This window comes from Nomascus leucogenys, chromosome 9, assembly GCF_006542625.1.
Source record: "Nomascus leucogenys isolate Asia chromosome 9, Asia_NLE_v1, whole genome shotgun sequence".
In the NCBI taxonomy this organism is placed as follows: domain Eukaryota; kingdom Metazoa; phylum Chordata; class Mammalia; order Primates; family Hylobatidae; genus Nomascus; species Nomascus leucogenys.
In genome coordinates this window covers 8859932-9004110 of record NC_044389.1, presented here as the reverse complement: position 1 = coordinate 9004110, position 144179 = coordinate 8859932, and the positions used below count along the sequence as shown (strand labels likewise).

Genomic DNA, 144179 nt, shown 5'->3' with positions numbered 1-144179 from the left:
AAAGCGGATTAAAAACAAGTTTCCCCACCTGGTTGCTGGAAGATTGAAGGAAGTACTATCTATAAGCATTGCCTTTGGTATGTAGGTAAAGCTCAGGAATAATTTTTAAAAAATGTAAAGTTGCATGACATATGCATAAACATCTCATCTATTTCATAAATATCCTGTGACAAAGTGAGGGCTTGCAAAATAATGAAAGGAGACAATAGCAGATGGTTTTTCACTGATATGAAAAACCATCACAGAATTATAAGTTGGTCAGAGGAAAGAATGGTGAAGGCTTCAGTAAAGAGTAACCCAAATGTCTGAATAAAATTTGCAAAAACAATTTTCTTCCCAAGGACTGGAAGTGGCATGGACAGTTGGGCAATAAAAGAACAGCAGCAATTTTCTGCTCCATTTCTACAACAACAAAAACACGATGGTGGAAAACAATGCCAAGTGGAAATCTTCCTTCCTTGGGGATAGAAAAACACATCTCTCTTCTTTAAGAACGATAACCACAGATTGCAGCAACAAGATGCTACAGAGAAAAGCTTGGTTGGGTTGAGCCAACCGTATGTGGCAAATGATTAAAAAGATGGTTTCCCTCTGGGAGAGCAGAGGGCCAGTCACCAGGAGGAGCAAGAGGAACAAAGAGCTTTCATTCACATCCGCAATGCTGACGGGACGTGCGTTTTCCTCGGCAAACTGGCAAGCTCCCTGGAAAGGGAAGATTAATACGAGCAGGGAATACGAACTCTCTCCAGCAAACCGTGCCCATTGTCAGCCTGGGGAGAGTGCTGAGGAATGAATGGATGGTCACTGATCCTGGACTAGGAGGACTTGAATGAATTCCTTCCCCTGCTTCCCAACTCCTCCCACCTTGATTTAACTCACACGCAGCAATTCTCATTTATCCAATGTCCCTGGGCAAGAGCTAGTCCATGTGAATTCATTTTACCAAAAACTGAGCTGATCTGTTTGAATTTCAGGTGTACGCTTAATTAAGGCTTCACTTTCTTTGGTAGAAATCTTTTAAAAATTAACGTCAGAGCTCTTTGCCCTCTGGAAGTACAGGGAACTTTTACTGAGACGGCCCAGGAGGGAGCCCCGAGTGCGGAGTGCACACCCGGGTGCTCAGCCGCACCCCGCGCTGTTGCTTTGCTCATTTATTTCTATTTATGAATCAAGGTTGTTAATGTGAACGTCATTAATGTAATGATACCTCTGTAGAGGCAGACAGGGTGGGAGACAAGCCTAAGGAGGGACAGCGGGCTGTGCTTCTCCAGTATTCTCGTCCATGATGTCCAACCCTCCCACCCTGAACCGGGAGGCTGGTATTGGTCATTTCTGGGTCCTCTCGTCCTGCCTACTCCTGCTCATCCAGACTCATGGCTTTCAATGCCATCTATATGTTCATGCCTTCCCTCAACAACAGACTTGTTTACACATCTACCTACTAGGAAGCTCCGTGAGGATGTTGAATCAGTAACTCAAGCGAAACAGCCCCAGACTCAGCCTTGCTCCAATTCCCCAGACCTCTTCCTCCCACTCTGCCGCATCCCAGCAAGGACAACTCCATCCTTCCAGTTGCTCAAGCCCAACAACTTGAAGTCATCCTTGACAGTTTTCTTTCCTCACTCCCTACCTCCAGGCCCTCAGTAAATCCTGTAAGCTCCGCCTGCAAAATACAGTCTACAGAGGCTGACTGCTTCTCACCTCCGCTGCTGCTCCCACTTCCGGCCACACTGCTACTGCTCTTTCCTGGATTACTGCAAAGCTTCCTGCCTGGCCTTTCGGCTTCTGGCCTTGTCTCCCTGCTCTCAACACAAAAATCAGTCATCCTTCTAATCACATCGCTCTGCAAAGTCAAACTCCTGTCAGTGGCCTGCAAGGTCCGAGGGATCTGGGTCCTCATTCCTTCTCTGTCCTCATCTCCTCAGACTCTTCCCCTGAGCTCAATCGGCTTCATTCACCACCCAAGCTCCTTGTTGTTCCCACTCAGGGCCTTTGCACTTGCTACTTCCTCTGCCCACAATACTGTTCACCTGAATATACATGTGACTCCTCCGCCGACTTCAGGTCCTTACTCAAACATCGCTCTCGAGTGAGGCCTTACCTGGCTACTTTATTTAAACATTGACATGGTTTGTCTCTGTCCCCACCCAAATCTCATCTTGAATTCCCACGTGCTGTGGGAAGGACCCGGTGGGATGTAATTGAATCATGGGGGGCAGGTCTTGTGCTGTTCTCGTGATAGTGAATACACCTCATGAGACCTGATGGTTTTATAAGAAGGAGTCACCCTGCACAAGCTCTCTCTTTGCCTGCCACCATCCACATAAGATGCGACTTGCTTCTCCTTGCCTTCCATCATGATTGTGAGGCCTCCCCAGCCATGTGAAACTGTAAGTCTATTAAACCTCTTTCTTTTGTAAATTGCCTAGTCTCCGGTATGTCTTTATCAGCAGCGTGAAAACAGACTAAGACAAACATCCACCCACACCCACCCAATGCCCTCTTTCTCTCCTTATTGTATTTTAACATGTATCACTACCCTACATAAGATATCACATGCATATATATATTTATCATTGTTTGCCTTTGCCAAGGAAAATATAAGCACCATGAGAACAGGGAGTTTTTTTCGTTTTTTCTTTCTTTCTTTTTTTTTTTTTTTTTTTTGAGATGGAGTCTCACTCTATTGCCAGCCTGGAGTGTAGTGGCACTATCTCAGCTCTCTGCAACCTCTGTCTCCTGGGTTCAAGTGATTCTCCTGCCTCAGCCTCCCTAGTAGCTGGAGTTACAGGCATGCACCACCAGCCTGCTAATTTTTATATTTTTAGTAGAGATGGGATTTCACCATGTTGGCCAGGCTGGTCTCAAACTCCTGACCTCAAATAACCCACCTGCCTTGGCCTCCTAAAGTGCTGGAATTATAGGCATAAGCCACCACACCTGGCCAGTTTTTTCTATATTGTTTATCATCAATAAATGTTTGTCAAATGAATAATTTTTTTACTATAGTCATTAAGCCTGCGTCTAGACATACAGGGTAGTGATTATAAACATGGATTTTAAAGTCACACAAATATAGATTCCAAAACCTGCTCTAACCCCATTTTAGCTGTGTGATCTTGGGCAAGGTATTAATACTCTTATCATTGTTAAAATAGGTACAATGATGTACAAAAGAGGAAGCAAAGCACTGAACACAGAACCTGGCAAGCTGTAATCATCTGGCACATCTGAACTGTCTGGGTGGTGTCTCCGCTGCTAACGCCTCAGTGCAGGTTTCCATCATCTGTTGCCTGTTGACCACGAAACTCCCAACTCATCCCTTTCACTCCAGCCTTCCTCAAACCCCAGTGTCTTCCACCCAATAGGACCAGAGTGATCCTCTGAACATCAAACTGATTGATAACAGATCATCCAAATGGACTAATAATTGACCAATTAATAATGGACAATCAAAAAATTCTCTCCTCCAAAAAAAAAAGACAAGAAAACTGGCAAAAATTGTCAAAATCAACTTTTCTAGAACTCTGAAAGTTAACTACCAAAGGCTTGGAATAATCTGGGAAGCTTTTATTTAATTAAAATGGCTGAGTCTTGGTATGAACAGCAAACTTTGTGGTGTTTCAACTTGCCTTATTCCTATCTCCCTATCTCCCACGCAGTGGTTCCCTAGAAAACTAACAATCACAGCAAAAGACAGCAGCCTGGTAGCTATCAGAGAGAAATGGAGTCAGGAGTCCTTTAAAGCCTCATTCCCATGGAATCATCAGTAGCTAGCCTCTCTAGTAGTTCCCTGGAAGACCCCATTTATAAGGTCATCTCTATTAGACCTGACTTAGAGCTCACCTAGTGCAAAAGGCTTTTCTCCAGGGGTGTTTGTAAAAACATAAAAATAAAAAAATTAGAGACTGTTGTTTAACTTTCTGGCTGGGTGCTTTGTGGCTGCCTAAGGCTGTGGATCACAGTTGGGCAGACAATAAGCTGATCAAAAACCGTAAAAGGAAAATCTGGGGAATGAGCTCTCCATGGGGTCTTAGACAAGCTTCACCCACTTTCTGGGCATCCAGAAGGTCATGGGCATGTGTAGGACTCTGCATGTGTCCAGGGCTGTGCACATGCTCAGAAAAGACCTAAGAAGGCCCAAAGAGCCCACTTCTGGCTGATCTTGGGGCTCTGTAAAACCAGAAAGTGAAAGCTAAGGCACAGTTTCAACTGCCTGGCTGAGTGTTGAAGGAATGCCCAACGTGCAACACACAACAGCTTTCCAAGGACTGGGAGATTTACTGGTCACTGGTGTTCAAGGAAACCTGTCCATTCATTAACTGACCACTGAGCTGATTGAGCAGACAGCTGAGTGGCTAAACATGATAAAGAATATAGACTTTACAGAAGATATTTAGAAATATCACCAAGTAAAATAATAACAACAAACAGCAACAACAACAGGCCCAGGGGATGGAGCAGAATCTGACTTCCAGAGAGCCTATCAGGGAACTTCTTGGCCTCTATATTCGTGTAGCCAATTCCCATAATAAATTTTAAAATGCTTTGAGATGAATGAAAATGAAAACGCAACATAGCAACAATGAAGGATGCACTAAAGCAGTGCTTATAGGGAATTTTGTAGCTGTAAACATGTATTTTTAAGAAAAAAAGAAATGTCTCCTATTAATAATCTAGCATTCCATCCTCAGAAATTAGAAAAAGAAAAACAAACTAAACCCAAAAATAAGCATCAGGAAGAAAATAATAAAGATTAGAAAGAAAATAAATAAAATGGAGAATTTTTAAAATAGAGAAAAATCGATAAAACAAAAAGATCACCAAAATCACAAAACATTTAACTAAACTGACCAAGAAAAAAAGAGAGAAGACTCAAATTACTAAAATCAGGTATGGAGAAAGGGCATCATTTGCAAAACTAGAGTTTGAAGGAAATACTACAAGCAGTTATATGCCAACAAATTAGATAACCTAGATGACATGGACACATTTATAGAAACACACAAACTACTGAAACTCAGAAAGAGAAAAATCTGAATATACCTGTAACAAGAAAGATGTTGAATTAGTCATCAAAAAATTTCCCACGAAATAAAAGCCCATGACCAGATGGCTTCACCAATGAATTCTACCAAACATTTAATGAAGAATTAACATCAATCTTTCACAGATTCTTCCAAAAAATAGAAGAGGAGGGAACACTTCCCAGAAGCTGTCTCAGAGGCTGCCTGTCAGAATACTCTATTCTAAGTCTAAATCCTCAACACAGCATTGCCGGTTTTTTATAATCCGGCCCCTGCACCACCTACCCCATCCTCGTGCGTGTGGCACCCTAAACTTCCTCTGTTGTTTCTAAGAGTGCACCATGCTCTCTTCTCACCTCCCGGCCTTCATACCCGCCGTCCCTTCTGCCTGGTAGAGCCTCTCTGCCTCCCCTTCTCTTACTGATTCCCGTCCATCTTTTGAGACAGCCCCTCCGCAGGAAATTTCCCTGCACCCCTCCTGACTGTGTGAGGTGTCTCTCCTGAGGGCACCCACACCACGTGCCTATGCTCCTGCAGCACTTCTGACTCTAGAAAAAAATATGTCCATGCATTTATTTGCCTCTCTTCCCAGTCCTGGAAGACAGGAACGGTGATTCCAATAGCTTGCAGGGTGCTTCTCACTAGCAAGGCACATCAACCTTTGCTGAATAAACGATCTCAGGATAAGGCAAGGCATTCCTAAATTACTGCTGTTTCTGGGACTAATTTTGATAATTTTATCCTAGTCCCAACAAGGACTCTCCCTTTGTAGAGACAGCATTCGCAACAAAATGAATCTTTCTCAAGACTAAAATAAAGAAAAGAGCATTTCCAGGTTCAGACCTGCCCACAGAGTAAAATAGACAAGGCCAGTCCATGCCTGTCTGAGTACACGAGCTGCATTCTCTGTGAGTGCCCTGGTCACCTCTTGGGACACAGCCCACCAGCAGCAGCCTTGCCTGAGGCCACGGTGCTATGTGGGTGCTGGAGATGCCAGGAGGCAAGGCGGGAGGCCTGGGAGGCACTGGCCTGGTTCCTAAGAAGCTCAAGCGTCCGGTGAGGAGAAATAGGCTGGAAAGTAGAAAAAGACAACGTCGTTTCCAGGAAAACTAAAATCAAAGTCAAGGAAGTGAGGCCAGCAGTCACTGCTCTAAGGTGCAGGGGCTGTCCTCAAAGTGGCCAAGGAGCTCCAGGAAGGCAAGACTAGGGAGAGGAGAAACTGGGAAAGGCTTGGAGGTCAGAAAGAACGCAGTGTGTTGGAAGGTAACGAGAAGGGGCAGGGGAGAGACAAAGGAGACACATTTGGGAGGGTTTTAAATACTTTGCTAGTGAGTTTTATTTTTTGTCCTTTTAATTAATTTAAACCTGCTAATGAATTTAACTTTTCATTATGGGGGCCATTAAATATTTTTGGGCCAAAGAGAAAGTGACGTGCATGCCAAGAGGTGTTTGATGAAGACGAAGCAGGCAGGAGTCCATAGGTGGTGGTTAGAGAGTAGAGGCGGGGGGCCCAGCAGTCCAGACTCCAGGCAGCTTGGCCCTAACAAGAAAGGAGCCAGTGGGAGGAATATAAGGCAAGTAACTTGCCCTGGTCCTGCAGCAGCAAGGTGGCAGTGAAGCTGGGACATGAACCCAGGGGTCTGACTCCAGCAACCTCCCCCTTTGCTGCTAGGCACACCTGCATGGCAACCACCTAGCTGTGCCTTTAAAATAGCTGTGAGCAGCTTAAGGCTTCAATAGCTACATAAATGCATTTCTAGCAAGTGACAAGAGTGCTATTAATTATGCTAATGTAAGGGTCATTATGTATTTAAGTGCAACACTAGTCTCTTACAAACACTAAAGGAGTGGAATTGGTCTTCTTCCCTTTCCACATACCCGACAGTTGCTTAAGACAGTCTTCTGCCACACTAGGTACTTCGTAAATGTCCATTGAGTGGAAAAGTCCAGTGGCCAGCGGAAGTCACTAGAGTGAGGCTGAGTCCAGACACTTTCATGTGTCATATCTATAGGTTTCCATTTGGAGGCTGAATGACATTCACGATGCCGTCTGTCCTCTTTCACCGACAGGCTACACAGGTGGTTTCTTCATAGGCCTGTTTCCTGACAGACGTCCATAGGTGGGGCCCAAGTGACCATTAAAAAAAATGGTTCAACTGGGAATTGGCACATTTTTGCTTGTGTCGAGTAACTTTTGAAAAGTTGAATATATTGTCTAAACCTGGCCCTGTAGTCTTGCAGGGCTGAAAGACTCTCAGGGTCCCTGCCTGACAACTAAGAAGGCGTGTAGTGTTAGCATCCTCTGTATTGCATCACTGTAAGGTGGCATTCTGAATAAAGGGACTTAAAACAGTATTTCACAAGAAAAAAACAATTATATCTAAATTTTAAAAACTTTTGTCTTTCTTCCCTTCTTGTAACTAATAGCTTAGTTTGAGCATGAAAATAAACTGGGGGGAAGAATGGCCTCCTTTGTTTGCTAATGTTTTTTCCTTTTGCTCACTATTGTGAAATGCGATTCTTTAATAGATGGTGTTTAATGCTCTGTGTTAACTTCCCTTAAGGCTCTGTTGAGCATGACAAATGTGTGGATCATTACTTCTCAGTCCTCCTTGAGAAGATAAAACAACAATACACTGAAGTTTGTATTTTAACCCAGTTTTTCTGTGTGAGGCCTTTAATTTTTAGTGTTGTTGACAAATAGATGTGTCCCATTTTCCAAGCAGATGCTACCCTTCCCTTTAGGACGTCATCGTGGTTGGCCATAGTCTGGCTCCTCACTGCATTCTCCACGGGCTGTACCCAGCGGAGGTGTTGGTATCAGTGCAGCGCCATTGCACGCTCACTTCTGACTCTGAGGAGGACTATGGAGCAGTTGGGCGTCCTTCACAGTTTAGGAAGCAAGGGTCGCTGCTTTTGAATCAGATCCCTCTCTCTAGAATGAACCTCTTAGAATGTGCCCAGGATTGCAAATTCGCTTCCTGTCTCTGCAACATGTCATGGAAAGTTTTGAGCCGTGAAACAGCCTGTCCTTTTATCTTCAAAGCTTGAAAGCTCTTGGATCTAAGAAGGAAATCATTTATTTGGGTTGAAAAAGACAATTTGGTTTTAGGATGATAAAACACAGAGTTAACAAAAAATGAAAACCAAATGACTTTTAGCCTAATAAGAAACTCACGTTTATAAATCTGCTGCTCTTAACTCATTAATGTCATCCAAAAACCAGGCATCCTACTGTTGGAAACTGCAATATTGAAGTACAAAATGGGTGGGGGAGAGGAAACGAGAATCTGCCAAGCAGAAGAGTCTGTGCTCCAATCGCCTTATTAAGAGCTCCAAGAAAGCAGGCAGAAAAACAGAGTTTGAAATAGAACTACCAACCATGAGACAGTAACAAGAGGGTCCAAAGTTATCCCCCTACACACGTGCACACACACCCCACAAACCTATAAATGTTTGCAAAGGTTACTTGCTTACTAGGCCAACAGGCATTCCACTAGTCACCATGTCACTGAATTGCAGGTTCGTCCAAATCCAATTAAGAAGAGCAAGGTCTGATAGAAAGAAAGTGACTTTTTATTCCAAAGCTAGCTTAGGAGAAGAAGTACACAGGCTTCCTGCCTTATGGGTACCACTTCACTTTTGGAGCAGAAAGTGGGCAATTTTGGCTGGGCGCAGTGGCTCACACCTGTAATCCCAGCACTCTGGGAGGCTGAGGTGGGTGGATCACCTGAGATCAGGAGTTCGAGACCAGCCTGGCCAACATGGGAAAACCCCGCCTCTTCTACAAATACAAAAAATAGCCAAGCATGGTGGCGGGCACCTGTAATCCCAGCTACTCTGGAGGCTGAGGCATGAGAATCACTTGAACCCGGGAGGCGGAAGTTGCAGTGAGCCGAGATCGTGCCGTTGCACTCCAGCCTGGGTGACAGAGTGAAAAAAAAAGAAAGTGGGCAATTTTAAAGTGTGGGGACTACACAGTGGTGGAAGTGAGCCGGTGAGTGGGATGTGGTGGTGTTGGGGGGGGGGCGGTCTGTGTACTCCCTTCAGTGCCTTATCTACTGGCCAGTTAAGTTGGCGTCTTCCTGGGAAAAAATAGGTTGTAAAGGTGGTGAAAAACTCAAGCGTGCATACTTTGGTTGTAAACGGGCTGTTATCTCTTCAGGCAACCTCCTGGTGGGTGAGAGTTCTGCTCTGGAGCTTCTAAGCACATAGTTAGATGAACTTGCCCTGTAGGGAGCGTCTGGTGAAGAGGAGGTAAAAGGCTATGATTACATTTCTAAAGGGCTAAGTAGGAAGTGTGGAAAAGTAGGAAAGAGAAAAAAGAGAGAGGAAAAAAAAAGTATCTCTTAGAAAAATGGGGGTACTAGCCAGCACTGTGGCTCACGCCTGTAATCCCAGCACTTTGGAAGGCCGAGGTGGGCGGATCACCTAAGGTCAGGAGTTTGAGACCAGCCTGACCAACATGGAGAAACCCCGTCTCTACTAAAAAATACAAAATTAGCCGGGTGTGGTGGCGCATGCCTCTAATCCCTGCTACTCAGGAGGCTGAGGCAGGAGAATCACTTGAACCTGGGAGGCGGAGGTTGTGGTGAGCTGAGATTGTGCCATTGCACTCCACTCCAGCCTGGGCAACAAGAGTGAAACTCCATCTCAAAAAAAAAGAAGAAGAAGAAGAAAAGGAGAAGAAGAAAAGGAGAAGGAGAAGGAGAAGGAGAAGAAGAAGGAAAGAAGAAGAAGAAGGAGAAGAAGAAGAAGAAGGAGAAGAAGAAGAAGAAGAAGAAGAAGAAGAAGAAGAAGAAAAATTAGGGTACTAGGTGGTTACAACCACGGCCTCAAAGGACTCTGATAGATTAGGTCTGATAATAGTTATTTAAAACATTATTATTAGGTTATTAAATGACTAACTGTGTGAGCTTAGTCAAGGCATCCAGCCTTTGTGAGCCTCAGTTTATTAATCTATGAAATAAGTTAAATAATTCCTTTTACGGCTGGGCGCGGTGGCTCACGCTTGTCATCCCAGCACTTTGGGAGGCCGAGGCAGGCGGATCACGAGGTCAGGAGATCGAGACCACGGTGAAACCCCGTCTCTACTAAAAAATACAAAAAATTAGCCGGGTGTGGTGGCGGGCGCCTGTAGTCCCAGCTACTCGGAGAGGCTGAGGCAGGAGAATGGCGTGAACCCGGGAGGCAGAGCTTGCAGTGAGCCGAGATTGTGCCACTGCCCTCCAGCCTGGGCGACAGAGCGAGACTCCGTCTCAAAATAATAATAATAATAATAATAATAATTCCTTTTACACAGGGTTGTGGGTGGGAATTAACAATAACATGGGGGAGCATCGGCACAGTACCTGGAGCAGAGCAGACGCCCACTACACAGTGCTGATTGCTGTGACTTTGTTCTTATTTATAATTAAGGTACAAAGATAAGGAATTGAACAAAATGAATTTCAATGGTCTTTTTAAAAGGAATGTCCAAGTGCTAAGGTAGCTTTTTTTAAAAATATTGCTTAGAGTATCCTATCTTTGTAGATTTTTAAGATTGTGGCTGTGTGTGTGTGTGTGTGTGTGTGTGTAATAAAACCTGCATATAGAGCTATTTTTAAATCTTAAATGTGTGGAAATGTCATGTTTAAAGAAAAGGATATCTTTAGATAAGACAGTTTGTAATAGAAACCACTGTGTGAAATTATTTCTAGCGAACTGTTTATATGGTATGCCATCTATATCCTAAAAAGGACACAGGCAAAGAAAATGAAAAGTTTTAAAAAATAAAAATCGATTTTTAAAGTTTTTTTTAAGACCAACTACAAAGCAATAAAAATTGGGAGAGAGTTGTATCTAAAAACCTAAGCCAATATACCTTTTATGACTGAGCACAAAAAATCTAGCTAAGAGCTAAGGCAAAACAAGAAACACACAAGTTGTACAGCTTTCAATATGTAATAAAAGGAAGTTCATCAATTTATAAGGCCTCCATTTTGAAAGGAACCAGTCATATATAGGTCTTTATATAATAGTGATTTTATATGATTGTTTCTTACATGGATCCTCTTTCGAAGTCAAGGGTGTCAAGGATTTGTAGGTCTTTGATGGAATTTCCCTGGGGAACCAATACAGCAGAGCCTGGGTAGGTAGCTTTCTGGTGATCAAGTTGGCATGATGTTAGATGTCCACACACTACACAAAAGGGTGACCCAATGAATGAGGAGAATGTGAGCTGAGCACTAATGCCTTGGTGGTGTCTATTGCATGCAAAGGAAAGCCCAGCTGTGTTCACTGGGTTTCTAGTCACATCTCCCTCTGTGGTGTCTGGCTTTGGCAATTTTCTTGCTGTACCTCCCTCTGAACTTCTGCTACCATCTTCCTTGATGCTCTCCAGTACAGCTTTCTGAATGGTGAGTCACATCAAGCTTTATTCCTTTACTATTTGGTACTAATGTGGCCCAACTAGAAAGAAGTTTCCCCTGTTATTTGCATGTTGCTTGGTCTCCCCATTCCGCAGTAGAGCTTAATTAGGGAGTCTACAGCCATCTCGCACCATCCTTTAAACTTGTGCCCTGTTTCTTGATAAACATAAGAAGCTCAGCCCACTCATGGGGGATGCATAAAGGGTGAGCTTTGCCATTCCATTACTTCTATCTGCCAGAAGAATCCATAGAGCTTCACATTCTGCAGTTTTTATTTTTAAAAATGATAGGTCATTTTTCACTTTGCGAAAATGAAATTATATAAATTTAAGTATTCCTTTTCCAAGCCCACCTCCCCCAGAGCCCAATGTTGGGAAAGGGTATGTCCCCTCATCTCCAAGAGCCACTTAGAGGAAAGGAAGGTTAGCAGGCCCTTTGGCTCTTTACTGAAACTCATCTTCCTCATTGCTGTGTTTATTCATGCAACACAGGAGTTAGAAAAACTATGATAACAACAGGTGACTTGCCTGACAGGCAGGTATTCTGGGTGATTGACTGAAAAGAAGGCCCAAAGCTTTGCTGGCAATGATTGTAGGGAGCAAAATTACAAATTTCTTGTGAAAATTGAAGAGCCAGTTACAGTTTGATATAATTCAATCAATTACTGGATGAAAGATCATCTCATCTCCACCCAGGGTGGATTAGAGGAGAACCTGGATGCAGGGCCAAGACTTTTCTTAGGAAATGATTTCCTGAATATGTCCAAGTGCTGAAGTGCACAGTTGAAACCCCAGGGCTTCCCCTGTAGAGACAAGACAAGGCCTAGGAGAGCTTTAACATGGTTTCTAAAATGTGTGGTTTTGAATGGCCACATCATGTGACCTGCTAAAATGGGCTGGTCATCAAATACACCTTCAGAAACGCTAACTTGCTTAGGGGAATTTAAACAGTCCTCCTGGATGCCGAAGAGAGTTGCCCAAACCAGTAGCATTTAGCAAAATGTATACTGGGTATGAATATTGAGCTGTACTTTCTGATTATAACTGGACAGCAGGTTTTGTCGCCTCCTGAGAAGGTTACTGGCACATGAGAGGAAGATCATGTCATCACAAGTCACTCGGCACTGCAGAACATATGCTCATCTGAAGAGAACATCCATTTTTTTAATGTTATCAAACCAGAAGTTTAGAAGGATAGGATTATAACATCATCTAGTGTTATGCCACTTGGAGTTGAGATGTGCCCTCTCAGGAGCCAGTTTTTACCTTTTTGTGCCTTGAGGTGGTTCTTTTACACATTCTTCAGAGGTGGGTGACACACCCTTACATAGGCCATTCTGGGGAAAGCTTTTACATACAGAATCAAAGAACAGTGATTGATTAATAAGTTTCCAGAGTCTCAATATTGCAAACGTTTTCTTAAATAAATGAAGCTGAGTGTGGCAATAGTGCATTGTAGAATAATTCTACCTTAGAGTACTTGCTTTTCATGTCATACTTAATACCAAGAGGCTCAGGCCTGTGGTTTCTAAAGAAGAGAGCTGGTGTCCGTTGACAAGAGCCTGAATGTTCCCCCAAAAAATCAATGCTGGAGAAACTGCAGATGTGCAAGAGAAGCAGGCACAGATCTGAAGACAGACAAGGAACGGTGAGACAATCCTGGGGGGACTGAAGTTTGTGCTAACCGGCAGGTGAGGGGCAGGTGGGTGGGGCTGTCATCAGCAGAAGGATGGAGTTCAGAATGACACAGGCTCGGTATGTACTGGCCCCAGACGACTCTCCCATCATCATCTCCTGCCTTCTAATCTAGCAACACAAAAATCTGAATCCCAGGATGGCCAAGAGCACTGATTCTGTAGATTTGTTATACCTGCCTGGAACCCTTTGCAGAGGAGGAAGAGGAGAGATTGCTGTGGTTGGTTGGCTCATCGGCCATGGGTTTGGGAGGTGGGGAGTGATGTGACATGCTGTGAATTAACGAGCCTCTACTAGATGCTCCCCCCACACACTATGGTTTGCATAACTTCATGCCTTTGAAAATTCTGTTGTAGCTGACTTGAAGGTTGTTTCACACCCTTCCACTGATTAAATTTCTACTAACACTCCAAGACTCGGCTCCATGATACTCTTTCTCAGAAGCATCTCTTATGCCCTTCCCACCCCCAGCTTCTTGCCAGCAAAGAGAGTGTCTGCCTTTCTCTGTGGCCACAGCTGTGGCTCCAGCACAGATCACATGGCACTGGTAGCACTTGTGTATGGATCCATCTCCCCAGCCTTGAGCTCCTGGGGAACAGGGACCATGTTTTACAACTTCTTTCATCCTCTATGGGATGTGCAATGCCTGGCATGTAGATGCCATTTAATAAATGCTTAATTAATTAAATATCAATGTGTAACTAGCTAATGGATTATAATGGGTAATTAAACACTACAGAGGACCTGTCCAGGACGGTTCTTTGATTCCTGCCTTGAGGGAGGGTAAACTTAGCTTCACTTGGCCTGGCTCATCCTAAAGGCGGGTAGGCCTGACTCGATGGCACGCCTCCCTCCAGAAGACCTGCCTGTTCTTCAGGCCGAGGCTTTCCTCTGAGCATCCTCCAGCTGCCTTCTCTGTGCAGAGCTTGCCTGCCTAGCAATGCTGGTCAATCTCCTCCTGGACCTGAAAGATGGCCTTGTTCCAGCGCACCCCTGGGTCTGTCGCGGGAGGCTTCTGGTTATTTTGCAGGCAAAACCTGGCCTGTTGGACCAGCCAGAGTGAATGAATTTTAGTGCAGCTCTGCACTTTAGGGTTGGGGTGCCATCCAGAGTCACCCCTGGAGTGCAGGATACCCCTTGCCCTCTCACCCCTCACTGCACCCTTCCCCCTGTGCATAGCCCTGTGCTGCCGCGTCTTTGCTCCAGGTGCTTCCTCTACCTGCAATTCTCCATGCCCTCCCCCTGCAGTCCGCTGGTGAACACCCACTCATCTTTGAAAACTCAGCCCAGCATCATCTTTCTGGGGAAGCCTCTTCAGATCCTCCCCCTATTTCCATCCCCCACCGCTCCTACCCAGCAGCAAGCACTGACCCCTCCCTCTTCCAAGCCTTTCTGTCCTAGTCCCCATCACTCCATAATGATCCTAGCTGTAGGACACGGTCTGCTGAGATTCCTGCCGTGAGGCCAGGACAATTAGAGACAAAGAGCCAGGTCCTTCCATCGTCACAAGAAACAGTCCCGGGCCGAAGCCTGAGCCACTAGCCCCAGATGCAGCAGGCAGCACCTGGCACAGCAGTGTTAGGAAGGTGGGCTGTGTGATCCTGCCGAGTGTGGATGATCAAAGGCCAGTGTATGGGCAAGGGTGGGCACACATGTGGGCTGGCAGCCAGAGAGGCCAGGCTCTCCAGGTGATGAGGCCACCGGCTGTGACTTTTGGGCCTGTCTCAGGAATTTATCTGTCCTCAGTGGTGACATGCAGCTTTGAAGCACTTCTTTCTTCCCTCTCCTGCTGGAGAAAAGAAACTAAATAGAAGCACAATAGTATTGCAAAATAAATTAAGGTCTTTCCTGCAAGGAACACAAACATCCTTAGCAGGGTGGAGAGGCCACCTGTGGCTCAGAATGAGAGGCAACAGCTCAACCCTGAGAGACAACGAGCCCCGTGCTGTGGTGACAGGCCAGCTGCAGAAAGACCCACTCAGAAGAGCTCTGGAGTGAAGATTCCCCAGTTGGTTGACAAAGGAGATTGAGAATTTGAGAAAATGCCACCCAGTCTTTGAAGGCATTTCTTCCATTGGTTGTTCTTCAAGAGCCATCTGCTTCAGGAGCTAATATTAACTTTAACTCTTTCAGGGAAGACATCACTCTTCAAAAATTAGACAAAAAAGCGTCCGGAATTCCCTTCACCTCTATTCAACCTGGTTTTGATGTTAGCCTTCGCGTTCAGGCTGGGTGGCCGTAGCATGCTAAGCATGGTGCAACAGCGTATTCCTACAGGGGACAGAGGTGAACTTTTACAAGCTGGCTTACCTCTTAAAGATTAACTTAGCAAAACAGTAAACACCTATTGTGTGTGAGGCCCTGTTCTTAATACTTTATATAGATTAATTCATTACTCTTCCCAGTAGCCTTGTAGGGGAGCTACAATTATGATCTAGATTTTATAGATAAGGACCTCAGAGGCAGAGAAAGGCTCACTAACTTGCCCAGGGTCACACAGCTAGAGACCGGCGAAGCCAGGATTCGAACTGGGCAGCAGCTGGGCTGCAGAGCCCCCTGTTAATCAACGTGCCATCCTGCCCTTTAGCATGAAGGCCATGCACATAGTGAGGTGTGCAGGATGCAAAGGATGGTGGCCTCTGCCAAGGTGGGGTCATGGAAATGCTAAGCGGATTCTTGCAGTGACTATTCATGGGTGAGGATGGATGAGGGGAAGAAATGAAGGGAGGAGGTGCTGGAGCACCCAGTGGGGGTTCAGGTCAAAGAGGCTATTGCCAGGGTGGGCGATGACCAGGAGCAGCCAAGGGCTGGTACAGAAAGGCCCAGGCGAATGTCAAGGCTCAACACTAGAGAGGCCCACTAGACGAATCCCAAAGCTGAGGTGCTGGACAAATGCAGAAGCCAGCGACGTGGATGAGGAAGGAGAGGCAAGCCCCTATGCAGAGAGGTGTGGTGTGGGGTTAATACTGCTGCCTGAGCCCATGGGTTCAGGCTGGTGTGAGGAGGAGGCCTGGGTTAGGGGGGTCACGGACAGCAGAAGTTTGAAGTCTGGGCCCCACAGCAAAGATGCCACCATAGTGGCTGGGCGTGGTGGCTCACGCCTGTAATCCCAGCACTTTGGGAGGCCGAGGCAGGCGGGTCATGAGGTCAGGAGATCGAGACCATCCTGGCTAACATGATGAAGCCCCGTCTCTACTAAAAATTCAAAAAATTATCTGGGCGTGGTGGTGGTGCCAGTAGTCCCAGCTACTCGGGAGGGTGAGGCAGGAGAACTGCTTGAACCCGGGAGGCGGAGGTTGCAGTGAGCTGATATCTCACCACTGCGCTACAGCCTGGGTGACAGAACGAGACTCTGTCTCGAAAAAAAAAACAAAACAGGTGCCACCATAGAAACCTGAACAAGGACGGACGCAGTAGGAGGATGTGGTCAGGAATGTTTGGGCTGGATCTCTGAGTTGTCTGGTCCCGAAGCCCAGGACGCAGCCCTTCTCCCTAAAAGGCCCAGGGGCAAACCTCCCCTCTGAGGCCACAGCTTCATTCGCTCTGGCCTCACCCGCTGGCCCACCTCACTAGGCTCACCAGGCAAACCTGCCACCACATCATGTCCTCTAAATTTTAGGTACAGAGCAAATGCTAAACTAAAAAGCATGAGCACAGAAACCATTAACAACATACTGGTGATCTCATAATGCCACTGCAGAGATTTCCCAAGTAAATAATTTCCTTTCCAACCACCAAGTTATCATCATCATACAAACACAAGAAGTTTCCACTTACTTCCGGCCAGTACCCCTCAGATTTACATTCCCTTTGTGACATGGGACCTCGCTGCATTTCAATGCATTACTTAATCAAATGGTTTGCTGGTTGACCCCAGCGGGTCTTCAAGTTGGGATTATTTATGGATATGGTTTCTTGCATGGGGTCATTGTGGGGCCTAATCTGCATATGTCTCTCAAGAGCTGGGAAGTTATTTGCATTAAGAACTCCAAGGTTTCTTGGGAGGACCTATAAAAGGGACTGCAGAGTAGCTTATGGGCATTTTCTCTACAGTTAGGGCGCAGGTGCCCAAAGGGAGACTCTAGCAAAATAGCAAAGAGAGCATGCTGGGAAAGCAGGCCCCCACCACACCTCAAGAGGGAGCCAGTCCACACTAGCCCTGCTTCCTGGGGCAACTCAGTTGCTACAGACTCCTCACTCCCTGGAGGCCTTTCCTGAAGAGGAGTGTAGACTTGTGAGCCAGACTGCAAAAGCAATTGTCTTCCACTATAGTTAGTTAACAACATTCCTAAAGCACATCCAGGGGCAGGTGGTGTGAGCCAAGACCAGCCACTGTGATCTTTACTCTCAAAAGCTCTTCAGTCCTATGAAGAAGGAAGGACACCAACCAGGACAGCGATTGGTCTTTATGTTACTGTTTGGTATCTTCCTGGTATCTTCCCGTCAGCTTGAGCCCTCCAGCCTTGGGAAATGTCCCTCCTTTGTCTCTAGTAACTTGCTCTGAAGTCTGCTTTATCAGATAAGAATATAGCCATTCCTACCTTTTGTAAAATTAATGTTTGCATGCTATATCTTTTTCTATCCCTTTACCTATGTTGTTGTATTTGAAGTGAGTTTCTTGAAGACTGCATAGGTTGAATCATACTTTTTTAATCCACTCAGTCAATTTCTGTCTTTTAATTGGTGTATTTAGACCATTTATATCTAAGGTAATTGATGTGTTACGGTTTCAACCTGCCATTTTATTGTTTTCTGTTGTTTCTTTTGTTTCTAATTCCTCCATTTCTCTTATCTTCCTATGGGTTACCTGAGTATTTTTTAGGATTTAATCTGATATATAGTCATGTGTCACTTAACATTGGGAATACCTTCTGATAAATGTGACATTAGGCAATTTTGTCATTTTGTGAACATCAAAAGTGTCCTCACATAAATCTAGGTGGCATAGCCTACTACACGCCTAGGCTGTATGGTATAGCCTATCGCTCCCGGGCTACAAACTTATACAGCATGGTGCTGTACTGAATATTGCAGGCAACCGTAACATAATGGTAAGCATTTGTGGATCTAAACATATCAAATATTAAAATGGTATAGTAAAAATATAGCATATAAGATAAAAAAATGGTACACCTGTATCAGGCACTTACCGTGAATGGGGTCTGTAGGACTGAAAGTTGCTGTGGGTGTGAGTGAGTGGTGAGTGAATGTGAAGGCCCAGGACATTACTGTACATTTTTTGTTGTAGTATGGTACAATTTTTATAAACACTAGACACAGACTGCACTAAATTTACTTAAAAATTTTTTCTTCAACAATAAATTAACCTTAGCTTGATATAAACTTTTAAACTTTATCCTTCAATGTTTTTAACTTTTTGACTTTTATAATAACAGCTTAAAACACACACCCATTGTATAACAGTATAAAATATTTTCTCTCTAGAAGATATATAGAATAAGATGTAAATCTTATTCTATAAGATTTTTCTATTTTTACATATATATATATATATAGATAGATAGATATTCTTTTTACTTTTTAAATGACTGGCAGGGCAATAGGTTTGTTCACACCAGCATCACCACAAATACATGACTAATGCGCCACGCTATGATGTTACAGTGGCTACATCATTACTAGGAAATAGAAGATTCCCAGCTCCATTATAATGTTATGGGCCACCATTGTAGATGTGATCCATCACTGACTGAAACATCATTATGTGGTACATGACTTATATTTACAGTGTTTTCAAGTATCTTGTTTTGCACAATTTTCTCAGTGGTTGCTATAGATATTATAAGATAGACACATAGCTTATCACAGTCTACTGGTATTGAAGTTTACCACTTGACTGAAGAATAGAAACCTTACTTCCATTCTTGTCCCTTTACTTTCCCTGCTTTTTAGATATAATTGTCTCAAGTATTTTCTACACCTATACTGAACACCACATTAGATGGTGCTAAAATTTCTGCTTCAACCATCAAATATGATTTAAGGAACTCATGAGAAGTAGGATAGTCTATTTTCTCCTATTTTTACCCACTCTGATATCCTTTCTTCCTTTTTGAAGTTCCAGGCCTTCTTCTGTTGTTATTTCCTTTATGTATAAAACTTCCTTTAGTCATTCTTAAAATATAGGTCTGCTAACAACAAATTCTCTTCGTTTTTGTCTGATAATGTCTTTATTTCCCCTTCATTCTTGAAAGATGTTTTCCCTTGATAGAGAATTTGCAGTTGGCAGCTCTTTTAATACTTAAAAAATGTTGCCCAGTTGCTTCTGGCCAGATGAGAAATCCACTGTCATTTGAACTGGTGCTCCACTACAAGTAATGACTGTTTCTTTCTGGGCACCTTCAAGAGGTTTTTTTTGTCTTTAACTTTTAAAGTTTAATTATGATGTATCTTAGTATGAGTTTCACACCATTTTGGTTTAACCCTTTTGGGTTTCACTCAGTCTCTTAAATCTGTAAATTTATGGCTCAACCCCACAGATACCTTCCCAGCAAAAATAGGGCAGGACATAAACTCACCTTGCCCCCTTACCTCCAAGGGTGTGGGCTCAGTTTCCCCCCTGGGCCCCACTGACACCTAGGAAGAGGAAGAGAAATCAGAATCAGCTAGTCCCACCTCCTACTTCATTCTGCCTCTTTAATACCAGGTGTGAGGCTCTGCTAGCCACTGGACTTCATTCTACATGATCCTAATGGGGAAATAAGAGCACCACCTGCTTCCACAGAGCAGAGGATGGAAGTCTAACTACCCATTCAGCCCACAGACAGCACCTAGCAGGTGCTCCCAGCACCATGTCAGAGACAAGAGATGAGTGATCTGCTTAGCCCTACTGAGTAGGTTAATTCAAGTGCTATTACCCACTCTGGCAGGGCAGGAAGGCTGCGGTACATCAGCTCCCAGTTCAGCCCTGCTGAAATTCCAGGCTAAAGGGTGTATTAGTCCATTTTTCATGCTGCTGATAAAAACATTCCCAAGACTGGGCAATTTACAAGTAAAGTCAAAGGTTTAACGGACTTACAGTTCCACATGGCTGGGGAGGCCTCACGATCATGGTGGAAGGTAAGGAGGAACAAGTCACATCTTATGTGGATGGCAGCAGGCAAAGTGAGAGAGCTTGTGCAGGGAAACTCCCATTTTTTAAACCATCAGATCTCATGAGACTTATTCACTATCATGAGAACAGTACGGGAGAAACTGCCCCCATGATTCAATTATCTCCCACCAGGTCTCTCCCACAACTCATGGGAATTATGGGAATACAATTCAAGATGAGATTTTGGGTGGGGACACAGAGCCAAACCATATCGGGGGGATGTAGTTTTTCCATTGGTATTTAGCTTAAGGGGGACAGATATTGCCGGTTTTCTGCTGTTATGTCACCCATTTCTCAGTGTTTGGGGTATGGGGCACAGGCTTTTCTTGGAGATTTTTGTTGGCAGCTCTGGGTTGAAGCCTTATGTTGGATCCCTGTCTGGAATATACAGGAAGCAATAAAAAAAAACCTGGAGGACCCACCACTGTGTTTCTCCTCCAGTTCTGAGGACCCCGAGAAGTCTGCCATGTTTTTTCTGTCCTTTAGGGTCTTTTTATGCTTTCTTGTTGTGTCATGTCCAGGGTCTTTAGTTGCAAGAGGAAGGAGCTGGGAGGAATAGGGCTACTTCACCTTGCTTGGAATCAAAAGTCTGATTATACTTGGCATGTTTAGGAGAGGTCAGATATGTGCCATCAGACCTGCAGTTCCCTTTGGGGTTACAAGGCAATCACAATGTTTCCTCATAACCAAATGGGGTGGAAAAGTAGCTGAGAGAAGGAGCCAGTCAGTTTGCCAAAAGGTTGCTGTGATATGGAAGAAAAAGTTTTTATTGCTTTAAACATAATGCGTTTCCCACAAATTAAAATTAAGTAATGATCCAGGAACCTTGTATATTGAGCCAGTTTTCAAAACATAAACTACAAACTTTATAGAGCACAGCTCACTTTCCCATGTTGGGTGAATACTTTTGGTTATTATTTCTTACTCACTAGGCTTTCCAAGGTGCTTACAAGAAAAACACCATAAGGACCATAAGTAAGCCAACATTTCTAGATCCTAAGTTCTAACATTTCTCAATGGTGGCTTTTTGAGACACTGTCTTTGAAGGCCCTTATGAAGCGTAACATACACAAGGTGCTATGGTTGCAGCCAAGCATGCTGGAGCAGCATACGTGGTTAATTTAAATGGGATTTTTGGGAAATATAGTGTGAAGGAACCAAATCAGTAAGATGACCATTGAAAGGAAGACTTTGATATGTTTCAAGGAACAGAGACTCTTGTCCCCAATTTCTGACATTTTTTTAACAAGAAGTTTTTAAACATCTGTTTCTGAAGCAGAGCTGGAAATCTCTAAGCAGCCACAGTTCTTTGGTTGTGTCACATGGTAACTATAGGCTGTCTGCACTTTTTTGTTTAATCCTACCAGGAAATCTTTTTCCTTTTAAACTAGTTCAAAGCAGAGGATTTAATGGCCGTTTATATGTAGGGAGAATTTGAGAGGCCACTTTTTCAAATGGTGTCATGAGTCATGGTCAATGATGTGATTCTGCTTCGGCAGGTTATGAATGGGGCTGCTTTATTAACAAGCCAGAGTGAGGGCACCAGAGTCTACGTCAGCCTCTTAGAAAAGGCATCTTTCAGGTACTTCTCTTCTGGGCACGACTTTGAAGCAAGAATAACTGTTCTAGCCCTTTGTTTGATTAAATGGCTTTGGGAACTGTGTTTCCGATCTCTGTGACAGGCTTATATTGCTTCAGTGGCTGTGGATTAGACAAAGGGTGTTGTGTGTGTGTGTGTGAAGGAGTTTGTGTGCAGTAGCAGGGAGGTCAAGGCAAGTTTTTTAAGAAATGAAATATATGAGGTACCATATGTGGGAGCAACCTGAGAATGCCAGGTGTGCCTGCATCAGGATCTAATGTGCAGTTACCATGGAGACCAGAGCTCCCTCCGCGCTGCAGGGCCTCTGTTTCCCCGCCTCTGAGGAGCCTGCTTGTCTAATAGGAACAGGTGCTTTAACACACAAAAGAATTAAGCCTTGAAGGCAAGCCTTTGGCAATTTCCAATTTGTTTTTCCCTGATCCTTCCTAGAGTTTTTTCCTCTGTACTCATAGCTCTTACGTGAACCAATGCCTTGTTGAAATGATAATAGTGACATTTATTAAGATGATACTTTGTGTTATACAAACCATATCTACCCTCTGGAGTCAGTGTTTTATCCACATTTATGAGAAAATCAGCACTTCAAGAAAATGAGATTTCTCCAAAGCCATAAATCTCTATCCCAGTCAAAACCTGAACCCAGACCCATCTGGCTTCAGCCTGTGCACTAACTTCCTGCTAAAGGGTGATGATGGTCTAACGGTCATTAAATCGGGAATATGTCTTTACAAAGGATCACCCAGCTTTCTTTGTCCTATTTTGGCTTTTATAACTAAATTCACACTAAAATCAGAGATGGAAACAGACTAAGAACTGAGAAGCATAAGAAAAAAATAGGATGTGAAGTTCCTGAAGCCTTTAGAATAATAGGTGGTGATTTATTCACCAGACACGCCACACCACGCTGAGGATGAATAGCTAAGATTTACTAAGCATCTGTATGTGTCACTCATTCTTTCAACAAATATGAATTGAGGTCTACTTATGCCAAACATAGTTCTAAGTCCCATGGGTACAGTAGTGAAGAAAACAAAGTAGACAGAAATCTGTGCCCATGAGGACTCCCTGCTCCGAGCCTGTGCAGGCACCATGGCCCTGGGAACTTAGAAAGGGGTAGAATGTGGTCCTTATCCTAGAGAAGTTTTCCATTTATGGTCCAAGACAGACACACAAGTAACCTAACTGTACTGCCCTGTGGCAACTGCTGGACTCAGGGAAAGCATAAAGTGCTGTGAGTGTGGGTTACTGGGTGGGCCCGGGTGTTCCAGGGTTCTTCTCGCTCACCTTTTAGATGATTAGAGCCTTCAAGAGACCTCGAAAGGTCCTACAGGTCCTCTGGGATCCTCCTGATCACTTCTGGGAAGCTGGAATCCATCCAGTGATGCATATGGGAGCTGGCCTTTAGCACATAGTGGCTAATATACTGGGTCTCCCTATCTTATGCATCAGGCAATTAATAAGTGTAGGATTTTACATTTGTTCCTAACTCATTTCATTTTACTCATTTCAGCTCTCTCTTCCATCCTACTGAGTTCTTATCCTAAATGTAAATCTGTACTTCCCAGCTTTGGGTCATCTGGAAGTTTGACATCTTCATCTTCACCTTCAATTAAAACACTTGGAGAACAGGGTCAAATATAATGCTCTATAACATGGAATTAAAGTCTTTTTTCCAGATCAGAATAGGTCCATTAACTAATACCCTTTGATGCTGTCATTAAACCAGTCAAGAACCCACCTATCATCTAAGTTGCATTTCTCTACCTGTCCACAAAGACATCACTAGAGGTGTTACCAACTGCCTTGGCAAAGAGCTTTCTTCTGTCCCCAAACACACACATACTCCTATTTTGGTAAAACGCTGGGAAGATGGAAATTGATTTGAAATCAAAATGTGAAGTGAGACTACCCAACTACCTGGCTCTGGCCATGCCAGCAAACTCAGAATTCTTGTTTACGCTTGGGCTTTATTGCATGGTGCCAAACTGTCAAACACAAATAAAATGTTAGCAGACAACTGTCCCCATTTGTTTTCTTAATTTGTGCGCAGACAGACATGGTATCAGGGCAACACACGGAGTTCGGCATTAGAATTAAATAAAATGTACAGCAAAGTGAATCCAATACATTTTAATGATATGCATTGTCATGGTAGTGCAAATGGAAATTAAATAGGAATAAGACATTCACAAAAATTGAAATAATTTCCCTACACAGACAAAAATCCCTGGGGTAGATTTGAGTAAAAAGAGGTCTGAAAAGAAGGAAAATGGGACATAGGGGAGGGAATCAGGGCCATGTATAAGGTCAGGTTTAGGGGTAACTTCTCCCCTTTTTTAAACCAAGAAATTCCAAGGATTATAGTGTATCTTTGTCCAAGTGTTTCCAATCCCTGGAAGTGGCTGAATTTACAAGCTAGAAATTTGGGTAGGGATCACAGAATCTAAGAATACTTGTTCAATCTAAGAGAAAATAAACTCAAGAATTAGCTCCTGGGAAGCCGATTCTAGTATTATTAAGAAACTAACATGAAAAGTAAGTACCTCCATCTATTAAGGCAAGCAACAAAGCAGGCTTTCCTATGCAAGAGCTCTTTGCCAGGGATGTGGATTCAAATCACCCAGGAAGATCTTCAAAACTTCAGACGCCCCCAAACCTACCAAACCGATCTCAAGGAAAGGGGTTTAAGCGTGTGTGTGTGTGTGTGTGTGTGTATATATATATTTTTTCAGATGGAGTCTCGCTCTGTTGCCCAGGCTGGAGTCCAGTGGCATGATCTCGGCTCACTGCAAGCTCCGCCTCCCGGGTTCACGCCATCCTCCTGCCTCAGCCTCCCGAGTAGCTGGGACTACAGGCGCCCGCCACCATGCCAGGCTAATTTTTTGTATTTTTAGTAGAGATGGGGTTTCACCATGTTAGCCAGGATGGTCTTCATCTCCTGACCTCGTGATCCGCCCGCCTCGGCCTCCCAAAGTGCTGGGATTACAGGCGTGAGCCACTGTGCCCGGCCATTTTTTTGAGACGGAGTTTCACTCTGTTGCCCAGGCTGAAATGCAGTGGCACGATCTTGGCTCCTGGGTTCAAGTGACTCTCCTGCCTCAGCCTCCCGAGTAGCTGGGACTATAGAAGCGTGCCACCATACCCGGCTAATTTTTTGATGTTTTTTTTAGGAGAGACAGGGCTTCACCGTTAGCCAGGATGGTCTCGATCTCCTGACCTTGCGATCTGCCCACTTTGGCGTCCCAAAGTGCTGGGATTAGAGGCGTGAGCCACCGCTCCCGGATAAGCATGTGTATTTTTTAAAGCTCCCCAAGTTATTCTAATAATCCCCCTGGTTGAAAACCATTATGTGTATAGATTTTCTACACAGAGATAGTTAGAAATTGCAGCCTGAGGCTGGGCACGGTGGCTCACGCTTGTAATCCCAGCACTTTGGGAGGCCGAGGCGGGCGGATCACGAGGTCAGGGGATCGAGACCACGGTGAAACCCCGTCTCTACTAAAAATACAAAAAATACAAAAAATTAGCTGGGCGTGGTGGCGGGCGCCTGTAGTCCCAGCTACTCGGAGAGGCTGAGGCAGGAGAATGGCGTGAACCCGGGAGGTGGAGCTTGCAGTGAGCCGAGATTGCGCCACTGCACTCCAGCCTGGGTGACAGAGCGAGACTCCATCTCGGTAAAAAAAAAAAAAAAAAAGAAATTGCAGCCTGAGAGAGAAAAGATTGGGGAAGTCAAAATGACTTATGTATGTAGGATACATAAAATGCTAGAATCTCAAAATGCATAATAAAGTTTAATCAGATCGCTTTCCTAACACCCATCACTTAGGGAAGATGTGAGCAAGTTTTCCTTCCAAAACTGACCACTCAGGTTGTGTTTTATTTCTCTCCCAGAGGGGGTACGATTTCAGGAACAATTGGGCATTTTATTTTCCAATCGGGAAAGTAGCAATTCTTCTCTAACATTTTCCCAAGCTGATGTTATGAAGAAAGTACTGCAGTGAAGTCCTGTTGTGTGGTCTTGGGCCAATCACCTCACTAGGCCTCAGTTCCCCTACTAGAAGAGCCAGAGCAGGCCGGGTGCGGTGGCTCACGCCTGTAATCCCAACACTTTGGGAGGCTGAAGCCAGCACATCAGTAAGGTCAGGAGTTTGAGACCAGCCTGGCCAACACGGTGAAACCCCGCCTCTACTAAAAGTACAAAAATGAGCCAGGTGTGTTGGTGGGTGCCTGTAATTCCAGCTCCTCGAGAGGCTGAGGCAGGAGAATCGCTTGAGCCTGGGAGGCGGAGGTTGTAGTGAGCAGAGATCACGCCATTGCACTCCAGCCTGGGCAACAGAGCCAGACTCTGTCTCAAAAAAAAAAAAAAAAAAAAAAAAGGAAAGGAAAAAAGAAAAGCCAGAGCACTAGATAAGATCTCTAAATGTCCACCCAACCCTAAAGCTTTCTGACTTTCCAATTGAAACTTCCAAATAAGGAAAAATGTAAATGAAAAACAGGAATTCAAACTGAATAGCCCAGTTGACCACAGGGGTGGGCAACTGGCTGGCTGTGAGGTGTATGGGAGCCGGATGCCCCAGAGTAGAGCGTGTTACTGTTCTCAACCACACAGTCTCCCTCCGTGGTAGAGGATGGCACATCTCCACTCACTGCCATGGGAAGCCTTGCAAAAAGAACAACATTTCCTGGTTCTGATGACAGGAAGTTTGGCTGTATGACTTGTTTTGGCCAATGGAACCCAAGCAGAAGTGACAAATGGCCCATTGAAGAGAAGTCTCAGAGCCCCTGAATGTTGCTGAACTCTCCTGCTCTTTTCCCTATGCCACCAGAATAGAGGTTACTGAAGACATCCTGGTTCTCAAAATGAGATGATGTGCAGGGCAAAATCACAGCCACAGCAGAACTGCAGGTGACATATGTATGTGAACAAGAAATACCTTTTTCATTCAAACCACTGGGATCTTGGGGTTATTTGATTAGCTCAGTCTTACTTAGAGGAAGCTGGCTGACTCATCACCCTTCACTGGGCATATGTGATACATACAAAGAATGACAGGGATGGCTTGACCGACACACACCCTTAGAATGAGAGCTCCTGGCAGCAGAAACCTTGCCATTTCAAAAGAACCATGGACACTAATGATACACAACTATCCAAATATGTAGTGCCAGCTGCTTCCCACAGGAATTTGGGGCTGGCATGACACAGTCGTCATGGCCATGCCCCCCATTCACCATATCTCCAATAAGAATTCAATCAGCCAAAGGAGGACTCTGGTCTCACCATCTGGAAAACCCAGGCCACTCCTTAATTGCTGAATCCCTCTAGGTTGCAGACTTTGGTCCTATTCCTGGAGCCAAGTCATGTGACCTTGAATCTCAATTCGGAGAGGTCATCGCCATGGGCCAGATTGTGTTCATATTTCTTGTGGTTGCTGCTCTGAATGAAAACACAGTTATTTAAAAATTTCTCCTAGAACAAATGAACTCTCTAGCTCAGTCTGAGAAACACTGGAGTCAGTGATCTGTAATAGAGGAATCTGAAAGCTTTACCTAATCCGGACATAATTTTCTTCACCACTTCACAGGTGTGTACCATGTCTACCGGCGACACACATCAACCTGATGCAGCAAATTAGGGCAGAAAAAAAAAAAACAGATGAATTTTCCAAGTGAAGTGCCAGGACAATTTAGGTAAGACGAACATGGTTAGAAGGTAAACCTGCCCTTGCTTATCAGTCTTTGTCCAGAGAGCAATGTGCCTGTGACTTTAAGAGAAAAAATCCCAGAGAACTAATTAGATTTACAGTCTGTGAACACAGTCAAAATAAAAAGCTCAAATCTCTTTTTTTCTTACATAGCCTGAGGGCAATAGCCAAAAGAAATTACTATTAAGTGTGAGTAATGCAAAACAGATTGTGCGAATTTCAATCTGAGATGTGTGAATCTAATATACAACTGCAAATTAGGAAGCACCTCTTGAGTTTCAAAATAGGCTCCGTTCACAAGTGGAACAAATTCTACCTCATAGACAACTTCAAGATGGGCTAAGACCAGATGTGGGCCTGGAAAAATGGAGGGAAATGTTGTAGCACTGAAAAGATAGTGACTGGCAGCTGTATCATCATCCACGGCAGGTAAATATTAAAGCACTGAGAGGAATGCTTTTGCCAAGTCAGCATGGCTGCAGGACCTGCTGCGGTGGGGCAGCCACTTTCCCTCTTGAGAAAGCAAGCAAAGCAGTTTTATCAGGGACTCAGTAAACAGAAATCAGCCGGGTGCAGTAGCTCACGCCTGTAACCCCAGCACTTCGGGAGGCCGAGGCATGCAGATCACCCGAGGTAAGGAGTTCGAAACCAGCCTGGCCAATGCGGTGAAACCCCATCTCTACAAAAACACAAAAATTAGCCGGGTGTGATGGCGGGTGCCTGTAATCCTAGCTACTCAGGAGGCTGAGGTGGGAGAATTGCTCAAACCAGGAAGGCAGAGGTTGCAGTGAGCTGAGATCGCACCATTGCACTCCAGCCTGGGCAACAGAGTGAGACTCCATCTCAGAACAAAACAAAACAAAAAACAGAAATCAATATAAGGCTCCTTCAAGCTACAAAATATGAAAGAAAATTTAATTTTGTATGCATCTTGACCATGTCCACAGACTAGACAATGACTTTGCTCCAGATTACTGCTTAGGAGCTGATTTTGAATCCCAGCTCTGTCATCATCATGCAGTGAATTCAGTTTTCCTATCAGTGCTCTTCGAAACTGCTTTGCTTACAGGGTCCTAGTGAAGAAAGGAGATTTTTTTTGTATGCTACGGTTCTCATTTCCCATCGGGGATTTGAGCACCTACAACTTGCAAAACCCTGTGGAGGAGGCAACAATGAGTGCTCCTCGTCCTCACAGAGCTCTCCATCAACAGCTGTCAAAGAAATCATGCTAAGGGGCAAATGCAACTATACAGTAAATCATCCGGAAGGTGGGGACCATCACCCACCCCTGGGTTAACATTCCCTCCTTAGCCACCTGGCAAACACCTCTGCTTGCTTCAGCACGTGGCTGACCTCACCTCCTCCATGAAGCCTTCTTTGTCCTTCTCCTCCAGACCATTTCTCAGGTGCATGCTGTTAAAACCACACACAGTATCCTATGACTGCTTCATGGCTTTCTCTACCAGGACATGAGTTCCTTGAGGACAGGAGTTGTGTCTCAAATTTGATGGCATTCAGTAAGTTGGATTGATATATAGTTGTAAATAATAGGCCTATATAAATATTTGTATAAGATTCAAATTAGAATAGACTAAAATAAGTCCTCATGAGAGTCTCCAGACTCCCTCCCTGTGTAATCTCCCATGGGCTGCACAGAAACTTTCACACGAAAGACCTTGGGAAAGTCCCCGTTATGGAACCTGAGACCCTCGGACATCATGTAATGCTTTTTCTTGTGAAAAGCAAATGAGACCAACAAATCATGACTCTAGTCTGCAATTCTTAAGCAAAGTACACAAAATCTGTGTGATTTTCTCTAGAAGGTATGTTTCATAGCTGCAACAGGAAAGACAATGTGTAATGTTTGTAAATCCCCTATTTGAAGTGCCTCTTTATTGAGAAATTATGCTTTGCTTCTATTGAAAATACAGAGACATTTGATGATTAGTGTGCTAAACGAGGCAAGAGTTCTAATTCAGTGCTACCACCAACTTCCATTTTTTGGTTCGGGTATTAAAATAGGTGAGAACAGAACCTCTTTTCCTCCTTCCTCTCCCACCTTTGCTGGAAAAGGTGCCAAATAGCTCTCACAAGCCCTCAGCAAAATAACCTCCATGCGCGTATGTCTACCACGGCCATTAGGTAAGCCATGCCAATTATGGGGCTCAGAGCCTCCTGGATGATGGATGAACTCCACTTTCGGAAAAAGTCTGAAGGCTGGGTGGGATTGCCTAGATACAGCTCAGACTGTATTTCTCAGGGAATAAAAGAGAAGGGGAATATTTTTGTCCACTACTAGTATCCTAAGACTTCTGTGACATTGCAATAAAAGTATCAGAGTATACAGTCTAGTTCGGGGAAGAGAAGGGCCCCTAATTTTGGCAGACCCCAAAACAGCCATTCACTCTTTGAGACAAAAATGGCTCACTGAAAGTCAGACTGACCTGTTCACAATGACTGGCAAGCTTAGGAGTATTACCATCACTGCATCCACTTTTTTCACAGGGAGTGACAAAGAGCCAGGCTACACACCTGGACCCGCATTACTTGCAGTGGGGGGAAAAAACTCCACAAAAATAAAAAGAGCTAACCTGTGATATGCTGGTAAACTTAACTCTTCCAGGGGGATAGAGGATGGGTAAAGCCCTGATGTGTAGTATTTGCCGATTTCCATGTGTGAATCCTCTCACCGCAGCTACACTTTCAGCTATCAATGGTGGAAAGGCTTGCAACATTCCTTAACATTCCACAATTGGCTTTGGGACAGCCTGGTATGCACCAGCCCTCGCACATCACTGCAGCTAACATTAAGGGTTTGTATGGTGCCGTGATAAGCACTTTAAATTCAGTACCTCATTTAATCTTCCCAACGGTCCTACAAAGGAAGGTCCTGTTATCATCTCCATTTTGAGGTGAGATAACACAGCCACAGAGAGGATAAGTAACTTGCCCAAAGTCCCACAGCTTAGAAGTGGAAGAGCTGAGGCTAGAATTGTTTTCTGACTGCAGACTTGAAGTTCTCACAATACCCAAATACGTCTCATGATCCAAAAGAGGCCTTGTTTTAAATAGCCAATAAGTATCTAGCCAAATAGCAGGAACAGTGCCTTGGCCACAGGAGGCACAGTCCAAATAAGACCAACTATTTGTGGCTTCTGTCAACCTTCTTCACCCACTCACAGCAGAACACATAAGGATTCCTTTCCCTTGAAAACTCAATCCTCTCCTTCCTTGATTCTTCCTTCCAGTCTGACTCTCAAACCTTAACACTTTCCTGTTAGTGACTAAGAGTCTCTGTTCCTCTCTTGGTCCTCCCTTGAACAATTCCAATACCATGTACTATAACTGAAGAGCCCTATTCCTTTTCCAGGAACAAGGAGAGGTCACCAAGCAGCTGTGCTGCCCTAGGGAGCTGGCAGCTATCTAAATGTCCTATACTAGTACAAGAACCACAGTGAGCTGGTCCTTCCCCAGGGGATGTTTTTAACATCAGATGGAGAAACTGTTTTCGACATTGGCACAGGGATCACTGCTGACTTTTTGAAAAGAAGGAATGAACAGTGACATATTCACATCATATCTAGAAGTCAGGAATAATTTTAAGACTGAGGAAAAATGAAAACTCAACAGAAATTAAGCGTATCTTAAATCTTTCAAGAACTATCATGTCTAGACTGATCAAAATCAAGAAAACCACCACTGGGATAGAGTTAGAATCCCCAGGCATTTGAGGGTCAGGGAGGCAGGCAGAGAGAGGGCAGATGCCCAGTGCCTGACCCTGAGAACCTGCTTGGCCAGGTTCAAACGATAAAGAGACTCGCAATGGCCTGTCAGGAATAGCATGGTGAAGGATGAGCCCCCGGGTGGCCAGGAAACCAGGCATGGCCGCTGCTGCTCACCAGGCCACTCATCAAATGCGTCACTGAGTAATACGCACAAAGGAAGCTGGGAGAGGGCCAGGGCTGCAGCCAGTGGCACCCTGCAGTCCAGGAGGAGGTCTGAAATTGCAAGCTGTCCACCATTAACAAGTAATGAAATCAATTTCCTGGGGCAGGTCCAGGAATTTTACAAAATGAAACCAATTAGAAAAATCAGAATGTATCATATATAATAAAGGCAAAGCTATTGTTTCATTAAATTTTTGCTGTATGCAAAGAAACAGGCTCATATACATATCTAGGTTAAATGAAATGCTTACTTCCTCTACAACTTTATTCTTTTTTTAAAAAAGGGATGAGAAAATAATTACTATATGAAAGAAATCCATGTTACATGAAGAAAATTGATGTTGGGAAATGTTTTTCCATTGTTACATGATTTTGTTGCCAAAAACACTGAGCCTCTTTAAGAACTCTAATATGTGCAACTTACAATAATTTTCCTGTTTGTTTTAAAATCTTCCAAATGAAGAGGTGCAGTAGGTTCTGAACATTCAACATAAAATGCAACCTTTAATTAATTTGCAAGAACTGACTGACATCAAGAAAGACGCAAATAGCCAAATAAAAACTTCTGCTTAGTGGCCATGATTTTAAAATGAAGCTCATTACTTCAGATTGCAGCCAATGATCTATTTCTTCCACTTGGATGTACACACCTTTGTGAAGTTACATTTTTAGCTGTAACAGTCATTAAAACTAAGCATTGAAATAAAAATAAAATCATTGTCCCTAAATTGTTATCCTAAGATTTAAAAAAATAATAAAGTATATTTAATGTCATGGCTCTCAATGAAAATATCACTCATATTTTTTGGAAGGATTTTGTAGCAATAAGATTACTTTTCAGTGTCTTCATATTATAGTCTTTCGTATTTCTACATTTTATGGATTTTTATAAATTATATACAAATACTACTATAATTTACAAGTATCCTTAAACTACCAACATAGTAACAGTGTGTAACTCACACACACTTTATTGTTAAGGAAGCCTGAAGAGCGCTGTCCTAGGTGAGAGTCAGAGTGAGTGGTCAACACCATCCTGCCCTATGGGTCAAATGAAATGGGGTCAAGAGGTATGACTGACTCTCACTCAGGCCAAGGGCTTTTGGGAGACAGGAGGGCAGGCACTGATTTGATGTCTACAAATATTGCTTTAAAAAATCTTTATAATTTTATATCTTTTACAAAGTAAATAATTATCATATGAAAAAATACAAAGTAAAAGGTAAAAGTCTCCCTTAATGCAAGAGGTTTTGCATTTTGATTTAAATAAAGACAACTTTCAGTGTTGGTTTTAAAAAGGAATTATCATGAAAGTTTTTCCTAAAATACTAAGAGTTCATCTATGGCACGAACTAATGAAATATGTAAGAAATTAGTTTATATTTTGAAAAGTACACAAAAGATGTTTTTATTGTCTAATAATCCCATACTAAACAACTCAGGGAAAAAGTTTCCATTAAAAATAGGAACTGATTATTTCTTGTGATGAATAAATATGTATTTTACACAATTCCCTAATGAGAACCAAGGAAAATGGTGCCTTTCTTTTAACATGAGTATTTCTGAATGCAGTTTCTAGCTGCCTTGAACAAACTCCCTTCTTTTGTTGCTACGTTTCTGCAAATCTCTTCCAGATCCACTGTAGTTTATGACATTCTATCCAATTAGTTGTCAACATAGTTCCTTTTACCTTCACTGCAATTACCTTACTTTTGCTAAGAAGATTTCATGCAATCAACCTGTTCAATTAAAGCTATACAAAAAGCTATTCTCAAAAACCTACTGCTAGGCAACAGAAACCTGTTGAACTAAATCTCAGGCGAAAAACATTTCTAAATAGAGATGAGAACAATTGTAGTCACTTCAGAATAATTAATACAAAATACAAAATAAATTTTGTTAAAATTTGTAAGGACAGGTAAACACAAAAAAACCTTAAATGAGTATTTTCACATGTATGTATATGTGTGACTGTGTACTGTATACATATTTGGCATACATGGTAGATCCCCAATAACTAGCTGACTTAGTTTAATATGTTTGTTCAGCCCACCTGTCACCTTTGCTATGAATTTGAGAACACAGTATGGAATGTCAGTGTTCTGTGTTTTCAAGAGAGCACAGTTATTGCAAACCCTTTGCAGTTAGTTGCTTTGAAGAGCAACAAATGAGGTGAATTCTTACAGTAAAGGCAGAATAGTTTATTATCCTAAATTCACAACTAGGTTAGATTTTGAAATATGGGCTTTGTATTGTAAACCAAACTAAAACATTTCATCCACATTTATTTATCTTTGGGGAAAAAAGTTTTGATTGGAAAAAGGCTTTCAAGGGCTGACAGAATTCATGAGAAGAGTTCCTCAGGCTTCTTAGAAATCTAATTCTTAAGAAACAACTTTGATGAGTTAAGTGTAAATGAATCAGAAACATATGGATTAAATTTCCCCTTAAACACTTTAAAAAGGATTTAAAAATTAAAGGAAATATGTTTAGTAAAGTATATTTGAGAAATGTTACAAAACATATTTCAAAATGTTTGAAAAATAGCTTGAGGCATTTTACAAACCCCAAATGAAGTTCAATTCATCCACATCTAATTACATAATAATTACTAACACTATAGTTTAGGATTTTTGTTATGGAATACAGTGGTCATACCATGGTTAGTTATTTGTTTAAAAAATTATTTAAGATGTAGTAATTGACAGACGTTTTGAATATTCAGACGAGATTAGGTGCGTTCAGGTGGTGTGGCCATGGTATTTTGAACATTCAGAATTAACTTTGTTCTGGTGCTTCCAAGTTGAACAATGAGCCCCATCCATGACTTGGTGATGCCCCACTGACAACTATACATCCAGCTAAGGACTCTGAAGCTGTCATCCAGTCAGCAGAGGACTGCTGGAGATCCCAGGAATAAAAGTAACTGTTAGAGCTCTATGTCACCTAAGTTGGTGGCCCAAATATGATTCATGGGAATTCTTAGAATGATTAGTTCATTTCATTAAGCGTTGCCCTTAAAAACAATAGGTATATATTTGCAGCCATTAGTCTTAGATTCATTAGTCTCAGATTCATTTGAATCCCAAAAGAGCCCTCTTTTCTTGCCTTATTAACATAAATTCTGAAACAGAACCTATCACAGTAGTCTACCTAAAAATCTGACAAAACAGCATTAAGAGAAAGGGAAGGTTAAAAAGTGATTAATAACCTCAGAAAAATGGGTGAATGCAACATTTTAAAAATTGAGTGCTTTTTGTGTGTTTTTAACATTGTTGAGAGTAAGCTTAGAATATGGCAAAGGAATGGGTTCTGGAACAAAACTGACCTAGGTTCCTATCCTTCTTCACTTCTTAGGAGCCATTCAACTAGAGCAAGTCACTCTATAAGCCTCAGTTTTCTCTTCTGAAGAAAAAGAATAAGAATAAATCTATCTTTTAGGGCTAATGTGTGAATTCAGTAAATAAAAGTATCTAGCACACAGTAAACATTATGTTAGTTCCAATCCTATGATGTCAACTTATCTTACATTTCTTATTTTTAACCATCATCAGCTCGGGTAATTGTATTGGTATCTGCTACAGTCTTAAAGGTCCTTAATAAATGTTTTGCCATCTGACTTGCTTTAAGCCTGGTCTGCAGCATTCTTCAAGATTAGAAACAGATATAAGTTCTGCGTCCAGATGAGAATATGATCTTGAATATAAATTTTTAAATTTTCATGGTTTCAACTCTTCACCTGTAAGATGAGCGGACCAAGTCATTTGCTCTTAATTTCAGCCCTCAATGCTGTAGGTTGCTGGTGAGTCTCTCAAAAGTTACAGGGAAGGTCTTAAGAAAATATTAGAATAGGTAAAACTAGGAAAGAGTTGCCCATCAAGCTTTTCTGATCGTAAAAAGGATAAGTAACCACCGAGCACATGTGCTCTCTCCCCTGATCCCTTTCTGCCCTGTTCCGGGTGTAGCCGGAGCCAGAGGAATGCCCAGGTGAAGCCCCACGTCTGCCTGGCCAGGTGCAGTTGAAGTGGTGACATCCAGCCAGGGAGGGGGAGGAGCACCTGAGTACCAGCCTCCAGCCTTGGGGCGTCAGTTGTTGGAACCCGCCAGGTGAGACTTGAGCCCACCCTGCCTTTCTGCTTATCATTAGAAAGGCAGCAGCTGATGCTGGGAAGGGACGGAGCCAGGCAATGCTTCTATCTTCCCTCACGATTTCTAGTTAAATTCCTGGCATCTCTGGGCAAACACTCCAACACTGTGCCATGCTCTGCCATGGGAGCCAGGTCAGTCATAGGTAGTGCTGGTCATATGCGCTGGAGAAAGGACTGCAGGGAGAGTGGGAGGGCTCTAGCCACAAATGTCTCCTGTCTTTGTCCCACTTAACCTAATTCTTTTTCTTTATACCCCCCAAGAGACTGAAACCTCACTTATGGCCACAGGAAGAAAAATGGCTGGGGCCATGGCATTAAATTGTTGCTAGGTCCCTTCCAGTTATGAATATTACACAACTGCATGGCACCATAATTATGCAAAAATATCTACTTCATACTTGGTCCACCAGGAGCACTTCTGGGATCCAAAGATAGGGCTAAAAAGGCCACGGATAGCCCAGAGAAACGACACAAAGCACTAGAGCCCAAAGAATAGACCTCCCGACCACTCCTCATCCCTAAACTGCAGTACTCATTTACACATGATGCAAACAAGCCTAACTATTTCTCTAGGTTCACTGAAGACTGGAAATACGACACTGGAAGAGGAAGAAAAGCTGGTAAGAGACCAGTGGAAATGTTATAAAAGCAAACATCAAAACTCAAAGACCAGTCAGTGGGAGAGCTTTAAAGAAAAAAAAAAAAAAAAGCCCTGCTACCCCTCCACTAACCGCAGAGTGGCATAAAACAAGGGACTGACTGACCTCATAACAACTCCGAATCCTAAAGAAAAGGGTGAGTTCCAGTTCTTCAGTTTACAAACTCAAGGAACAAATGTGATGCGCTTTAGCAAAGTTTCAAATTGATAAGCATGTGAAAAAATGTTCCACATCATCTGGAAACTGCAATGGAAACAACGAGGTACCGTGACACACCTATCAGTGAACCTAGCGAAACAGCTGTTAGGCTTGTTAGCATCATTATTGCTATTAGAATGGCAAAACCCAAACCACCGACACCACCACATGCTGGTGAAGATGTGGAGCAACAGAAACCTTTATCCACTGCAAGTGGGAATATATAACGGTACAGCCACTTTGGAAGATAGTCTGGTAGTTTCTTATAAAACTATACACACTCGTACCATACGTTCTGGCAATCACATTCGTATTTACTCAAGTTGAAAACTTATGCACTTGCAAAAACCTGCATATGAATGTTTATAGCAGTTTTACTCATAATTGCTAAAACTTGGATGCAAACAAGATGTCCTTGAGTAGGTGAATGGATAAACAAATTGTGGTACATCCAGACAATGGAGTGTTATTCAGTGCTAAAAGGAAACGAGCTATCGTGCTACAGGAAGACATGGAGGAACCTTAAATGCACACTGCTAAGTAAAAGAAGCCTGTCTGAAACAGCTACATACGATTCCAACTATATGACACTCTGGGAAAAGACAAAACTAGAGAGTCACTAAAAGGCTCAGTGGTTGCCAGGAGTTGGGAGGCGAGGGAGAGATGAATAGGTGGAGCACAGGGAATTTTTGAGCAGTGAAACGATTTTGTCTGCTGTTGTAAAGATGGATACATGACATTATGCTTTTGTCAAAACCCATAAAACTGTATAACACAAAGTGAACCCTAATGTCAACTATTGTCAATTATTGAATAATAATAATGCATCAACATCAGTTCATCAATTATAACAAATATACCACACTAATGTAAGATGTTACTAAGAGGAGAAACTGGGGCGGGGGTTGTGAGTAAACGGCAGCTCCAAATTTTTTGCTCAATGTTTCTGTAAACATAAAACTGCTCTAAAAAAATAAAGTCTATTAACTAAAAAAATTGTTTGGAGGAGGTCATAAAGTAAGACTTAGTCATCCAGAAAATGCACCACATGGAACATCTACTTTGCAATGGTGCTACACAAATAAGACAAGTGTATTGATTATGCCAGTTGGAATTAATTGAAAAAACACACATCTTACCTGCATCAACCTTGAAATTATTGGCATAAGCACAGCAAATACAAAATGTCAGGTTTACAATATGTGATTTTATGAGAAAAATCTGGGGAAAGCCATTCCTTACTAGTGAGGGGTTTGTTGCTCCCACTGGTGGCAAGAAGTGCACCCATGACTATAGATCAAAATGAACCACAAAGAAAGCAATGACAACCAACACTCTATAAATTTATTACCAAATATAACCTATGCACAAACACAACTAAGCTAATGAGATTAGCAAAGTAGCAGCACAAAATGTAAGGAAAAACACATTTAATAAATACAACTTGGCAACGTCTTTTTCTTTAAATTAGGTTCAAATACTGGGAGACAAACACTGAAACAAAAGTCTTAACAACGCACTTACAAGCCATCATAACATGCAGTGATCCTGCTGGACACTGTGTCCACTCACAACCATGTTAACTGGGGGCCACTCCCTGCTGCCATACCATCATATGAATATACATTTGTCAGTAAAAATGTGACAAAAATGTGACATTTTTCCAGGTTTGTGTGTTTTCATAAAGTTACTCAGGTTTTTAGAGAATGAACATAGGAACATGTAGGATCCACAATTTTTAATGTCATCACATTAGTTTGTATTTACAAAACTCTAAGAAAATACATGTGTGTTATGTTTGAAACTGCTGCTTTGAATGCAATACATCCAAATAATGAAGCTGACCATAACAAAGAAGGGAAAAGTAATTCAGACATTTCACAGAGGCCTTATTTGGAATATAAATGCTTTGCTAGAGAAAGAAAGATGGAATATTTTAAACAATTTCAAGATTAAAAAGAAAAGTTAATGGGAGGAGGGCAACAGCAGGAGGGAGGGACGTGCTTAAAAGAAACATATCTGCATAGATGATGAACTGAATTTAATTCAATTCATTCCTGCCTAAAACTAAGCCTGGTTAACTGAGGTAGACTCTGGGAATTACACGTGCAAAGAGTCAGGTTTTCCAAAGGGCGATATTTTGTCCTTTCAGATATGGTAAAGTAAAAGTGCGTTTTACAGTTTCGAACAATCAAATGGGAGTCCTTTTATAAGAAGGAAACTTCTCTATACTAATTCCCTATTCTTTTGTGCCAAATTCCCAAATGTACAAAAACCTACACACTGCTGGTAACAAAGCAATATCCAGGTTTTTTTCATTTATTTTCTCAGGAAATGAGAAAGGTAAAATAAATTTTATGACATTACCTAAATATTTTTCCTGTTTTTATTAATAAGTCACTGGGAATTTAGAAATATCATTAAAGCTAAAGAGTTGTCTGGAGCCAAAAAAACCTAATAAAAATTCAAAGATCTATTTGTTAATGAGGTGAATGTTTAAAAATATATCTATTATCCTAAGAATTTGATTATTAAAATACACAATTTCCACATTAAGAAACAAATATTAAAAGCAAACGTCAAAAAAATTAAATAAGTATGAAAAGCCTAATTTAAAAGTATAAATAAGTAAACTTACAATAATTACAACAGAGTTTTTAGCTTTTTCTGTAAAAATAGTTAGTGGAGATGAGAGTAAAACATTTGAGGCTTAAATATTTTTATCCCCCTAACATGTCCCCCAACTATAATTTCTGCTTTTTTCTATTGTGACATATTCTTAGGTTCACACAAATATTATGTGCATCACAAATTAAGTGGTTTCTTAAAAATATACAATCAAAACAGTTAAAGAAAAAAAAGATACAAAAAAGAGAATAGTTAGGATTTTTTCCTCATACAAGTTAAGGTGGCCTTTTCTTGGAAAAGGCCAGCATTCACCCTTAACATTTTATGCCTGTCATACAGAATATACCCTAAAGTGATTTATCATTAATAAGATAAAAGTTATCTTAAGAGTGGGAATCCACTATTAGGCAAAGAAAGACTGAATAACCTAGACAATACTGAAGGAACCGAAGTCCACTCACACAACATGAAATACTTGCCTAGTCCTTCACTTTATCTCAAGTTAGGGTGGGGAGAAAGTGAATCATAGCTACCTCAGCTGGTTACTGTTTTATGATTCTCATCACACATTTAGCAGTGTATATAAAAACTTATTCCTAAGGAAGGAATTCAAATGAACTTAGGCTATCCAAAACCTAGAGTACTAATAATTTCATGTTCAACAGAGTCAGGCTACTCAAAGCAAAGTCAAAGAATGCCAATCATATTGTAAATCTGGGTTGTGCACACACATTTTCCCCTGATGTATGTGTATGACTATCCATAGATTCACCAGGTATTGGTTTGCTTACTTTCTGAGTAATTCGTGCTTTCAGCCTATGTTTTGAGAGTGAAATATGACATCACAAAAACTGTGATCTCAGAAGCTGAAATTAAGCCCCGAGCTATACAGCTAGACCACCACATGTTTTCCCCTTCCAAAATGGCTAGGTATTGTGGGAGGTAGTGGTCAGACCCGAAAGTGTGTAGATAAAGTCTGTGATGCCACTATCTATTGTCTACTTGGATCGCTAGAAGGTTGCAGCTGGTATTTGATATATTTCACTAATATTAATTTCCTTTAAAAAAAGAAATTACGGGGGCAAAAGGTTTATAGTAAACATGTCATGCTTATAATAAACAGGCAGCTTGCGAAATGGTAAAAATTGTTCATTAAAATAGATCCATAATAGTTACACATTATTCAAACAAATGGATATCAGTTCTAATTTCGAAACAGATTAAAAGTGCAAAAAACAGGGGAAAAAAACTTCTATATATTTTTCCAAAGCACAGATTACTATGCCTCTCCATCAGTGATCTAAACTCTTGTTTCAGCAGTAGAAGCCAGGAGCTATACAGAGTCGTTAGAGAAACTGCCAAGTTGGAACTGTACTCTCTAGTCCAGCTTTGTCTTGGTCCACAGAGCTCCCACCCACTGTGTCCTGGACCAACCAATACACGTCTACAGAATGAAGGGACTATCTGATCAGATATCTGCGAAGCGGACTTAGCTTAGTCCTACAGTCATTGTGCTGCAGAACTCAAAATACTCATGTTTTCAGAGGAATTAAAGGAGCCAAATATTTTTCCTTTGATGATGCATCTGCTACCGCAACACAGAATAACAAAGCAAAACAATTCAATCTCATTCTGGGTAAGGCAACACACTGTCTTCTGCAATAAAGTCAGAGTGTGTGTGTGTGTGTGTGTATGTGAGTGTGTGAATGTGTGTGTGATATACATTAAAAGTTAGGGCTGGGCGCTGTGGCTCACGCCTGTAATCCAAGCACTCATTCTGGTAAGGCAACACACTGTTTTCTGCAATAAAGACTGTGTGTATGTGTGTGTGTGTGTGTGTGTGTGTGTGTCTCATGCCTATAAGGCAACACACTGTCTTCTGCAATAAAGACTCTGTATGTGTGTATGTATGTGTGTGTGTCTGTCTCACGCCTGTTATCCTAGCACTCATTCTGGGTAAGGAAACACACTGTCTTCTGAAATAGTGTGTGTGTGTGTGTGTGTGTGTGTGTGTGTGTGTGTGTGTTGTATATTAAAAGTTTGGGCCGGGTGCGGTGGATCACACCTGTAATCCCAGCACTTTGGGAGGCCAATGTGGGCAGATCATCTGAGGTCAGGAGTTGGAGACTAGCCTGGCCAACATGGTGAAGCTCTGTCTCTACTAAAAATACAAAAAAATAAGCTGGGCGTGGCAGCAACTGTAATCACAGCTACTCGGGAGGCCTCTGAGGCAGGAGAATGGCTTGAACCTGGGAGGCAGAGGTTGCAGTGAGCCGAGATCACACCACTGCACTCCAGCCTGGGCAACAGAGCAAGACTCAGTCTCGAAATAAATAAATAAATAAAATAAAATAAAAGTTAAATAGAACACCTGAGGGATATCTTTAAGACCCTTTAAGAGATTTAAGATCTACAAAGCCATCTACCATCCACTGACAGCGCAAAATGAGAAACAAGGGAAATAAAAAGCACACCTGACTCACTTAACATAGTAAAGATAAGCTCCTAGGAAGTTTAAGTTGCCAAATACTGCTTAACTGGTATTAAAAGAATCACAATTACTATGTCATTATCCATGAAGAATTCAGAAAAATAATTAAATGCACACCAAGATAATTAATACAAAACCCAGAAAAGGTCTAACTAATCAACTGTTAGGCTGGTGCAAAAGTAATTGCGGTTTTTGCCATTGAAAGTAATGGAAAAACCACAGTTACTTTTGCACCAACCCATTACAAACAAGTTTTAACAATCACAAGACTAATGTTTTAGTGATGGCTCCTAAAACTTCAGGGAAAAAAAAGTACATTTCTGAATGGCAATAGTTTGCAAAATAATCTTAATGAAACTACTTATTTCTTTAAAAGTTAATAAAAGGAAACTTCTCTCAATTTTTAGGAAGAATTCAATTACAATAAAATCATGATGTCTTATGATCTGGCATCTTATAATCTGTGTCTCAGAAAGAAGGGAAATTTACAGATCAGATGAATACTGGAGTTTAGAGTCAGACTTAAGTTATCTGAAAAGAACATAAGGCATTTACAGTTTTCAGCAGGGAAAAAGAATCAAATCTCTTTTTTTAAAAAAAACCTTCTTAGTATCTTGGCTAAGTGTCCAAAAAGCTGTATTATTTTTAGTTTTAAACCAGTAGGTGCTATTCAAAACTGAGAATTCAGGATGTTATCAAATACAAATTTTTAAAAGCTTGACCATTAAAGCATAAATTGCCTAATAAGACACATGCAATCATAAAAACTAATGCCAGGATCATTTACTTGTGATTGGATATATGCCATTTACTTTTTCTGGCTTCTTTCTAATGTGTAATTCCTGCTGAAGTGAGTGAGCATGTCAGATTTCTATCTTTATCTTACTGTGTGTAAAAGTTCTCAACCTAGACAAGGACGAATTTTAGAATTTTCCAATGAACATCATTCATTATGTACGATGCTGTTTTGTTAAACTAGCTGTTTGGAAAACTATAAAGATTTCATTTGTTTTGTGTTAGCCACAGAGAGTGGACTTGTTTAGAATGCAAAAGTATTTATCTCAAATACTAAAATCAAATTCAACAAAAATCAAACAACGTTGGAGGTGAGAAAAATAATGGCTATATATCTGTTTGAACATGTTGAAAGAAAAGTGAAAACAGGCCAGGCATGGTGGTGCGCACCTGTAATCCCAGCTACTTGGGAGGCTGAGACAGAAGAATTGCTTGAATCTAGGAGGCAGAGGTTGCGGTGAGCCAAGATCAACCACTGCACTACACAGCCTGGGTGACAGAGTGAGACTCCTTCACACACACACACACACACACACACACAAAGAAAAGTGAAAACAAACTTGGAAGTCTAGAATGAAGAATTACATCTAATGCAATAATATTCTTCCCACCTTTCCATATTAAGTGTAAGAAGCACCAGCAAAAAATACTAAAGACAGAGAAATGACCTGGCAAAATGATTCAAATACCACAGGGCGTGAGAATATTCCTCAATAAAGCTCAAGATGTTATTAAGTAGCTAGCAGAAGAAATGGCAGGGGTAGGGGAAGTAAAAATTCTAACCATATGACAGACTCTAACAGTAAGTCATAAATTCTAAAGGTTTAATTAGTAAATTCATTATTTCCTCCAAAATATACTGTCATTCTTCTCTTAACAACAAATAGAGTTTGACACAAATTCAATTTTGATGTTAAAAGTCAGCATATATAGGTAGGTCCCTCATGTTGACAGAGCAAAGAATTGGAAAAAAAAAAAACTGCAAATGAGAAATAGGGGTATTTCTAAGTCTTCTGTAAACAAGTTCCTAAAATAGCACACTGCTCCCTTTCTTCAGCCTCCCTGACAGACTGGTTTGGGTGTGCAATATTAATGCAGGAATACATGGAATACCAGCACAAAGCCGGGGAGGGAGACTAGCAAACTCTCGCCATGAATTATTTCTCAACCACATTTAGTATTCTTCACAGCTTTAGATTTTTTTTCCTTTAAGTGAAAACCACTCCACTGAAAAAAATTCCAAACTTGTTTTTTAAAAATTGCAGGAATTTCTTCATATTTTATAAACAAAAATACCAGAAATTAAAGAGCAGACAGAAATTCAAGCAGATCCAAATTCAACCATCCATTTTTCATACTTCTCCAAGTCTGCAGCAGAGACAGACTTAGCAATTTTCTTTAGGGCCAATTCAAAGTCTCCTTTGGTAACAGGCATCTGAAGTTCCTCTTTAGAAAGTGCACGGATTTCTTCCGGACTTAAGCCATTGATACGCCGTCTCATTGCCATTAAAGAGGCATCCCTAAAAATATACCAAAATCAGTCAACAGTAATTTTTGCACATGTTTTAAACGCTTTCAATTGTAACAGTTATGAAAAAAACAATCAAAAGATTATTTTATATGTTTTTATGAGGCTTCTTAGAATTTTCCACTTAAGAAACATCCTGGGGGTTCAGCAGAAGTTAAAATAGGATGCAAATAACCAAAAACATGAAATGTATAAAGTTAATGAACCCTAAAAGTCTAAGTTAATCTCAAATAGTACTGAATTTTCTTTTCCCCACTTGCTCCTCAAAGACAGCCAAGAAGTTTAGGAAACTGAAGTCAAATTTTGAAATATTGAATTGTACACTTGGAAATGAACATACGGCTAATGTTAAGGTAATTCAAACCACAGACCAGTTTGTCTACAGCCTAAATAGAGGAATAAAGCCACGAATCACTCTCTCTCAAACATGAATATCCACATATAGTGGACATGGAATTCCCTACATGGAGTATTTGCAGGCAACTGATGGCATAAACTCTGGCTTCTCTTGATCCCATGTGCAGCTCTCTTTGACCAACTATAAATAAATATGAAGGTCTGGAAGAAAAGGATAATTCACAATCACAAAAAAGCTATTAGGAAGGCCAAGCCAACAAAAATGTCAAGTTTTTAAATATTTTACTATAGTAGCAGTAGAAACTATTGCAACCTTATTGTATGCCACTAAATTTGGATGCACACGGGAAAAATGCAAGCAGAAAAGGTGAGAAAAACAGATGCTATGGCTTTAAAGAAAGGCTACTAAAGTCAATTTAAGTACAGTTAGAAAAATAAGAAAAAAAATAACTGCAGAGTGACAGAACTGTCAAAAATTATGATGTCGCTAAACTGAAAAAATTTTAAATGTGTATCTTCCCCAGCTTACGCTGATCATTTTTGCTCATTTGCATGTGTTTAAATAATGCCAACAAAAACTAAATAATATTACTTTATGTTGATGCAGAAAGGCGCCAACACAAAGCTACACTAATCTTAGGTTGTCACAGTCATTATTATCAAGTTAGACACAACAATTTCTTTTTTTTATTTTTGAGACAAGAGTCTCGCTCTGTTGCCCAGGCTGGAATGCAACGGCGCGATCTCGGCTCACTGCAAGCTCCGCCTCCCGAGTTCACGCCATTCTCCTGCCTCAGCCTCCCAAGTAGCTGGGACTACAGGTGCCCGCCACCATGCCCGGCTAATTTTTTGTATTTTTAGTACAGGCAGGGTTTCACCGTGTTAGCCAGGATGGTCTTGATCTCCTGACCTCGTGATCCACCCACCTCGGCCTCCCAAAGTGCTGGGATTACAGGCATGAGCCACTGACACAACAATTTCTTAAAAATCCAAAGATCAAAAACATCAGTGACCATTGCTATATAATTTTCATCTCACAATGAAGAATAAAGTTATATGGAAAAAAAAAGGACAAATGGGAAACCATTTCAAAGAAATGGGTAGTTGCTCTCATGTCTAACTACACTGGGCTAACTACATTGACTTTAAGACCAGTCCTCCTGCCAAGTCTGTAACGAATGTCTAAAATCACAGATCATTAAAAAAATACCTGCAAACATTAGTGATGTCAGCACCAGAATAGCCATCAATCTTCTCGGCTATATCTTCCAGTTGAATATCAGGATCTAATTCAACCTCACGAAGGTTGATCTTCAGAAGCTCGGCTCTTCCTTTTGCTGTTACAAGATTTTGGTGGTGGTGTTAGATGTTTTACTTTACAAATAATGTTGCTGAAAATGACATAATAACATTCGGGGGAAAAATGAGGCCAATGCAAAGAAGAGTCAATAACTGTGTGTCCATTAGTATTTTTACCAATTCACTGCATGACTCATGGAATCATTTAAATTCCTATGTGCCTCTGTTGCAGTAACTGAAAATTGAAAAAAAAAAACAAAAAACAAAAACAAAACCCAAAAACCACCTGGGTTTTCTTTATAGACTGTGAAGATACCTACTATGAGAACAAAGAATCTGAGATCCTTCATGAAAAATATGAATATCAGTTTTCAAGCACTGGAAATGCTTCTCAAAAAAAAAAATACTTAGCCTGGTGTTACAAAATTAGACTGCATCAAGTGTAACTCCTATGAATTACTTCGTTCACCTGTTAGTATGACATGGATCTCCAGAACTCTTATCAGTAGTTTAAAGAACATTTCCTGAAAATCAGTAATTGGCACAAAAAGCTCATTAATGTGTTTTTTACTTGGAGAGCTGGCCCACAGACATTTGCTGTTCCAGTATGATTTAAATGTGAATTGAATAAGTTCAAACATACTAGAGAATTTTTAAAATAACCAATCACGCTTGCCATTTCACTAGTGCTTTTAGTGGCAAATCTGCTTAGCACAGCACACTAAGATAACGCATTACTAGTTTATCTGGCACTCTACTATTTCCTGAGATACAAAATGAAATTTAATTTTCTTCTACTTTTATTTTGAAAAATGCCAAATATACAGGAAAAGAAAATCAATGAATACCCATTTACCGTTCACTGAGATTCACCAACTGCTAACATTTTGCCATTATCACTCTAGCTGTCTCCTCATCTCTCCTCCCTCAACTTTTTGAATTGAGCGCTAGCTGTAGGCATCACAACACTTCACTTTAAATTCCCCAGCATGTATCTCCTAAGAAAAAAGGTAGACATAACATTTCTCACCCTTATCAAGAGATTTAATACTGGAATATTAGTGTCCAATACACAATTCAAAGCAAAGTTTCCCCATTTGTCCCAAGCCTTTATAACTTTTACAAACCGTAACACATTGCATTCAGTTACCATGTCTCATTCATCTTCTTTCACCTAAAACAGTTCCCCAGTGTTTACTTTTTGGTTCATTTTGTTTTGTCTTTCATGAAATTGACAATTCTCCCCCAATTGATCTTATACAGCCAAAGCATTCCAATAAAGATCCTCCTAAAAGGTCTATCTGTAGAAACGAATGGGCAGATACCAAAATGTTCACAGAAATGGAAAGAACCAAGAACAGCCAAGATGCTCTGGAAGAGCAACAGCAAAGTGGAAAGAATTGCTCTACCAGATTTTAAGACTTACTACAAAGGTATAGGACTCAAAGCAGTGTGACACTCTTGTAGAAATAGACAGATCAATAGTACAGAACGGGGTGCCCAGCAGCAGACCAAAGCATAATTACAGACACTGAATTTATGACAGAGGTGGTTCAAGCCGTGAGGGGAAGGAGAGTCTTTTCAATTAGTGATGTAAGAACAGCTGACTATCCACAGGGAAAAAAATGAAATCAGGTCCTACATCATACTGTACACAAAAATCAGTGCCAGATATATTACATCTAAATGCAAAGTTGTAAGTATTTTATGAGATAACATAGAAGAATATCTGAGGTCATCCTCAAGGAAGTATTCTCAAGACATATATTCAAAAAATCAACTAGGAAAAGATTGATAAACTGACCACATTAAAATGAGGAACTTCTATTCATCAAAAGATACTGTCATCACAGTGAAAACAGGTTAAGTTACAGAGTTTGAGAAGATTTTGTAACATATATAAGCAACCAAAGACTTGTATCAAGAATATTTAAGGAATTCCTAAAAATCATCAAGAAAAAGTCAGACTACCCAACAGCCAGTGTGCCTGGCTAAGCACAGTGGCCGGACCCTGGTGCTTGCTTGCTCACGCACCCCTCACCGCTCTGTGCCTGGCTTGCCCTTGGCCAGCATGGGTGTGGGGTCAGGGCCAGTAGCTCCAGCTGAGCACAGCCTGCCATGCCAAGTGGGCGGAACGCTGGGCTCAAAAGCAAAACTCCAGCAAAGGCGCCACCAAGGATCCTGCAACACAAGCACTTTGGAAAACACATTGAATTCATCTATTAATACTGCAGCTGTGCAGCACTACCTAGCAATTCACTCCTAGGATGGAATGCTCCATTCTGGCATTCTTACCACTATACATGTATGAAAATGTTCACAGTAGCACTGTTCATAATAGCCTAAAACAAGAAATAATTAAAATGTCCACCAAATAATATGATGGATACATTTTGATATAATCATGTAATAGATGGTATGGGTTAAACCATGTCCCTCAAAATTTTTAGGCAACTCCTAACCCCCGGTACTTCAGAATGTGACTGTATTTAGAGACAGGAGAGGTAATTAAGGTAAAATGAGGTCATATGGGTAGGCTCTAATCCAACATGACTGGTGTCCTTATAAGAAGAAGCGGTTAGGGCACAAACACCCCTAACGGGAAGACCACATGAAGACACCTTGTGGCCTTCCCCTGCTTCGGTCTGCTGCTGGGCACCCCGTTCTGTACTATTGATCTATTTGTCTATTTCCACAAGAGTGTCACACTGCTTTGAGTCCTATACCTTTGTAGTAAGCCTTAAAATCTGATCGAGCAATTCTTTCCACTTTGCTGTTGCTCTTCCAGAGCATCTTGGCTGTTCTTGGTTCTTTCCATTTCTGTGAACATTTTGGTATCTGCCCGTTAGTTTCTACATATAGACCTCTTAGGAGGATCTTTATTGGAATGCTTTGGGTGTACAAGATCAATTGGGGGAGAATTGTCAACTTCATGAAAGACAAAACAAGACAAGGGACAAGATGGCCACCTATAAGCCAAGGAGTGAGGCCCCAGAGTGCAACCACCCTGCCTACACCTTGGTCTTGTACTTCTAGCTTCCAGTACTGTGAGAAAATTAACTTCTGTTGTTTAAGCCACCCAATCTTTGGTATTTGTTATGGCAGCCCTAGCAAACGAATATGACAGAATACCACACAGCAACAAAAATGAATCTGAGGTGGCATCTATATGTGGTAACATGGATGAATCTTAAAATACACTAAGCAAAAGAGGCAAGATAGAAATGAACACAATCAGTGTGATTTAATTTATGTAAAGTTTAAAAGGAGGTAAAACTTTGGGGATACATTGTTAGGTGATAAAATTATACGGAAAAGCAATACATTATCTCCATAAAAGGAAATCACTGTAAGGGAAAGGTGGTGACCCCCAGCAGAGGGCAGGAAGGAACTGTGCTGCGAGGGAGCACGCTGGGAGCTGCTGAGTTCCGGGGAGGCTCCACTTCTCCTGGAGTGGGTAACAGGGCTGTCTGCTTCACCAGCTACTGGATAAACTGAACATTTTTAGGAACTGTTTCTGTATTGAGTTATGTTTCACACACCACAAACACACAGTGAGACCAAGCAGAGCAGTGCCAAAAGCAGCAAGCAGGTGTGATTTGGGATTACCAGAAAACAGAAAGGGCAGGACTGGAAAACCTCTACCTCCACAGTTCCCTAATCCCAGAAGCCCCCAGCCTTGATCCCAGCCAACAGGCTCGCAGGGAGTACACCTGCTCAACATGTAGTTTAGAGCCAAAGAAGTCCTCCAGTCAGGCTGGTGGCAGGAGGGGTAGGGACAGAAAGGGGTGAGGGGAGGAAGCTCCTGTGCCTACCACTACAGAAGGCTGATGTGCGCCTGATGTCCAGGTAAGAACTGATGTTAACATAAGAGCATCGTTACACAATGTTCCACATAGAGCCAGTGAATGCCAATGAACAAATACCCCTTTTCATTCTTATAGGCCCAATATTAGAATACCACTGTATGTGTAAATCAAACATTTCACTGTGCCTGGCCTAAGATCCTTAACACCAAGTTTAATATTCTCCCACTGAAACAAAGTTCCAGACAGCCAACTTAAAATGAACATACATAAACCTGTTCATAAGCGAGGACCTAGTGGTACTGAAGCTTAGCAGAAAGCATATTCTATTTCCCTAGTAACTATGATTGGTGGCAGAGGCGGGGGAGACAAGTAACTTAAAACTGGTTATGTCAGTAATTTTTTAGAATATTCTTAAGATGTACCAGCTCCATAAAACTGAGTTGATGGCCAGGCGCGGTGGCTCACGCCTGTAATCCCAGCACTTTAGGAGGCCGAGACGGGCGGATCACGAGGTCAGGAGATCGAGACCATCCTGGCTAACATGGTGAAACCCCGTCTCTACTAAAAATACAAAAGAAAATTAGCCGGGCGTGGTAGCAGGCGCCTGTAGTCCCAGCTACCTGGGAGGCTGAGGCAGGAGAATCGTGTGAACCCGGGAGGCGAAGCTTGCAGTGAGCCGAGATGGCACCACTGCACTCCAGCCTGGGCGACAGAGCAAGACTCCGTCTCAAAAAAAAAAAAACAAAAAAAAAAAAAACTGAACTGATATCCAATAAACTTGTGAAAAGATTTAACAAGGGATTAATGTGTTGTTAATCGCAGTGTAACAAACTGCCAATCCTGTATCACAAAGTTAATACACATTCTAAATTTAAATAAATGTTAGAAGAATCACACACTCCTTATACAACTCCTCTTGAATACACCAGGCAGTCCAGTGCAGGAGATAACAACTACATTCTGGGCCTGCCTATCTGGGCTCTGGACTCACATGCCTGCTCTCACTTAGCCTCTGGGTCCTCAGTTTCCTAAGTAAAATAAGAACAGAATCTACCTTATAAACCTGTCATGAGGGTTAGGTGAGTTGATGCATGCAAAGCCTGGCCCATGGTAAGTACTCAATAAATGTTCACAGCCCCCACCACCAGTCAATCAACAAATAGGGCTCTGGGGAGACAGAAGTGTCCTTTTCCTGAGGGACATGTGGGAAATCACCAACCCAGATGAAACACCTGGGTACACGAGACAGGCCAGGGCGAGAAGACTGCGTGATGTCCACATGCTCTAACGTGGGCTTTGAAAAATCAGTAAAATTTAAAGAGAGGGGAAGAGAGAACCTGGGAAATGGGAGTACCACAGATAACGACACAGAAGTAGGAAGAAGCATGCGTGCAGCAGAATGGGGGAAAAAGGTAAGTAGAAAAATATAGTAAAATACTGACAGATGCAAACAGACACAGATAGGATACGTAAGATGTGAACTTGCAGTAAAAGGAATATATATACAAAAAAAAAAGGACCTGACCCTGATGTAATAGGAAGTCAGAGTCACTCCGAGTTGAAAGGACTATAATGCCTTGGTGTTTAGGAGGTCAGCCTAAAAGCAAAACAGAACTAAATGAAGGGAGGCTGAGAAAGGAGTACATTGGGCTCACCAGGTAGTTGCTGCCATAATTTAGATGCTTAAAATGAAAAGAGTCTTAAGGTAAGGACATTAGAACTGACTTGTGCCTATTATTTTGCCTTCCATTGACTACAGCAGATTGTATTTACCAAGACAGCAGTTAACAGTTCTTTCTCATCCCACACCCATTTCTACAATGTGACCCTACCACTCCCCAAACCAGAGGCAGTCTAATTCCCCTCCCCTTGAATTGGTGTGGGCCTGAGAATGTCAGAAGTATGAGCAGAAGGGACATTACACAACCTCCAAGGGTAATTCATAAAATTCGATGCCATTTCCACTTGATCCGGTGGAACAATCACATTTGGAGCACTGAGCTACCATCTATGAGATCCAAATATCCCAAGGCCACAGGTAACATGGCCCAGCAGAGATCTAGGCTTGTGAATGAAGACATTCCACAGGATCTCAGGCCCCACAGGATCCCAGCTGTGGAGTCACCCCCAATCACGACCCAAGGCATCATGGAACAGACACAAACCATCTCCACTGTGCGCCATCTGATGTGAGAATAATGATTATTTTGTCTCATTAAATTTTGGAGTGGTTTGTTAAACTGCGAGAGTAAATGATATATTGGCTTTTCTTGCCACCAATTTCTAATTCTTGAATAAATATGGATATTTCTTTATGGAAATTATATAAAGAGGCATTACATCTAATTACATTAGATGGCTTTCTGATTTCATCTATCCTGATTCTTATAATCCTTGCCTTTTTCAAATAAAAATTCTCATTCACAGCTGGTTTTGTTCATAAAATGTCCAACTTTTTAAATTTTAATACATTTTACTTTTATTTCCATTAATTTTACCCTGGATTTCCAAAATCATTCTTTTCAGATCTCTTGTCTTCTTAAATTTTATTTATTGTTCAATCTCTTCCAGGCCTTTTTATCCTACCAGGTGGCTCCAGCCCCAACACCTATCTATTCATTTTCAAGCACCCATGGCTTCGATTCTACTTTTCTCTATGAAAATTCAGTCAAAATGCAACTTCCTCCATGAAGTCTCCCCTAAGTACACCAGTCAGAATTTAGGATTCCTCCCTCTCCATTCCAAAAATACTGTGCATAGCTCTCGGCTCATGCATTCCACTGTTTTACTGCAGTCAGGGTAAGTATATGTCTGGCTTGCAAAGCAGTTCTTTAACAAGGAATGAACATTATTTATATTCCCACAGTTCTTAACAAATGTCTTTCAGATAGCAAAGAGCTAAATGAACACTTGATGAATTAATATAGATAAAAGAAAAAGAGTGGAGTTCTAATTATAATTATTGGTTTGGGAGCCCCTTGAGGAAAAAGCATTTCCCAGGTTTCATGATCATAAGTACACACCTTCAGATCCACAATAAACAAAGAGAAGCACCCCAAAGTAATTAATTGTTACTTTTCATAAAGAAAAACAAGTTTAGAAGGAAGTCTCTTAGCCTTGTTTATTTTCTTCTTCTATAATTCCAAAGGAAACTGAGTTCCTACCTTTATACCAATATAAAGTATGTCTTTCCCCTAATACCTAAGCTTTCCTTAGCAGTTCAGAAACTTGCTGTCATCAACTATTCTCTAATTATGTTTTTCTCCCTTTATTATAGTGAAGAATTAAAGTTCAAAAAACAAAAGTTTGAATAACGTGACTGACATTCAAGCAGCAACAATTTTATTCCCTCTACTGGTATCAATTTTTATTTATAATCACTGTAATATGGTAGTAAAATTAAACATTCAAATATCTTAGATATCATACACATATTTTGTTCAGAAAACAAAACATGGGCTAGGCACAGTGGCTCACGCTTGTAATCCCAACACTTTGGGAGGTGGAAGCAGGTGGATCACTTCAGGTCAGGAGCTGGAGACCAGCCCGGCCAACATGGTGAAACCCCATCTCTACTAAAAATACCAAAGTTAGCCGGGCGTGGTGGCATGTGCCTGTAATCCTGGCTACTTGGGAGGCTGAGGCAGGAGAATTGCTTGAATGCGGGAGGTGGAGATTGCAGTGAGCCGAAATCACGCCACTGCACCCCAACCTGGGCAACACAGCGAGACTCCATCTCAAAAAAACAAACAAAAACATGGATGAAGAGAAAAAGAATGGGAAGAAACTTTTTAAATCACAAATAAGAAAAAAACCACCCGAATTTCAACTTGTGTATGAGACAGGTATTAAGGAGTTAATTCTCAGAGGTGCAATATTCCAGCATGGCTTATAGGTTCTAAATCTAATCGCTTCTGATGTTGCTTTAAATAAGCGTATTATTTTATGAGCTCAATCCGTAAATTAAGTTTTTTTTTTTTTTTTTTTTTTTGGAGATGGAGTCTCGCTCTGTCACCCAGGCTGGAGTGCTGTGGCATGATCTCGGCTGACCGCAACCTCCATCTCCTGGGTTCAAGTGATTCTCCTGCCTCAGCCTCCTGAGTAGCTGGAATTACAGGCACCTGCTACCACGTCTGGCTAACTTTTGTATGTTTAGTAGAGACAGGGTTTCATCATATTGGTCAGGCTGGTCTCAAACTCCTGACCTCAGGTGATCTGCCCACATTGGCCTCCCAGAGTGCTGGGATTACAGGCATGAGCGACAACACCCAGCCAAATAAAGCACTATTTTAAGAAAATGAAAAGTTTTCTTTTTAAGTAACGACATCATTAAATTATTAGAATACAGAGTAACAGCCAGAAAAGATAATATAAGATGGAATCTGTGAGCTAAAAAATCTGTCAAGTAATTATGTTATACAGCCTTGGGGTCTACTCAAAAAGGTGATCAAGGAATATGTTACGAAAATTAAGTTTCAAAATTTGTAGGTGAGGTTTCCACTTCTAGCCATGATGAAATAACTGTTACCAAACTTGCCCTCCTATGGTAAACAACTATAAAATGAGACAGAATATAAAGAAAACTGTTTGCATGTATTAACCAACAGGCGGTAAAGAACTCAATACTGATTTTTCTTAGTTCTGCTAGTAATCTGAATGCCTGCCAGAACACCATTTAAAGGAAAATACATAATCTGTAATCCCTACAATGTAGCACATACAATAAAATTATTGGATATGTGAAGAAGCAGAAAAATATGGCCCACACTGAAGAGAATTAAAAAGTGGCTAACAGAAACAAATGAATCAAATGCTAAAATTAGCTGACAAAAACTATAAAGTGGTAGATTATCCATTTCTGAATAAAAAATTTTACTAAAACTTACAGACTTTACATAACTATTTATTATCCTCAAAGTTTCTGTGTGTCAAGAATTTAAGAGTGGTGTAGTTAGAAAGTTCTAGCTTGGGGTCTGTGATGGTTAATTTTATATGTCAACTTGGCTGGGCAATGGTGCCCAAAGAGTGGATGAAAAATTATTCTGGGACTGGCACAGTGACTCATGTTTGTAATCCCAACACTTTCAGAGGTAGAGGCGGGTAGATCACTTGAGGTCAGCAGTTCAAGACCAGCCTGACCAACATGATGAAATCCTGTCTCTATTAAAAGTACAAAATTAGCCAGGTGCAATGGCACACACGTGCAGTCCCAGCTACTTGGGAGCCTGAGGCAGGAGAATCCCTTGAACCCAGGAGGTGGAGGTTGCAGTGAGGTGAGATTGCGCCATTGCCCTCCAGCCTGGGCAACAAGAGTGAAACTCCACCTCAGAAAGAAAAAAGAAAAAGAAAAATTATTCTGAATGTGTCTGTAAACACATTTTTCGATGAGATTAACATTTAAATTAGTGGCCTTTGAGTAAAGCAGATTGCCCTTCCTAATGTGGGTGGGCCTCATCTAATCAATGGAAGGTCTGAATAAAACACAACACTGAACTCCCACACCAGGAAGAAGAAATTCAGCAAATGGCCTTCAGATTTCAACTGCAACACTGGCTCTCCCTGGGTCTCCAGCCTGATAGCCTTTGGACCTGAACTGCAGTATCAGCTCTTCCTGGCTCTCTAACCTGCCAGCTCAGGGTACAGATTTTGGACTTACCAGCCCCCATAATCGTGTGAGCCACCTGCCTAAAATAAACCTCACTATATATACACATCCTGTTGGTTCTGTTTCTCTGTAGGACCCTGACTAATACAAGGTCTCTCAGGAAGTTGCAGTTAATACATGGACCAGAACTATAGTCATCCAAGGGTAGCTCTCACATTGGCTGGCACAATGGTGCTGATTGCTGGTGGAAAACTTCAATTCCTTCCCATTTGGGCTTCTCCACATGGTTCCAGCCATGACAGGTGGCCTCCTCAAGAGCAAATGATCCCATGTGATCCAAGTGAGGGAGAGTCAGGCAGAAACTATCCTTTTCATGATCTAGCCTCAGAAATCATTTAGCATCACTTCTGCCATATCCTATTCCTTAGAAGAAAATCACTAAGTCTAATCCACATTCAGATGGAGGGGAACTAAGCTCTACTTTTGGAAGGGAAGAATGCCAAAGAATTTTTAAGAGACAAAAATAAGCAAATGAGGAATCCCAGCAAAGTAATAAAAACTATAAAAAGTAACCAAATGGAGGCCAGGTGAGGTGGCTCATGCCTGTAATCCCAGCACTTTGGGAGGCCAAGGCAGGCGGATCATCTGAGGTCAGGACTTCAAGACCAGCCTGACAAACATGGAGAAACCCTGTCTCTACTAAAAATACAAAAAATAGCCAAGCATGGTGGCACATGCCGGTAATCCTAGCTACTTGGGAGGCTGAGGCAGGAGAATTGCTTGAACCCGGGAGGCAGAGGTTGTGGTGAGCCAAGATTGTGCCACTGCACTCCAGCCTGGGCGACAAGAGCAAAACTCCATTTAAAAAAAAAAAAAAAAGTAAACAAATGGAAATGCTAGATTTGGAAAATACAGTATCTAAAATAAAAAATTCACTAGACAGGTTTAAAAGCGGATTAGGGATGACAAAAGCGGGTCAGTAAACATGAAGCTTGATTTAGAAATTATCCAACCTTAAAAATATAAAGAAAAACTTTTGGGAAAAAACATTTAACAGAATTTTAATGACCTGTGAGACAGTATCAAGAAGTCCAACATACATGCAAGACAAAAGGAACACATCATAGTCAACCTGCTGAAACACAAAGATAAATAGAATACCTTAAAAAAAAACCACAGAAGACAACCAATTAAGAAAATGCCAACTTACTTTCTACAGTAGACATATACCACACCACATACCGCAGTCATTTCACATATAGGTATTTATCTAAGACAAAAAGTCTATGTCTACATAGACTTGAACATGAATATTCATAGCAGCTTTATTCACAACAGCCTCAAACTAGAAATAATGCAAATATTCATTGATAAGAGAATGGATAAACAAACTGTGATATGTCCACGTAATGGAACAAACACTACTTACCAATAAAAACAACAAACATGGATGAAATTCAAAATCACCATGCTGAGTGAAAGAATCTAGTCACAAAAGGATACCTACTGTAGGATTCTATTAATATGAACTTCAAAATACTTTATACTGACAAAAATTAGACCAGTGGTTTCCTGAGGGGGAGTTGTAGAGGGAAGAGGGAAGGACGGATTACAAGAGGCACAAGGAATCTTTTGAGGATAAAAGACACGGTTTCCACCTTGATTGTGGTATGGTTTCACGGCTGTTTAACTGTCAAACTCATTAAATTTTAAATGAATAAAATTTATTGTATATAAATTATTTCTCAATAAAGTTGATTTAAAAAAAAGTGGACAGAGGGAGAAAGACACATCACACACAACAGAACAATGATATGAATAGCAGCTGACCTCATATCAAAAAAACAATGGAGGCCAAAAGTGACATCAGCAAGGTAGTAGAATAGGATGCCTCAGACTTCCTATAGAAGCCCCCCATAGAACCGATGACTTAACAATATAGTTCAAAAAGTCTGTAAAAGAACTTCAGCCACCAGTTAGGAATTCACAGCCCCACAGCACAGGCAAGCTCAAAGCCTAGGAAACTGCACTGAAATGAGTAAGAAAAGCCATTTCTTTTCTTTTCTTTCTTTTTTTTTTTGAGATGGAGTTTCACTCTTGTTGCCCAGCTGGAGTGCAGTGGTGCCATCTCGGCTCACTGCAACCTCCGCCTCCCGGGTTCAAGTAATTCTCCTGCCTCAGCCTCCCGAGTAGCTGGGATTATAGGCATGCGCCACCACACCCGGCTAATTTTGTATTTTTAGTAGAGATGGGGTTTCTCCATGTTGGACAGGGTGGTCTCAAACTCCTAACCTCAGGTGATCTGCCTGCCTCAGCCTCCTAAAGTGCTAGGATTACAGGCATAAGCCACCGTGCCTGGCCAAGAAAAGCCATTTCATGTTAACTAAATCAGCTCCTTCCTCAAGCTAGCACAGCTCTATGCAATCAAGAGGAAATGCCTACCTCACAACTTCTCCATCAGGAGAAAAAGAGAAAAGTGGAATATACATCCAGCATTCCAGTTTTTCAGTGGACTGCCCAAGGGGCTGGTTTCTGTCTTGCCACACTTGGAGCAGGCACAAAGAGAGAACTCAGCAAGTTGTTGCAGCGCTAGCAACTTATAATACAGTAGACAAAAGCCAACACAGCTCCATATGATTGGGAGAAAGCAACCAGCTTGTGGCTCCTTACTTGGGAGGGAAAGAGAAGAGTGGAATGTGTGTCTAATGTTTCAGCATTTCAGAGGACTGCCCAAGGGACTGATTTCTATCTCACCTGACTTGAAGGACTGATGGAACTGGGAGACCTTGAAGGCCCAGGGGCCACAAAGAACAAAAGAGAGTTAAGAGATTTGTTGCATGCCAGAAAACCTACAATACCAAAGACAGATAACAGAAGGGGCAAGAGAGACTACAAGCTCCTGAAAAAGAAATCAGAAAACCTCTCTAATAGGGAAATTACATGCACAAGCCCAGAGAGGCAGCAGACCCACAAAAGGTTTGAGAGGTCCTCAGAATCTCCAGCCAGGATGATTGGTGAAGGTCTTCCCCTGTACGAAGTGAGTTCATAAAGGTCGAAAGGGCTGGCTGTTCTTTTAAATGCACAAATCACAACAACAAAAAACAAGGCACATGTTACAGAGAAACGTGGACCAATAAAGGGAAAAAATTAATTTCTAGGAATCAATCCTAAAAAAACAAAGATCTAAGAATTATCTGACAAAGAATTCAATATAATCATCTTAAAGAACCTCAGCACTATACAGGATAACCCAGAAAAACAACTAAATGTAATCAAGAGAACAATGCATGAGCAAAATAAGAATTTAACAGACAGAAACTATATAAAGAACCAAAAAGAAATTATGGAGCTAAAATATACAATAACTGAATCGAAACATTCACTAAAGAGGATCAACAGCAGTCTTGATCAAGCAGAATACTTAGTGAACCCAAAGACAGGTCATTTGAAATAATCAAGTCAGAAACAAAAAAGAAAAAGAATGAAGAAAAGTGAAGAAAGCCTAAGGGACTTAGATACCATAAAATAGATCAATACACATACTATGGAAGCTCCAGAAGGAATTAGAGTAAGAAACAGACAAAGAGCTTATCTGAAGAAACAATAGCCAAAAACTTCCTAAATGCAAAGATATTGCAGGTTTGGTTGCAGACCACCATAATAAACTGAGTCACACAAATTTCTTGGTTTCCCAATGCATAGAAAAGCTGTATTTACACTATACTGTAGTCTATTAAGTGTACAATAACATTACATCTACAAAATGGATATCTTAATGTAAAAATACTTTATTGCTAAAAAAAAAATGCTAACAATCATCTCCGCCTTCAGCAAGTTGTAATATTTTGGCTCATGGATGGTCTTGCCTCAATGTTGATGTATGTTGGTGAATCAGGGTGGTGGCTGCTGAAGGTTGGGGTGGCAGTATCCACTTCTTAAATAAGAAAACAGTGAAGTCTGCTGTATCAGTTGTCTCTTCCTTTCATGAAAGATTTATCTGTAGCATGCAATGCTGTCTGATAGCATTTTACCCATAACAGCACTTATTTTGAAATTGGAGTTGATTCTCTTCAAATCTGCTGCTGTTTTATCAACTAAGTTTATAAAATATTCTAAATTCTTTGTTGTTATTTCAACAATGTTCACAGCATCTTCACAGGAGATTCTACCTCAAGAAATATTTTCTTTGCTCATCTATAAGAAGCAATCCCTTGTCTGCTCAAGTTTTATCATGAGATTGCAGCAATCCAGTCCCATCTACAAGTTCCACTTCTAATGCTAGTTCTCTTGCTTTTCCACTACATCTATGGTGACGTCCTCCACCAAAGTCTTGAACCCCTCAAGGTCATTCATGAGGGTTGGAATTAACTTCTTCCAAACTCCTGTTAAGACTGTTTTGACATCCTCGTGCGAATCAAAAATGTTCTTAATGGCATCTAGAATGATTCTTTTCTAGAAGGTTTACAATTTACTTTGCCCACATTTATCAGACAAATCACCATCTATGGCAACTATAACTTTATGAAATGTATTTCTTAAACATAAGACTTGAAAGTCAAAATGACTCCTTGATCCATGGGCTACAGAATGAATGTTGCATAAGCAGGCATGAAAATAACATGAATTTCCTTGTATATCTCCATCAAAGAGATATACCCCAAGTGCATTGTCAGTAAGCAGTAACATTTCCAAAAGGAATCTTAGCTAGTTCTTCTGGATAACTTGCTGCAGCTTCTGTGTCAGTACTTGCTGCTTTACCTTGAACTTTTATGTTATGGAGATGGCTTCTTTCTTTAAACCTCATGAAACAACCTCTCAGATTCCAATTTTTTTTTTCTTGCAGCTTCCTCACCTCTCTCAACCTTTATAGAATTGGAGAGTTGGGGCTTGCTCTGGATTAGGCTGTGCCTTAAGGAAATGTGGCTGGTTTGATCTTCTATCCAGATCACTCTATCCATATCAGTAATAAGGCTGTTTCACTTTCTTATCATTCGTGTGTTGACTGGAGTAACACTTTTAATTTCCTTCAAGAACTTTTCCTTTTCATTCATAACTTGGCTGTTTGGCATAAGAGGTCTAGCTTTGGCGTATCTCAGCTTTCATGCTTTCCTCACTAAGCTCGTGTCTAGCTTCTGATTTCATAAATGTCTTCCTTTACATGGAAAGGAAGATGTAATTCTTCCTTCACTTGAGTTGCATCTTCCTTTTCACTTGAACACTTAGAGGCCACTGTAGAGTTCTTAACTGACCTAATTCCAGTATTGTTCTGTCTGAGGGTATGGGGAGGCCTCAGGAAAGGAAGAGTCATAAAACACACATTTATCAATTAAGTATGCCATCTTATGTGGGCATAGTTTGTGGTACCCCAAAACAATTACAACACTAACATTAAAGATCACTGATCACTGTAACAGACAAATAACAATGAAAAGTCTGAAATATTGTGAGAATTTCCAAAATGTGACAGAGACACAAAGTGAGCACATGCTGTTGAAAAAATGGCACTCACAGACCTGCTTAATTCACGGTTGCCGCAAACCTTCAATTTGTGAAAAACCCAGTATCTGCAAAGTGCAGTAAAGAGAAGCATAATAAAACAAGGTATGCCTGTATAAGAAAAGAAATGAACAAATTCATGAAGCTTAAAAGGACTCCAAGTAGGATGACCTAAGGAAGACCATAGAGACACATAATCAAATTGTCAAAATTCAAAGACAAAGACAGAATCATGAAAGCAACAAAAGAAAAGTTATTTGTCATCTATAGGGGAGCACTCATAAAATATCAACATATTTCTTAGCAGAAACATTACATGCCAGAAAGGAGTGACATTATATATTCAAAGTAATAAAAGAAAAAGCCTGCCAACCAGGAATACTATTTTGGCAAAACTGCTCTTCAAAAATGATGGTGAAATAAATGAAGGAGACCGTTCTAGATCAACAAAAGCTGAGGGAGTTATCATGAATAGACCTGCCTCACAACAATTGCTGAATGAGTCCTTCAAGTTGAAACAAAAGGATACTAGACTGCAACACAAAAGCAAATGAAATATAAAGTTCTCTAATAAAGGTAAATATAAGATAGGTACAGAATCCTGTAGTACTATAATGGTGGTGGTATATAAATCACTTTTGATTTAGGTACACAATTTAAAAGATAAAAGCACAAACAATAACTATATAAAATTATGCATACTGTAATGGCTAGAGCAACTACTAAAATAAATATAGTCAGGTATAGCTAAAAATCCAATAATGGCATTAAAATTAATAGTAAAAATAGTCAATTAGCCCAAAAGAAATTAGCAAGGGGGGTACAGAGAAACAAACAGTACAAATAGCAAGATGGCAGACTTAAACACAATCATATCACCAATTACATTAAATTTAAATGGACTAAATACACCTATTAAAAAGCAGAGACAGCCAGGTGCAGTGGCTCACGCCTGTAATCCCAGCACTTTGGGAGGCCGAGGCAGGCGGATCACGAGGTCAGGAGATCGAGACCATCCTGGCTAACACGGTGAAACCCCGTTTCTACTACCAAAAATACAAAAAACTAGCCAGGCGTGGTGGCAGGTGCCTGTGGTCCCAGCTACTCAGGAGGCTGAGGCAGGAGAATGGCGTGAACCCGGGAGGTGAAGCTTGCAGTGAGCCCAGATCGCGCCACTGCACTCCAGCCTGGGTGACAGAGTGAGACTCCATCTCAAAAAACAAAACAAAACAAAAACAAAAAAAAAACTGCACTGTAAATATAAAGACAGGGTAGGGTAAAAATTAAAGATAAAAAGCAGATATAGCACACCGACAATAGGAAAAGAAAGACAGTAAGGCTAAATTAATAGCAGTCAAAGCAGATACCAAGTCAAAGTGTATTCTCAGAGATAGAGAGGCATTTCATACTGGTAATAGGACCAATAAGATATAACAATGATAATTTATTTACTTAACAACAGAACATCAAAACACACTCCAAAACATAAAGCAGAAACTGAAAGAACTAAAGGGAGAAATAAACAAGTTCCCAGTCATAGATGAAGATTTCCATAAGCCACTCTCAGTAACTGATAGAAAAACTAGACTAAAAAATCAGCAAGGATCTTATTATTTGAATAATACTATCACACCAACTTCATCTAGCTGACATTTATAGAACGTTGTAACAAGCTCAGAATAAACATTCTACTCAATTGCATCTGGAGCATTCACCAAGATAGACTATATGCTGAATCACAAATCTCAAGAAGTTCAAAAATTGACATCTTACAGAGTATGTTCCTGACTGCAATGAATTAAATTAAAAATCAACAATAAGATATCTAGAACACACCCCAATTATTTGGCTCCCAAACCAATTTAAATGCTAAATAACTCAAGGACCAAATAAAGGCAATTAAAAAAGGAAAATTAGAAAATAGTTCTAACTTAAAGAGTAGAAAAAATATGATACAGCAAAATTTGTGAGATAAAAGCAAAGCAGTACTTAATGAGAAATTTATAGCTTTAAAATGTGCAAATTTAAAAAAGAAAAAAAGCCCAGGTGCAATAGCTCACATCTGTAATCCCAATGCTATTGGGAGGATTGCTTGAGGCCAGGAGTTTGAGACCAGCCTGGGAAACACAGCAAGCCTCTGTCTCTACAAAAAATAAAAATAAAAAAATTAGCCAGGCACAGTGACATGTGTTTGTAGTCCCTACTCAAGAGGCTGAGGTGGGAGGATCTGTTGATCCCAAAAGTTTGAGGCTGCAGTGAGCTACGATCATGCCACTTGCACTCCAGCCTGGGTAACAGAGCAAGACTCTGTCTCTTAAAAAAAAAAAAAAAAAAAGTGGGGAAAGGTGGTTCCTAAAATCAATAACCTTAGTTTCTAACTTCAGAAAGAAAAAATTATACTCAAAGTATAAAGCAAAAAAAAATTTTAAAAGAGAGAAGAAATCACTGAAATAGAAAATAGAAAATTAACAAAGCAAAAATTTGGTTATTTGAAAAGATTAACAATATTGATAAATCTCAACCAAAAATGAGGAACAATAGAGATAAATTACTAATATTAGGAATGAAAAATGAGCCATCACTACAGAGCCTATGGCCAATAAAAGGAAAATAAGGTGTGTAGATTTGTATTATGCCAACTTAAGTGAAGCTGGAATTTCATTTCCCGGAATTCTCTTTATTGCATAGCTCTGTGTTAGTGTGGACCACATGAGTCATGTCTGAGATTTGAAAGGCAAAAATTAATCATCTCAGAAAGCTGGCACATACTGTCACTTATTTCTTAGTTCTCCTTGTTAGTGTGGGCAGCACTTGCACCTTCAGCTCTTTGTAGTTTCTGCCACATTTCTTCCTTCAGCTTTGACTTTTGAGCCAGGTATACATTTAGCTAGCTTCTTCTGTAGGAAAGGTTAGGAGTCTCAGTGGAAAAAAAGAGTTCAACATAGATTCCAATGTATCCTTATGGATCCCACCCCCACAGGTAGAGTTTGTCCTTACTTCTACCACTTCACATTCATCATCTCTTCCTAAGTGCCCTCCTTACTGACTTCAAGTTCCAGAACCAGACATGAACTATATAATCAGCTTCCACAATCTCCCGTAACTATTTAATCAGCTTCCACATTCACATTAGGTCAAATCCAAATAAATTTGACAACTTATAAAAAATAGAAAAATTATTTGAAAGACATATGTTACCAAAGCTTGCTCAAGAAAAAAACAAATAACTTAGATAACCATACGTGTGTGTATTTAAAAAACGATGGAACAGAATAGTATTCAGAAATAGACCCACACATACACAACAAAATAATTTTCAATGAAGGTGCCAAAGTAATTCAATGAAAAAAGAAAACTCCTTTCAGCAAGTGATGCTACAACAACTGTATGTACATATGAAAAAAATGACTCATCTCCACACACACACACACACACAAACACACAAATTCAAGAGGAATCACAGATATAAATACAGTTTCCAAAAGAAAACAGGAGAAAAACTTTGCAGCTTTGGGATAGACAAGATTTCTTAAGACACAAAAAGTACTATTCATTAAAAAAAATTGTCAACAGGAATTCATCAAAATTTAAAATGTCTGCTTATTAAGAGATACCATAAAGAAAATCAAAAGGCAAACTACAAACTAGAAGAAAATATTCACAATGCACAGATCTAATAACATAAAAAGCATTAATAAAGCAACAAATAATCCAATTAAAAACTGGGAAAAAGAAATGACCCTACACAAAAAGTATACCATGACCATAAAAAGCACATAAAAAGGTACTCAATGTAAGTCATCAGAGAAATACCAATTTAAATCATGAGACAGCATTTCATACTTACTAGAATGAATGAAATTAAAATACTGACAACACCACATGTTGGCAAGGATATGGAAGTATTTGAATTCTCATTTATTGATGATGGAATACAAAATGGTACAACCATTCTGAAAAACAGTTTGGGTATTTCCTATAAAAGCTAAACATATGCCTACCCTATGACCCATCTTTTCTTTTCTTATATTATCCAAAAGAATTGAAAACATTCATCCATAAAAAAGATATGCACAAGAAAGTTTACAGCTTTACTCATAATAGCCAAAAAAACTAGGAATAACTTAAAATACCAATCAAAAGGAGAACAAACAAATTGTGGTATAATCATACCAGGAATAAGCTGCTGATACATGTGATCACACGGATGAACCTCAAGTGAAAGTAGCCAGACACAGTGAGTACATGCTGTCACGATTCCATTTATATGAAGTTTAACAAGAGAAAGAACTAATCTATGGTGATAAAAATCACGTACAGTGAATGCCTATTGAAGGATTAGCTGGTAGGGGCACACAGGAACTTTATAGGATGATAGAAATGCCCTACATCTTGATGAGGGTATTGATTAAACAGGAGTACAGATTTGTACTCATCAAATTATATACTTAAGTACATTTCATTCTATGTAAATTTTACCTCAAAATAAAAAGAAAAAACCATTCATGGAAATTTCAGCATTCATTAACAGGATGAAATTACATTTTCCAGGCTGGGCGTGGTGGTTCACACCTGTAATCCCAGCACTTTGTGAGGCTGGGGCGGGAGATCACTTGAGGCCAGGAGTTTGAGACCAGCCTAGACAACATGGCAAAACCCTGTCTGTACTAAAAACATAAAAATTAGCTGGGTGTGGTGGTGCACACCTGTAATCCCAGCTATTCGGAAAGCTAAGGCACAAGAATCACTTGAACTTAGGAGGTGGAGGTTGCAGTGACCTGAGATCATGCCACTGCACTCCAGCCTGGGCAACAGAATAAGACTCTGTCTCAAAAAGTAAATAAATAAATAAATAAATAAATAAGTAAAAATATATATATGTACGTACACACACACACACACACACTCTCTCTCTCTCTCTCTCCAAAACAGCGTATTTTGAAAAAGATCCAAAAAAACTTCAAGTTGAAAAGTGAAAACTTAAAAGTGCTACCATATTTATTAACATGAATATTGTTCTAAATTTAAGAATTTCTCTGAAACGTAAGAAATTTCAATAGAGTACTGTGGCCTGTGTTCGCATCTACTACAAATTAATTTTGCGATGCTATAAACTTCTTTAAGCAGAATGGCAATGGAATAAAGATTTAGATACATGGGAAAGGTAACAGAAAGTTAACAGAAAGCTCAAAACAGAGAAGGCATCATACCTGTTGGGAGAGGTATATATATCCTTTTTTCTAACCTTCTTCGCAAAGCTTCATCAATGTCCCAAGGGAAATTAGTAGCAGCCAATACCATAACCATTTTGGAAGGATCATCATTTTCTAAAGCTCCTCCAACTCCTATACACAGTAAGGGAGGAAAAGATAGTGTTTTTCTTACAACCCTTTATTCTTTCATTCAATTAACATTTCTTTTAGCCAAAGTGGCAGAATCAATGATGAAGACAGTGCAGTCCTGACCTCTGTGTGGTGGCAAAACCAGACTCATTAACAGATAACTACAAAACAAAGAAGTAGAAGAATTCACATAACCTAGTGTGGAATTTTTTTTCTTTCTTTCTTTTTTTTCTTGTGCAACCTAGTGCAGGATTTTAATCCAATAAAAACATCCATTTTTCTATAAGAAAATGAATGCATATTTCCTCCGAAAAGAAAAGGCATGGGAGATTAGGCTCTGTTTTATTCCTCTTATTTCTTTTAAATCATAAAGTTCCGCAAAAATTTTATTTTAGTTTTTAGTCTATTTTCTCAAGAAGTGAAAACAGAGGGTTCACATTTACTTATTCTAGCATGCAATTATAATTTTGAAAGACAGGTTATATTTCCATGATGCTGTCCTTTAAACTTTTAAGTCACTTGTAAAAAATAAATAAGACATTTAAGAATGAACCCAGTAATCACAGATAAAAATAACCAAACCAACTACATGTACATACACAGTGTCTCCTTTTCAGAATTAAAATTTTAGAATAAAAAAATTTCAGGTCACACAACAGAAACTAGAAAATATGTAGTGAAAAATAAAAGATAAAAAAACCCATCAACTTTATTGATAAGACTTTCTAGTCTGGCATAATAAAGTCCTAGTGGACTCAAAGCAACCTAGTTCAATGTAGTATTTTTTAAGAAAACAAGGTCTGGTTCTGTTGTTCAGGCTGGAGTGCCCTGGCATGATCTCGGCTCACTGAAACATATAATATTTTCTTATTATGAAACTCCTACTTCAATCATTATGACAAAGAATCAAGCTGTCCAACTAATAATCAACAATAGTCACAAATATCCCTCAATGAAATTCAGCTGACTAAATTTGTATTCGGTGATTTCCTTTTCCAATTCTAAACACCTAATTTTTTTTCCTATACCCCACCTCAAAAATAAAACTTATTCCTTTCTCTCATACTTTAGCAAAAGTTAAAATGGTAAACTCATTGAGGGAAGGGTCTCATAGTACATTATAAGTATGCAGTAAGTATCCACAGTTGATGAATAACCATGACTGTTCTGAAATAGCACAACTTGGATATTGTTGGTGTTTTGTTGTTGTTGTTGTTGTTATGAGACAGGTTCTTGCTCTGTTGCCCAGGCTGGAGTGCCACGGCACAATTACAGCTCACTGTGGCCTCAAACTCTTGCGCTCAAGCTATCCTCCCACCTCAGCCTCCTGAGTAGCTGGGACTACAGGCACATGCCACCACACCCAGCTACTTTTTAAAGTTTTTGCTATGTTAAAGTCTTGCTATGTTAACCAGGCTGATTTTGAACTCCTGGCCTCAAGTGATCTTCCCACCTCAGCCTCCCAAAGCGCTGGGACTACAGGCGTGAGCCACTAGACTCAGTCCCTCACCCTGGATATTTTTTTAACATATTTTATCTGTTCTAATCTTTTGCTTGAACGGCTTCTTGTCTACCACACAACTAACTACCAGAGTAACTTATCTCTGAACAGCAGCTCTGAACCCATACCCTCTTCCTTCTATGGCTCTTCAGGGTCCTTTTTCTGTCTGGATAACTCCTACCAATGTTTCAAAGTCCAACTCGGCTATCTCTTTCCATGACTCCCCTGGTCTTGGTGGTGCCTCTCCTGTGTTTCCACTGCACCCAGACTTTACTTCTACCCCAGAATGTACCATAATGTATTATACTCATCTGATCAGTTGCCTGCTTCCCATCCAGATCAGTGGTTCTCAAACTTTTTGATCTCAGGACCCTTTCATACTCTTAAAAATTACTGAGGCTGGGTGCTGTGGCTCATGTCTATAATCCTAGCACTTTCAGAGGCTGAGTCCAGAGGATCACCTCAGCTCAAGAGTTCAACTACAGCCTGGCAAACATGGAGAGACCCTGTCTTTACAAAAAATAAAACTTAGCCAGATGTGGTGGCATGTGCCTGTGGTCCCAGCTACTTAGGAGGCTGAGGCAGGAGGATTGCTTGAGCCCAGGAGGTCAAGGCTGCAGTGAGCTGTGTTCACACCACTGTACTCCAGCCTGGGCAACACAGCAAAGCTCTGAACCTTAAAAAAAAAAAAAAAATTATTGAGAACCCCAAAGAGCTTTTTAGTGTGTGGAGTGTATCTATCAATATCTTTAAAACTTAAAATAGATGGTGCATGGGTAGATTGTATGAAAAAAAAGAAAAAACCTAAAATTGAAATTTAAAAATATTAATTAACTTAAAAATAATTCACTTAAAAAAATGATAAATTCATTACATATTTTTATGAAAAGTATGTTTTCCAAAATATTAAAAAAAAAGAAGAGGGGCTTTTTTTTTTTTTAACATTTTTGCAAATCTCTTTAATGTCTATCTAGAGAAAAGCTGGATTCTCATATCTGCTTCTGCTTTCTACCTTTTATGATACCCTACGTCTTACAGCCTCTCAAAAACTCTACTGTACACTTGTGAGAGAATGAGAGTAAAAAAGAAAAGGCACACAATGACTTGATATTCCTATGAAAATAGTTTTGATCTTGCAGATTCTTTAAAGGGTCTCAAGGATCCCTAGGACTCTAGATCCTGCCTCTAGAACCTTTGCTCCAAATAGTAAGCTCCTTGAAAGCCTTTTTCTTTGTAATCTCAGAATCTGAAATGGTGCATGATCTCTAACAAGTACGCAAGAAATGCTTTCTGAGTGCATGAACAAATGAACAAATGGGTGAATGAACAAATAATTAAACTCAGGCTGCCTTCTAATCCATCCATTGACTATGAGTTTACACAAATTATTTAAAAATAAGAGTTTTGAAACAATAATTAAATATCAATTACCATCCATCTGAATGAGCAGTTCAGACTTGACCCTGCGACTTGCCTCATGTTCATCAGAAGTTCCTCTTCGACTGCAGATAGAATCTATCTCATCAATGAAGATCGTGGTAGGGGCATAAAATCTAGCCTTTATGAAAATATTTTAAAGAAATCATTCAATAATCTCATAAAACAATCGGCGTATTTAAAAAAATCTTTTAAAACAGTGGCAAGAGAGCAGAAACTTCTCACTATTTTAATGCCATCATCTGGTTATGGCAAAGGCTAAATCAATCATTCCCATGAGACAAAAGAAATTTCTAAAAATAAAGGTTATATGGCTGGTGAAGCTGGGTGATAGATACATAGGGGTGCATTGTACTATGAACTTTCATGTCTGCAAATTTCCATAATGAAAAAAATTTTCAAAAATAAATCAACCTCAATCCTCAAATATACATTCTTAAGTTACTGCAAATCCCATATGAAAAAGGAATAAACTTTAATGACAGGTCAGGCTCTGATTTTTAAAATATATATTAAAATATTCTTCTGTTCCATCAGCTCCCTAGAGATCTAGAAATACCAGTCAACCCACACATACGACCAAAGTCTCTTCTTCCACCCTCAGTGGACAGGATGCCAAAAGGCCTTGTTTTACCTTAAAGAAAAAGATACACTGAAGATACACCAACTACCCCACAAAACCCATCATCCCATTTCTCGTCAGTGTGTCAAGAACTATTAAAATAGAATTACATTGCCCTTTTCAAAAAAGATTCCAGGTGGACAGAACTGATTCATGGGGGCATCATAGGCTTACACACACTACTCTGAAATCTGAATATATCGTCACTCACCATCTCAAACAACAGACGAACTAACTTCTCAGATTCACCTCTATATTTAGATGTCAGTGTAGAAGAGGAAACGTTGAAGAATGTTGTACCACATTCAGTGGCAACAGCTTTAGCTAGCATAGTTTTACCAGTGCCTGGGGGTCCAACCATCAGTACACCCTGAAATTTCAAAAGACGAATTAAATGATTTATCAGATTAAAAATTTTTTTATAAATTATCATCAGCTATTAATGTACATGAAGATTTTTCTGTCGAAAGATAAACTCAAAATTGTCACAGTAAAATCATGACGCATTTAGCAAGAGTATTATTTTATAGCTAGAAAAAATGAAGAAATTTCACAAAATGTCTCAAGCCAGAGGTAGTCAGAGATAACCTAACAAAAAGCCCAGACAACAAACAAGTTTCTCATATATTTAGATATAATCTCAGTTTCCTGAACCTGGCATATGATATATACATATAATATTGAGCACTGCTTAAAAGCAACTGTTCTGTTACACATAATAAAAAATAAGACATTTTCTATCACATGTAGCAGAATTACACATTCCTTACCCTCTATAAAGGACAGAATCTACCTTCCACAGCGCATTTATAATATACAGCTTTCAGTAAAAAATAAAGACCCATTTATGAGTTAATAAGGTAACAGTAAAAAATCCAGTGGTGATTCAAACATAATCAAATTAGCAAGATTTGTATTTTAATGTGTTAGTTTATATAAAATAGTGATAGTGATGAAAGAGCCAGTAAATACAGAATAAAAACTAAACTTCAGTTACTTCTTAGTTTTGAAAACAACATAAAAGTATTCTATAAAAACAAATCAGTGAAGAATAAAAATTATTCAAGGAATCCAACCTTCTAGTCTTAAAAACTAATGGGTTCTTAAATAATTATTTTCTTCCAGGATTTTTAATAGAGTTTAAATACATAGCTCACACTAAATTTTTTTGCATAATACCTGGTGATTCCTTAAGAGGCATTCTGATCCAATTGCTACGTTGGTTTGACAAGCTTCTGGGGATTTAAGCTTTGAAAACTATGTGTATGTCAAAGTTTCATAAACTCCAAATTCAGAAACTGTCCAAATGCTTTTTTAGCTATAGAATTCTGATACACAGATCAACCAGGAATCACTACAATTTGAAACATTCGTTTTACAAAAATATTTTTTTGCTATGTTAGGGAGCCCTCAACTTTGCATGAGGTTGAGATTTTAAAAACCATGAAAACGACCAATTGATGCTATAGGCATAGCCAGAGCAAAGTTCTTATTTCTCCGATGCCTTTTTCCATGCTCTCTGAGAGGGCCATCCTGCAATGTCATTAATGTGGCCACCTCCCACAGCAGTTAATTTCTAACATTGGCAGCTGTTTATAGCTACTGTACGATATTGAAAAACTTCACCTCCTCACGACATTACTCCTTTATTTCTCTCTTTCCTGTATCTCTTTGTCTACTGGCTCTTTCCCCTCGGTATATAAATATACTTTAATCTGCCACATTACAAAAATCCCTTAAGGAAAGAACAGTCTCTTCAATAAATGTTGCTGGAAAAACTGGATAGCCATATGCAGAAGAATAAAACTAGATGCTGATCTCTTACCATATACAAAAATCAAAATGGATTAAAGACCATATATGAAAATCAAATCAAAATAGGTTAAAAACCTGAAACCATGAAACTACTAGAAGAAAACACTGGGGAAATGCTACAGGACATCAGTCCAGGCAGATTTTTTTGTGTAAGACCTCAAAAGCACAGGCAACCAAAGCAAGAACAGATAAATAAATTATATCAAACTAAAAAGCTTCTGCACAGCAAAGTAAACAACAAAGAGACACCCCCACAATGGGAGAAAATATCTGCAAAATATCCATCTGACAAGGGATTAGAACCAGAACACATAAGCAGCTCAAGCAACTCAATAGCAAAAAGACAAATAATCCAATTTTAAAATGGGCAAAAGGTCAGAACAGACATTTCTCAAAAGAAGACATACAAATGTCCAATAGATATATGAAAAAATGCTCAACAACCCTAATCATTAGAGAAATTCAAGTTAAAACCAAAATGAGATCATCTCACTCCAATTAAAATGGCTTTCATCAAAAAGATAGCTAATAATAGATGATGGTGAGGATATGGAAAAAGGGGAATGCTCCCATACTGTTGGTGGGAGCCACCGTGGAAAACTGTGTGGAGGTTCCTCAAAAAACTAAAAGCAGATCTACCATATGATCCAGCAATTCCACTACTAGGAATATATCCAAAAAAAAAAAAAAAAGGAAATCAATATATCGAAGAGTTATTTGCACTCCTGTGTTTATCACAGCACTATTCACAACAGCCAAAATACAAAATCAACCTAAGTGCCCAACAATGGATGAATGGAAAAAGAAAATGTGGTATATATATAAAATGGAATACTATTCAGCCATAAAAAAAATCGTGTAATTTATAGCCACATGGATGGAGGTGGAGGTCGTTATGTAAAGTGAAATACATCAAGCACAAAAAGACACATATCACATGTTTTCATTCATTGGTGGGAGCTAAAAAAGGATCTCATGAAGGCAGAATAGACTGGTGGTTACCAGAGGCTGGGAAGGGTAGGGGTCAAGGGAGAATTAAGAGAAGCTGATTAATGAGCACAGCTTGATAGATCAGTAGGGTGACCACAGTTTACAATAGTCTATTGTATATTTCAAAATAACTAGAAGAGAATAATTTGAATGTTCTTAGCATGAAGACAAATGTTAAAGATGGTGGATATCCCATTTACACTGATTGGATCTTTACAAATTATGTGAATGTATTAAATTATCACATGAACCCCAAAAGTATGTACATCTATTATGTATCAATTCAAAAACAAAAAATGTTTAAAAAAACAGATAAAATTGAGACAAAAAAAATCCTTCACTTGATTCTACAAATCCTCTAGCTACTATCCATCTCTTCTTCCTCTCACAGCCAACCTTCAATGGTTTATGCTATTTCTTCTTCATAAGCTACAATATGACTTTAGTCTTCACCAATTTACTAAAAATACTTCATTTACTAACCTAATGGTCATTCTTCAATCGTACCTCCTTGACTTCTCTCTGATCTTTGACGCTGCTTCACGGTATTCATTCCCCTCTTCTTGAAACCCTGACACTGCTCTTTTCCAGACACTTCTGCTCTCTGGCTATGTTCACTGCCTCAGATCTCCTCTTTCCTCTGCCCTTTATATTCCCAAAGCAATTCTAAACCTTTCCCTTTACAAAACTCCTGAACAAACTCATCCATACCAGATCATCAACCACCCTTTGTATCTCACGATTTTACGCTCACACTCTATCTGAAGCTCCAGGCCTCTATTTCCAATTAGCTGCTGAGTATTTATTGAAACACATTTTATTTCTATTTAAGCCTGTTCCTTTCTCTATTTCCAATATCAGTTCCCTGTACCCTGTATAATAAAGAATGTAGCTGGCCTTTGTCCCCGATCCCTGGAAAATAGCCTCTAAATCCTTGGAATTACCCTAGCGACAGGATTATTTTTGTTATCACAATAGGCCCTGAAATTTTATGCTAATGAGGTGACTCATAGTGGGCCCCTATATAGTTTATGCCAACAAGACAACTCAGGATGGGGGATGACCATGCCAGGAAAACCAACCATGTGATTAGAGAGCTGGGGCTTTCAGCCATGTGATATCAACTCAACCTTTAGGGAGAGGAAGAGAACAAGAGATTAAGAACCATGGGCAATCATTCAATTGATCAGGTGAGCTTCCCTAATTGGCAATATCCTGCATATTTCTCTTAGTCCATTTGTGTTGCTACAAAGAAATACCTGAGGCTGGGTAATTTTAAAGAAAAAAAAAGGTTTATTTGGCTCACAGTTCTGCAGGCTGTACAGGAAGCATGGTGCCTGCACCCATTCAGCTTCTAGTGATGGCCTCATGCTGCTTCCACTTACAGAGAAAGGTAAAAGGGAGCCAGCAGCATGCAGAACTCACATGGCAAGAACAGAAACAAGAGAGAGGGGAAACAGCCAGTTCTCATGAGAATGAACAGAGTGAGAACTTGCTCATTACCATGAGGTTGGCACCAAGCCATTCATGAGGGATCTGCCCCCATGGCCCAAACTCCTCCCATTAGGCACCACTTCCCAACACTACCACATCAAGAATCAAATTTCAAAATGAGATTTGGTGGGACAAATATCCAAACTATATCCAAATTATAACAGTACTATCACATGTCCATGTGGTGCAATAATCTCCATATTGTCACACATCCACGAGAGTAAAGCATCCTAACTCCATGAAGACAAGGCGAAAGAAGCGTCACCTTCGGCATCCTTCTAGACCTCGCCCTCTAAGTTTCTCCTTTTGGCTGGTTCCGATTTATATCCTTCGGCTATAATAATACTGTCATCGTAAGTACAGCTGCTCCCTGAATGACTTAGGGGTTGGGGCACCAATCCTCCACACAGTCAAAAATCTGCATATAATGTTTGATTCCCAAAAAAAAAACATATCAATGAATAGCCTATTATTGATTTGAAGCCTTGCTGATAACAAAAATTGTAAACACATATTTTGTATATGTATTGTATATGGTATTCTTACAATAAAGCTAGAAAAAAGAAAACATTATTAAGAAAATTATGAGAAAACATATTTATTATTCATTAAATGGAAGTGTATCACCTTAAAGGTCTTCACCTTGGATAGGCTAAGGAGGAGGAGGAAAAGGAGGGGTTGGTCTTGTCTCTGGGGCAGCAGAGGCAGAAGAAAAGCCATGTGTAAGGGGACCCACGATGTTCATGCCTATGCTGTCCTGGGCTCAACTGTAAGGCTTCCCTAAGTTCTGTGAGTCATTCTAGGGAATTATCAAACCTGAGAGGGTAGTGGGAACTCCTGAATTTGTAGCCAGCTGGTCATAAGAGTGACCTGGGGACCCCCAAGTTTGCAGCTAGTGTCTGAAGTGAGGGCAGTCTTGTGGAAAACTGTGCTCTCAACCTGTGAAGTTTGGCCCAACTCTGGGTAGGTGATGTCAGAAGTCATTCAATTCAAGTCTGGAATCTGGGAGTCATACAACTTGTCTCTCTCCCACATCTCTGTAAACAATCAGTCACTGATACCTTCTAAATGTCTCTCAGAAATCCATTCATTTTTCACTAACCAAAAAGCCCATGCCTTTCTGCAGGCATTTGTCCTCATTGTTTGGCTAGATTATTTCAACAACTTCCTGATCAGATTACTTTTTCATATCCATCTATGTCCACCCCCAACCTGTCCTCCATACTGCTACAGAAAAGAGATCTTCCTACACTTGCAAATCACCCTTCTACTAAAAACTCTTCAATGGCTGACATCCTTAGCATGGCATGCAGGGCTCTTTGTGAGAAGTGGGTCACATCAACCATTCCAGCAGTGTCTTTTGTTACTATGTCCCATATAAACACTCTATACTTCCAGCCACACTGAACTACACAAGATTCCTCACATATACTGTGTTCTCTTACGCTTTTCATGTGTTTGTACATGATATCCACTCTGCCTTAGAGCCCTTCTTCATCACATCTGCCTGTTTAACTTCTATTCATCTTTCAAGTCTCAGCTCAGAGTCACCTGCTCTGGGAGGCCATCCCTGGTATTATTCTCCACAGCAGGCTAAGTCCCTCTTCCTCTCTCCTGCCATAGCAGTGTGTTCATTACTCTATCAGACACTAGTCACACTGTCCTCAAAAAATACTGCACTTACCACATGGCCTCCATTAAATACATGCTTAATCACCCAAAGACCATGAGCTTCTTGGGGGCTATTATTCACTCATTTTGGTATCCTCTGCACTTAGCCTATCATGTGACACAAGGTAAACACTCAATAAATATGTATTTACCCAGTGCAAATTTATCCAATGCTTACTAAGTACTAGGCCCTGAGGAAAAAAAGTCGAATCTGTCAGGAATCACACATAAATCCTCAAGAGACTTTTAATCTATTAGAAAATATAGATAAATTATGGTGCAGTCTGAGAAGTGCTAAGATAGGCTGGATGATAAATGGACAGATGAACAGAGTCTCAATGTAAGAGTGATTCAAGTATGTTTATATACTTCAGCACTGAAAATACAGTAGTCTATTTCTTGGGCATCTCCTTATTTCCTAAGTACAATTTTAAATGTTGCCTTTATAAAAATCATATAATCTGATCTTAAAACTTGTAAAGAAGGACCTCAATATTATTCTGTTAGAGAAAAGTTAATCCCAGAGATACATATTTTTGAAAAGGCACTTAATATCTCCGTCTTTTACCTCTCTCACAAGCTTCAGCCCTGTATTTCTAACTTGGTGCATTTCCACACCAATATTATATCAAAATTTAAAACTCAAAAATAATTCCTTATCTCTTTCCCCAGAAGCACCCCCTGCTTCTACTGAACTTTCAACATCAAGAACAATAAACCAGTGCCCTTCTCCCTTCCTCAGCTCCACATTTATGTTATCATCACTATTTTGCCATAGGCAAAACCCAATTATCTTTGCCCCTGCCTTCTTGACTTATATATTACATCCAAAAGGTTACCAACTTCCTTCATTAAATATCACTAGCATCTGTCCTTCCATTCCTAATTCATTATCACCATCCCAATTCAGGCTCTTTGAATTTTAAGCCTAAACTACTGCCAATCACTTCTGAACATGCTCGTTGCCTCCCGTCTTTCTGTGCTCATTGCTACCAGATTGTTTTTCCCAACTCACCGATTTAACTATGCTACCTATCTGCTCAAAGAAGTCTCCCAAACACCTACAGAAAAAGAATCGAACTCCTGGGAAATACAATCTGGCCTCAACCTACCTTCCCATTTGAATCTTCCACTAATTTATTTTTTCAACATTTACATAGTTCTAAGGCCTCATTAACTCATTTTAACCTCACTATACCCTATGAGAAAACCATTACTATTCCCATTTTATAGATAAGGAAACTGAGTCATGGAGAAGTTTCATAACTTGCTCAAGATCACAGAATAAGTGGAAAGGGCTAGAATTCGCATGCACCCAGTCTGGATCCAGGATCTGTGCCCCTTACCAATATTCTATGCTGCCTTCCTTACAAAACTTCAATGCATCTATTTCCCAAACACACTTACACTTTCTCACTATATTCCACCGCTCACGTCATTCATCCCTAAGTTCCTACATTTCCAAAATGTCTCCTCCAACATAGTGAAATCCTCATAATCCTACAAATTGCAGCTTGAATCCCACATCCTCAAGCATAAAGCCTTCTTTAATCATGTCATGTTTGTGCTTTGCTGAGCTTTCCAAGCACATGTGGACTGTAACACCCATTAGGCTCTGCTAGTGCCTAACACTGAAAGCTACATGTAACTGCCCAGCTCTCCATTTAGGATGTCTCACAGCTCAGGGACTACGTCTTGAAAAACGAGGAACCGTAATTACATATAACAGGGCTAAATAAGTGCCTGATGGATAAAGGAATGGTATCACACAATGCAGGAGAAAGTGTGCCACGGAGGGAAATGCACATATAAACATAAGAAGCTGAGACACATTGAATTTTAAATTTTCTAAAGGTCTATTACGGTTGTCACAACCTATTTGGACTTCAATTTTCTAGTCCGTCAAATAGTGGGGATTTAAGATGATCTCAAAGACTCATTCCAGTTCTGAAATTCTGGAATTTACATTTTGAGACCAATTTTATAAGCCTGAAAAATTTCTGAGGTCTCCTTATTTTCATGTATTCTTTAAAATACATTTATCAGGCCTGAAACAGTGGCTCATGCTTGTAATCCCAGCATTTTGGGAGGCCAAGGTGGGAGGTTCACTTGAGGCCAGGAGTTCAAGACCAGCCTGGCCAATATGGCAAAACCCAACCTCTACCAAAAATACAAAAATTAGCTGGGCGTTGTGGCACGCACCTGTAATTGCAGCTACTCAGGAGGCTGAGGCACAAGAATCGCTTGAACCCAGGAGGCGGAGGTTGCAGTGAGCCAAGATCATGCCACTGCACACCAGCCTGGGCAACACAGTGAGACTCAGTCTCAAAAAATAAATAAAATACATTTATTGTCCCATTGTAGTAAATAATCTATTCTCACAAATCCATAAAAAATTCAAACATAACTTTTTAAAAAAGAATAATAGTTCAAGAATTTTATTCTACTGTTGCAGAAAAAAAATATTTGGTCAGGAAAAAGATTCTTTAGAAATATATCTTTAAATTTATTTTTTTAATCCAGTTTGCCAATAAATACTACAAAAGCACAGCAAGGACAGAATAAATTGATAAAGTCAGATATTTTGTAATGACATAAGAAGTGATCTTTTTTTTTTTTTTTTTTTGAGATAGAGTCTCGCTCTGTTGCCAGGCTGGAGTGTAGTCGCGTGATCTTGGCTCACTGCAACCTCCGACTCGCGGGTTCAAGCGATTCTCCTGCCTCAGCCTCCTGAGTAGCTGGGATTACAGGCGTGCACCACCATGCCCAGCTAATTTTTGTATTTTTAGTAGAGATGAGGTTTCACCATGTTGGGCAGGATGGTCTTGATCTTCTGGCCTCGTGATCCACCCTCCTCAGCCTCCCAAAGTGCTGGGATTACAGGTGTGAGCCACGGTACCAGGCCAAGAAGTAGTTTTTTAAAACACAGCTGAAGACCTCTTTCTAGAAAAAACATTTGTTTTCAAGTTAAAACAAAATAATTAACCATCAGTGAGAAATATTCCAACTTTTGAAAAATAACTGTTTGATCACACCTTTCTTCTATAAGACCATGCATTATTTCTGCTTAATCTGCTTAACTTTTTATTTACAGAACCATACATCTAGAAAATTCTTAAAACTAATCTCTAGCTCAGCATCCCTGAGGGAGGTGACCTAAAGACTATATAGTTTCAACAGTCCAAGCCCATCTCTCCTGCTATGCAGATGTAACACATCACAACTACAAATTCAAATCCAGGTGTTTTGGGTGTACATAAACTTCTCCCAACCTTTTCAAAATGGGTTAAATACATCAAAAACTACAGCAATGCTGCCTTTCACTCCAATGCCAAGTAGCATTCTTATACCAAAACCAATTTAATAAATTCTCACCTTCCATGGCCTTCTAATCCCTTTGAAAAAGTCAGGCATCCACATTGGAAGAACAACAGCTTCCCTTAGCAACTTCTTAGCTTCTTCCAGATCTGCTATGTCATCCCTTTGAAAGAACAGCAAAGTTTCATAATGTTTATTCAGGGATCTTTGATTTATGGTCAAAACTAATTCTTTTAATATTTTTTACTTACGAAATTATTCTCATATTAAGAACATTATTCTAATTCTTACTGCATAAAAAGATCAGTGAAAACATTAGTTATTAATGAGGACATGTCATTGAATTAACAACTTTTGTCAGTTATATATCAACTTCAAATTAACATGTAAAATGTCCTTGGTTACTTCAACAGAACTGTCCCGTCAATTCTATACTTTCATATTATAGATGTGGTCATAATCAAATTAATGAATAACAAGAGAAAACTCACACCAAGACAACCTATAACTTGTGTGCTCCTCTACTTTCATTCAATAATTTGAAAGACTCTAACCAATGAATGCTAGGATTCCTGGATACAATGTCTCTTTCAAGGGCTTCCACCAGATCCTTATCATAACCAGCACCATCAAATTTTGGCATTTCACCATCACTTGCACCATCTTGCATATTCTTCCTTCCCTGGGGATAGGTATAAAAAAAAGTACTAGTCAATAATGGATAATTTAGTTAACATCATTACGCTTTGAAAACATTATAATGCCATCACTTTCTAAATAATTTTTATTATTTTAAAGTAATATTTTCTGATTACTCAAATGCCATTCTCCTCTATTTAATTCATCAGAAATACATGAACTGGTCAACTTTATTAAAAACTTCAAATCTACATTCTTGCAGGGACAGTTGCAGGTAAGACTAAACTGATCCTTGCTAAATCCCAAAAGACTGGGAAAGCCTACCTTTGAACTGGTAGATGCAGAGGATTTCCACCACTACTAGAGAACATTTTGAATATTAATGTGGAAGGATCTTTTTAAATAGTATTAAGACCATTAAAGCAATAAGCTTTACCCCAAATTCTTCATTTAATAATATAGTTGTTTTAAAAGAAATTTTATGCTGTGGTTTCTATGGTGTTCTGCCAAGATTTACACAGCTTTGAAGAGCTTTAAATGAAATTCACTTATTTGCCAGAGACAGTCCAACTATGGAAATACTTCAGCAAGCACAGCCAAGTGCCTCCCCAGAGCTTTAGCCCCAGTTACTGCCTAGAGTAAAAACGAAACGAGAAAATGGTCAAAATGAGTCAATCTCCTAAACTTCAACCTGAAAAGAAACAACAGAACAAGACAAACTTCTCCAATCCCACCTCTGAAATAGTCAAAAGGCTCAATCACAAGTGCTGGAGGAAACTAAATGGCTCCCTTGGACAGATGCTCTGGTTCCTTTAAGCCACTAGGTAAGTGACCAAATAGTATTCTGGTGCTTCACCCAAAAAAATAAATTATTTCTGGGCAGTATGGCAGTAGTATTAAATTTATTAGTAAATTTTCAGGAAGATTCCTGCATTCCAGATGACAGGTATCAATACTGACAATATTAAAAGGAGTAAATTTTTGGCACCTGCACAACAAACATAACATCAACAAACTTAAGCTTAGGCTAGAGTCACATTTTATAATACGGATAGGCCAAGGCTACCAAGTTATATTCAAACAAATCACTAGGAACATTCTGTAATCATTTAAAAACTATTCTAGAAAGGTATCAACGAAAGAATACAACAGAAACTGACATATCTAGAGCTTGAGCCTTCATATGGCATTGTAATTTATATTTACCAAGTTAAAATTAAAATTTCATTTTAATATGAATGTCCAAGTGGCTGGAAAGAACTTAATAAACACTACCTCAGGAGAAAGAAAAAGCTGCATGCCTATCTCAAAGTAATAGGAGTATCATAGGATTTTAAAAACAGTAAATATTTGGGCATCTTCTATGTGCAACACATGTTATTGTGCATTAGGTTTTAGAGCAGTGAGTGAAAATACATTATCTGTCCTCATCAAGCATCTAGTCTAGTGGGGGAAACAAGTAATAAGTAAATAAAGCAAAAACACATATAAACTGTGAAGTGCTGTGAAAAAACCTGAGTAGCCAGTATAGATAAAAGGTATTGCGCAGAAGAAAGAGGTTGAAGATATGGGCAGAGGTGAGTTTGGATTTCTTCTGGCTCCTATAGAGGACGGGGTAGAGGAGGAGAATCAAAGAAGTACAAGCCTCTTACTATGCAGAAGAAGTGTGTGTATAGGCCAGTTAAATGACCTGCCTGAGAACCCAAAGTTTCTCAGTGGTACACATGAGACTTGAATACCGATCGAGGACTACAAAAAAGATTCTGGAAACGTTTTCAAATCAAAATGGTGAGGTTATAAAAAACAGACTTAGGAAAACTAAAATTAATTTGGTTTTACCAGGAAATCACTAAAATGGGTGATAGTTATTCTTCATAACAAATACTTAAATTAGAATATAGACATCAAATATAAACAGCTAGATTAAATGCAATACCTAAAGAAAACTATTAAAGGAAATAAAGCTAACCTCTCCCAAGATATTATTAAGTGTACATAAATAATACTAACTGCAATGTCACTGAAATGCTCTTAGAATTCTTTCCTTAGATTTTCATATGAGTTGACTAAGGTAAATATTAGCAAGAATTTGATTTTTAGCATGAAGGTTGATATACTTTTTTTCTCATGAAAGCAAAATATTTTAGCTTTTTACTAATATCAAAATTTCCCATATCAAGAAAGCTTTGTTACTCATCTTTTACTAGTGTTGGATAATCTTCTATTTGAGGAAAGTTAGGCTCAAAGTGACTAACCAAATATTACAGTCAATTAATGATATAGTTTGCCCTAAAATGCAAATGTTTCTTACATTTTACTATACAACCTCTCACACTGGCAGATTAAGTGAAACATGATCAGTTACTAGTTCTGGGTCTTGCATTTTAAGAGAAATACTGATAAATTACACCCGGTGAAGGATAATCAAGATGATAAAGGGTTCAAAACCCATGTCATACGGAGGAAGACCAAGGAAACTGGAGACATTTAAGCTGAAGAAGTAAATTCTAATGGGGCAATACAACCAACAGGCCTACTAGGTATTAAGCCAAAAAAAAAAAAAAGCAAGGGCCAGTAACAAAAGAGATAGATTTCAGATCAGCAAAAGAAAGAATTTTCTAACAATAGATTCTGTCCAACAGATGAATCAACTCATTAGGTAGTAAGCTACCACGCATCAGAAATTACTGGCCAATTAGTAATAAAAATCACTGGGTCATAGTCGCAGGGATGTCTAAGCAGAATTATAGCTGATCTTTTTCCTGTAAAGCCACTGCCTCTCACTTGCCTAATTTATTCATCTGTTGCCTGATTTCAATGGCCCAAAGAAAGTGCAAAATTTCTTGGAAATCTCATTATTTTTCTTTTTCTTTTTTTTTTTATTATACTTTAAGTTCTAGGATACATGTGCAGAACATGCAGGTTTGTTACATAGGTATACACGTGCCATGGTCGTTTGCTGCACCTATCAACCCATCATCTACATTAGGTATTTCTCCTCATATTATCCTTCCCCTAGTCCCCCACTCCACAACAGGCCCCAGTGTGTGATGTTCCCCTCCCTGTGTCCATGTGTTCTCATTGTTCAACTCCCACTTACGAGTGAGAATATGTGGTGTTTGGTTTTCTGTTCCTGTGTTAGTTTGCTGAGAATGACGGTTTCCAGCTTCATCCATGTCCCTACAAAGGACATGAACTCATCCTTTTTTATGGCTGCATAGTATTCCATGGTATATGCGCCACATTTTCTTTATCCAGTCTACCACTGATCCGCATTTGGGTTGGTTCCAAGTCTTTGCTATTGTGAATAGTACTGCAATAAACGTACGTGTGCATGTGTCTTTATAAAATGATTTATAATCCTTTGGGTATATACCCAGTAATGGGATTGCTGGATCAAATGGTATTTCTGGTTCTAGATCCTTGAGGAATTGCCACACTGTCTTCCACAATGGTTGAACTAATTTACACTGCCACAACAGTGTAAAAGCGTTCCTATTTCTCCATATCCTTTCCAGCAAACCCTTCAAAAAATCAATGAATCAAGGAGCTGGTTTTTTGAAAAGATTAGCAAAACAGACCGCTAGCCAGACTAATAAAGAAGAAAAGACAGAAGAATCAAATAGACATAATAAAAAATGACAAAACAGGTATCACCACTGATTCCACAGAAATACAAACTACCATCACAGAATACTACAAACACCTCTACGCAAATAAACTAGAAAATCTAGAAGAAATGGATAAATTCCTGGACACATACACCCTAGCAAGACTAAACCAGGAAGAAGTCGAATCCCTAGAGAGACCAATAACAAGTTCTGAAATTGAGACAGTAATTAATAGCCTGCCAACCAAAAAAAAGCCCAGGACCAGACGGATTCACAGCCAAATTCTACCAGAGGTACAAAGAGGAGCTGGTATAATTCCTTCTGAAACTATTCCAAACAATTAAAAAAAAAAAGGGACTCCTCCCTAGCTCATTTTTATGAGGCCAGCATCTTCCTGATACCAAAACCTGGCAAAGTCACAACAAAAAAAGATAATTTCAGGCCAATATCCCTGATAAACATTAAAGCAAAAATTCTCAATAAAATACTGGCAAACCGAATCCAGCAGCACATCAAAAAACTTATCTACCATAATCAAGTCGGCTTCATCCCTGGGATGCAAGGCTAGTTCAACATACGCAAATCAAAAACGTAATCCATCACATGAACAGTATCAATGACAAAAACCACGTGATGATCTCAATACATGCAGAAAAGGCCTTCGATAAAATTCAACACCCCTTCATGCTAAAAACTCCCAATAAACTAGATATCGACGGAACATATCTCAAAATAATAAGACCTATTCATGACAAACCCACAGCCAATATCACACTGAATGGGCAAAAGCTGGAAGCATTCCCTTTGAATACTGGCACAAGACAAGGATGCCCTCTCTCACCACTCCTATTCAACACAGTATTGGAAGTTCTGGCCAGGGCAATCAGGAAAGAGAAAGAAATAAAGGGGATTCAAATAGGAAGAGAGAAAGTCAGATTGTCTCTGTTTGCAGATGACACGACTGTATATTTAGAAAACCCTATTGTCTCAGCCCAAAATCTCCTTAAGCTGATAAGCAACTTCAGCAAAGTCTCAGGATACAAAAATCAACGTGCAAAAATCACAAGCATTCCTATACAACAATAATAGCCAAATCATGAGTGAACTCCCATTCACAACTGCTACAAAGAGAATAAAATACCTAGGAATACAACTTACAAGGGATGTGTAGGACCTCTTCAAGGAGAACTACAAACCACTGCTCAAGGATATAAGAGAGGACACTAACGGAAAAACATTCCATGCTCATGGATAGAAGAATCAATATCGTGAAAATGGCCATACTGCCCAACGTAATTTACTGATTCAATGCTATCCCCATCAAGATACCATTGACTTTCTTCACAGAATTAGAAAAAAACTACTTTAAATTTCATATGGAACCAAAAACAGCCCATATAGCCAAGACAATCCTAAGCAAAAAGAACAAAGCTGGAGGCATCATGCTACCTGACTTCAAACTATACTACAAAGCTACAGTAACCAAAACAGCATGGTACTGGTACCAAACCAGATATATAGACCAATGGAACAGAACAGAGGCCTCAGAAATAGTGCCACACATCTACAACCATCTGATCTTTGACAAACCTGACAAAAGCAAGCAATGGGGAAAGGATTCCCTATTTAATAAATGGTGTTGGGAAAATCGGCTAGCCATATGCAGAAAACTGAAACTGGACCCCTTCCTTATACCTTATACAAAAATTAACTCAAGATGGATTAAAGACTTAAACATAACACCTAAAACCATAAAAACCCTAGAAGAAAACCTAGGCAATAGCATTCAGGACATAGGCATGGGTAAAGACTTCATGACTAAAACACCAAAGCAATTGCAACAAAAGCCGAAATTGACAAATGGGATCTAATTAAACTAAAGAGCTTCTGCACAGCAAAAGAAACTATCATCAGAGCGAACAGGCAACCTACAGAATGGGAGAAAATTTTTGCAATCTATCCATCTGACAAAGGGCTAATAATATCCACAATCCACAAGGAACTTAAATTTACAAGAAAAAAAAACAAAAAACCCCATCAAAAAGTGGGCAAACGATATGAACAGACACTTCTCAAAAGAAGATATTTATGTGGCCAACAAACATATGAAGAAAGCTCATCATCACTGGTCATTAGAGAAATGCAAATCAAAACCACAATGAGATACCATCTCACACCAATTAGAATGGCAATTATTTCTTTTTTTAAAAAGTGATTTTGTATTCTATTTCATATCTGTGTTAGTCCCCCACTTTCATGTTACAATGATAATTAAAACTCATATACTGCCTACTCAATGTGCCACGTATTGTTCTAAGCACTGGATATATTTAACTTACTAATCCTAAAAGTCCTATGAGGTAGGTACTCTTATTATTTCCATCTCATAGATGAGAAAACCAAGGCACAGAGAGGGTAAGTAAATTGCCCAAGGACACGCAGCAAGATCCTAGGGAATACAGCCCCAGATTCAGTGCTTTCAACCACTTTGTACTCTAGCATACTGCTGCACACCCCTGGGCTACTCTTACCCCAATGTGAGAAACAACAGAGGAAAAGTTAGACAAGGTTTCTAAATTGCATTCCACTCTTAAGACTTTATTTTACAAAGTAAAATAAGTTAATAAATGCAAACAGTGCTTACTAATTTCAGTATCATGCCCTGCATTTGAGTGTTAATACATTTAAATTGAAATTATGAATCCATATCATTCTGCACACCTATCAATATATATGTTCTTTCAACAATATTTGCCAGTACTATGTGACAAGCACTATTCTAAGCACCGGGGATATCGCAGTGAACCAAACAGAAACCCCTGCCCTCATGAAGCATATATTCAAGTTAGGAGGCACAATATATTAATAAGTAAAATATATAGTAAAACAGAGACAGAACAGCAAGCTCAAATCTGTCACAGTCAGCATACACTTCACAAATCTGAGGAACAACACAGAAGCCAACAGAAAGAAATGAGATGAGGGGAGAAAGAAGATGAGGTCAAAGAAGAAATGGATGCCAGACTATGCAGAGCCTTGTAGGCCATTATAAGGACTTGGCATTTAATCTAAGATAAGAAGCCACTGAAAGTTATGAGCAGAAGACACAATCTGACCTATATTTAAGAGGAACTCTCTGGCTGCTCTGATGCCAACAAGCCAGGGACAGTGTGTTCTCTCATGTTTTATTTTACACTTTCTGTAGTATACAGAATGGCTAAAATGAGTGGTAGAGTCTGAGAGAGGATAAGAAAAAACATATACGGCTATTAAGGCCCCACATTTAATCTTACTATATAAGAAATACCAAATACCACATTAAATAAGAGCTCATACACTCCTATTAAAATAGCCTTGAAAGTGGGAAACTTAAGATAGTTCAATAAGGATATACAAATTCTAAAATCAAGAGGCTAAAGCACTCTCACTTGGCAAGGCTGAAATACAGTAAGACTGTTCAGTCTAAGAAAAACGTGTATTAGTCTTCTGAATAAGAGGTTAAAATATTTGAATGCAACTCTTCCTATGACCTAAGACCTCATCCCCGTCAAAGACTAAGCTGACATTTGCACAGGAAAAGAAAATCAACAGTGGGTGAGTAAAAAAACAGAATAGCGCAAATTTCCACAAACGGGTTTAGAATTCTAAATCACAAGTTTGGTCAAATAGTTATTTAGATATAAAAACTACTTTAATCTAGTACAACAAGGTAAAAAAAAAAAAAACAAAAAAAAACCCAGCACTATAAATTAGCTACCACCAGAGACAAAATTTGTGGAGGAACTTAATATTCAAAGGACAGAACAAGATATTTCTTAAAAACAAGGCATGATGATACAAATAGCCAATGAACATACGAAAATGCTTTCCACCTCATAAATTATCAGGTAAATACGCAACACATGGCAAATATCCTGGGAAAATCACAATGAGATATGATTATACCTAAAAAAGACTGACAACATCAAGTGTTGACAAGGATGTGGAGCAACTAAAACTTCCCCCCTGTAGGTAAGAGGGAAAACTTGTATAACCACTTTGGAAACTGGTGTTATTCACTAGTTTAATTTATGCATATCCTATGACCCAGCAGTTCAACTCCTAGGTATATGCTCACTAGAAATGCATGCATATATATGTCAAAGGATAAGCAGAAAACCATCCAAAGCAGCATTACTCACAAGAGTCTCAAGCTAAAAGCAACCCAAATATCCATTAATAAGAAAACAGATTTTAACTGTGATATACTACTATATGACAATGAAAATAAACTACAAATATATATAACAGGAAATAATCTCACAAATACATGTTGGACAAAAAAAGCTGGACACAAAGGAATACTTACTGTACATAAGGTTCCAAAATAGGCATAATTAATTTATGGCATTAGAAATCGTCAGAATAGTGGTTACCTTTGGGAAAGAGGTAAGTGGCAAGGATTGGGAAGGATCATAAATATGGCTTCTGAGGTGCCAAATGTTCGATTTCTTGACCCCAGAGCTGACGGTTACATTGAATTACAAGGCTTACATGCAGTGAGATGCTGAAGCTGTTTCTTACTAGTTTTTGAGAGTCAGCTACTAAATTTTCAGAAATTTTGTGAGCCAGCTGTGAAATGCAGCCATTAATAAATATTAAATTACACAAACTTTGAATAAGTTATATTTTTAAAAAAGGAAATAAATACTCAAAACTCCTAACATCCTAATTATTTTACTATTATCCATTCTCTTGAGGTTCCATAGTTTATTGTATCTCTGTGGTGGAAACACCATACAATGGTAGGCTGCTATCCAAACTCATCTCAACTATGAGTTCAGTGACATGATGTTGAAATCCATCATATAGGTGGTATTTATATCATAGAATTAGCAAATGCTATAAATCAGGGCTTGATTTATTGTTTTCTTGACTGCCTAGACTTAGAAAAGTAATGGGGAAAATGTTAATAATGCAAACTAAACTTAAAAGCATGTCATTTTTGCTGTTGTTACACTGTAAATAGCACAAAAAATCTGATTATTCTTCCAGTATTTGAAAACTGCTCAAGTCATTGATCGATGAGTGAAGCTCTAGCATGTTTTTATTGTTTCACTATCATCTTATTCTTTAATGTGTATACACACATACACTTTTTCATAAAAGTAGTTATTAATATACACCACTGGCTAGATTATCATTATTCATCAAAAAAGTACCCTTATAATTTGTGCACTTTTCTTCAAAAATATTTTTTATGAGGTCACTGTTCATTTGCATAATCAATCAATAGCTCTCAAAAGAATACGTCAATCTACTTCGCAACATCTCTCCATATCAGATACCCCTAGACTTACTCATAAGAAGGAAAGCCTTCTCATGATAAATGGCCATTTGTTATGTATAATTCAACGAAATAAAGTCCTTTAACAACGTTAAAATGAATTCAGAGAATTATTATTTATGGTACTTTAATCTGAATTCTATTTAAAAGCATATATAGCTTTAATCATGAGATAATGGAAGTACTGCTCATTTCACTCAGTTAATTAACCATAAAACTATAATCTTAAAAATTCTTGAGAATCAGTTTTATAAATTAAGGTTATAAAACAAAAACATTTCTTCTACTACCTGATATTTTACTTTTAGATTATCCTTCTTAAATAAAAATTCCTTTCATTACTTCTATGTATATTTCTCTTTGACTCTAAGCTTAAATAGCAAAATAATAATAAATCCGATTTTCCCAGGAGCTATGGTCTAAATGTTTGTATCCTTCCAAAATTCATGTTGGTATCTAAGCCCCAATATGATGTTATTAGGAGATGGGGTTTTTGGAAGGTGGTTAGGTCAATGAGGTTTCTGCCCTCATGAACAGAATTAGTGCCCTAATAAAAGATTCCCAAGGGAGCTTCTTGGCCCCTTCCATCCTGTAAGGACACATAAGAAGGTGCCATCCAGAAGGAACAGACCCTCAGCAGATACCAAATCTGCTAGTGGCTTGATCTTAGACTTCCCAGCCTCCAAAACTGTGACAAATAAATTTCTATTCCTTCTATATTACCCCGTCTAAGCTATTTTGTTATAGTAGGAAGAAGAGACCAGATATAATGAAATAAAACTGAAAAAATAAAGCTTAAAAGTTAATTTATTCAGGCCAGGAGCTACATTTCATTAACGTTTGTATTTCTAGCACCTAGAAGTATTACTGACACAAAATGTGCACTTAATAAAGATGTGTTCAATAAACAGAGTACTAACTAGCCTTATGGATGACCCTGATAAAGCCTCAACAACAGATCACTATGCAAAGTGATTGTTACTTACTGAAAAACAGCATTTTAAGCTTGGACCTAACCTGAAGCCTGTCAGTAATTTTAAAAAAGAAAAAGAAAAAAGACAATCATTCTCAGAAAATAAACTGGTACTCTTATAAGAAGATAGTAAACATTTTCAAATAAGAGGCTGTATAGCATGATTAAAAAACTCAGGTATTACAATTAGACAAGGTTCGAATCCTAGTTCACCATCTATTTGCAGTTAAGACTTCAATGTCTCAATTTCTTTACACATAAAACAGGAAAAATAATGCTGAGCTCACAGGATTATGCAGGGATCAAATAAACCAATAAATGTAAAAAGCTTCAAAGAGGGCTTTTTTTGTAGAAAGCTTCAAAAAGGGTAAGTGTACTCAAGGAAGACTAACATTTGCTACTACTGCTATTATTAGTTGTTCAACATACAGTTCCCAACACCAAATTAAAAATCCAAAAATATACCAGGGACCTTAAGCAAGATATGTCTAACTTCTCTTATCCTCACTTTTTTTTACATCTATAAAGTTAAGTACGTAGTTAGAGTGCTGCAACAGCTTTCAAAATTCTGACCCAGGCACAAAGTAATAAATGCATTCTGGATCATGAGTTGGTACACATAAACACATGAATAAATTTGTATATACTTTTATAAATAAATTTTTATCAAAATAATACTGTACTTATGGGCAATAAACTCTGAATTTTCTGTTCTATTCTGCTTCAATTTTAAAGCTGGTAGCAACACACAAAACTGATCTTAAGAAAAACCAATACAATAAACACTGGGGACTCCCATACTTCTGAGGGTACTTCCAAACAACACTAATTTTCCTTTTTTTTTTTTTTTTTGAGACCGAGTCTCACTCTGTTGCCCAGGCTGGTGTGCAGTGGCTGGATCTCAGCTCACTGTAACCTCTGCCTCCCAGGTTCAAGCGATTCTCATGCCTCAGCCTCCCAAGTAGCTGGGATTACAGACATGCACCACCACACCCAGCTAATCTTTGTGTTTTCAGTAGAGATGGGGTTACACTATGTTGCCTAGGCTGGTCTTGAACTACTGGGCTAAAGCGATTCACCTGCCTTGGCCTCCCAAAGTGCCGGGATTACAGGCGTGAGCCGCTGCCCCTGGCCCCAACACTCATTTCCAAATCAGCTTTTAGCAGAAGTAGATATCTATTAGTTTCACCTAAGCTGCCTCAAATCCTATCGCAGCCTTCAGTGAGTTTTAGGAACTTCAGTATCCTAATGAATATTTGCGTGGTTACGAAAATTGTAACTGAGTCTAATATACCTTTCAAAGGCTAATGAAGTTTGCATGAGTTTGTTTTGAAAAACTGTAGTCCCCTCTGTTTCCACAGTGCCTCAGAAAATATCTTTCATCCCCAAACAACTGCGGAGTTCTTTTCTTTTCTTACATAAGAGGGTTACTCTAGTGACATTCCGAGTACTTACATGTCAGTGAAAGAATAACTAAGATTTATAGAATCATTTGATAACATTATAAATGAAAGACAATTTATAATTTCCAGGAAAAAAAAAATGTATTGACCATTCTGGCTAACACGGTGAAACAATGTCTCTACTAAAAATACAAAAAAATTAGCCGGGCATGGTAGCGGGTGCCTGTAGTCCCAGCTACTTGGGAGGCTGAGGCAGAAGAATGGCGTGAACCTGAGAGGCGGAGCTTGTAGTGAGCCGAGATCGCACGGCTGCACTCCAGCCTGGGCGAGAGTGAGACTCCGTCTCAAAAAAAAAAAAAACAAACAAACAAACAAAAAAAATGTATTTGACATTCAAAAAATGCTGCTTGATTATTTTGTTCTTTGCTTAAGAGTCACATTTAAAAACCAACATTTAATTGTTCTGGATCTCTTTTGGTAAATCCAACCCAGACTTTTCATCTAGCTCGGTAGGTGGGGATACTACATAACATGAAAAATCTTAAGGTTAAACAGGAAAAAGATGTGTGACTTCACAAATTCCATTCTTCCAGTCTCCATCTCTTACTGTGAGACCTTGGCAAGTTTTAGCGCTCTGTACCACAGTTTCTTCATCTGTAAAGTGGGGATAGTAAGACACCTACTTCACGGTATTGTTTCATGAATTACTGTTTAATCACTTTGAACAGTGCCTAGCAAAGCAGCATCCAGTAAACCATGACCATGGTTCCTCTCTTATGTAAATTCAAGACTGAAAGTTCCTTAGCCTGTTCTAAACGTTTATCTAAAAGCTACTAGCAAACTGGAGGTTGGATTTCAGCCCCTACTGTATTCTCTATAATGCAAACACCAATGTTAGCTGCATAAAAATGAAGAAAAGAAACAAAAATAATATTTAAGATACAGAGTTTCAAGTATCCATTTATGTGGCTTTTGATAATGGGGAGAACAAATTTAAAAAGTTAATGTATTTATTACTACCCTTCACTAATCCCAAAAAGGATCTGAAATAGAATCACTTGCTGTTTCATGGCATAAAAGCTCCCACAAATTACAAACATTAAAAAAATCTAATTCATCTTCAGTGTCCTATTGAGGCAGGGAGGTAGAATATGTCTTTGAACTATCTCATAAACAGAAATATTCAGAAAACACCAATTTTATTCTGTCATGGTCTATGTATTATGGATATAAGACCTAGGAAGTTGGTCTAGAGTCCTTATCTACAGATCAAAATTACATGTAATAAAAATATTCAAATACAGTTTTGATGGATAACCACTTGTTATTAGATATATCTTTATTATACATATCATGACCTGAATGTGGTGACAGATCCTGAATCTCTAACTAGTAAAATAAAACTTCTCTGTGGCAATTCGATTACCTTATCATTCATTTATGACATCACGGTGGAAACGGGAAATACCATCACTTAAAAATTTTTCTCTTTTTACTAAAATTAAGGCCTAAGAGACACATCAGATCATCCTGGCTACCTCCTTACTCTGTAAGATTATCTTCAACCCACTGTCCTAAGTCCATTTTAAGGGAAGTACAATTTCCACCCAGTACTATGTTTATTCACCAATCAATTTCCTAAGTAAGTAAATGTGCACAATAAACCCTAAGCATGGGGAATCTTCTCAAGGAAAAAAAAAAAATCTTGTTCTACTATAATCTACAGATAAATCAAAGATACTTATTTTTGGAAGTAGTACATCATATCCCTCATCTTATTCTGTGAACATATACATCTACTTTCTTGTCTTTCCCCATAACTGTTTTCATGTATTGCTTACTTCTATTCAGAATACTTATTATTTTTCAAAAAAGTTTTAAAGCCGTTTTCTTACAAGGGATCCATTTCACTAAATATTTTTATACATGTATGTGTATATATATATTTACTACACCTCTGAGGTAATTTGCATTGCAGCATGGCCTTCAAAATGCAAAGACTACTTAGGCTTTGCATGAGACTTTTTTCTAACTCTTCCACATCAAAACCAGGGTATCTTGAAAAGCCAACAAAAATCGTAACATCCACCAAAAGTCCTGGGCTTCAAGTGAGTGAATTACAGAAAGACAGCATCTTGCCTTGTCATCTCTCCCTCTTGCTCTATAGTCCTTGTCCCTACTTGTAGAAGGCTTTTCACTCTTTGATATAGGATGTGCTCGGCCTACAGGTCCCCGGGCTCCTACTCCTGCCATTTCTTTCCTCAGAGGTCTTACTTCTCGATTGGGACGCCTGATCTGAGGTGGAGCTCTGACAAAAAAAAAAAAAAAAATTGAAATTAAAATTAAAATTAATCAAAGGCAAAAGTATCTCAATACTATCTTAGTCAATAAAATTGTTAAATCAAAAAGCCTGAAATCTAATTTTTTCAACTGTGGCCAATTCATGGCCACAACTATTAGGATGGTTTTCCCAAATTCTTTTTTCTAAAATATACTGGCTGATACAATTATTAAATACACATAAATGACACATACAGCAGCAATTATTCTGTCAAAAGTTAATTATTAATCACCAATAGAGGGCAACACAGACTATCCCCATCTAATAATCTTAACAACATAATGGAAAGGCAATAATTTTATTCATTACTGTCCTAAACCAAGAATAAGTAACTTTTTTTTTAGAAAAAAGCATTAAAAGCTGTAAGGACAGGAATTCTAAATAAGTCTATTTGTACAGTTTACTAATTTCTGTTTTACGACCAAGATGATTTTCTCTGCTTCTATAATGGAAAATTAAACATTTCATTCATCAAATTATAAATGGCAGAGCTAACAATGAAATCTTCTTTAAGTAATTTATGTTTTAAAATATTCATGTTTTGAGAATGTCTAAAAATCACAGAATCATTCAAATTATACAGTCCTCCAAATGTGATTAAAAATTTTGATAAATACATATAAGTATGCATTCAAAATAGCATATTTTGTTTCATCTACTGTGGAACTTGTCTCCTGCAAACACTAAAGTTTTGAGGCTTCTCAGCACAGTTTTTATCTCTTTTTGATTCTTGGGAAAGGGACTCTTATCACTTTGTGTCTAATCTTAGTTCTCTCTTGAAATGTCTCTACCTCTATTTTCCTACCTGTTCTCTCTATAGCTATGTATGTATCTGTAGCCCTCCAGATCCCATATGTGTATTCCATTTTTAACCACATGCCGTATCTATTATTATCTCCTTTCCAGCCTCACACTTATAATTCACCTAACTCATCATGGAGTTCCATTCCTCATATCAGAAAAGGTGACACATATGCATAATTCAAAGATAGGAAAATGGATAAAAAGCCATGAAGGTTGCAAACTAAGGGCCAAAACGGTAAGAAAAAGAAAAAAAAAAAAAGAAAAAAATCTGTTAACATGTTGCGAGTCTGATATAGCATATTTAGATGTTGGAATTAAACTACATCGTGAAATTTATAGAAGGCTGGCGAAAACCGTATGTCTATCTATAAGGTAACCATACACTGACATCTTAATCCTTGGAGTTCAGTACAGTTAAACAAGTATTTACTGAGGCCCCCATTAGGTGGTATATGGCCTCTACCACACTGACCCTAGGAGGAGACAAAGACAAGCAATCTTGTGAAAGAAATCCACAGGAAAGGAACTACAAAATAGTGCATAGTAATGGCTAAGAGGCATTTTGAAATTTAAAGTATTATTACATTATTATCTTTAGGACATTAGTAGTCTTTTAAGCATTCTGCCTATAAAGTAAAAATGTGATGAGTCTGGTAAAGAATAAAAAATTGTAATTGTTAAATTGCTCTATATCTAGTATTTCAATGTGACCACTGTTTTTTGACCTAATATTTTTTTTGATGGAAAGTAATAGAGTAAAACTTTACTTTTATTTGTATATACTTGTGTACATATAAATGTCTTTCCTGAATCAGATTTATGGGTATGGCCAAAGACAATAAAATGAGACCAACAATCTTTTCCACACAGAATTTGCATCAAGTCTGATCTTTTGTAAGTAGCTTCACCTGCTATTTAAATAGTCTGTTTTCTTTGTGGTCCTGCTTTTCAGACTCAAAAGCTAGCCAGAGCCTCCATTCACCAACAGCAAGCCCATCCCTCCCAGCTGGGTGCCAGGCTGCTCGCCCATGGCTGGGCTCGCTCTGCTGGACCTCACTGCTCAGGGTGCACTGCAGCAGGTCTCAGACAACATTCTTCTGCCTCCTCAGCTTGTGCTTTCCCACCTCAGCTTGCGATTCAGCGGCTGCCTAGGAGTCCTGCTGTAGTCCATTCTGCACACGCATCCCGCTCAGTAAAGCTGTATTATGGAAGAACTGGTTCAAAGCTCTTACACAGGCTGCATTCTGAGTGTTTGCCATTACTGACCTTGTCCTGCCACTCAATATTCTGACGGGCTCCTAAATGGTCTGAGTGAAACTGCTCAGGAAGCCAGATGTGTCGTTTGTGGCAAAGCCCCTGTCTCATAGGAAGTGTGCCTCTGCTTTGTAAGTCTTCCGTTCCATCTCGCTGCAATTGGATATTACATTTGTAACAGACTCTGTGGACTTCCCAAAGGACATCCTTGATTCTGTTCTGTACTTCTTTGTCCACTAGCGCATCACTGCACAATGTCATGCTTCAATTTAAGGACTCAGTGACAGCTTCCAGGCTGTGTAAACAATAAAGGTCTCAAGGCTTCTTTTACTAGTCTCTCTTTAAAAAGAGACTTTAGTAGGATTACATAGCATCCTTGACCTCTGCCCTAAAGGTCAAACAGACTGACATTGTACTAGCTTATAGCACTTCAAATTTAGAGAATTAACTGGTTAGATCTGCAGGTGAAAGACAAAAGTATCTATACTGTGCTCAATTCTCCTATTGGAGACTTCCCTATAGGAGTAAGAAATATGCCTTATTCTATCACATGCAAATAAGCCTCGTCTCCTTTGAAATCCAATACTTCCTCTTTCTAAGCTATATTAAATATCAATATTATATGTAAATGTTCCTACTGGTACTGCTTTATATAGTCTAGATACAAGTCCTCTGTCACATACATGCTTTGCAAATATCTTCTCCCAGTGTGTGATTTGCTTTTTTATTTTTGCATTTTATTTTCAACTTTTATTTTAGATTCAAGGGTACATGTACAGGTGCAAGTCTGTTAAAAAGGTATTTTACCTCTCTTAATGGTATCTTTCTTGATAAAGAGAAGGTCATAATTCTAGAAGTCCAATTTATCAATATTTTATATTTAATGCTTTAATGGCCAGTTTAATAAATCTTTGCCTACCCCGAGATCATGATGATATCCCTCCCATGTTTTCTAGAAGTTTTACTTTATTACTTTTAATATTTTAGGTACTGATTATTTTATATTAATTTTTGTATGACGTGAGGTGGGGAAGAAGAGAATCTCGATTTTTTTTCACCCAAATGGATAATCAATTACCCCAGAAGCATTTACTGATAAGACCCACCTTTTTCTACTAAATTTCAGTGGTGTCTTCGCAAACCAAGTGACTTTCCAGAATTTAATCACTGAGGATAACTTCTGGTTCTAAAAAGGACTTTAGAATTTTTAAATTATTTGCTATCAAATTATAAACAAATATTTTAAGTAGGAATCTTTAAAATATTACTAATCCTTTCAACAAATAGCTAAATCTTACTGAATGAAAGGCACTATGCTATACAACGTAAAAGGCTTTATTAAGGGTCGGACACAGTGGCTCACACTTGTGATCCCAGCACTCTGGGAGGCCGAGACGGGCAGATCACTTCAGGTCAGGAGTTCCAGACCAGCCACGCCAACATGGCAAAACCCTGTCTCTACTAAAAATACACAAATCAGCTGTACGTGGTGGTGGGCACCTGTAATCCCAGCTACTTGGGAGGCTGAGGCAGGAGAATCACTTGAACCTGAGAGGCAAAGGTTGCAGTGAGTTGAGATTGTGCCACTGCATTCCAGCCTGGGCCACAGAGCAAGGCTCCATCTCAAAGAAAAAAAAAAAGCATTCCCTCATTATCTAAGCAAATCAATCACATTCAGAAATATATTGAGCACCACAGACAATGGTATGATACGAGTTGATATGAGTTGTTTTGTACCCTCAAGGGTGCTTTTTGTGCAGAGAATACTCTTCAGAGGCTTACTTTGGTTTTTAAAATATTCAACTTATTAAATTTAAAAATGCAAAAAATAAGTTTTTCCTTAAAGCTTTCAGACTCAGCTACAATTTTTTTTTCTATGTATGAGCCTAGCAGATTTTAGAAGTCACTTTTAAGAGATTTATTATTATTATTTTTTTAAATCAGTCTCTCGGCCAGGTATGGTGGCTCATACCTGTAATCCCAGCACTTTGAGAGGCTGAGGCGGGCAGATCACCTGAGGTCAGGAATTCAAGACCGGCCTGCCCAACATGGCGAAACCCCATCTCTACTAAAAATACAAAAAATTAGCCAGGCATGGTGGCGGGCGCCTATAATCCCAGCTACTTGGGAGGCTGGGGCAGGAGAATCGCTTGAACCCAGGAGGCGGAGGTTGCCGTGAGCTGAGATCACACCACTGCACTCCAGCCTGGGCAACATGAACGAAACTCCATCTCAAAAACAAAACAAAACAAAAACAACAACAACAACAAAAAAAACAAAAAAGATGTCTCACCCACTCTGCTGCCCAGGCTGGAGTGCAGTGGCACAATCTCAGCTCACTGCAACCTCTGCCTCCCAGGTTCAAGCGATTCTCCTACCTCAGCTGGGATTACAGGAATGTGCCACCATGCCCAGCTAATTTTTGTATTTTTGTGGAGACAGGGTTTCACCACGTGGGCCAGGATGGTCTTGAACTCCTGTCCTCAAGTGATCTGCCCACCTCGGCCTCCCAAAGTGCTGGGATCACAGGGGTGAGCCAGAGCATCTGGCCCGCTTTTAAGAGATGTTAAAATAATGCTTGGTCCCATTTACAAACCTGGTTAATAAAATGCCACCAGAATTTTGTAACCAATATTAATTTAATATATTTTCTTCTTAGCTCTTATCTTACTTAGTAAAGCATAATTTACATATAATTACTTTTATAAACTTATAATAAATTAAGTGTACAAATAAGATAATATTAAATTTCTCCTAAGAGTTCCAGTAAAGTACTTAACATACATTTTCATGTACGAAAAAAATCACAAGTCGAAATTATTCCATAATACATTTAAAGTGGACTTGCATGCATGTCACCCTCATTAGCCTATTTTCTTAAATATTCCAAGTACATAAAAAACAAATATGCAAATATATACATATCCTTTAACAGAAAAATATTATTACCATAGTTTTTATCCTCTTAGACATGTCTAGCCTTAATTTTAAATCTTCCTGGAGTTAAAAGATCTGCTTAACTACTACAGAAAATACTTATCATCCAACTTAACCAAGGTAATAGTAAACCAGAAATTTCAGATGGTTTAAGATCTGGAGCTATAGACATACTTCTCACACCAAAAATTATACAATCCCATTTAATATGTTGGGGGTTGGATTCCTAGCATTTTGATGTTACCCACAACAGTTATTTAAACTGGGATATTGAGTGGATTCTTGTCAGTGTTTCTGATGAGCCATACTAAATCTTATTTAAAGTTGCTAAGCCATTCATTCAATCAATTCAAGAGTGGGGCAAGGGGTGTGAAAACTACTAAACCTTTCACTAATGATGGAATTCCATCACTCCCAGGCAAGTTAATCACCGCCTGTATCTTGCTTTTCTTTGGCTCTACAGATAGGTCATTGCCTTTACCATTAAATTCTAAAAATCTCTGAACTTGAAAAACCTAAGATATTTATTTTTTGCCTAACTCTAAAGACTTTAAAACTTGACGAACAATGATATTTTTTCATATTATCAGGACTATATAACTTCTACTCTACAGATAATAAAATAGTGTCAGTTGAACTTTAGATAAATTCTCACAGGTCTTTGTCCAGTTTATTGTCAACTTCTTAAATTATTCTACTGATTTATAAAACCAAGTGGATACTAAAAACATGTGACATACTGCCAGCATTCACTAAGCCTATAATTTAGCTGAATGTACATACATATTTTACAATTATACTAGACATCTCTTTCTGTTCACATAAACCCTGTAACTAAAGCCTTGCTGAAGAAGAATCCTCAACTCAAATATAAACAAGTCACAAAAAACAACAAATTGTAAGATAAGCCCCTCAAGAACTGATAATAGAACTACAAAAATAATATGTAGTGACAACAAAAATAAACAAGCTGAAAACCTTCCCACAATAAAAAATGCAGGAATTCTAGGTAAAATGTAACCAATATCCTTTTATATACATAGCTGATCTTACCATAAGGTAAGTGAAATACCTAATAGCCGAGAGAGAGAGAGAGAGAGAGAGAGAGAGAGAGAGAGAGAGAGAGAAATAGAAGCACAGGAGCTGAAGACATGGCAGTCCTTCAGTGTTTTGGGCCTCAAGACGTCTGAGGGCTTGAGATTTATTGACCACAAGTGAGATCTGAGACAGGATCGTAGGCCCACACAAGTCAAAGAAGTTGAATTGACACAAGTCAAAGAAGTTGAATTGAGACTACCACATAAAGCCAGGACCCTCAAAGGACAACCACCTTGGTAAAGGGTAGAATTTTAAAGACAGAATAAATAAGTACATTTTTCTACTTGGGTCTACATTCTACATTTGTAGAGTGAAGCGAAAGTGACCCCTAGATATAGTAGCAAAGGGCCCATCCTCATGTGATTTGTGACTCAATTTTACACTACCTTAAGCAGAGAAAGTGGGCCTAAAAGTGGGCCTAGGCAGGTAACATCCCTAAGGCACCTGGCTGAAGCAAACACAGATGTCTCAGGAGTGACACCTTCTTCCAAACAAGCCACATATTGAAATGACTTGTTAAATCCTTGCTGAAGAAACGTTCTCAACTTTACCACAAACAAGGCTCACGAGAAACAACAAAAAGCAAAATGACTCTCAATAACTTTGACAGGAGAACTACCAGCTATAGGCTACAAAATAAATGTTTAATATGATTAGAAGCATTTAAAAATTTTCAAGCAAAAGATGCACAAGTCTTAAGTAGTATAAATAAAAATAAATCTACACTTAAATAATTCATAGTGACACTGTTTAACCCAAAGACCAAAAAAAAACCTTAAAACCAATGGAAAAAAAGTTACCTATAAACAAACAACAAACAGACTGATAATACAAGCCAGAAGACAAAATACTATTACTAATGTCATCTTCAAAGCATAGAGACTAACTACCAAACTAGTGTTTTATACTAAAACATCATGTAAGAGTGACAGGAAAATACAGATATTTTGAGAAAAGAACTGTTAGTTTACCACTAATAGAGACCTTGGCTGTAAAAACTACTAAATATTCTTCAGCAAGGATGAAACTGAATCTAGAAATAGTGAAATGCAAGAAATGGTAAACAAAACCATTGGCAAACACATGAATAAACCTAAATAAGCATTTTATTTACTACTTCTTTCAACAAATATTTATTGAATACTCACACCGTGGCAGGCAATATTCTTGGTGCTGGGGGTGAAGCAGCAAACAAAAGGCCCTGACCTTACAAAGCTTACAATCTAGCAGGGACGGTAACACACACAAAATATAGTATAATATATAACATAAGAATATCGGGTGGCAATGAGTACTATAAAGAAAAATAAAGCTAAGGTAACAAGAGTGGTTACAGTGAAGGGGTAAATATTTTAAATAGGGTGGTCAGGGTAGGACTCTACGTGACACTTGAACAAATGCGGTGAGGGCATTTGCCATGTGAACATCAAGTGGCATGGAAGTAAGGGATAGGCAATGAAAATGGCAAACACATCTTGAGCTCTTCCTATGTGTCCAGATGTTCTTCACACTTTACATGGGTTAAATCATTTAATTCTCATAATAACCCTGTGAAGTAATTTTCATATTGATCCCCAACTTACAGAGGAGGAAAATGAGGGACAGGTTGAATGATCTGTCCTCAGAGAAGCCATGTGGTAGGGCTAGGAGAAGAACCTGTTCTTGCACTGCTATAAAGAAATACCTGAGACTGGGTAATTTACAAAGAAAAGAGGTGTTATTGGTTCACAGTTCAGCAGGCTGTACAGGAAACTGGCATCTGTTCAGCTTCTGGAGAAGCCTCAGGAAACTTACAATCATGGCAGAAGGTGAAGGGAGAACAGACACATCATATGGCCAGACCAGCAAGAGGCTGGGGGGGAGGAGGCGGTGGGGAAGGTAGGAGAGGTGCTACACACTTTTTAACAACCAGATCTCTTGAGAACTCTATCTTGAGAACAGCACCAAAGCGGGAAATCCACCCCCGTGATCTAATCACCTTCCACCAGGCCCCTCCACCAACATTAGAGATTACAATTCAACATGAGATGTGGGCAGGGACATAGATCCAAACTATATCAGAACCCTTGTAGCCTGGTGAATTGTCAAGTTCTATGCAAAGAAAACATGAGCTCCTGGAGGGTAAGGACCTTCTTTCTACTGCTCTTTGGCTCCACAGGGCTCACAAAGCTAAGGACTAGGGAGCAACAAGTGGAAGAGGTAAGAGAAAGAAGCTGCAGTCAGAATAAAAGAAAAGAGGGAAAAAAACAGAATTGTGTAATGTCACAGAAGCCTTAGGAGGGAAAAAGAGAGTTCCAAAGAAGGTAGTCGACATTATCAAGTATTACGAAGGTTAAACAATGTAAGTCCAGAGAAGAGGCATTTCACTATTAAGTGAGGAAGCTGTTTGGTATTTTCAAGAATTCAGTCCTAATACTGCAATGACTGAAGAGCAGCAGGATTTCTTGTAATTAAGAAAAAAGGGGCCGGGCACAGTGGCTTATGCCTATAATCCCAGCACTTTGGGAGGCCGAGGCGGGCAGATCATGAGGTCAGGAGTTCGAGATCAGCCTGACTGACATGGTGAAACCCTGTCTCTACTAAAAATACAAATATTAGCTGGGTGTGGTGGCTCACGCCTGTAATCCCAGCTACTCAGGAGGCTGAGGCAGGAGAATCGCCTGAACCCAGGAGGCAGAGGTTGCAGTGAGCTGAGATCGCGCCACTGCACTCCAGCCTGGGTGACAGAGCAAGACTCGGTCTCAAAAAAAAAAAAAAAAGAAAAAAGAAAAAGAAAAAAGGGGCAGTGAAGGGCAACAAATGTATACTATACATTAAACAGCAGTTTGCAAGGAAGAAGGGAAATGACAATCACTAACATGCAGCAAGGCAAAGATCTTTTCAACAAAAACGTACAAGTAATGTGTTAAGGCTTCATTCTGACTTACCACTATCTTGTTCCCACTACTTAATCTTTAATGAATTATAATTTGTCTTTCAGTTGCTTTTTCTGTAACATTAAAAAAAAAGACAGAAATGCCAAGTTTTTAGGTACTTACTGTATTACATATCTAGAACTGGAGAATGGAAACTTAAGAGTGACCACTGAGTTCTATAAAATAATATAAATGCTCACTATAGAAAACTTACATAAAAGGAACAATAAAATAAAATAACCAAATGCAATGTCCTCCCACCCTTGGAACACATTAGATCAGAATTTAGACCTTGAAAAACACCCTGTTCTCAATCTCAGATAGTCTTGCTTGCATTTTTCTCCTTGCTGAAATGATTGCACAAGCGCTCACCTCTATATCTGCCCACCTCTCTACAACCACACCCTTACATACCACTGCCTCCCTACTGTGACTGAGCCAGCTGCCCATGCACTCCCTCTACATGTGCATTAGATCCCATCTCCTCTTGTCACCTCAAAGGCATTGCTCCAGTAGTTGTCCATCTAGCCCATACATCAACTTTCCTCTTTCTACTGCAGCATTCCCATCAGCATACAAACATCCTGTTATTCCTTTCTCTCTAAAACAACAAACCTCAACTACCTGTCTTCCCCAACTAGCACTCACTCTCCTGGCTCCCTTTTTCAGCAAGACTCATTGAGGGAACTGTGCATACTTATCGTCTTCTGCTCCTCTCTCTGCATTCTCTGAACCCATTCCATCATTCTCTACCATTTCACCAAAACTGTGCATCAAGGCCACCAGTCATCTCCTGCTGCTAAATCCATGCCAATTCTCAATCCTTATCCTATCTGACCTACACTCATTTGATAAAGTAACTTAGAATCTTTAAGCCTGAGTGTCTTCTTCTAAAAAATAGAGACGATAATAATAGTACCTATTTTAAGGATGGTTATGAAGATTTAAAAAGAAACCATGTAAAAGCACAATACCTGGTTCACAGTTAAGAACTCACTAAATGTCAGTTATTAGTGTGTTTAATCAGCCCTGCTACTTACACTCTACTCAGTCTAAAAATAGGGTCCATCCCATACTTCAGAAACAGAATTTTAGAAGATAATATGACTCCAGAATTTTAAGAAAATGAGTATAATCTCAATCTGCCAATAGTATTAGGCAAATAACCTATTCCATCATATAAAGAATGAACTTAAAATTTCTTTGTCATTAGTTGCTGGTGATTCTGAAATAACTACACGAATCCCAATCTCTCTTAAAGTCTGGTTCTCATTTCTAACTCCTATTCAACAGCTTGATCTAGATATTATCTGCTCCAATTTTTCTCTCATTCTCTGTATCTCATTAAATACCAAATGCAGTCCATTCTAACTCAGTAATGGCTCTCACACCCATCTACAAAATTGTAAGCCTAAGAGAGCAGGGAACATGTCTGTTTCTGCATCCCACCGTATGTGGGACAGCACCAGGCACAGTACTAGGCTTAATAGAGGCCAGCATCCTACAAAGCAATCTCACTTCAATATACATTTTACAGAAAGGAAAATGAGGTATATAGAAAGGAACTTGCATGATCACTCAATTAGTAGTGGAACTGATAGAAAAACTTGCTCCCCAACCTTCTAATCTCAGGAAAATAACTGAGCCAGAGCCTGGGTGAAATACCTGTATGCATGAATGACAGTTTATTCTCTATCAGTACTTGACTTTGACCTGAATTGATCTTTTCACTGCAAATGGGGATGTAAAATACTGCCAGTTAATCTCTCTGAGTACCGACAGAAACATAAGACAACAACTTTAATACCAAGTCAATAAAAACTTCCTCTTTGCTGAAATTCTACAGAATAGCACTAATTCGATTTAAAAAATCAATTTTCCTATCTATATGTATACAGAAACACAGTGTACCATTGCCCTTGGTTCTTGAGAAGGCCTATTAGTTTTAGCGCGCCTATACAGAAGAAATCATTAATTTCAGGCTTGGGTGTCCTATTCTCACTGCTACCTCCCCCAAAAGATGTAACTTTGAAAGACCTACCACTTGGAATAAATTGGTACTATATAGCCATTATAAAGAACAGTATGGAGAGTCCTCAAAAAATTAAATAGAACTACCTTATGATCCAGCAATCCCACTTCTGAGCATACATTTTCTTCTGAGCCAAAGAAAATGAAATCAGTGTGTCAGATCTCTGCACTCTCATGTTCATTTCAGCATTACTGGTAATAGCCAAGATATGGAAACAAACTAAACATACATTGACAGATGAATGGATAAAGAAAATGTGTGCGTGTATGTTGGGGGTGGGGTGTACACACACACACACACACACACACACGCACACACACAAGAATATTATTCAACCTTAAAAGAGAAGGAAATCCTACCATCTCCTTGTGGCAGGTGAAATAGGCCAGATGCAGAAAGACATATACTACATGATCTGACTGTGGTAGTCTGTTTTTGTTTTGTTTTTTGTTTTTGTTTTGCATTGCTATAAAGAAATACCTGAGGATGGGTAATTTATAAATAGGGGTTTACTTGACTCATAGTTCTGCAGGCTGTACAAGCACAACACCAACATCTGCTTGGCTTATGGTGAGACCTCAGGAAGCTTACAATCATGGCAGAAGGCAAAGGGAGAAGCCAGCATATCACATGGCAAAAGAGTGAGCAAGAGGGATTGCGGGGGGCAGTGCTACACTCTTGTAAACAATCAGATCTCACGTGAACTCAGCAAGAACTCACTCATTACCAAGGAAATGGTACTAAGCCATTCATGAGGAATCTGTCCCCATGATCCTGTATCTCCCATCAGGCCCCATCTCCAACAATGGAGGTCACATTTCAACATGGGATTTGAATGGGACAAACATCAAAACCATATTACTCATTTATATGTGGAATATAGAAAGAGTCAAACTCATAGAAAGACAGTAGAGTGGTTACTACCAGGGACTAGGGGAGAAGAAAATGGGGTGATATTGGTCAAAGGGTACAAAGTTTCAGTCATGCGAGGTAAGTTCTAGATATCTAATGTACAGCCAGGTGACTATAGTTAACAACAGTGTACACTTGAATCTGCTAAGAGGGTAGATCTTAAGTGTTCTCACCACAAAATGAAAAACAAAAGAAATGTGAGGTAATTGATATGCTAATTAGCTTATTGTGATAAATATTTCAAAACACACATATATATATCAAATAATCTACCTGTATATCTTAAATATATACAATTTTTAATTGTCAATTATACCTCAAAAAAGTTGGGGGAAAAAAGGACCTACCATATTTATTTTTTAAGCTAAATAAAGAATAGCTTATTGAATATATACCATGTTGAATACTGCTGCAATATAGAAAATACTACTTTCGTGGCTTCAGGTATTACTGGAAGAAACCAACTCATTAAAGAAAATGTAGTTAATAAGCCTACATGTAAACTATTATAAAATCATTTTGTTAATACAAGAATATTTTAGGACACCAAGAATGAGCTAGAGACTTCATCTCTTTGGAGTTTAATTCTAAAATTGCCACTACCTACCATCACAATCCTACTTTTGTAGCTCAGTTTCCTCACATTTAAGGCAATCAATCAAAATTTTAAAATATTATTTTGATTTATCCAAGCAACTGCTGGTGATTTAAACCTTAATTATGATTAAACTCAGCAGATGCATGACACAGAAGTAGAACTTCAAACAATGTGGCAAAACCACTGATGGAAAACCACAGTACACAGATTACCTTGGTAGTCAGCAATAGGGATGGAGAAGTGTGTGTTAAAAGTCAATGAAGTGAAAAGAACAGAACCATAAACAGGGCTACCAAATTAGTGGCTAATGCCAATCACACCAGAAGCATCTCTGAAATGCTTTGTATAAAACAAGGTAAATTACAAGGTGACAGATGGCAAAAAAGAAAAAACAAAACAAGATGAAGTAAATATTATATTTTCCTATTGACTTAAATTGTAATTTGTGTGATGCTCGCTTAGAAAGTTCTTTTTAGTTACCTTTAAAATATCAAAATTTCATTAAGCATTTTCAGTTTCTTTATTCTTCCACTACTAGTAAGAATGTTAACAAGTAGATAACACCAGGATATACAGATGTGTATCAAAATATACCCGTAATACACCCACTGAGTATATATGCAAAAGTAATACAGCAGAGTGCATACAAATAAGACTCTTGAAGATGAAGAGACTTGGGTTCAAATCCTGGCTCTGCTACTTTCTTGTTCAGATGACTTTGGAAAAATTACAAACTGTAAGCTTCAGTTTCCTCCACTGTAAATGGGGTTCATAATAATAAATTAGCGATGATAATATGCATATACAATAACAGTACCTAAACTTCATGGGATCACTTGAGTTTTAAATAAAATAATGCCATATAACATATACAGGAAGTGACTAATAATTATTAGCTATCATCCTTTCCCTGAAAATAATCACCAACTGCTTAAGACTTGGACATTTAAAAAGCCATATCCTCTCTGTGGAGTTATTGAAATGTTTCAGGAAACTAAGGAATTATGAAGAATCTGCAGGGAGAAAATAAAATGACTTGTTTTATGAATGAGGCTATCATTTTTAATTGTTATTCTTGCTATTTCTCTGAAAGAATGTTGTAGTTCTTTATTTCAGAGGTGACCATTAATTTTAATTACTTATTACATGCCAGTTGCTGTCTTAATTTTTTTAATTCAATTCCATGAAGCAGAGATCCCCATTTTACAGATAGTGAGACTAATGTTTAGAGAGGTTAAATAGCTTGCTCAAGGTCATAAAGCAAGTAGGTTTCAGAAGCAGAATTCACAATCTCATCAACTCAAGTCAAATGTCTTTCCATTAAACCAAGAATATCCAATGACTGTATCTATCATTCACTATCACTAAGTGAAAATCTTATTGTATTTGTTTTACATGACCTGGAGAAGAAACGAAGTTTATAAAACAAGAAAAATATTATTATACAACTCTAACCTTCCATAACCTTCGTCTAAATTTGCAATCTGAATATTTATCAGCCCTTGCATACATTCTGTGCCACAAACCAGCATAAGATTTAGTTCGTTAACATTTGCCTTACATTGTTAATTGATGAAGGACCCACTGTTTTTGCTTACATAGAAATTTTATTCATAAAGTTTTAAACTATTAATCCCATGCCATTACTCAATGTATTATATTTCCTTCTCTAGTAGAACCTTGTGGAGTTGCTAGGTGTTTTCTGATTGTTGTTGATGATATACATGGGAATGAAAATCTTTTTTTTTCCAGACAATATACAATCTGAGATTTGCTTTTATTCAGGGTTTCTGATCCAAAGAGGAAAAAAAAAAACCACACATACAATGGCTATGCACAAAGAAAACTTTTTTTAAAAATTTAGTACAAAGAAAGGAGAATCAGAGAAAAACATTCTGGTCCATTCATCTTTCATTTTCATTTAGAAAAAGGATTTAAAAACAAGTACAAAAATAAGTCAGATCTATGTTATGAACAGTTAAGAAAGGACAAAGAAAAGAAAATAACTGGACTAGTGTCATTCTACTGATACGTTTTGAGATTAGTAGTCATCATTGGGAAAATGTCATCCACAACTTTTTATTCAGTTTGAGCCATCAGTGTTAGTTATTATCTGCGGACATTGCTATTTGAAATGAATCATGGTGCTCTAGCAATTCAGAGCAGATATTCCTATATTTGAAGTTATTGTCAGCTTTTAGCTTTAAACTAGAAGTATATTTCAGAATTAATGACTTTCAGTAAAAAAACACGGTATTTCATTATACATACAGGAAAATTTCAAGTTATAGTAGGTTAAAATGTCATTCTTTCTTTCAGTATTTTGGAACTTCCATGGTAACAATGTTATGATTCTTAAAACACCGCCTTTTGAGGGATTATGGGTTACCTTAGTATAAAACACCTGAAGGTGGTTACATCAGAGGAAAAATACATTGTTGTAGACCTTAAAAAAGAATCCTCATGTACTGTTTTCACAATGAAAATCACAAAGTTATCTGTAATTCAGTGGAAAAAATCCAAAGGAATAAATTAACCACTTTTCATAGTTCTTAAAACATTTTTAGAAAATTTCAACAGATGATTACAACTACTGGCCAAAGGAAAACGTATTTTCTACCATGCAATACTCTGGCAATAATAAAGCGGACAGAAAGCCAGAAAGACCTAAACTCACATCCTGATCTAGCATGATTAGGGCCTCTCAGGTTTCAGTTTCCTTGTGAAACTAATGGTGTTAACTCATTCGATGTTGGTTGAATGCCTACTACGTACCAAACCCTGCAGTAGCAATGAAAGTTTATTATTTAATTTTTAAGTAAATAAAACTATGGTCCTTATCCTTGCAAACCTTTTGAAGCAACAAATAAATGCAACATGATAACCACTACGAACAAACTGCTATGTCTGGGCAAATCAAAAGAGGCTGCAGAGGGGATAGTCAGTTGAGTTGAGACTTGAATGAATATGAGTTGTTTAGAGATGGGGATTATGGGTATTCCTTGAAGAAAGAAGACACTGCACAGACAAGATGACAAAAAAAGGCAAAAAGAGAGAGGTTTAACGTAAATGATGCACAGGCTGGGTATTAGAGAAAACTGGTGGGAAATGCCACACTGAGGAATGTGACCTTTAAGCAATAAGCCTCTTAAACATTATTGGTAAGGTTCCTTCTACACTAAAACTCTGGAAATTGACTGTAGGCCCAACAAGGAAAATTCAATTTCTCCACCACTTCATTTGAAGTTGTTAGAGTCTCTTCAAGAAAAAAGCAAAAACTATCCAAGTTTTGATGCTGCCATTATGAAACCCAAAAGACCTCTCTTAACTGATAAATTTTAGGACTAGCAATAGGCATCTATTGTTATTAGCATAATAAAGCATTCTAAAAGCAAGATATATAACAAGTAATTTACTTCTGTACTTTATCAAATACAAAACTGTAAACCTATAAATGTGAATATTAAAAACAGATACTGAATTTACATATCCCCCAAAATAATTTTTCATACTTTGTTCAAAACATGCTTCACTGTGAACATCAATTAACTAGAAGCACCTAAAGAGAATATAAAGTCCTATTTACCTGTGTTCTGCAGCAACAGGAGGTGGCCAAACAGCAGGATCTCTAAATGGTTCATCTTGACAGGACACAGGAAAATCTGGAGGCTTGTCGATTTTAAAACTTTCTAAAGTGCTAACAATACTTTTAACTTGTTCATACTCTTCCAATAATTCCTGCCGAACCTTTAAAAAAAAAAAAAAAAAAACAGGCTTTATGCTAGAAGCTGTTTAAATACTTCATAAATTGTAAATAATAAATTACTATAGAGTGCATGTTTTCTTAATGTCAAAGTGTGAAAAATGAATCACTAAAACATTCATAAATGCAAAGAACTATTTCAAGTAATACTGAGAAAAGGGCAGAAATTAGTTTGAAAAAACCGTAATTCTATACCTTTTAATAAGTAGTTAAATATCTTTCATAATGGAATTCCATTTCTACCAAAGAACATGATGATCATTAATACAATTTAAAACAATCAGCTAAGTAGGAAACAAGTTAAACATTCCAAGAAATCTAAAATATTGTGCTAAATACTTTTAATATATTTGTAAATAGATCCCAAAAAATTATAAGCCAAAAATTTCAACAGCATTTCCTATTCCCAATATCACTAAATATAAAATGCCTGTCACGAGTGTCTGAAAGCTAGAAGCAGTATTATACTATGAATTAAAAACTTCCAGTTTTTATTTAAATTCTCCTTCACCTGAAATCTGAATTATTTTTGCCTTATTTAAATTATTTCGAGTTCTGAGTAAAGTTTATTTTGATTTCAAAGACAAGATTTCTCCTGTATTTAAAAAATTTAACTGAACATATACTATCAGGAAATTCTTGTGTTTTCAAACTTTGAGCCCAAACTAATTTTCCAAAGCAAACAGATAAAGATTAAAAACTACAGTCAAGACCAGCCTGGGGAAACAAAAACATTACTACAGGCATGACAGCATGAGTCTGTAGTCCTAGTGCGAGTCTATAGTCCTAGCTACTCAGGAGGCTGAGGCAGAAGGATCACTTGAGCCCAGGAGTTCGAGGCTACAATCACGCTCCTGCACTCCAGCCTGGGCAACAGAGCAAGAATCCATGTCAAAAAAAAAAAAAGAAAGAAAATTACAATTATAAATTCATTTTAACAATTCTTTTTTTTAACCAGAAAGCACGTCATACTGTAAAGCAGAGTATAAGAAATTTTCCCTCATCTTTATATTGAATAATATATTAAAAGGAACATATGAAGGAGTTACAGATCCAAAGAAAAAGCCAGGTAAAATTCAACAGCTAATACATACAATTACAGAATATGCTATACTGGAAGAAATGTTATTTCAGAACTCAATGGAAAGAAACACAGTAGAAATGTTTGAGTAGAAATGGTCACTATTTAACATATACAATTCAGAATATATCAAAAATATTTCCATAATAATTAAAATACCCTGCCTGTGGCTAATAGGAAGGATAGAAGAAAACAACTAAAAATTTGAGCCTGAGTTGGAGCAAGTATATTGTTCTCAATCAACATAATTTGGTAACATTTAAGTTGGAAAATAAGTCAAATTTACCCTCAAAACTTAGGAAAACATCAATCTCTGACTAATGGAAAAATTAGAAGAAACACTTGAAAGGCATTAGTACATAAAATGGAAACTTCAAAGAAATGCTTGACTTTTTACTTTTAATTTTTAGAAGATTTTAAATTTTAACACTAAGTGGGGAGTGTCTGCATTGGCAGCACATATACTAAAATTGGAATAACACAGAGATGACCAGCATGTTCCCTGCATGAGATGCACACAAACTCCTGGAGTGTTCTGTATTTTTTTACTTAACGTTTTCTAAAAAGGATGTTACGTTGTTTTAGTATGACAGGTGAAAAACACAAGCTTAAATAATAAGTCCTTATAAAACAAAAGCCAATTTTGTTTAAACATCATTGAAGACGCTTTTATTTCCTTAAAGATATATTGCTTATAAGTATGATTTGTAAAAAAAAAAAAAAAAAAAAAAAAAATTCTTTTTTAAAAGTTACAATTAATTTGGAATTGGAGCAGCAAAGCAAGAACTATGCTAAAAGATACTGATCAATTAAAACATTAATTTAAAAAACGGTAAGTAGGTAAGTTAAAATTCAAGTTTTTATTAACTGTCTTATTAAATAATCAAATTATATAGTCAAAAGACAGCAAATATAGTAATGTTTTTTATTAGATTACTGACTCATTTGTATTTTTAAGGAGTCTTTCAAAAGAGTTTTGCAAAATGGGTCAAAACAACATGTAAATAAGAAAGGGAAAAGGGCAAGTATGAATACTTTATTTCAGGTCCAGCACAGTGGCTCACACATGTAATACCAGTGCTTCGAGAGGCCAAGGCAGGAGGATCACTGGAGGCCAGGGGTTTGAGACCACCCTGGGCAACATAGCAAGACTCAGTCCTTACAAAAAATTTAAAAATTAGCTGGACGTAGTGGTGTGAACCTATCCCCCTAGCTACTTGGGAAGCTGAGGTGGGAAGATCACTTGAGCCCAGGAGTTTGAGGCTGCAGGGAGCTGTGATGGCACCACTGCACTCCAGCCTGGGTGACAGAGCAAAACCCTGTCTCTTAAAAAAAAAAAAAAAGAAAGAAGGAAAGAAAGAAAGAAAGAGGCTGGGCACGGTGGCTCATGCTTGTAATCCCAGCACTTTGGGAGGCCGAGGCAGGCGGATCACGAGGTGAGGAGATCCAGACCATCCTGGCTAACACGGTGAAACCCTGTCTCTACTAAAAAACACAAAAACTTAGCCAGGCATGGTGGCAGGCACCTGTAGTCCCAGCTACTCGGGAGGCTGAGGGAAGAGAATGGCGTGAACCTGGGAGGTGGAGCTTACAGTGAGCCGAAATCACGCCACTGCACTCCAGCCTGGGCAACAGAGTGAGACTCCGTCTCAAAAAAAAAAAAAAAAAAAGAGTGGGCCAGGTGTGGCGGCTCACGCTTGTAATCCCAGCACTTTGGGAGGCTGAGGTGAGTGGATCACTAGGTCAGGAATTCAAGACCAGCCTGGCCAACATGGTAAAACACTGTTTCTACTAAAAACACAAAAATTAACTGGGCGTGGTTGCACATGCCTGTAGTCCCAGCTACTCAGGAGGCTGAGGAGGAGAACTGCTTGAACGTGGGAGGCAGAGGTTGCAGTGAGCCGAGATTGCACCACTGCACTCCGGCCTGGGAAACAGAACAAGACTCTGTCTCAAAAAAAAAAAAAAAAGAATGAATGAATGAAATATTTTATTTCAAAAGTTTGCAGTCACACAATTAGGTAACTGATCATGAAAAGAGAAAAAAGTTAAAGTAGATTCAATTGGAATTAAATATCTTCAAAACATACCTCACGAAATATATGATCAAAAAACAAAACATTAACTAGGTAAGATACCAGAAAATTATTCGAGTATATTTTAAATGTATTTCAGCATTCAGATAAATAGGAACTATTTCCATCTCAAACTCAAAATTAGATTTTCCAACTCTAATCTTTCAAGTATAATAGGGCACTGCCGTCCTAACTCATCTAATACTTTAATATCATCTTACCTGTTGCCATTTGCCTTTGATAGCTGGATCTCTGACTGACTGGCAATGTCTCTGAATCTGCTGCATCACCCCCTGGTAATATACCATTGATGAGTCATAATTTCCAAGAAGGGCATATTCTCTTCCTTTCTTTGCATTATCACAAATCTCAGCCAAATTCATCTTCTTTCAGAGACCTAAACATAAAACATAATGACTTTTTTTAAAGTTTTCAGCACTGACTTTAAAATATTTATTATTCTTTAAAATATGTTTAAAACTACCTTTTTTTTTTTTTTTTTTTTTTTTTGAGACAGAGACTCACTTTGTTGCCCAGATTGGAGTGCAGCAGCATGATCTTGACTCACTGCAACCTCCACCTCCCAGGTTCAAGTGATTCCTGAGTAGCTGCGACTATAGAGGGATGCATCACCATGCCCGGCTAATTTTTGTATTTTTAGTAGAGACGGGTTTCACCGTGTTGGCCAGGCTGGTCTCGAACTCCTGTCCTTAGGTGATCCACCCACCTCAGCCTCCCAAAGTGCTGGGATTACAGGCATGAGCCACTGCGCCCAGCCTAGAACTACTTTGAAAGTCAAAATAGTTACCATTCTTTGAGGTTATCTGAATGCATCTTATAATACTAAACAAAGTTTTCAAATTTGGAAGTACAAAGGAGATTATAAAAGAACACCCATGGAAATAATAGGGATAGAGGTTACACAACTCTGAACTGATTTATTTACAGGTACATAAAACTGGACACTAGTTTTCCTCATTCCTTTATAATTACCATAGGCTGCAATAATAGATGAACTTGTTTTGTTTTATTCAATTTATTCTTGACAACATAAAAAATATGAATATCACATAAATATACGAATATATTTTCTACTGAAGTCAGTTGAAACTGTAAAAACTAGTTCTCACTAAAACTTCTTGGCCCCAAGAATAAAAAGTTATACTTAAAGAATACATTTTAAAGAACAGTCTATAGTTGTCCATGTACCATTTATATTCATGTAATTGCCTCAAACTTAAATCTAAGCAAACACCTATAAATTACACTCTCTGAACCCCAATTTGTAATCTTCTAAGACCTCATCATTCTCTATAGCTCTTTGGCTGTGCAAATAACTTGTTATTTTCCTTTCTATAAGATGTTAGTTAGAATACCCTCTAGATTTCTGGCTTCCACCAGAGCTCTCCAGTCCAGTAATTCTGGCTTTTCTTCCAGGCTTTCCAAAAGTCTCCTAGAATCATCCAAGGCTTCTATGCAAAGATACTTTCCTCCCAAGACTAAAAAGAATAGCAAGTCCAGAGTTACAGGAGAATGATATCCTGAGAAAGAGTCAAAATTGCCTTCTGATTTCCAGGAGTAGTAAACCAATGAATACACATAAAGAAGAAAATCAAAATACTATTCTATGTCTTCTTCAGGGAATTAAACTTTGGTTTGGGGAGCCTGACTCTTCTACTCTGACTCTCAATCTCTTATCTGTTCTTCAGGGACTCAAAAATTCTTCCTGAAAATTAACCATCACTAGTTCTAGACATTTCAACAGACTCCAAAACATTTTTAAAAATAAATGTTTATGTGTTTGGCATGTTATTTTCCCCTTATAGATTCCATGAAGGCAGAGTTGTATTACTTGAGAATCACACTGCAAAAAATAGTACACTACTAATATGGTTTGGCTCTGTGTCCCTACCCAAATCTCACCTTAAATTGTAATAATCACCACGTGTCAAGGGCGGGACCAGGTGGTGGTAATGGATCAAGGGGACAGTTTCCTCCATGCTGTTCTTGTGATAATGAGTAAGTCTCATGAGATCTAATGGTTTTATAAGCGTCTGGTATTCCCCCTGCTGGCATGCATTCTCTCTCCTGCTGCCCTGTGAAGAGGTGCCTTCCACCATGATTCTAAGTTTTCTGAGCCTCCCCAGCCATGTAGAACTTGGAGTCAATTAAACCTCTTTTCTTTATAAATTACCCAATCTCAAGTTTTTCTTCATAGCAGTGTGAGAAAGGACTAATACAGTAGACTAGTACCAGGAGTGGGGTGCTGCTACAAGGATACCTGAAAATGTGGAAGTGACTTTGGAACTGGGTAACAGGTAGAGGTTGGAACAGTTTGGAGGGCTCAGAAGAACACAGAAAAATGTGGGAAAGTTTGGAACTTCCTAGAGACTTGCTGAATGGTTTTGACCAAAATGGTGATAGTGATATGGACAATGACGTTCAAGCTGAGGTGGTTGCAGATGAAGATGAACTTGTCCTTGCTGTGCTTTGGCAAAGAGACTGGCAGCATTTTGTCCCTGCCCTAGAGATTTGTGGAACTTTGAACTTGAAAGAGGTGTTTATGGTATCTGGCAGAATAAATTTCTAAGCAGCAAGTGTTCAAGAGGTGATTTGGAGCGGGGGATTGCTCTTAAAAGCATACAGTTTTAAGCATTCACAAAGATATGGTTTGGAATTGGAATTTATGTTTAAAAGGGAAGCAGTGAATAGAGGTTTAGAAAATGTGTAGCCTGACAATGCAATAGAAAAGAAAAACCCGGCTGGGCGTGGTGGCTCACGCCTGTAATCCCAGCACTTTGGGAGGCCGAGGCAGGCGGATCACGAGGTCAGGAGATCAAGACCATCCTGGCTAACACAGTGAAACCCTGTCTCTACTAAAAATACAAAAAAAATTAGCCGGGCGAGACGGCGGGTGCCTGTAGTCCCAGCTACTCGGGAGGCTGAGGCAGGAGAATGGCATGAACCCCGGGGGGCGGAGCCTGCAGTGAGGCGAGATCGCGCCACTGCACTCCAGCCTGGGCAACAGCGAGACTCTGCCTCAAAAAAAAAAAAAAAAAAAGAAAAGAAAAGAAAAGAAAAACCCATTTTCTGGGGAGAAATTCAAGCCAGCTGCAGAAATTTGCATAAGCAACAAGGAATCAAAAGCTAATCACCAAGACAATGGGGAAAATGCCTCCAGGGCATGGCAGAGATGTTGACAGCCCCTCCCATCACAAGTCCAGAGGCCTAGGAGGGAAAAATGGGTTTCTGGGCTGGGTCCAGGGCCCCCCTGCTGTGTGCAGCCTTGGGACTTGGTGCTCTGCACCCAGCCACTCCAGCCATGGCTAAAAGGGGCCAAGGTACAACTCAGGCCATGGCTTCAGAGGGTACAAGCCCCAAGTTTTGGCAGCTTCCACATGGTGTTGGGCCTGCAGGTGCACAGGATGAGAACTGAGGTTTGGGAACCTCCACCTAGACTTCAGATGATGTATGGAAATGCCTGGATATCCAGGCAGAAGTCTGCTGCAGGGGCAGGGCCCTCATGGAGAGCCTCTGCTATGGAAGTGCGGAAGGGAAATGTGTGGCTGGAGCTCCCACTGTGTCCCCACTAGGGCACTGCCTAGTGGAGCTGTAAGAAGAGGGCCACCGTCCTCCAGATCCCGGAATAGTAGATCCACTGACAGCTTGCACCATGCATCTGGAAAAGCCACAGACACTCAAGGCCAGCTGTGAAAGCAGCCAGGAGGTGGGGATGTACCCTGCATGGCCACCTGGGTGGAGCTGCCCAAGGCCATGGGAACCTACCTCTGACATCAGCGTGACCTGGATGTCAGACGTGGAGTCAAAGGAGATAATTTTAGAAGTTTAAGGTTTAATGACTGCCCTATTGGATTTCAGAATTGCATGGAGCCTATATCCCTTTGTTTTAGCCAATTTCTCCCATTTGGAACAGGCATATTTACCCAATGCTTGTACCCCCCTTATATCTAGAAAGTAACTAACTTGCTTTTGATACAGGCTCATAGGTGGAAGGAACTTGCCTTGTCTCAGATGAGACTTTGGATTTGGACTTTTGAGTCTGGAATGGGTTAAGACTTTGGGGACGGTTGGAAAGGCATGATTGTGTTTTGAAATGTGAGGACATAAGATTTGGGAAGGGCCACAGGTGGAATGATATGGTTTGGCTCTGTGTCCCCACCCAAATCTCACCTTGAATTGTAATAATCACATGTCAAGGGCAGGAGCACATGGAGGTGATTGGATCATGGGGGTGGTTCCCCCATGCTGTTCTCACGATAATGTGTGAGTCTCATGAGATCTGATGGGTTTATAAGCATCTGCCATTTCCCCTGCTGGCATTCATTCTCTCTCCTGCAGCCCTGTGAAGAGGTGCCTTCTGCCATGATTGTAAGTTTTCTGAGGCCTCCCCAACCATGCAGAACTGTGAGTCACTTAAACCTCTTTTCTTTATAAATTACCCAGTCTCAGGTATTTCTTCATAGCAGCATGAGAATGGACTAATACAACTACTTTTACACAGTAACAAATTTCAATGTCCAGTGGATCTATCCACAGAATACAGGACAACCACAGAAAGTCTCATCTTCAAATTTAGAACATTAACGCGAAACAATATGGTCTTATTATAATGAGTATATGTAATTAATAAATCCAGTAGAAACAAAGATGCTCTATAAATTATTTCCCTTTAAAGTCATTGTGAAACAAAAGCATAAATCCTGCTCACAAATACAGGCACAAAACTATGAAAGATAAAAATATCCTGATACAAAGGAGGGGTTGCCAAGCTTTTCCTATAAAAGACCTGACAAGTAAATATTTTAGGCTTTGAGGGCTAACAAACAAAATGAAGGATATTATATAACTACTTATATAATGAGACAAAAAATTCCATAATTCTTATTGATGCAATTCAAAATATTATAGAAACAATAACAGAGTACAACTTTCTGTAAGACAGGTTGACTAAGGAGAAGAATGAAACTCTTTTTAGGGACAATATTTCACTTAGTTGGGATTCAAAGTTAGTGTTCCCTATCATCAAAATCAATCACAAATGTTCATACATTCTAATGTTTACCTTGAATACAATACATTTCATGTTTGAAAATGTATTTTTTCAAAAGTACCAGTTAGGTGCCACTTTATACTGATAGTAATCACAAGTATATGATTTCAATTCAGCATAATCATTGCTTGGAAGGCATTTAAAGGATTTACTCTTCTCTTAGTATTTACCTTTTAGCATGCCATTATTTGCAGATTAATCATTCCAACTAAAGATTAAATAAAAAGTGCCTCAACTGCACAGTTAAATGGAAACTTCCTTGGCACTTACATCGAGTTCTAAAAAGTGCTGCTGAAACTGTAGTTTGAACTCAGAAAACATACCTATTGCAAACTGGGTAGGAATGGAGACCTTACTTCTTTGTTTTAACTTATAACAGCATGGAAAGCTGTATAAAATGACTTGATATTACTTGTGATTCAAATAGTGGTTGCCATTGAAATAACTTTACTGCAGTGTTAGTTTTGATATAAGAACTGTTTTGTCTTGTAATTTTAGGTTGAATTCATTAAGAAATGCTATTGAGTCTGCATCACAAATTGATTTCTAAAGCCATTCAGCGTTCAGTATTCAGATTGACAGCAGTTTCTCACATTCAGAAAAATTTCAATCTCACTTCTAAATTCAAAAGTTTGCAATAACACCTTGCAACTATTAAGCTATCAAACTGCTGTACAGCAGGGCAAGTGAGAATATTCAGCTTCTATTTCTGACAAAAATTCCTAGAACTGACAATGGCTAAGTCCACAAGAGCAAATGTTGACACTACTGGTTCAATATTACATGATAGATTCAAATATTCTCTGCAAAATACCTGCTAAGAAATAAAATAAGTAACTGTAGACTTTAAACATCTTACACTTTCACAGCTTTATTTGTCCACCTGAATTTTTTTCTATTCTATACAAATTTTTCCTACCACCAGTTATAATACATCTTAGCAGACTACACTTCATTCAGGTTGCATGCCATTAGTGTTTTCTTAACTTTTTGAAATATTCTTATCTTTAGCTGTTCTACACACACTATTCATTAAGATTATTTAACAACTTCAAACTCAGCCTTGACTTTTCAAATAAACAACTGAGCAGTATTGGTAACATCTGTCAACTCATCAAAAGCCAAGGAAAACCACTCAAAATCATTTGCCTTGTTTTTTAATTGATTATTGATGTCCTCAATTCTTTGAGCAACTCTTCTTGCCAAAAGACTAATAGTCTTAAGTTTACCTTCTCCAGATACAATTCTGCGCCTGTTGTAACCAAACACAATTTAATTACTTCACTATTGATAAATGACTTCCTTGCTTGGCTAACAAATGAGCCACTTGGAAGTTTACTCTGGGTGCAGCCTGATTTTTATTTTCTAATTTTGTGAAGAAATTCCACTGGAATAAGATATTCTTTTTTATGTTTTCTCATTTTTCTGACCATTACTATCCTGTGAGTTGGGAATATTGTGATGAATGCAGAGTCTGGTAATATCAGTGTATATTGTATTTAGCACAGCTATAGTATCACTGCATAATACAATGCCTTATCATAACTCAATAATCCATGCTTCAGCGTGCTTTAAAAGTATAACATTCCAAGTCTATTTTTTTCATCTTTTCTTGTTTTGACATGATGTGTATGCATCGATAATAAAGTAAAATGTCACAGCACAGTGATATGCATGGCACTTAAAACAGTGATTACAGTTCAGAAACAGCAGTGCAAAAGCAATGAGAATGCCACATGGTTTCTGTCACAACCCCTCAACTTTGCCATTCCAGCACAAAAGCAGCCAGAGACAATTTGTAAACAACTAAGTGTGGTTGTGTTCCAATAAAACCTTATATGTGAACAATGAAATCTGAATTTCATTTAATTTCCACGTGTCACAAAATAGTATTCTTCTTTTGATTTTTCTTCAATCTTATAAAAATGCAAAAATCATTCCTGATTCATGAGCCATTCAAGAACAAGTGGCAAGCTGGATTTGGCCCCTGGACTGCAGTGTGCCGACTCTTGCTTTCAACATCTATCTTAAGAATCTAGCAAGGGAAGCAAATTAAAACCAAAAGAAGCAGAAGGAACAATGTAATAAAGTTGAGGGAAGAAATCAATGAAATAGAAAACAGAAAAACAAGAGAAAATTTCAATGTAGCCAAAAGCAGGTTCTTCACAAATATCAATGAAATGAATAAACCTCTAGTAGGATTGACCAGGAAAGAGAGAAAAAAAAATACACATTACCAAAACAAAAAATGAAGGAGGGCTATCACTACAAACCTTGGAGCTACTGAAAGACAAAAGAGGGTTTAATGAAATGGACAAATTCTATGATGGTCACATAGCAAAGCTTGACCAAGAAGAGATAGAGTAGTTAATCTGAATAGTCCTTTATCAATTAATGAAATTGAACACAGAAGAGGTAGAAATATTTCCAACTCTTTTTTTTTCTTTTTTTGCCAGAGTTCTTTTGGCTATCCAACTCATATTTTAAAGCCAGTGTTAGCCTTACACCAAAATCAGACAAAGATCTTATCAGAAAATTACATATCAATATCCCTCACAAACATAGATACAAAAAATCTTTAAATTGTAGCTAATCAAATCCAGCAATATGTAAAATGGATAATGTATTATGACCCAGTGACGTTTTTCCCAAGAATTCAAGATGGTTTATTTTAAAACCAATCAACACAATTTTAAGAGAATAAAAATGAAACATTATAAATCATCTCAATAGATACAGAAAATGTATTTGACAAAATTCAACATAATTCATAAGAACGCTTAGCAAACTAAGAATAAAAGACAATTTACTCAACCAAGTAATGGACATTTATGAAATACCTACAGCTAGCATATGTATTGTGAAAGACTAAATGCTCTCCAAGATCAAGAACAAGACAAGGATATTTGCTCTCACCCCTTCTATTCTACACTAGAACTGAGGTTCTAACCAGTGCAATAAAGCAATACAAAAATAAAAGGCATGCAGATTGGAAAAGAAGTAAAGCTGCTTTTATTTACAGAAAACATAATTGTCAGTGGAGAAAATCCTAGAGAATCTGCCAGTGGCTCCAGAACTAATAAACGAGTTGTGTAAGGTTGCAGCATACGAGGTCAGTATACAAAAATCAATCTTATTTCCACATACAAGAAATAACTGGAAACTAAAAAGAGTAAAATAATCCCAAAAATATTAAATATTCAGGGATAAATTTAACAAAATATGTGCAGGATCTGTAACCTGAGAACTATTAAAATCTAAGAGAATTAAAGATGACCTAAATTAATAGATATGTGTGTATGTGTTTATGAATAAAAACACTCAATATGTGTAAGATGTCAAATTATCTTGAAAGTGACCCATAGAGTCAATGGAATCCCAATCAAAATCCCAGCAGCCTTTTTTGGAAAAATTGACAAGCTGATCCTAAAACTTATATGGAAATGAAAGAACACAAAATAGACAAAAGTTCTGAAAAACAGTAAAGTAGGAGGACTTACTAACACAGATGTATTCAGGTGGGGTACTTCTAAGGGGTTGAGGGGAAAAATGCCTGTTGAGTATTGATGTCTACTACATGATTTTAAAATTTACTATAAAGTTACAGTAATCATGGCCGGGCACGGTGGCTCATGCCTATAATCCCAGCACTTTGGGAAGCCAAGGCAGGTGGATCACCTGAGGTTGAGAGTTCGAGACCAGCCTGATCAACATGAAGAAACCTCGTCCCTACTAAAAATACAAAATTAGCCGGGCGCGGTGGGGCATGCCTGTAATCCCAGCTACTCGGGAGGCTGAGGCAGGAGAACTGCTTTGACCTGGGAGGAGGAGGTTACGGTGAGCCAAGATCATGCCACTGCACTCCAGCCAAGGCAACAAGAGCAAAACTCCATCTCAAAAATAAATAAATAAATAAAGTTACGGTAATCAAGACGGTGTGGAATTGACATAAAGGCAGACACGAAGATCAGTGAAAGAAACTAGAGAGTCAAGACACAGATTCATACATACAAAGCCAACTAATTTTCAACCGAAGTGCCAGAGCAATTCAACGAGGGAAGGACAATTTTTTCCAGCAACAGGGTCCTGAAACAAAGTGGCTATCCATATGCAAAACAAAAACTGAATCTCAACCCTTACTTCACATCACATACAAAAATTAACTCAAATGGATTACTGACCTAAATGTAAGAGCTAAAACTATAAAGCTTCCAGAAGACAATCTAACCCAAGGTATTTTTTTTTTCCATCAGTTCCCCAAGCCCCAATTCCCATGGGGCAATTTGAAAAGCGCCATGTAACATCTGCAAAGGAAGTAGTCTGAATTACAGGAGAGGAGGCCTAAGCTTAGAGAACCTGAATCTATTAAGTTTTATGCTTCCCTACCCCTTGTTCCAAAGGGAGATACTGTATCTTCCAAGGCTGTAAGCAAACCTGACCTTTGCTCTGGAGAAAGACACTATCTCTTTCTACCCTCCAAGGCTGTTCAACTTGGTACTTCCCCTCATCCTGGGGAGCCCTTCTGCCTCCTCTATGCTGTCCTTTTTTTTATGTATCACGTCTTTCTCTTTCTTTTTTCAGTCTCTTACCTTTATGGGGCACATTTTCTACAGATAGGAGAAAAAATTTTTGCAACTGTGCAAGTCTGTAAATACCTTTATTCTACCCTCATACTTCCATGAGAATTTGCCTGGCTACTGAATCTCAGTTTGGAAATAATTTTCCTTGAGAATTTTTATGGCATTTCCCTAATACATTTTAGGTTTCAATATTAGGTTAAGAAGACTGAAGTCATTTAAATTCCTAATTCGTTACATATCACTTGTTTTTCCCCTTTCCTGGAAACTTCTCTTTGACATGAATTTTCTAAAATTTTTGATGATATGCTTTGAAATGGGTCTATCTGGGGTTCTTTCAATGTAGAAATTAATGCCTTTCCATTTTAGGAAATATTCTGAATTATTTCATTAAAAATTTCTTTCCTTTTTTTTTCTGTTGTGAAATGCCTTTTATCCAGGAATTAGACTTCCTCAGCTGGTCCTCTAATTTTCTTAGTTTTTCCTTCCTTTTTTCATCTCTCTGTCCTTTTGCTCTACTTTCTTGGAGATGTTCTCAACTTTATATTATAATCCTTCTTTAGAACTTTTTCCTTTTTTATTGAGGTATATAACTTAAAGTGCACAAGTCTTAAGTGTGCAGCTCAATGACCTTTTACACTGTGCACATACACTGTGTACACCCAGGCAACACCCACTTCAAACTACAGAACACTTCCAACTCCCCAGAAGGATCCTTCATCCCTCCCAGTCAGTACTTTAATCACTATTCTGATACCACAGATGAATTTTGCCTGCTTTTTAAACATCAGCTTTATTGAGGTATAATTTTCATACAATTAAATCCACTAATTTTAAGTGTACAGTTGATGAGTTTTAAAAACTTTATAAACTGCATAACCACCACTACCACCACAACAAAGGTAAAGAACATTTCTATCACCCCAGAAAACTCCCTTTTGCCACTTTGCATTCGACCTCCAGCTCTCACCATGCACTCTCCTGTTCCCTTCTCCCTACACAGGCCCACCTCAGTTTACCGCACCTCATTTTACTACACTTCGCAGACACCGTTTTTTACAATTTGAAGATTCGTGGCAACTGTGCATCCAGCAAGTCTACCGGTGCCATTTTTCTAACAGCATGTGCTCACTTTGTGTCTCTATGTCACATTTTGGTAATTCTCACAATATTCCAAACTTCTCCATTTTTATTATATCTGTTAATAGTGATCAGTGATGTTATTGTTGTAATTGTATTGGAGCACCACAAACCATGCCCTATAGCAAGGTGAATATAATTGATAAATACTGTGTTCTGACTGCTCTACCAATAGGCTGTTGCCCTGTCTCTCTTCTCCTCGGGCCTCCTTTTCCCCTGGAGACACAGTACTGAAATTAGGCCAATGAAGAACCCTGCAATAGCCTCTAAGTGTTCAAGTGAAAGGGAATAGTTGCATGTCTCCCACTTGAAATCAAGAGCCAGAAATGACTAAGCTTAGCAAGCAAGGCATGTTGAAAGCTAAGATAGGCCAAAAGGTAGATCTCTTGTGCCAAAGAGCCAAGTTGTAAATGCAAAGAAAAAGTTCTTGAAAGAAATTAAAAGTGCTACTCCAGTGAACATATGAATGATGAGAAAGCAAAACAGCCTTATTGCTGATATGGAGAAAGTGTGAGTGGTCTGGACAGAAGATCAAACCAGCCACAATATTCCCTTAAGCCAAAGCCTAATCCAGAACAAGACCCTAATTGTCTTCAATTCTATGAAGGCTGAAAGAGGTGAGGATGCTACAGAAGTATGAAGCAAGTAGAGACTGGTTTATGAGGTTTAAGGAAAGAAGCCTTTTCCGTAACACAAAAGTGCAAGGTGAAGCAGCAAGTGCTAATGCAGAAGCTGCAGCAAGTGCTAATGTAGAAGCTGCAGCAAGTTGTCTAAAACTAGCTACGGTCACTGATGAAGGTGGCTACACTAAACAACAGATTTTCAATGCAGACAAAACAGCCTTCTACTGGAAAAATATTTCATCTAAGACTTTCCTAGCTAGAGAGGAGAAGTGAATGACTGGGTTCAAAGCCTTAAAGGACAGGCTGGCTCTCTTGTCAGGGGCTGATTTAGCTGACGACTTGAAGTTGAAGCCAATGTTCATTTACTAATATGAAGATCCTAGGGCCCTTAAGAGTTATGCTAAATCTACTCTGCCTGTGCTCTGTAAATGGAATAGCAAAGTCTAGATGAGAGCACATCTGTTTACAGTATGGCTTATTGAATATTTTAAGCCCAACTTTGAGAGCTATGGCACAGAAGAAAAGATTCCTTTAAAAATACTGCTGCTCACTGACAATGCACCTGGTCACCAAAGAGCTCTGATGTAGATGTACAAAGAGATAAATGCTGTTTTCATGCCTGCTTATCCATTCTGCAGCCCATGGATAAAGGAATTATTTCAACTTTCAAATCTTATTATTTAAGAAATACATTTTGTAAGGCTATAGGTGCCATAGATAGTGAATTCCTTTGATGAAACTGGGCAAAGTAAATTGAACACTTTCTGGAACAGAGTCACCCTTCTAGATGCCAGTAAGAACACTTGTGATTCAAGGAAGGATGTCAAAACATTAACACTAACAGGAGTGTTACAGAAATTGATTCCAATCCTCATGGATGAATCTGAGGGTTTCAAGACTTTACTGGAGGAAGTCACTGCAGATGTGGTAGAAATAGCAAGAAACTAGAATTAGAAGTGGAGCTTGCAGATGTAACTCAATTGCTGCAATCTCATGATAAAACATAAACGGGGTAGGGCACAGTGGCTCACAACTGTAATCTCAACACTTCGGGAGGCCAAGGCAAGAGGATCACTTAAGACCAGGAGTTCAAGACCAGCCTGGGCAACACAGCAAGACCCCAACTCTACAAAAAAATAAAAAATAAAAAACTTGAACGGATGAGTTGTTTCTTAAGCATGAGCAAAGAAAGTGGCTTCTTGAGCTGGAATCTACTCCTGGTGAAGATGCTTGTGAACACTGTCGAAATAACAATAAAGGATTTAGATTACTACATAACCCTAGTTGATAAAGCAGCAGCAGGGTTTGGAAAGGATTGACTCCAATTGTGAAAGAACTGCTACTGTGGGTAAAATGCTATCAAACAATATAATTGCATGCTATGGAGAAATTTTTCACGAAAGGAAGAGTCAATACATCCACCAAACTTTGTTGCTGTCTTATTTTAAGAAGTGCCCTGGGCCAGGCACATTGGGTCATGCCAGTAATCCCAACACTTTGGGAGGCCGAGGCAGGAGTATCACTTGAGGCTAGAAGTTCAAGACCAGCCTGGGCAACATAGCAAGACGCCAATTCTAAAAAAAAAAAAAAAAAACAAAAAAAACAATTTAATTAGTCACATGGGCACTGAGAACGCGGGTCCACACACGTGATCGTCCGTGCATCTAGCCTTTGCCCACGCAGGTTGTTCAGTCATGGCCTCAGGTAATGCGTGCATGGGAAAGCCGGGCCCTAACTTCAAGGCCACAGCCATGGTGGATGGCACCTTCAAAGAGATGAAGCTGTCAGACTGCAAAGGGAAGTACGTGGTCCTCTTTTTCTACCCTCTGGACTTCACTTTTGTGTGCCCCATGGAAATCATCGTGTTCAGCAGCCATGCCGAGGACTTCCGCAAGCTGGGCTGTGAAGTGCTGGGCATCTTGGTGGACTCTCAGTTCACCCACCTGGCTTGGATTAACATCCCCCGGAAGGAGGGAGCCTTGGGCCCCCTGAACATCCCCCTGCTTGCTAATGTGACAAGACGCTTGTCTGAGGATTACAGTGTGCCGAAAACAGATGAGTGCATTGCCTACTGCGGCTTCTTTATCATTGATGGCAAGGGTGTCCTTCGCCAGATCACTGTTAATGATTTGCCTGTGGGACGCTCATTGGATGAGGCTCTGCAACTGGTCCAGACCATCCAGTACACAGACGAGCACAGGGAAGTTTGTCCTGCTGGCTGGAAGCTTGGCAGTGACACAATTAAGCCCAACGTGGATGACAGCAAGGAATATTTCTCCAAACAAAATTAGGTTGGCCAATGGATAGTGAGCTTGTGCCCCTACCTAGGTGCCTGTGCTGGGTGCCCACCTGTGCCCCTACCTAGGTGCCCTGTGCTAACCCAGGAAAGGCCAGACTTGCCCCTCCAAACACCACAGTCTGGGACCCTGGAGGGCTAAGCCAAGGCCTTCTCATGCCTCCACCTGGGAGCTGAATAGTGACGCCCACTCCCGAGCCCGCCCAGCCACACATAGGCCTAGAGGTGACCAATAAAGTACTAGGGACAAGAAAAAAAAAATTAGTCACATGTGGTCCTAGCTACTCAAGAGGCTGGGGCGGGATGATCACTTGAGTCCAAGAGTTTGAGGCTGCAATAAGTTATGATCGCACCACTACGCTCCAGCCCTCCAGCCTGGGCGACAGAATGAGACCCTGCCTGCCTCTAAAAAAAAAAAAAAAAAAAGAAAGAGGAGGAGGAAGGAAGAAGGATGAGGAGGAGTAGGAAGAGAGGAAAAAGAGAAGAAGAAGGAGGAAGAAGAAATTGCCACAGCCACCCCAACCTTCAGCAACCACTACCCTGATCTGTCAGCAGCCATCAAGACAAGACCCCCCACCAGTAAAAAGATTAAGACTTGCTGAGGCTCAGATAATTGTTAGCATTTTTTAGCAATACAGTCTTTTTTAACAACAGATGATGGCAAGGCTGCAGCGAAAAGGGAATACTTATACACTGTTGGTATGGAAAGCAGTTTAGAGATTTCTCAAAGAACTTAAAATAGAACTACCATTTGACCCAGCAGTCCCATTACTGGGTATATACCCAAAAGAAAACCAATCATTTTACCAAAAAGACACATGCACTCGTATGTTCACTGCAGCACTATTCACAATAGCAAAGCCATGGAATCAATCTCGGTATCCATCAACAGTGGACTGGATAAAGAAAACGTGGTACATATATACCATGGAATACTGCATGGTCTTCAAAAAGAACAAAATCATGCCCTTTGCAGCAACATGGATGTAGCTGGAGGCCATTATCCTTAGCAAATTAATGCAGGAACAGAAAACCAAGTACTGCATATTCTTACATATAAGTGGGAGCTAAACACTGGATACTCCTAGACATAAAGATGGCAACAACAGACACTGGAAACTAATAGAGGTGGGAGGGAGGCAGACAAGGGTTGGAAAACTATCTTTTGGCTACTACACTCACTCTCTGGGTGATGGGATCATTTATATCCCAAACCTCAGCATCATGCAATATACCCATGTAACAAACCTGCAGATGTACCCCCTAAATCTAAAATAAAAGTTAAAAAATTTTAAAGTCTTTTTAAATTGAGGCATGTACATTTTTTAGATGTAATGCTATTGCACACTTAATAAACTATAGTATAGTGTAAATGTAACTTTTATATGCACTGGGAAACCAGAAAATTTGTGTGACTAGCTTTATCGCAATATTTGCCTTACCAAAATGGTCTGAAACAAAGCCCACGGTATCTCTGAAGTATGCCTGCAGTTTTGTCAGTTCTAGAATGCAAAATAAATAAACTCATAGAGTATATACTCTGATTTCCTTCATTTAGAATAATGCTTTTGAGATTCAACTATGCCCTTACATGTATCAGTAATTACTTTTTATTGCTGAGTAGTATCCCATTATATAGACATACTAAAATTTGTTTATTCACTCATCAGTTCTCCATAGGGCACTTCACAGAAACAAATCACAAAAGTACAGGACATATCATTTACCCAGGCTTTACTTTATTTCCACTGAGTTTACATCTAAAATTACAAGATACAAAGAAAGCAATCCACTATGAGGGACAATTAATACAACATAGAGCAAAATTAAGGCCTTTTTCTAAAGTGCTTGATAATCTATTAGATAGCTACTGTAAAATAAGTACATTTAAAGACATAGGGACAAGAAATTTTAAAATAAATAAGCTTATTTGAAAAATAATCAAAAAGAACTTCTGGCATTAAAATATATAGTCACTGAAATAAAAAAAAAAACTCCATGGACTGAGGAAGCAAGAGATTAGACACAGATGAAAGGAGAATCAATAAACCAGAAGACAGAGCTGTAGAAACTGACCAGAATGCGGCATATACAGAAAGAATAAGTAAATAAGATTAAGAAATGCAGCAGAGTAGAAAGAGAAGATCCATCATATATGTCTATTATGAATTCCAGGAGAAAAAAGAAAGGGAAAATTCAAAAACACAATGGCTGAGAATTTTCCAAAACTAGCAGAAGACAATAATTTTCAGTTTCAAAGCAAATCAAAGTTCACACCTAGAGACAAGGTAGTAAGACTGAAGAACATTTAAAATGGAAAAAAATGACAAATTATATACAAAGGAAAGAAATTATATTGGCAGCTAACTTCAAGAGGAACAGTGGGAGCCTGGAGACAGTGAAATAATATCTTCCAAGGGGTAAGAGTGTCAGGGGTTGGCAACCTAGAATTGTATACCAAACCATACAAGTTTATGTTTGATAAAGGCCACATAAAAATTTCAGACAGAAAAACCTGGATATGAATCCAGGCACCATAAATTTTTAGTTGTGACCTCAGGCAAATCATGTAATTTCAATAGGCCTCAATTACCTCACATACAACACTGAATCAATGTAAGGAATATTTTTACTCTACACTCAACATCAATACAGATAATTGAAGCAGTTAATTTTTCCTCCAAAAAAAAGAAACCAACTGATTCAATTTTCATCATAAATTTCTAGAAGCTATACTATAATTACTTTTAGTCAATGTTGAAACATACAGTTTTTTAAATCTCCTTTAATATAAATCAGAAGAATTTCTAGGTCTTTTTAAAATATCAGGTTAAATCTAAAGACAAAATATTTTAGCAATGTCTAATATTTGACAACGTCTCTTATTTTGAGTTTATTATGTATTCAAAAATAAATTAAGCATCTTCTTACAGTATTTACTGCTGAACTGACCCAGCAATGCTGCCCTATACAGAATGCTCCAGATAATACCTTCAAGGAGAGTTCTAGGCTCAGACTGACAAGAGCTCAGTCCAAGTCCATGCTCAGATCAAGAAGGAATACTGCTTTATCTGGTCCCAGATAATTATTTTTGTAACTGTTTCATGACTCAGATCTAAACATAACACATAAAGCCATCTTTTCAGCTACATCTCCAACCTTTCTGTTCTCTCCTTTAAATGTACCATCACCCACAACACACACACACACACACACACACACACACACACACACAAACTTTCTCTCCCAACATACTTGAATTTTTTATCTCATGCCAAGATTAAGACATAATTGAAAAAATGAAAAGCTAGCTTGTATCCAGAACCCAATCCCACCAGGGATGTCACTTATAATTCCTTTTACAAATGAAATCATAATATTTATCATTCTTTTGTCTCCACAGTAATGGTTTTTAAAGAGGAAACAAAACATTTTTTAAACTAATTTTATGTGAATGATGTCAATCTAATTCAGTAATACTTACAATACATATGAGGCTAAGAAAATAATTTCTGCTTTAAACTATTTTTATTCTGACACTTCCATATTTTTCTCATATTGTTCCTTTTCCTCCTAAAAGTTGTAAATTCCTGAAAGTAGATGCCTATTTCAGAAACACCTAAGTAACCTGAACTATAGCAATGTGAACTAAATAACACTAATTAGAACAGTGGTAAGCAAAACAACAAATCAAGTTTTATTTTCAATATTTTGTACCACAATGATTCAGTATTTTGTACCACAAATGAAAAACCATTTATCAATATGACTAGGCTTTACATGTTTAATGAAAAAAAAATGTTTCTCCAAATCACCGAAGTCCAGTTTATGTCATACAATGGCTGCTATAAATAAAAGCAATTAAGGAAACACATAACCATGACTTCTCAAATTAATGCATCCTGAAGTATGTTTCAAGCACAATAAATGAACCTACTATGTGAGTGCTAATCAACAAAATAGTTAATTTTGAAAACCACAATACCTCCCATCTCTTTATTTTGGGTAATAGTCTCAAGGACTACAGTTTGCCATGAATAATAAAGAAAACAACCACAAACCCAGACATTACAAAAGAATGTATGTGGTAATGAAGGCTTTTCATTTATTTTTTACATGTATAGAAATCACTTCTCAAATATTTTAGAAACAAAAAAAAACTGTTCATAAACATAAAAGAATCTAGATATTAATATAGGGTTCTAAGAGCTTAAACGTTTCTCAAAAGTAACCATCACAGTAATTTCAGCTCATGTTCTAAATTCTACCGGCAGCTTTAAAATATTACAAAGGACAGAAAATGTGGATCATCTGTTACTGTGTCTCAAGATGACAGCTTAAACTATAAATTTGGCCAGGCATGGTGGCTCACGCCTGTAATCCCAGCACTTTGGGAGGCCTAGACAGGCGGATCTCCTGAGGTCAGGAGTTCAAGACCAGCCTGGCCAACAAGGCAAAACGCCGTCTCTACTAAAAAAGTACAAAAATTAGCCGGGCGTGGTGGCGAGTGCCTGTGGTCCCAGCTACTCAGGAGACTGAGGCGGGAGAAGCTTGAACCCAGGAGGCGGAGGTTGCAGTGAGCCGAGATGGCACCACTGCACTCCAACCTGGGCAACAAGAGTGAGACTCTGTCTCAAAAAAAAAAAAAAAAAAAAAAAAAAAAAAAAAAAAAACACCTATAAACTGTATCTTAAGTGTGTAAATACCCTTTTTAGCACAAAAATAATAGTAGCGATGTTTATTGAATGCTAACTCCCCACCAAGTAATACGATAAAAATGTTTTTCTAGGCATTATCTCATCTAATCCTTATAACACTACAAAACAATAACAGTTACCCACCATTTAACAGAGGAGGTGACTGAGGCTTTAAAGAATTTAAATAATTTGCCCATACAGCCTGGATTTGAACCCAGATGTGTCTAACTCAGAGCCTGTCCTCCTAGCTTATTACAATTTACTGCCTCAAATTCCTTTAAAGTTACGCAGCTAATCTAAAAATAAATATAAAAGGCTTATTAACAGAAGTAAAGGTATTTTGTTGCAGTTGCCTATATAATTAAATACTACTTGCTTTTTAATTTCATAGTGCTTTGAACAGCCTAAAATCTTTCAAAACCATCTGCTTCATATTACTTTATTTTATGAAGTATGTATGTATGTATGTATTTACCTATTTTTGAGGCAAGGTCTCACTCTGTCGCCCAGCCTGGAGTGCAGTGGTGCAATCTCAGCTCACTGCAACCTCGACCTCTCAGCCTCAACCAATCCTCCCACCTCAGCCTCCTGAGTAGCTGGGACCATGGGTGTGCATAGCCACGCCTGGCTAATTTTTGTATTTTTTGCAGAGATGAGGTCTCGCCATGTTGCCCAGGCACCTTGTCTCAAACTCCTGGACTCAAGCGTTCTGCCCCTCTCAGCCTCCCAAAGTTCTGGGATAACAAGCAAGAGCCACCACACCCAGACTCAAGTAGTCTTTGAACAAGTAATTTTATTATCATGTTTACTTACTCATCCATTCATCATCCAACCTAAACTAATTAGTAAGCACCTACCACATTAAGCAAATAACCTATATACATATAAGAAACAATGTAAGGCCACATGGAGTTTACTAACATAAAATTCTTGACTTCAAATAATATCTAATAATGCAGAGAAAATACGAGTATAAAAGTATCAGGAATTATGTGTTAAATACCAATCATCCATACTCTCACATAAGTAGGTCAGAAAAAAAAAACAGTCACTACTGATTCTCTCATTCATTTCTCTTCCTACTGCCAAATCACCAGGAAAAATGGAAAGAGGAAAACATCAGAAAGAAAAGAATACTGACATATAAAGACACTCATAGAGACAGGAATAAACGAGAATGAAGGAACAAGTTATTGAAATACAGCGAATGAAGTTATATTGTTTGTACCTCAAACACATAAAAGCTAAGAAAATAAGAAATAAAATACATTGTTTTTTGGAGACGATTTCCTTAAAAAACACAAGAGTGAGTATACCAAAACTAGTTTGAGCATTGATTGAAATGTACATCCTTTGAGAGAGGGGCCAGATCTTATTCATGTATCATGTATCATTCGGTGCACTGTTTGACATAAAGACACACAATAATGTTTCTTGAACTGAAACGCAAGGCACATGTGTTTGATAAATGTCCATAACATAACCATTCTAAAGAGTTCTGTAATACCCTGGGAAGCAAATACAATTGGGGGGTCAGCAACTAAGCATTAAATTCTTTACAAAATGCAAAACAATACTTAGATATGATTAAAAACCATAAAAAGTGTTTACTAAAAACAGCTTCATAGCAAAATATTAAAAAGAATAAGATTTCAAATCAAAGCTCACTTTTTAATAGGCTGCCTAATAGGAGCTTTTACAATTACTAATGGACAGAACAAAGTTACAAAAGGACTTAAAAGGTCATTTACTCCTTTGCCATTCGTTCAGTTAGGACCACAATCAAACCATACCCCAGCAAAAGAAACATATCTAAAGACATCCAGTGAAGATTAAACAACCTTGAAAAACTACTCCATTTTTTTTAAACTACTCTCACAATCTATGCCTTGAATTTATCTGGCAAATGCCTATATCTCACTTTTATCAGGTATTCTAGGGCACAATTTCCCTGGGACTAGCACATGTAAGTATAGTTATCATTGAAGAGAAAAATGTTTAAAATAATGTTGAGCCGGGTGTGGGCACATGCCTGAAATCCCAGCCATTGGGGAGGCTGAGACAGGAAGGCTGCTTGAGCCCAGGAGTTCAAGGCTGCTGTGAGCTATGACTGCACCATTGCATTCCAGCCTAGGTGACAGAGTCAGACCCTGTCTCTAAAAAAAAAAATAAAATGAAATACTCTTGAGCACATTAAAATATAAACATATTTTCATTTATAGATGCTCAAATATCAGTGAAATCACAAATCAGTCCAGACATGAAATACTGTCAGAATTGAAGAATTTTAGAGCCATTAGGCTCTCATATTATCTAGTGGAACTTCCTGTTTCTTTGAAGATGAAAACAAGGCAAAAGCACATTGGTATTAATGCCCTATACAATAACATTTTATAGCATTAAAGGAAGCTTCATCTTAAAAAAAATTGATTAGTCCTCAGACTCTAATCATCACTTTGTAATATAACTACTACCTGATCCACCTGCTTAATATGTTCAAGTCAAGTCACAGAACAGGGCCTTTCTATCAGACAGAACTGGCAGTCCTGCCACACTGTTAATAAGGAAGTAGAAGAAGAAATGCTTTCAGTTGTTGAGCACTTTAGGGTTTACCTCCACTAAACTGTTTCAACTTCCCAAAATCAAAAAAAATAGTATTAACACCTCATATAAAATAAGGGTACAGATTTGGAGACCTGCCTATGATCATACAGAAAATAAGTTGTAGACACAAAATTAGACAACTTACTTTCTTTCCTTATTTTCCCCTCCTTTGTTTGTTATGCTCTCTCCCATTTCTTCTTCCTCTCTGCCTCCTAACCAGGGTCTCATTTGTAGGCTCCTTCTGCAAACACATACACACAAATCTTTTTTTTTTTTTTTTCTGACAGGGAGTCTCGCTCTGTCACCAGGCTGGAGTGCAGTGGCATGATCTTGGCTAACTGCAACCTCTGCCTCCTGGGTTCAAGCTATTCTCCTGCCTCAGCCTCCTGAGTAGCTGGGACTATAGGTGTGCACCACCATGCCCAGCTAATTTTTGTATTTTAAGTACAAACGAGGTTTCACCATGTTGGCCAGGATGGTCTCGATCTCTTGATCTCCTGATCTGCCCGCCTCAGCCTTCCAAAGTGCTGGGATTACAGGCGCGAGCCACTGTGCCCAGCCTACACACATCTCTTAAATCAGAGTTCCATATCCAAACCTCTTCCTTTTTCTTTTCTACTCATTACTCCAATGTGAGCTGGTCCATTCTCCCTTGTAGCTTTAACTACTTATCTATATGCAAACTTCTAACTCCAGCCTGCTCTCTCTCTGAACTCCAGACTCAAATGCATCTCCACCTGAATATCCCATAGGAACCTCAAACAAATGCTCAAAACTGAATATCTTTATATTTCACCCCAATAAAAACCAGCTCCTCATCTCAATCAATGGGTTCACTATTACCTCAGTCATGCTAGCCAGAAACTGAGGAATCAATTAGCTAAGAGTTCCAAATCTAACTCCCAACATCCAAACTCTTACCAAGTCATATCAATTTTATCTCTTAAATATTCCTTGAATTCATGTCTTTCTGTAACTCCAACTGCTTAATTCAGACTCTCTTCATTTCTCTACTGGACTTTGTTTTTTTCTATTATACAACTGGCTTTTCTACTACCTCTAATCTTTCCCCTCCCAGGTCTATTCTCTACACTGGAGCTGGAGTTATCTTTCTAAAATACAAAGCTGATGACACCACCACTAGCTAAAATTCTTCAATGATTGCCCCATGTCAAGAAAAATTCTAAACTCTGAATATGGTGCCAAGTACTTTAAGATCTGGCCTCACCCACTAATTGCAAGTATTCTGGGATCCAGTCATTCAGAACTACCTAGCGTTTCCCAAATACAAAATACTCATTCGTCAATCTATCCTTTGCTCATTTTGTGCCATCCATTTGTCCTAGAATGACTTTCCTCATCATCACTCCAGAGGAAAGCTTATTCAACTATTTTAACACAAGTTAAAAGTCAAATCATACTGAAGGCCTCCCCGACTTCCTTAGAGTCAGGATCTTTCTACTAATTGACAGAGAACGGTCAGTGCTTGAGATCAGGACCAGACCCACCTGGGCTGAAACCCCAGGTTCACACTTTACCAACTATGATTTTGTGCAAGGCCTCTTAAAGCCTGTTTCCTCATCTCTAAAAATCAGTAACTACTTCACCAACTGTTTTGAGGATTAAGTAAGGAGCTGCATGCAAAATACTCCTCACAGCACCTGACATATTCAATAAATGTTACTGTTATGTGATTATTTCCTCTGGGCTCCTATAGCAACTTGCACATATCTCTACCACACTATTGTGATGACAAGACTGCCCATGCTGGATAGACCATCTTTTTTCATCTCTTTATTCTCACCACCTGGCATAATGCCTGGCACATAGGTTTTTAACACATTTTGAATGAATAAATAAAATACTTCAAACCTTATATTGTATCACATAAGGCCTCAATTTTGTTTTCTACCTGTCTTACTAAACCTACTTTCCATCTCCTTGTACAAAATTGCAACCTCAAGTAAAATTTACACAGGTCAACCTCATTTTAATTAAGAGAAAGTTTTATAGGATTTGTGGTCTTTTTGTTTGTTTTTAAACACACACACACACACACACAAACTCACAATAATATCAACAATTCTCCAACTTACTCCATAAAGCAGTAAATTTCTAGGATGGCTATCTACCTATTGAAAAATTTTAAAGGGTCGTCAAGGAAGGTTTCGTAAATCTGTGTCAGCTTCCTTTACCACCAAGTCTTGAGTTAACTCTAAGGACTCAAGTGTACTCCTGAACATAACAAATATATAAATAATTAACTAAGTAATTAAAACATGGTATTTTTCCTTCCGAAAACATGCTGAGAAATTCTGAATAACACTGAAATAATCAAATAATTATTGCTGCTTACTGCTAAAAAAGTCTGTTTTTAAAAGTTACTCGTAATTTAAAATTGAACTAATCAAAATATGTGTAGGCAGTGTTCAGGCTGGCAAGGGGTGGGGGTGGGGTGGAGCACTCATTTCACAACCTTGAACCTCAAGAAATAAAATGCAAAAATGCAAAAAGTTAAAAATGCCAGATACCACCATATAATCGCAATGACATCTTTTTATCTATTTCCACACTTAACCTTTAAACATTACTCTCCTTTGAGTAATTACCAATTGATGGGTTTAATATGCAAACACCTCTGAGCTACTTTAAAACAAACATGACTAACCCAGAAATAAACGTATCCAGGAAAGGAGAAAAACCTGTTAAAACACAGTTTCTCAGGTCTCACATCCAATGTGTGACATACATACGGTTCTGCACCGAGAGGCAGCAACCTGCGAGGGTCAGAGGCGCCGAAGACCCGAGGCCCTGCAGCTTGGGCGGCTGCTCATCCCTGAGACTGTGCAGGGCGGTGGCCCAGCCGGGGTGGGGCTGAGCGCTGCAGCTGGGGCGGGCCCAGCGACAGGGCGGGAAGCCTGAGGCTCACCTCCACTTCCCTTTCCCAGCGCACAGAGCCCAGGTCCGCGACCACCCAACAGCCCCCTCAAGACAAAGAGAGATTTTTTTTTTTCTGTCCCGGTCCGCTCAAAGTTTATCGGTCTTTCCCGGCGGTCGGGGCCGACGGGCTTTGTAGTTCGCCAGTCCCAGCTACCCCACCAAGGCCGCGAGCCCGAGGAGCCACTGAACTACAATCCCCATGATGCACCGCGACCCTGGCGCTCCCGCGCCCCTCCCCGTCCCCGCACGGGGGCCAGCGCCCGAGGAACCCCGCAGCCCACTGCCCTGGCGTCTCCGGCGGTGGGAGGCTGGGAGGGGCTGTTGGCTAGAGCCCCGCACCACCTGCCGTCTCGCCCTCGCCCCTTTCTCTCGGATTCATTACCTAGAAGGCGTAGGTCCGGGCACATTCAGCGATGAGGTCCAGATGGGGTGGGGGTGGGGCGCAGGCCGCCGCCGCCGAGTCCGTTAGCTCGCGACGTGCGTGAAGAGGCGGCGGCGGCGGCGTAAGGTTGCCATGGCAGCCGCGGCCGCGCGGTGGGCGCAGCGCGGGAGGGAGCGCGGGGGCTGTGAGTGCGCTCTGGGGCGGAGCTTCGGACTCCCGCCCCGGTTGCCGGGGGGGAGGGAGGCGCAGCGGCGCGGGGTGGGAGAGCAGGGAGACAGTGACATTGAGGAGGATGTGTGGCCGACTGAGCTCTGGTCGTGCTTGATGAGCCTGCCTCCACTGCGTCCAGCCCCCGTGGCGGGGCACCTTCATGCCTGCTGCTTTCGGAGGAGATGCCAGTGGCGTCGAAGGAGGGGGCACCCGGGGCGTCGCAGCGCCTTTCCCTGTCGCCTGTCCAGGCGTCCGCCGCTGGGTCTGCCCCCATGGGATGTATGGATCCTACGCCACCTCTGTGTTTTTCTCCAGTCAAACCGAATTGAAGTCTTTCGCACCCCCTTTCTCCATTCTCTGGGGAGTGGGATAGAAAGAAATCCTTCGATAAGATGGAATACATATGGCCTTTAGGATTATTCAGGAGGTTTTAGAACTTGCAAATGGCATTGCTTTCGACCGAATTTGGATTTATGCTGTTTCTTGGCAATCGTTTGTGGACTCTAGGATAAACAGGTTAAGAGCGTGGGCTTCTAAAACGAATTCTTAGTTCACGTCCTGCCCCTATGCTTGGTAGCTGATGACCAGGGGCGCCTTTCTCACCTCTTAACGTTTTGATCTGCAAAAATGGAGATATCCATCTGCTACTCTTGTAAGAAATACACGCATTAATACTGATGAAGCTCTATAAAACAAAGCTTAGCATTTAACAATAGCTATTAAATATTCATTATTTAATCAATAGTGATAAAAGTCAGAATAGTGGTTGGCCGTCGGGGAGGGGTTTGAGAGAATTTTTTGTAGTGATGAAAAAACTCTATAGCTAAGGGTTTCGGTTACAGAAGTATATGCATTTGTCAAAACTCTTGGAATGGGACATTTAAGATTTGTACATTTCGCTGCCTGTAAATTTACCTCAAAAGAGAACATAAAAATGTGTTGTTGTTATTATTATTAGAGCTATAGACTCTAATGGAAACCACAGAGATATTCTAGGCCCAATCTCTAGATTTTATAGAAGAGAAAACTGAGGCCCAGAGATTTAATAGAAAAAAAGAGGAAGGGGAGTGAATTCGTGAGCTTGTCATTTTCTAGCAATGAATGTCTCCTGAAAAATTATGGTTGAAAATAACAAAAATGGCTTCTGTAATCCAGCTGAGTCATCCTACCACAGAGATTTTCTTGAACTTGACTGAGTCCCTTATCCACCTTTTGTTGTTCCCCACGGCCAGTGTCCTCTCAAGGATTGCACCGTCACTTCTGGCTCTCAGTTCTTGCTTTTCCTGAACACTTAGCCTTCTCCACATATCACCTCTTACAACTCTCTTCTCTCTATTGCTGACACATAATGTCGAAATCAGCCCCTTTTCTTTGGTTGTTTCTATAGCCAACTCTTTGGAAGGTTTGGAGCAGATGAGTGGTTTTAAATTAAGGATGCAAAAAACCTAAAATTAGAAATCCCTGCTCTTAAAAGTCCTTCAGTTCCTCCCGTGATATTTTTATCCGCCTACCACCTACCCCCATTTTTTCATCATAACCTGTAACCTCCCACTATCGTACCATCTCTCTGGTCCCATCTCTCCCCTCCTCTCTTCTCTCTTTGTGCAATACTTTTATTTCCATCTCCTAATTTGTGCCTTCGTAGCTACCTACCATTCCTAAACTGTTTACCAAAGTTTTTTCCTACACAGAGTAACTTCCCAAGAGGAACACTGGAGCCAGCTATTAAAATAATATTTTTTCACATACGTATCCTCATATTCTATTTGATTCAGTCCACAGTGTAGCTGCTCAATAAATATTAAGCAGCTTACGTACATGACCTGTTGATATGGTTTGGCTGTGTCCCCACCCACCTCTCACTTTGTATTGTAATAATTCCCACCTGTCATGGGCAGGGCCAGGTGGGGATAATTGAATCATGGGCGTGGTTTCACCCATACTGTTCTTATGGTAGTGAATAAGTCTCATGAGATCTGATGGCTTTATAAATGGGAGTTCCCCTACACAAGCTCTTTTGCCTGCCACTGTGTAAGAAGTCCCTTTGCTCTTCCTTCATCTTCCGCCATGATTGTGAGGCCTCCTCAGCCATATGGAACTGAGTCCATTAAAACTCTTTCCTTTATAAATTACCCTGTCTTGGGTATGTCTTTATTAGCAGCATGAAAACGGACTAATACACCTGTCCTGGCTAACTTCACAGTGGGTTCGCTTATGAAACCCATTTTCTTACATCCATAATAATGGTTTACTCTAGTATAAATGAGGAAGCTATGTGATAATAGCTGGAATCTGCTGTCTAAGAGGAAGAAAAGAAACCAAAGTAACCATAGCTTGTACAGAAGAAATGACAGCACTTAAGAGATGAAGTCCGGAACAAAGTCTGGTATGAAGCCATAGGACATCCTTGTAGGAACTTGGACCTGTCACCTGCAGCAATTTGGTCACAACTCTGCATATGTAATGAGCATGTAAATAAATTCTCCTTTACTCCTGGAGAAGATGTTACTGATCTGCCACCAGCTGAACACATGTTGTAGTAGGGATGATAGGTTCACCGGATCCATCTCTCCCTGATCTGGTTTCCCATGTGACCGATCACTTGTCTTTCTTTGCAAGGCAGCTGGCCAAGGTTGTAGTGCAGCCTACAGCCATGACGAAGTCTCCAAAGACAAAGTCCCAATGCATAACGCTCCTTGTTTTGTGAAGCCAGGATCCCAGAAAATCAGCTCAGCAGGACAGGCCACTTGAGAATGGATGACAGCAGCACAAATAAAAGCTGTCACAAAAGTGAGTTGGAGGTGGGCAGTCACGGGAGGGAAGACCACAAGCCACTCAAGCAGAGCCTTAAAATGCCTGGCATGGCTGTGGACAGGTGGGAACGAATAAGGACCGATAGTATACCATAGTTTATTGTTTTCACCAGATACTTTGGACCTGTTCAAGTGATAGTTAAACACCCTATACAAATCCAAAAGATGGAGCTGAAAGTAGTAGCACATTAATCCACACAGGCAGTGTGGTCAAGAGCCACCACCCTCATTTACAGCGCATCTGGTTTACAGTTGAGGTCTTTCCTCAGTTCTTGGAGTTCTTGGCCTCTCTGGCATTTGACTTTGCTGACCACCCTCCTTGGTGGGTCCTTGACCTTGGATCTCTTCAGAGCTTTCCAACCAGACTTCATTGTGTTATTCACCAGCTCTTTTACCTGCTTAAACGTGAGGATAGTTGCCAAGGTTCAGTCACTACACCTTCTCCATTTGCAAGCTTCCGCCTCAGCCGTGGTTGGCGCTGCAATTTCTCTTGCTAGTTCTGATCCACAAGTTCCAGCACTGCACAAGCAGGCCTACTCTTCCTTAACTTGTTCTATTACTTCTGTTCTGTTCGCCTGAGATACCAGCGCCTTACCTATCTAAGGTCTACGTATTCTGAAAACAGACCTTCACATGAAACCTTTCCAGATAGTTCCTGCTCAGTCATATCACCCTGCTCTGTGCTCAGAGTATTTCCTGCCAATCTCACTCCCTTGACAGCTGACCATATTGCTGAGTGGCTGCTCATCTATTGTTTACTCATTGGCTTTTTGTCTTTTCTCACTATATTTCAAGCTCCTCCAACGTGCATTTCTGGGTATTCTCAAAAACACCTTCATAATACCCTACATATAATAAGGGCACAATAAATGTTTTTGATTGGTAGTTCTTTTAACTTTTCCCCTTAGCAAAACCTCCTTTATCTGGTAGCTCTCCCTCTTCTAGTACTAAACAGGACATTTGCAGCCTCTTGATATAAATTTACCTGAAGCCTATAGAACTGTGGGCCTCCATACATATTCAGTGGAGGAGTACCTTGGGAGGTAATTCCTTAAGTCGCTGTTGCTGTGGAAGGAATTCAGTACATAAGTAGCACTGAATTGCAACATTCAGGCCCTCTTACCGTAAAGATCTAGAACAGAGTTTTCCTCACTGTGGGTCACAGTCTGTTAGTAGGTCGTGAAGTCAATGTGATGGGTCTCTTCCAGCTTTGTAATGCTTAAAAAGTGATAAGGTAAGGTAGCGCAGGGTAAAGTAGAATGCAATAGAATGCGGTAGAAAATGAAATCCAGAGGGGATGTGCGTGGTTAGGGTCAAGTATCGTATGGCAGTTACTGAGCTGTCATCTTTCAGCTTCAAACCTACCCTCTGTCCTCTGTGTTGGTGGAGCTGGAATTGTGCAAACCACATTTCTCCTCTGTCATCTGAGTGGAGAGGCAGGGGCGGCACAGCAGGACCAGAGAAAGAGCATGAGGCTGGAGGAGAGGGAAGCAACTTGCTCCTTCCTGACGGCCTGTTATGCTTGGCAGCATCACTCCTGCCACAGACTTTTAGCCTGGTGTCAGTTTTACTTGTCTCCAGCTTCTTATTGTATCTCAACCAGCCTCATCGCATCTCTTCTCCCTCCACCCCAAAACATTACCTGCAGCAGCAGCCAGACAGTGTCCCTCTTCAGGAGCCTGTGCCCCAGCTTCAGCAGGCCTTTCCTACAAACCCCAACCTCCTCTCCTCCCTTTGATTTCCAGCCCTTCAGGCAGGAGCTGTTTCTTGCAGTTATAACCTATGTGTTACTCCAGTGTTCCTTTTTTAATTTTTCAGTCCTTGAACATCTGTCTAATCAATTCCCTGTGCTAAATTCTTGCTCTTAAAATACCTACTTAAAGTTTCTTTTTTCCTGACTGGACCCTGACTAATATGGATTGTTAAGTAAGATGTACTTCCTGCCATAAGTGTCCATCAAAAGGGTTTAAGAAACACTGCTTTAGAGGACTGAGAGTTCTTAAATAGCCAGATGACCTGAGATGCAGCTAAGGGGCCAGTCCTAACATGTAGAGGTACTCTGGATTTCAGGTCCATGAAAAGCAAAGATCCTGTTCCACTATAGCAGTTGTCACTGTTGGACCCCAGCCGCAGCCTGGCCTGTAGGGATCACTAGCGGTGAGCCTGCAGTTGTCCATCAGAGTATGGCCTGAACCCATATGGAATCTAACCTCTCTCAGATATGCAGAAATTCAGCTTCTTTACTTGCTACAGTTTTACTCGTTATTAGCAAGTGAGAGGAAGCAGAAAGTTAATGATGAAGAAAGCCAGGAACTAGTACCAGAGAGCTCATACAGTGCAATGGAACTTGATTGAGTGGAAGAGAAGGATTTAAAAGGTAGATTTTCAAGGTGTCAATTTTCTCTCTCTGATGCTGCCTTTTCTCGCATGTAATCCGAAGAGATAGTAGACAAGAGGAGGAAATGAAGAACCTTATACTAATACCTAATACCTATGTTTCTGCCTTATCCAGTCAAAATGAGGCTTTTGCTCTATTTTATTCATGAACTTACTATACTTATGCCTCAGTCTCCCATTAGAAGTGAGACTCACTCAATCACGTACTCCTAATAAAAAGAACTGCTCCACATTTCAGGAACTCAAAATATTTCTTATGTATGCCATATAAACACAAAACCTCTTGGCAGCGATCTATGAGGATTCTCCTTGCTTATGATTTTGCATTTCTTTATGCTAATTCAGAAATATGAACAGAAAACCCAGGACTTGAGGCTGTTAAGTGGATTTGTAACACTTGGAATGTTGTGGGCACATAACTCAATGAATGGATATATAGTCATCTGTGATAGCTGGAGGAATAGTATTTTCATTGAGCACTGCAGTAAGTCATTGCAGATACTCTGCTAGATACTAATACATTAGCAACACTTTTTTCACCTAACTGTTTTAGGACCTTGCATTTGGTAGAAGAATACATAACTCAAAGTGAATTACTCAGGCAAATGTTGGCAAGAATTACCTCGTTTGTGCCATGCAGAGAATCTTCCAGTGAATTGAAAAGCATGTCATCCTCTGATTTACCCACTGAAGCATGTTACAATGTAGGTGGCATGTCACAGAGGAACAGCAGCTTGTGACCAGGTTTTCTATTCATAGAAGACAGTGTTGTGCCAGGCAACCCCAACCACAGAACATTTCAAGTATGAATGAAAAAGGAGCAGTACAGCTGGGATCCTGTTTCCCCTTCTAAGGAGATGCAAACCCTCTCCAGGGCCCCTCCCATGTCTGAAATCCTTTCTTTTCCTATTTTTCTTAAGTCTGTTCTACTTCCACTGTAGAGAATTGAAAGTGATGAGTTTTGGAGGAAAATTCCATTTCCTTTCTTCCCTCCTGTTTCTCATGCATTTGAGGTCATCTTTGTGATTTATGTGCATAAATGATACAAAATCATAAACGTTGGCTTACATGAATCGTTCCTAAATGGTTAACTGTTCAAGCAAACTGTTCATCATTTTATTCTCCCTGATATTCTCTCCTTATGTTCGCTGGTCTGCCTCACTCCCTTCTCAAGTCTCACCTCAATTTTCACATTTCCAAAAAAATTGTCACTGACAATAAAGGATTCTAACAGCACTTACGCAACCTCATCTTGATCCCTTTTTCCCACATTGCTGGTTACCTGTTCTTACTGTCTGAAAGTGAAGTTAAGATGAAATAAAGTAAGTATGGCAATTACATAAGATTTGGAAGAAACATATGTTTCTTCCTTCTTGATCTGTTCCAGGATTTACACCTTCATGATAGAAAAGCATTTTAGTTTTTCTAAATTTAAAACACACAAAAAAAATTATGGAGAGTTGCATAACAAAAAAGAAACCCTGGTACTCACCACATCCTGATTTTGATGTTATTTTTGGATTCATGTTCTTTTACTATTATTACATATCTGTATATTATAGGCATTACATAATATTTTGCATATTTTCAAGCTTTCTATAAATGTTGTTATACTATGCTTTCTTGAGGTTGCCTTTTGTTATTCAACAATGTATTTCTGAGATTTATACATGTTAATAGATTTAGTTCCCTCATTTTAATTGCCGTAACCATATAATACCATTCATCTATTTCCTATTGATGACTAGTTTATTTCTATCCTTCACTAATACTAAAGGTTGTACAATAAACATTCTTGAATATTTCCATGTACGTATGTGTGAAAGGTTTTGGAAAGTTTATCCAAGAAGTAGAATGATAGATAGCAAAGGGTTCATCTTCAGTTTTCCTAGATTTCATCAATGTTCCCTAAAGTAACTGTATTCATGTACTCTCAGAACAGCAGTGTAAGAGAATTCCCACTTCAT

The 144179-nt window shown here is 39.2% G+C and overlaps 1 protein-coding gene, 1 non-coding gene and 1 pseudogene across 8 annotated transcripts; 2 read left to right on the top strand and 1 right to left on the bottom strand.

Annotated features, from left to right (window-relative positions):
* Positions 1–37824: 37824 nt before the first annotated feature.
* KATNAL1 (katanin catalytic subunit A1 like 1) lies at positions 37825–137007 on the bottom strand. Of its 6 annotated transcripts, none has more exons than XM_003270229.4 (11): positions 136793–137007; positions 112684–112859; positions 109130–109290; positions 92792–92960; positions 79255–79382; positions 78758–78863; positions 69624–69782; positions 68785–68911; positions 65721–65855; positions 45512–45638; positions 37825–43936 (listed from the first exon to the last, which is right to left on the bottom strand). In XM_003270229.4, exons 2-11 carry the CDS (start codon positions 112843–112845, stop codon positions 43738–43740), a joined length of 1473 nt encoding a protein of 490 aa, XP_003270277.1. In that variant the 5' UTR covers positions 112846–112859; positions 136793–137007; the 3' UTR covers positions 37825–43737. The 6 variants fall into 6 exon arrangements, with proteins under 6 accessions (XP_003270277.1, XP_030674432.1, XP_030674431.1 ...); XM_030818572.1 differs by lacking the exon at positions 136793–137007 and adding an exon at positions 136220–136389; XM_030818571.1 differs by lacking the exon at positions 136793–137007 and adding an exon at positions 136224–136389.
* LOC115836785 lies at positions 110830–110932 on the top strand. The gene has a single exon (XR_004031803.1). It is a non-coding gene; the product is annotated as a U6 spliceosomal RNA (small nuclear RNA).
* LOC100595178 lies at positions 125491–126416 on the top strand (annotated as a pseudogene). Its single transcript, XR_001114649.2, has one exon. The product of XR_001114649.2 is annotated as a peroxiredoxin-2 pseudogene (transcript).
* Positions 137008–144179: the final 7172 nt, after the last annotated feature.

Coding starts and splice junctions, on each gene's coding strand:
- KATNAL1 (XM_003270229.4), bottom strand. CDS start 112,845: ATGAATTTGGCTGAGATTTGTGATAATGCAAAGAAAGGAAGAGAATAT. Junction 92,961..109,129: donor CCTGTTGCTGCAGAACACAG/GTAAATAGGACT, acceptor TTTTTTTGTCAG/AGCTCCACCTCAGATCAGGC. Junction 68,912..69,623: donor TTCGTCTGTTGTTTGAGATG/GTGAGTGACGAT, acceptor ATTTTCATAAAG/GCTAGATTTTATGCCCCTAC.